This window comes from Eucyclogobius newberryi, unplaced genomic scaffold (genome assembly GCF_026437365.1).
Source record: "Eucyclogobius newberryi isolate DKJ021-1_F unplaced genomic scaffold, fEucNew1.0.hap1 SCAF_2, whole genome shotgun sequence".
Lineage (NCBI taxonomy): Eukaryota > Metazoa > Chordata > Actinopteri > Gobiiformes > Gobiidae > Eucyclogobius > Eucyclogobius newberryi.
In genome coordinates this window covers 43,140,034-43,282,373 of record NW_027315834.1, presented here as the reverse complement: position 1 = coordinate 43,282,373, position 142,340 = coordinate 43,140,034, and the positions used below count along the sequence as shown (strand labels likewise).

Sequence of the window (142,340 nt, the reverse complement as noted above, 5' to 3'; positions counted from 1 at the left end):
TTTTCAGGTGAGCCTGCAGTTTGTACATCAAGCTTCAGATCACTGTGGAAACAGCTTCTCCCACACATCAGAAGCTGCAGGCCACGCACAGATCATCAGATTATCAAGCGAGCATACATGAAGACCAGGGTTGACACTTTGGAAGACATTGCTGAGGTTAGTTTATATTATTTGACTACTGTAATGTGTAAACATTAGCTTGGCAAAACTTCAGTGCTGCTCTCTGCTTAAGATATGTTTCTTCTGTTCTCATTTTTTTACATTGTCGCCCTTGTCATCAGGTAGTGGAAAACAGCTCTCCTGAGTCTCACCTCAATATCCCACAGCTTGTTGGAACGGCGGATGGCAAAGTGTTTGTCAAGAACTTGGACTGGCAGAAGCATGTGAGTCCCTTCTTCAGACGGCTTCCAAAGATCAAGAGTTATCACCACTTCAGGTATTTATATTGAAACTCTCACATTGTGTTAAAAAAAATAGTTAATGAGTGTTTTATGTGAAATAGTTAGCCATTTCTTAAATGTCCTGTTATTTGTTTACAGCTTTGATGCCAAGAGCCGAGAGTCACAGCACAGAAGAGTGCACGAAGAAGAGGATGAGGATGTGATCTCTGATGTAATTGGACTCTGCTGGTGTACATATCATATCTATTATCTCATATCTCATATATTCAAAGCCATGGACCCGTTGCAGTTCGTATACCTGGCCCTGGCATCTGTTTATAAGAGTTCTTCTATTAAGAGTGTTTTTTAAACTTCCTATAAGTTACTGTCCTTTCCCCCTGTATCTACTGCGTTGTAACATTAAAGGCTATCTTATCTTATCTTTTGTTGTTTGTGTTGAATCATTCAGTGCACCATTGTTGGTGCACTGAATCACCTGTGAATTATGTTTATCGACAAATGCAATGAACCCTATTCTCATTCTGATTCTTTGATTCTATTCAGGGCCTTTTGTAATCCAAGTATTTCCATTTTAATATAGTAACTTCTAATTCTGATTCAAGTCCAGTTACCATCAATAACAACACTCCTCTTGAGTCTTCAGTGACAGCTGTAGGGGGAAGGTGGTGTCAGTGTGACAGGGGGGAGGGCTTATCTCAATGAGATGCAAATGAGCCCCCCTGTGACTCTGGGCTCACTCCGGTGAGAAACTTTAGAGGCCGTTTTCTCAGTGAATGGGTTTGAGAGTTGTATACATTCAAATGACCACAACTTACTCAAATATTATCAGATCTACATGAGTGAGACATCATTGGAAAGCTTTTAATTCACACTTTCAGAATCTGTGAATAACTCAAAATGTCTCCGGGTAGACATGTAACTGGATTGGCCACGGTCAGTCACATATGTTCTGAACTACTATTGTAATACTCTGTAATACTGTATGACAACTCGGCAACTGTATCATCTTTGTACTAATGACGCATTGCCTTAATAAAGTAAATTAACGCCACAGGGTGAAGTTAAAGAGGTCCAAAGTTATGATGGCCGCTCTATTTACCTTCTTATTTCTTAAAGGCTTTTCTCATTCCTGCGCTCCTTTCAAAGTTGGTGCCCCCTATAGTTACTGCTGAAAAAATGCGTAATTGCCATTATATAACCTAATAACACAACGATAGTTGATGTGAACTAAAATAAAAACAAATGCTTTCCCATTAAGGGAAAATCATTAATGTAGAACAAGTTGTATTCAGTTGTAGTCATCTGGACTCTGTTTTTTATGAAAAAAACAATGTTTCAACACTCATCCGAGAGTCATTCTCAATTTCATGGAAAACTCCTGGACGAATGAGGGATTACACATTAACAAAAATCATCAATCTTTCAAAAGAGACAAGGGAATAAATATATGCACCTGCCACAATGAATCACATTCCTGAAGAGCAGAGAGAAGAGAAGATAAGCAGCAGGTAGACTGTGTACTTTCACTTGAAATTACATTCAAATACACATATATTTAAATGTGTAAATTATGCACTGGGGAAATAAATTTACAAAACACAATCATTATTTTTTTTACTGATCTATTGGTAAAGCTCCTCTTTCCTTCATTATCCATGTTTAATTTCAGTTTAAGAGATATTCAGAATAGAATTACAAAATTATCATTTAACTTACATTCACCAAAAGCGATACACAAACTCACAACATCACTAAAAAACATTTCCCGGAATGTGAGATTAAGTTCACATTATGAGCTGTGATGTAACCCTAGCTCAAACCTAACCCTGTTAGAAATGCTTCAACGTGTCCCAAAAATAGCTTGCAGTGTGTGATGGCTGTGTATGTGAGTGTGTGTGCATATGGATCCGTGTGAGAGGAAAAAAGAGGCAAAATAATTCATCCAAGTCTAATTGAGAACAATGAGGAGGAAAGAGCAAGTCTATTATTATGGAATTCATAAGGAACATATAGGCTACTGGGAACAGCATACACAGGCCATAAAATACTGTATCTATTATTGGATTTGTCCAGTGACTCCATTGTTACAGTGATGTGTACAATGAGGGTCGGATGCCGGAATCAAAGTGGGAATGAATGAAAGGAAGCAAGGAAGCAAGGAAGCAAGCAAGCGAAAAGAAAAGAAAAAAATAAGAATTAAATCATCTCCCTTTTTGAAGAAGAAAGAAAGAAAAAAAAAATGCAAAGCCCATGAGACATTTGGTGTTGTTCTAGTTCAGTAGTATTATCATTATGTTGGTGTATGGACTTAGCGGTTACATTTTGATGATGTAGGGGGTGGACAACAGGATATGAGATGGACATTTTCCCACCGGAGCATAGGCATAGGTACAAAGCAAAGGTGCTGGGTGAAGGAGGCTGCGTGAGCTGCGTAGCCCAGAATGAACCATTGCCCTATCTACCGTATTTTCCGGACTATAAGTCCCATAGTTAGGCCGGGGTGCGACTTATACTCCGGAGCGACTTATATGTGATATTATTATTAACATGTTATTATATGATTTTGGTATTTATTTTCACACTGGCAACTGCATTTCATATGTTGATTATTTTCACAGTAACAACATGAAGAGGGTGCTCTAGGCTCTAAGCGACGCAGAAGAGGACTTCTGCCTCCGGAATTGGCAGAGTTGTTTAGAAGTGACATAGAGGAAGAAGAATTCAATGAATTTAGTTATTTGGGGTAATACTGATACTTTGGTAAACTTATTAGCGTGTTCTTTATGCTATAGTTATTTGAATTACTGTTAATTGTTATGACAGTTTGTTTGTCATGTAGCTGAAGGTGTTACGTTAGCATACGAACACCTATACACCATGTTGTTTGTTCTCTAATCTGTCATTAGTTTAAATTGCATTTCAAGATGAAATGTCTGTTCTTGGTCTTGGCTGGTGCGACTTACACTCCAGCTTAGCGACTTATAGTCCATAAAATACAGTATTATATTTTTAGTATCGGGCAGCCTTGGTGTGGCTATTGTATAAAAATGTACAGAAGAAAATCCCATCCTTAGACTAGTTTCCCTTTTCATTGGCTCTTCTTTGAAAATATCAAAAGACACAGACTTCTTCTCTCCTCTCTCCTCTCCTGTGTATTTGACTGAACTGTGTACTTCAAGGTTGGGGCTCCATCTCCCTCTCTCTTCTTGTACCCAGACATCTTTCCTCTCAACATATTTCCAACATTATCGGTCAATTTTCCGAGGTGTTTTTTATGACACCTCCTAGAAACTTCCTATTTCCATTTTGCACTTGTCATCTGTCGCAGTCTAATTTTATAATTCATAACCCCAGGCTGCTTGGAGTTTCAGTTTTACTCAGACTGGTTGTTCTTTGCCTTGCCAGATCCTTCTGTCTTCTGTCCAATAGTTTTTTGATGGGGCAATTACTTAGAGAATCTTTGCTTCATTCTTTGTCACTGCATGTGTAGCTGGGTTAACTTTAGAAACTAGCATTCAGGCAGAGTGGTTAGCAGCTAGTACATTAATCCTAAAGTGTAGGATGTCTGACTGTCTGAGTATATCTCCATGTCAACTGTCCCATCAAAATCCCATACGTGTTATGCTCTTGCAAAAAAGGAAAGAAAGGCTAAAGGTTTAAGTAGTCAGTTGGCCAGAGGTATGTATTTTTTGGGAAAGCAAAGTATTAAACTTAACCATGGCCCTTCATTGCTTCAAAAAAATCACAGTATAGCTACCAAGTTAACAAAAGGATGCAGTTTCTTTAAAGGGCAAAAAACAGTAAATAATTTTGTGATGAATGATGATGCTAATTTGAAGAAATTATCTTATTGCTAATTTGTCCTTCTGTTAAAATGCAGTGTGCTCTCTTAGTGAGATGCAGCGCATCAAACACTGCACATTCACTGACACTTTCTATCTGCCCACAACTTCTCCCCTCATCCAGGGGGGAGAAGTCCAGCTCATATGTCTGCCAGAGAGAGGAGCAGAGCACAACAATAGATGAGAGAGGCCTGATTATTTAAATCCATCACCAATAAAGTGTTTGTCAAACCTTAAGACACAAAAAGAAAATATGAAATGCACAACTTCTACAATTGCTTCTGAAATTAATTTATGGAGATATATATTGTGGCTTTTTTCCTGCACATTCTGAGTGTAGTGTAATGTTTCCCATCAAACACTGACTGATGAACTGCATCTGTCATTTGCTAAATGGCCTGGCCTGCTTGAATTCCCATTTGGATGCTATGTGGCTAAGTGTGTGTGCAGCTGAACAAATTTATTTTTCCAGCAGCTTAGTGGCTAATGCTGGCCAGACAAGAATGTACCGGAAGCTTTTCAAGGAAGGAACTAGCTCACTTGTACAAACCACTGCTTACTGATAAACTGTAAGGGAAAGGATTTGTTTACATGGTAAAGTATAAAGTATATATGTTGATTAAACTGATCTGTCCCCTGGTAAGCAGTGACCCAACTATTGATTTGGCATTGGTTTTATACGGGATGTCTATCTTTACACTATAACTACTTTATACGGGATGTCTATCTTTACACTATAACTACACAAATTAAAAACAATATTTTGTCATAACATTTTATAATTTAAAACAATTAGATCCGCCTTGAGTACCTAAATGTTAAGATGAAGATGTGTTTTTCAAACATATTAAATTTTTCATTGTATTTGTATAGTATTCATTGTAGTTGTGTCATCCCTGCACAATCAAACCAAAGTCACCTACATTTCTGTCATTGTTGCCTTATCTATGTGATTACCACTATTTATGGCGGGCGCCATCCATCACAGCAGCTTTATGTTATGTACTTTGCAATTCAACTTATCTCATAACTGTATTTGAGGTGATTCTTCTAAACTCATAAGTGACACTACAATATTACCACTTTCAGTTGTTTGTTTTTTTGTCTTAAAATCTGCCAATGTAGCTCATTTGAGTAAATGTAGTTGACGTTGGTGACAATGACAGCAAGGCAGTCAAGGGATCAGTAAAATTAAAATTGGCCATCAAAAAACAATGTTGTTGTGTTGCTTTTAAAGGCGGTTGGCAGCCAACTGAAAAGGTGCATTTACTGTAGTTGTACGTCTTCAAAGTATGTGTTTTATGCTATACCGTTAAAAAAAGGAGAGAAAGAGAGAGAGAAAGCGAGAGCCCGGTCATATCCTTGTTGTTGTGTTACTTTTAATGCTGGTTGGCTGCCAACTGAAAAGGTGCATTTACCGCCACATACTGTAGTAGTACATCTTCAAAGTATGTGTTTTACGCTTTACTGTAAGAAAAAAAACAATAACAAGGAGAGAGAAAGAAAGAGAGAAAGTAAGAGAGAGAAAGAAAGAGGAAGAGAGAGAGAAAAAAAAAGTGGGCATCTCCACTTCAGAAGGTTGTGCAGTCTGCACATAACAAGAGTAGAAAACTTTTATCATGCAATATTCACGGAGGGACTGGAGGATTAGAGAGTGGTTAAAGAACATTCACTTTTATGATCAAAGTGCTGCATTCAAAGTGACTACAGAGATGCGGGACAGTGCCAGCTGCTGACAGGCCCAAGATTCAGACCCCTTGGAAACCATTAACAAACAAAATAAATTCAAGTCATTCTTTTGATTTGTTCATGTTTTCTCGTTTACAACGCACTCTTTGACCTACTGAGTAAACTGCACGTCTCAGGTGAATAGAGGATTTACTGGAGTTGGTGCACAGGACGACAATTGCCATTTCAGACACAAGGGAAATGAGCGGTTGAATTTTCGAAAGCCTCCTTTGTACTACCTTTACGCTCACCGCAGGTGCATAAATAGGGCTGTAAAGACACACTTGATTTACAAAAGCACTTTTGTATTGATTAAGCAGCAATAACAAGAGAGCAAAATTCTGCATTATTTATATATTGCTATTAGCCTTTAAACATGCTCTTGAATACATTTAGTTTGGCATCTCATATTTTGGAACTAATTATTTATTTATTTTTTATAGTCATGTCACGCTGGCCAGTTTACTTCCTGGTCTCAGAATGCAGTTATACTGATCATGATTATATGGGGGAAATTCACAAAACCAGTCCGGCAATTACAGCAGAGAACAGCCATGTCACAGATTGACAGTTATCAAGGAGATTCAGAACAGAGTGCTTTTGAAGCTCGGAGGGGAAAGGATTTTCTAACCAGGATTCATCAAACTAGCATAAATGAACCTAAATACTAAAAACCCTCTTTTTAAAGGATGTTTTGGCCAGTAGGCTTTATTAGACAGGATAGTATAGCGTGAATCTAGGATTGAGAGTTGGAAGAACATTGCAGCAAATTTTTGAGAGCCGGACTCAAACACACAACACAATAGAATACACTATTGCTGTCCATTCGATTACAGAGCAGCACTCAGATATGTTCTTGATGAGGGAACAATGTTAGAACATGGATAAAAAAGTCTATTTTGCTTTTACTTTCCTTTAAAGCAGTAGGAAATATCCATGTCATAAATAATAGAAAGTCTATAATTGACCCATTCATGCATAAATCATATCCTATCCTAACATTGCAGACATCTCCATGTTTCTTTCTTTTCCCCCCCAAAAGGTTTGCCTGTCAAAATTACATAGAGCTACATAATGAAAATGCCTGACACAACACAAAATGTAGTACCAACTAATTTTCCTCTTGTCTACATTTTAAAAGGTTAATTTACTTCAGATTAAACACACTTGGAAATGAATACAAACCTCTTGCCTCTGAGGTACTCTGGTGAAACACAATCAAAAGTGAACTCATTTATTTCCATGTAAAATATTATGATTAAGCATTTTTTGCCTGAGGAGCAACATTTAGCTTGTGAAATTAAAAGTAAGAGGGTCTTGGTGTGGTTCTGTCACCCGACAATGACGCTATGCTGAGTAAAACACACAAGCAACTAAGAATAAGAGAATGCATTTTTGAAACATGACATTTCTGTTTGTGGGGCTAATTCAGTGGAATATTGCTACAAATGATGATGCTGAAGAACACTTTATACCACTGATATTTTAACCCTAAAGCATAAAAAAATCCCAGTAAACTATTTTCTAAATGAACATACACATAAAACATAAGCATGAATAAATACAATAGAAAAAAAGACAATGTACCTGTTTGTTCATATGTCAAATAAATAAATAAATGAATAAATAAATGAATAAATAAATGAATAAATAAATGAATACATAAATTAATAAATAAATACATAAATAAATAATAAATAAATAAATTGTTGATATTTAAAGATGTATGAATTAATACAAAGGTTGGTGTTAGTACACATGATAAATATTAAGCCCTAAAGAGATTTATTGTCAACATAACAATCATTGTGGCGTTGCATTGATCCTCGAAGCCAAAATAGTAAAACCTATGTCAAATCCCATTGCTACAACCTGGGTTAATGTTTTCCACAATCTCAATTTTACAATTAGATAATTTACAATTTTACAAACAAGTACAATTTCCTGCCAAAGCTACAGTATAGGGACAGTTACTAAAGACCGTCACTTCACGTTAAAATCTTCCCAAAATTACAATTTTAATGAGTTGACAAGAAAATACAAAACTCGGTGGAATTAATTTCCCTTGGTAATGCTCAGAATGACCTCGCAATGCTTCCGTAATCTCTCTAGCTGCTCCCTTGAAGCCAACCAATCAGAGTGTGAAAAGCCTGTGAGCACTTTCAGATCACTTACAATGCAAACTCAGCAGCACTTTGCACCTTAATGGTAATGCGCTAAGAGTCTGGGTGAAAGAAATTAATGTACAGCAATGAACAATCAGCACTTTCTGGCCTCACCATTTGATTTCTTAATTTCACAAGGTACATTATGAAGTCCAAACATTTTCCAAATATCTAAACTGCATCAACTGCGCAAATAATAGTTTTTCAAAGTATTACAAAGTGGAAGAAGCTCTGATCGCACGTGTGATGTGGCAGCAGGAGGTGCAATACATGTGTGTGTGCAGTTCACGGAGCATCTGTTATGGGGGTATGCACAAATATATGCATTGCCATGTGTTCATGTGTGCGCAGCAAAAAAATGTCCCTTCAATAAGAATAAAAAGTACAAAATGTATACAGTATAAGATATAGCTAAACTTACCTGTTCAAAATGTGGAACAAGGGGCTCCCTCCTGTAAAGCTGAAGCTGCTTGTCAATGTTGTCCTTCAAGCACTGACACACGCGGCGCTTCTGGTCGGCTGAAAAGGCTTCCAGACTGAGCAGGCAGTCACACTTCTGCAGACAGCGAGAGGGAGAAAGGAAGGACAGGGAGGGAGGGGGAGAAGAAAATCAGATCAGTCAATGGAATATAGTATGACAAAAATGGAAATGATTAAATATCTAAGCAGAAAATTATCTGAAGAAGAAAACTGTCAAAAATATTTGACTTTAAAATTTTGAAATATGTAAAAATACAAAACAAAACAAAATCACGGAAATTTGAGCATGAATGGCATTTATAAGAGAGAGTTTTAAGAAACACTTTGAATAAACCATTTGTCTAAATTTTATAATATAATATGTTCATTTTATACTAGGTTGTCATCTTGTCGGACTAACATCACCAGCAAGGTGCAGGCATTAGTGAAATAAGAGTGTCCAGAGCCGATTTTGAAGGCCGGCAGAATTTGATCCGCTGACAAATGGAATATGTGACCAGTCGCAAAGATGCTTCGCCTCAAAAAGAACAAATCAATATACTGTAGTCTTGCGGGAATAGTGGTCAAGAATTATAGATGCCAGGACCTGAACAAAGCCCTCTGTATAAACTTAAATCTTTGATGCACATGTTCAAAATCAATATTTATAAATTAATAAACTTGTTTTTATTGTGTTATTCCCATAATGCAGTCATGATTGAGTAGAAATCTTGTTAGGAATTTATCTCAATGTTTACTTCAATTTATTATTTGAGCGAGATAAAAGCTCATAGAACAATGATTTAATAATGTGGCGCATTTAGGAACAACACAGTAGCCAATTCAAGCTATCTGTTCACCAAAAACTAAAATTAGGGGGGGGCCATGAATCGGCTGGGTAGCCGAGACGGAGCCCCCGCACGTAGTCTCATCACCCAAGCCTTTCACTTCAGTAAATGAAGATATTTGCACATCTTTGTTGTGGCGTGTTCCTTGTTAATGAAAAGAAAATGTAAAAGTCTATTAAGTTGAATAGATTGACCACTGGTTTGTGCTGCAGTTTAATTGGATCCTGTGATTATCCATGTCACAATGTTAATGCAGTCTTTTACAACAGGATGTTTTCTTAGACCAATTATGATAATTTGGCTGTAAGGTAGCTAACGTTATTTATTCAAAATACAAAACTTTAACTACAGGATCAGAAAAGAACAAATCTTTTACTGCACTGAGAAGTATCAGTAATCAACAACCTAACACAATGTTGTATGCCAATGAATATCAATCTGACTATCTGGTTTTATCAGAAGATACATCACATACTGTAGGTCTCAATCGTGGACATAAATCCATATAGTTATTTCTAACCCAGTGAATAAGGTCCATAAAGCAGTAGCAGTACAAAGCCTCTGCACTGACCACAATTAGACACATGGAATATACAGCTTTGTTAGAATCACACTGTATTTATGAGGTCAATGTAAAGTCATGACACACATGATTTGACTACTGAAGCATCCTTTAAACCCAAAGGAACGAACACATATGGTATTTACATGTTTGTTGCATATTATGTAAAATAGACCATCTGTATTGTGTATAAAGACCTTTAAACCTTGAAAAATATTATTATTATTATTTATTTATTTTTAAATACGACTTGGCATGTTTGGCGGGCCGGATTATAAAGACAAACGCGGGCCATAGTTTGCCCAGGTCTGCCATAAATAATGTCATGCTTTACAGCACATTAATTAAGGACTTAATTGTGATATATATTAATATTGTTCTATATGTAGTGTTACCCATACACAGTGGCTTTATATAAAAGGTGATTTTGACTTTCATGGATATTGTTCATATATGATTCATACAAAAAAAACAGGACAGGCTTTGTTTTTTGCTGGAGAACATTGCCTCAAATGGACAGGTTATTCTTGACAATTCCCTGCTGGCTTTCCTGCATTAGAGCAAACACATCTGTGATGCAGTAGCTGCAAGTCCCAGAGGCCTGCAAACACCTGCATCCACAGACACGCACAGACACTGGACAGTGACCTAGCTCCAGTCTGACAGCACATTCAAAATACTGTCTTTGATACTCACTTTTATTAGTTATAGTTTGCAAAAAAACTATTAGAATCGGTCTCCATACTTCATCTGAGTGCTGCAATCTGTTTTTTTTTTAAAATAGATTAAAATTGCTAAAATTATGCTTCATTTGTTTCAAAATCATAACTGTCCAATCAACAAAGTCCAAGCGTCTTGCCTAATGAGAAGGATTTGAACCACCACAAATCTGACCAACCATGACCACTTTGCTATTGTTACCACAATAGAGAAGTAAAATTCTCCCCCAACCTGATCTGTTGTAAAATTAGGTCCCACAATCAGGGCATCGAAAAATACCTTCACATTGGTATGACAAACTTAATATGTCAAAGTACCGTATTTTCCAGACTATAAGTCGCACTTTTTTCATAGTTTTGGCCGGGGTGCGACTTATACTTATATTTATATTTATACTTATACAGTGTTCTCGCTGAGGGGTTTTAGCATGGCGGGCCGCCCCAAAAGATACCGCCAGGTATTAAGATCACGGCGATTTTAAGATCAACTCCTCGCTGGGCCCGCAGAGTGCTGCGCCGCCCACGGTGCCCGCACGAGTTGTCCCACCGCCATCCTTCAACCTCAGCCCAGCGGGAACACTGTTATATACTTATACTTATACTCCGGAGCGATTTATATGTGATATTATTTGTTATTTTCACACTTGCAACTTTATTTCATTCTCCAGTGCAACTTATATATGTTTTTGTCTTCTCTTTTATGTATTTTTTGGCTAGTGCGACTTTTAGTCCGAAAAATACGATACGTTTTCCTAGTTCAGATCCATTTAAAACTCTCCACTAGCAAAGCAAATTACATTTCAGCTAAAAGCATGTCATCACATTACAGCTAGAGAATAAGTCAAATGTTGACAATTGGTCACACGCCACATGTTTTGGGCAGGAGATGGTGTAAGAGGCAGCTGGGTGCTCTAAGCAATATTGGCAGAGCAATCACAAGTCTTCACTTCAAAAGACAAAAACAATATTTACCTACAATAGCACATTAGTCTCACTTGAAACAAATCGTATCTGGCCTCTGGTGGATTTTTGAGGTTTAAGAATAATTCTGTGGAATCTCCCAAACTGTGTGGAAACTAGTCTATGGGGAATTTGCATGATTCACAGCATTTAACTGTATCCGGTCGGTTACAGAAAGGGGGAAGATGAAGTTCACAATTCAAGGAAAGGCCATACCGAATAAAAGGTCATATATATATATTACTTGTTTAGTCAACCTATTGGTTGATGGTGTCTTAATCAAGCATACATTTGAAATAGAAATTCTAGTAATATATAATATATTCAAATGTATAGAATTTCTATTTATTGTTTTTCAAAGGGATTTGATATGTATCCATCTATATATATATATATATATATATATATATATATATATATATATATACATACATACATACATATGTATATACATATATATATACATATATATATATATATATATATATATATATATATATATATACATACATACATATGTATATACATATATATATACATATATACATATATATACACACATATATACATATATATATATATATATATATATATATATATATATATATATATATATATATGTAGATAGATATTTTACTTTGAAGACGTATTTTTTTATAAGTGGAGCACTAAACTAAACTAAGTCCGTTAAAACGGGGAGAGAGGAGTTTGATTTTATTATAAAAGAGGAGGGGTTGGTGATCAAACTGAGAGATCTTTTGTAGATAATATACAGAAAAAATCAGTCTGGACCTCAGGCACGGTTACTAGGACTGCTCCACACCCCCAAGTCAATTAATCTCTGCACAGAACATGTCTTTAGTTGACCAAAAATGTCTTTAGTCGACTACAGTCCTATTAGTAGCCAACAGCAGAGGCCTGATGCAACTTTTTACATTAGTGCAAGTCTATAAATCCCCTGATCCAAAAGATAAACATGAAAGCTAATGATACCAAATTCAATGAATGGTCACTGGACTGCCTTGGAGAGGCTAAAAATACAGACAACATTTCCCCTTAATCAGATTGATTAAAGTGCTCCTTGGTTGAAGCCCTCCCCTGAGCCATCTGGCAGATGAGTTTTCACTGTGTCACTGTATTGCTGTCAACACGGTTTACCTAAGCTGCCTCTACATTAGTTAGCATAGTTTCTGTGAACGCTAATGTATCTGATACTGGCCTAAGACGTAAAATGCCTCTTTTACTCCTCCAAATGATAATGCTTTTAAATGTTGACCCATGATGAGCCACAATGTTTTAAATATTTTAGGCTATTAGGAGAAATTTTGAAAAAAAAATAGTCTAGAGTGTTAAATTATTTGTAGCACTAAAACCATTTTGCACTGGAACACTGAACACTTTATTTTACTTTTTTGGTGTATGATGTTTTTTGTTTTATTTGTCTATAATAGGAATGAATGACTGTGATCAGCAGCCTCAACCTCAACCTGAATAACTTGTAATAACTGCCTACTACATTGATAGTATGAATTTTGTAATAATCCAGAATTCCATAACACATCCAACAATTACTTCTCTAATAATATCACTAACATACAAATCAGGGGCAATAAGGTCCTTGTAAAAGTTTCCTAAAGGGCAGAACCTGCTGACAGACTGAAGCACAAGTGGACTAGTGACCTGACAGGTCCAGCTGGTGTGAGGGAGACAAAACAAGACACTGTCAGGTCAATGCTCTGAATTCATGCCCTTCAAAATTACCGGTACCGGCTATGAGCTGTCACATTTTTATCCAGCGAATGTCTATCAAATCACCTGGAACATACAAACATTGCAATAGCTATAAAACCATTTGGAACTAATTCTATTAAGATTGATTTCTTTCATGCTATTTTCTCTTTTTAGGAATACTTTATTGTGCATCTTTAAGGAGAGCAGAAGTGGGGCAGGTAAGATTAGCATGCTGTCCAGTTAGTCATGGCCATACACTGGGGCAGCTATTGTGAAGGCAACCTACGTCACATCTTAGTAAGTTACAGATCAAACCATGACCTTAACCATATTATCAAATCACCTTATAGAATCAGAAATGGTGATGTTGTGCGTTCTGCTCTTGTCATAAGCCCTGGACCTCAATAATTTTCTTCTCCTCAAGGCTTTTGTGCCCCATTTCCATTAGTACTACTCAGCTCGGCTCGGCAGGGCTCTACTCGGCTCGTCTGTACTTGTGGCCCATCTTAGCCCTGGTTGCATTTCCATTACCACTGATTATGATGCTCAGTAAAACCAGGCATGGAAACGGCGCAAATAATTTGTTACTCAAAAGGATGTCTGCTTGACTGACAAACACCAAAATATATGACAGATGCTCCACATTACAATATCGTAATCATAAAACATCAGCAATACTGTCACAACAGACTCCAATAAAGCAGAGCAAATCAGACGGAATTACTGACATCAAGGAATGATACAAACAAGGGGAATAACGAACAGAACAAAACTATATTCCAATTCTAATCCATGCCCTTATCATAGATTCCTCCTCAATTCAATGGCACCCAGTCCTCAAAACATCGCTATTAATCCAGTTTGAAGCGTTCTTTATAAAAAAAAAAAAAAAAAAAACAAGCATCAACATTTGTAGAGCTTCATGTGAGTTTGTTTGAATCCACGCTAGAAGAGTTTGTCGCCAACTTTCTGTGAATTCAAAGCTTTGATCTGTTCTGCTGCACCACACTAAAAAAATTATGATAACACGGTTTGGACGTGCATCTAAACTCAAAGTGCAATGCTCTGCTCGTTTTCTTTGTCATCTTGAAGCAAGTGGCTTTATTCTGGACAGGAGGAAACAGATGATGCTAGCTGCGCTAGCTTTAGCATAACTTTTGTTTATTATGGTTACCCCCCACGAGTCCGAAGGTTTGCTAGTCCGAAGGTTCGCTAGTCCGAAGGTTCGCTAGTCCGAAGGTTCGCTAGTCCGAAGGTTCACTAGTCTGAAGGCTCACTAGTCCGAAGGTTCGCTAGTTCGAAGGTCCGAAGGTTCGCTAGTCCGAAGGTTCGCTAGTCCGAAGGTTCGCTAGTCCGAAGGTTCGCTAGTCCGAAGGTTCGCTAGTCCGAAGGTTCGCTAGTCCGAAGGTTCGCTAGTCCGAAGGTTCACTAGTCCGAAGGATTGCTTGCACGGTGCGGGGAGCTACGCGCTGAAATGCCGCTTGGTCTCTAAATTACGATTGCGCAAGTGTTTGTTTAAAAATGTGTTAGCCATAGTCCTTTTGGGTTAAACAATTTAACCCATTGTAGATTTTTGAAGAATATTTTTCTTTTCAATAGCTCCCAAGTCAGCCAATCTAGATAGTCAATGCTAAGTTATAATAGTAGTTTGAGTCTCTAGGTATCACTCACACTTTTACTTTTCCCAAAAAAAATATGTTAAGATATTTTTAAAGATTTTTAAACAAACACTTTATGTTAGACGGTCCCTAACTGGCGCACGAACCGCGAGGAGAGCCCACTGCGAGGAGAGCCCGGGAGCAAAGGCTCCCGGAGATCACGCGGATGTTATAAGACTCTCTTCATGTCTGTGGTCAACATTTTATGTCTCATGTTTTATAAATTGTTAAGAATCTAAAATCTTGTGGATAGCTTGTTTACAGAGGATACAGCGGTGTTCTATCTCCTGCTGCAGAAACATTACAGAGCGTTCACATTGCGGCGTCAAAGCATCCAGTCTACATTCAAAGTCTACATGGACATGTGTCCTGGGCGTCCAGTGTATTTGCTTTGAGCAACGGACGCCAAAGGACGCCTTGGACGGGTGGCCAGAGGGACCAGGGCGTCCAGAGCATCCAACGCAGAAAAGTTAGACCAAGCTGATATTTTGCAACCAATCAGAGATTATGTTCCAGTGACGTACCTATGCATTTCACTATCCGGAAAAAGTACCAAAAAGAACCCGGCACCGGTAAAACATCATCCACACGCAGTTCTTGGAGCAAATGATGATATTCATTCAACTCTGCTCACCTCTGAAGTATCTGGTGGACCCAAACAAGCTGCTGAACCGATCGCCACCATGTTTGGACTTTGTAAAGCAAATACACCAAAGCCACTCTCTTAACCTGGTCTGCCATCGGACCAAGAGGACAGCAACACCGGGAAACACAGCAACTCCTCCACTGCGCATGTGCGCTGGATGCCTCGGACACGTGTCTGCTGGTGAGTTTATTTTTTGGCCTTCAAATATACAGGAGTCTAACTTGGGCATCTGGCGCAAATTTGGACGCTGCGGTCTGAGCGCGGCTGTAGACTTTTACCCGAACAGTGTCTGACGCTCTGTGGATGTCACGTTTAGACCCTGCTTGGCTCAATTTGGCCCAAGGGGGAAAGAGGGCACTAAAAAAGTTGAGTCGAGCCAAGTAGGTACTAATGGAACAGTGGCATTAATAGCGTGGCAAATGACTCAATCATTGGCCAACAGTGGTCAAATGTAAAGAAATTCAGTGGGGTAACCCGAACTGAAATATATTTTTCCATGGAAAAAAACGATTGCGTAAACTAGTGCCTACAGCCAAGTGAATAGAGGGTTTAAAGCCCTTGTAGTAGTAATACATTCTGTATTTAACAGTATGTTTTTTAAAAAGGAGACATGTGCGGCTTGATTACTCGATTACATCTCTATCTTGTCCCCACTAACAGTACTTAGGCTTTGGCAACTCTTATTAAGTGAAAGTAATCTTGAAAAACTGCAAGGGATTAGGAAAAACTTTTTAAAATGTAATTCTCCTGTAGTTTACTCACATAAAAATGAGAATAGCCAAGTATAATATGTGCCCAAATTGCACATATTTGGACATTTCAATTTCTTGGTTCATTTTGTACACATTTTACAGAGGGTATTTTGAATGTATTATTTCATTTTTGAATAGACTAACTAGTCTGCCTATTTTTTTAGATATATATATAAAATTTAATATTAGTAATAGATAAATAGTTAGAATTAGATATCAACAAATCCCTGTACATTCCGTCAAAATCTTATGGTACAAGATTATTAAGTGGGGTGTGTGTGAATGCAACTTTAAGGGGTGATCTTTATATCCCTACGGGAAAAAATGCATTTGAAGAAAACTGCCTTTGAAGTTACAATATCCCATATCAATTTCTTAATACAAGTGGACTCAATGAAATAATAAAAGCAGATTAGACAATTTTGTTGTTTCCACATGAACGCCTATGTGTTAAGAGAGTAAACTGACTAAAAATAAAATAGCTTTTGCCTGTAGTGTCTCACCTTAAGTACAGACTTGAAAGACTGTGGTAGCTACAGTACCAATTTTATATTCTGTTTTGCAACACAGTTCCAGTTTAACAGTCTCAAACCATAACGTCTTCATAAGGTCTGCAAAGGGTCAGCAAGAGGTGACCAGGTTCAGGTCTACTTCTCATGGTTGACAGTCTTATGACTAGCTGCAGAAATTATTTCTTCCTATTCCAAGTAAAGCTATGACATCAGCATCTTGTGACTTTCTGACCCAAATACCCCATAATTATAAATAACACCAAAACGAACAAAAGCTCTTCTATTTGAAGTTATGTAAACATAATTTAATTTTAACTTGACACTGTGTCTTTCCCACACTTCTTTTTTTACATTTGTTTTCCACTTGAAAGTGGGAGGGTTGGGCATAATGGCTGTGAAAATAGCGTGTCTGCTCAAATCCTTTGGCCTTCGCCTTTATAGCCACTAAGGAGGATGATGAGCACATGACACTGCCTGGAGAAACTTTTCTAAAGCCATTCTGTTTTCATCAAAATTCCGCATTTCATTGACTCTATTTAAAGCCTTGTTTCCGTGTTTTTCAGACCGTTTTGTTTTTGCACATAATCACATCAGTTGTGCTTTTATTAAGTGAGCTGAGTAGACTTTCTAACTCTTAAGAGAAGATTTAATAGAGCCACACACACAGGACCTGAAAACAGACACAGATGTAAAAAAACATATCTTCTACAAAGTAAGAATCTATGACACCTGTGGAACATTATTTAAAAATGTTGACGTTTGAAATTGCAATATTGTGCTTCCGGGATGATGGAGGTTTAATGTGGGCGTGTCTGTCTGGCTACAGTCGTACCTGTGGAAATAATCCGTCTTTATTGCGAGTTCACCAGGGGACACCCAAATATCTTTACGTGGAAGCAGACATATGAAGAAAATGGACACTTATTTTGGGAACATGTCTGAGAAAAATGCTTGTTTTGACAGATGAAGGGTGCCAAAATGTGTGTACGTCTCAATGGAGGACCACAAAATGTCTGGAGGGAGTTTTGCTGGAATAACCCCCGTGTCAAAATGCTCAATACTCACAACTGTGGCAGTCAGGAGGCAAACAACTATCACGTGGACTGTCCTGTTGCTCAAAAATATTGGACTGAATCTTACGATATACTGCAGAATGTTTTCGGCATTTCCATCCCTCTGAACTTTAGAACTGTGTGCTTGGGCACGCAGTATAAATTCAGATGCATTAAAAGTTTAAACATAAACAAACATTAAAACAAATAAATAATAATTATGTAATAGTTCACTATCACTTGGGTAAAAAAGCATAATATTTCTCCTTTATAATCTGTCATCTGTATCTCTTCTTTATCTGTATCTCATAAGTGACGGCAACATCAGGAAAAATAAATTAAAATAAACTAAATAACTAAATTCCAGGGGTCACAGAAGAGCTGGAGAAGACTTGGAAGGTGAAGGCATCATTGTTACCAGTGGTCATCGGAGCAGTTGGGACAGTAACCCTGAAACTGGAGTGGCTACAGCAGATCTCAGGAAAAAGATCTCCAGAAAAGAGAAGTTCTAAGAACAGCAAAGATAGCAAAGACTGTGCAGAACCCTCAAGCTCCCAGGCCACTGGTAGAGGAGCCATGCTTGGAAAAACAGACTATGCTACTTGTGGAGGGTGAGAAGGGAATTTATACATATATTTATAAATTGTGCTTTAGAAATCTACTAAGTGCACTCTTCCATCACTGTCAATGAATAATTCAGACTGATTCAGACCATTGGGTCAGCACCTGATAAATGTGGAGGATATATTAGTGATGAACGTATCTAAATCTAAATAAAATCATATTTTCAAAATGGATGTCTATAAGTGATTTTGTTCAGATGTATACTGCAACTACTTCCAGTTCACTGAAACCAGTGAGTGCTAGCATATTAAATCACAGTGTAAGCTAGTCAACTCCATAAGTTGCGGTCTAAGAGGAGGTAGGTGGGGACATCTCAGTTCAATAAGACCCAAGAGGGGCTGCTCCAGCCTCGGCCTGGTTATCTTATATGTTAAAGTAGGCATTCTACTGACACAGGCCCCTGGACATTTATTACTGACATGCTGTTAAGAGTCACTATATATCATGAAGTCAGAGAGGATTTGAAAGCACCATCTGAGATTGTTGGAGTTGAAATTAATAAACAAAACAAATACTCGGTAAATATGTGTTACCCATTGTAATCTTTCCACTACAAGGTAAATAATAATAATACATCTGTGTAAAATAAGAACAATATATTGTTTATCTAAAACATTTACGGTAGGTATTTTGGATGTTGTTGGATGCTTTAAATGCATGAAAAAAACACAATTTGTTGACAGGTAATGCAGTCAAAGTTTTGTGTCCTGCACATTGTTCAAAACGATGAATATTGTGACCTTTTCCTGCACAAGCCTCGGAATAAATGGAGTATTTGTATGCAGGGCACTGTCTGCCCCACACCAGGCCTGATCGCACAGAACACTTACTTCTCATTGGCCTACACACAACCACCACCACCACCACCACCACCACCACCACTGTGATTTCACCTAGTTTTGCACATGTTCCTAATCTTGTGCATCTCCTCTCTCTGTCATAATTTTAGATATGCTATACCAGATTTTACACAGGTCTATCATGAACTCAAAGCACAAACAATACACCAAATAAGAAAAGTACAATGTCAACCCCTAGAATGTGTTCAGATGATGTAAGAAGCATTAGTCATTGGAGGTTTAAGTGGGAATTTTAGATTTATTTTAGAATTAATTGTGACACTAATAGCCTCCATGAAAAATTCGAAGACGAAAAATGCAAAATGAATGACAAGGTAACTCTGAGCTTTTAGTTTGACATTAGCACTCATTAGTAAATCTCAAAGACAGAATTATTCAGTTTGTTTCTGGTACAATATGAAACTGCAAATCAGCCATGAATAACATCAAACAACAGGTTTACGCCATGAGCCCTGTATAAGAAACTGAACTCAATTATAGTAAAAATATGTTTGTAAATTACATAACAACAAAACCTAAACAAACTTGCATTACGCTGAATGATAGTATTGATTTGTACAGTTTCTATATGGAATGCCTGAAAACAGCAGCCAGCAAAGTGGATCACTTACATCTCCAGTGTCAGACAGAAGATGCTTCTTTAGCGAACTCGATTCTCTGACAAACTTTCCTTTCTTAGGCCCAGCGCGGTCAGCCACATTGCCCATATTGACCGGATGATAAATAGATGACCCTTTGGTCTCCACTTGTCAAAAATGATCGCAGCTCTGTCCTTACTATGCGTTTTCACTTCACCTGCTTAAAGGATTCTTGCTTCCTTTCCTCTTGCGTCACTGACACACTTGCACGCCTAAAACACAAAGACACTACCTTCACGTCCCCATCTACACACTTTGTAAATCTGGGTTAGATCGACTCTGTTCCAAGCCACTGCTAAAAAAGGATGACCTTCTGCAAAGGAGAAGGGCAGAAGGAAGAAAAGGAAAGCGGACGATGGTAAGATTGCAATATGACAAAAAATGTATACTCCAAGATTGATCAAGTGTGTGCTGCATTTAAAATAAAATCTTCTGTTCATCATGTTACATTATAGTGAATATTCTATTTTGTCATTTAGTCATACAATTCTCAACTCGGGCTGGGTGATATAATGATACAAATGTAATTGTTATTTGATTTCTGTGATGTTATCTTTGTGATATTGTCATATTGTGATTAATGCCTCTGTGTTTAATGTAGCACTATGCACAAACACAAAAAAATCTTTCCCACCCACTACATTGGTCAGCCTCAGTCATGCTCGGAGTGATTGACTGGAATAACCCAATCATAGTGACACGTGAACTCCAAGAAGAAGCAGACAACTGAAGTTACCTCTTAAAGACAGTGTAAAGCTGAATCGTGATAAAAATCACAATTTTAATCATAGCTCTAGAAAATTGAGATAGCAGTTTTTTTGCCAGTTGCTCATGCCTTTTCTCAAACCTGTGTATTCTCAAACCTCCATGTTGATGCCCGAGCTCATCTGAGCTCAGACGCTACGCAGGGTTGAACTTGGTTATTACATGGATCTGGTGGAAATATCGGTGCAGCCACAGTGGGGTTGGGTGGGGCTGTGGGTCTTCTGGTGCAAACTGTTGTTGTGTAGTTTGGCAAGACACTTCAGCCACATTGCCTAGAGTGAATCTGGTATGTCAGTTACTGATTGGTGGTGGTTGGAGGTGCAGATGGCATAGTTTGCCCCAGGGCAACTGTGGCTACTATAGAAGTGAGTATGGAGGGAATAAATAATGCACTTTAAAGCACATGTGTCATGAAAGGAGCTGTATAAAGCCAATGATTAATTAATTGAATATTCTCTTCACTATAAACCTGAAACACATTTTAACTTTAAGATAAGAGATAATATAAGATAAGATAAGATATGACTGATGGGGTAATTTTGGTGCAAGTAGATACAGAAGAAAAGAACAGATAACTAAGCCTAAATAAATAATGAGTTGAGAGAATATAGAATATATCAGCCTATTTGTGGTGGTAACAAGGTAATCAATTCTTTTTGTGGCCCTTGTCGTTGTTGGTATTGTTAGAGTTGATAAATAATATATTATATTGATTATTGTCAGAGACTGAACAATGACACACACCCAGAACATAAATGTGGCTATAATGGATAGTGGACACAAAATTAAGATGAAACATGTCATATCTGTTAAGATCATTGGATGTGATAGCTTTCATCATAATTATTGTCAACCACATGTAATCTTTTGCTGCTGCTTGATACTTCTATCGTGTCTACTATGTCTCTATGTTGAAAAGCAGGATGTTTTCAATCTCTCCTCTACCCTTTCACTGTTTTTATTTGTTTTTCATTCAGAGCATGTGACCTTTGTACACAAGCCTGAAATAGCAATTCAATTAGTGTCTATCACATTACCCTCACCTCACATTGAACACACACACAAACCGATGGGGGCCGGGGTCAGAGCGCACACTTCAATAACGTCTTCTTCTTAAAAGCAAAATGCAATGCAGTCGACACTCAAGACCCCATGTGGTCATTTTAAAATATGCCCCTTGTTGTTATCCACCCAAACACAACACCTGATCCCCACGTACAGAGAGAGGCTGAAGCCGTCCAAACCTGTGGTGAGGACTTCTAAGAAGTGGACCAATGATTCAGTGGAGGAGCTACGTACGTGTTAGGACATTGCAGACTGGGAGGTTTTCAGAGCTGCCACGGACACTGTGATGTCATACATTTGATTCTGTGAGGACAAACCCTGGACCATACCAAAACTGAGGCCGTTAAGGCAGCAGAAGGAGGCAGTGCACAGAGCCGGTGACAGAGAGTGCTACAAAGCTAGATCACAGTACAATACGTGTCTGAAGCAGCAGTTCTCTGACAACAACCCCGCCTCTGTGTGGAGTGGGCTCCAGCTTCTCACCAATTACAAGCAAAGAGCCCCCCTTGCTGCAGATGATCGGAAACTGGCTGAGCAACTCAACACCTTCTACTCCAAGTTCCCCCACTGTGGCCACCCCTGCAAACCCCAACCCAGGTTCCCCCACCTCCTCCACTGCTCTCTCAGTTCAGGAACAGGATGTAAACAGACTATTTCGGAAATCCAACCCTCGAAAAGCTGCAGGACCAGATGGTGTCATTCTGGTCACTTTAAAGAAATAATAGAGGATTTTTCACCGAGTTGAGAGCTACGAACATTTTCGTACTGTTGACTGAAGGAATTCGCTAAACACACACCGGCATATCAACCACGTATGCACAGCCAGGGAAACGTACTGCTATCCTGGGAACGAACCTGCAGGTGTGTAGTAGGATGCCGGGAATGATTGGCATTAGGGAGAACTACACTGCTGTCCACGCCACGAGGAAATTAAGACTCAGATTGCGTGCCAAAAATCCTCTATTATTCCTTTAAGACACTGCGCAGGCGAGCTAGCCCCCATCTTCACTGGCATTTTTAACACCTCCCTGGAGTTATGCTATGTTCCAGCCTGCTTCAAGACGTCCATCATTGTCCTTGTCGGCAAGAAGCCCCGGATCACTGAAAAAGGCCTGTGGCGCTGATCATTTGAGCGCCTGGTCCTCCCCCACCTCAAGTCCTTCACCTCCCCCCTGCTCACTATGACATGACTGCCCCATCACCACCGTAGATTCCTTCCGCTTCCTCTGCACCACCATCACCCAGGACTCATCAGCTCCCTCATCAAGAAGGCCCAGCAGAGGATGTACTTCCTGCGGCAGCTGAGGAAAGCCAAGCTGACAGCGCAGATGATGTTGCAGTTCTACACGGCTATCATTGAGTCCATCCTCACCTCCTCCATCACCGTGTGCAGTGTTGTGCCTGAACGTGTTCATAATTTTGGTAAACGTGAACTGAACGCACTGCATTACTGCTGACGAACAAACTGTGAACGCGTTCTTTCTGGTGTCTGTGAACGGCACGTTCATTCTTTTTAATTTCATTCAATAAGGTGTCAGATTTCTAGAGACTTTCAGGCGAAAAACACACCGTTATGTTGCCCAACCAGAGCCTATGTCTAGCAAGTGTGAGAGCTCCAGAGTTGTAGAGGCCGATAGCGCAGACAGAGATTTCACGTGTCGCACCGCACTGCGCATGCGCATCAAAACAAAAAGCAGCTTGGACACGACAGCAGCAGAGCAGCAAGGAGTCGCCCTACGACCAGTTACGTGGGTTTTATGATAAGGTCGGTGAGAATGGGAACAATCTGCATTTCTGTGCAAACTTTGCCTCTGGGGAAGGCTGTCCCTTCAACGTGAATGTAAATCCTGGGTAAGGATTCAAAATTGGATATGAAGATGAAATCTGACACATAGTTTCAGCATTAAACTAATAAAATAATTGCTGCCTGTGGTTGTATATGGGCTGTGGAAATAATTTAGAAACATTATAGCATAATATTGAAAAAAAGAACTGAACAAGTTCATTTTAAAAAATTGTGAACTATGAACTGAACTAGTTCATGTAGTTCTTTCCCAACACTGACCGTGTGGTACGCTGGAGCCACAGCCAGGGACAAACAGAGACTACAGCGCATTGTGCGCTCTGCTGAGAAGGTGATCAGCTGCAGACTTCCATCTCTGCAGGACCTGTATGTCTCCAGGGCTCTGGGACGAGCAGGTCCGATCACAGCCGACCCTTCTCACCCTGGATATGGACCATTTGAGCCACTCCCCTCAAGCAGGAGGCCACTCCCCTCAGGCAGGAGGCCACTCCCCTCAGGCAGGAGGCTACAGTCCATCCAGGTCAGAACCTCCCGTTTCTTTCCCTCTGCCGTTCGACTCATAAACACTTCTTAAACACTGTCACTTTAACTAATTGAATCAATCACTTACTGCACTGTTAACTTTCTGCACTACATCTGTAAATTCAACTGTAAATCAGTGTACATAGTAAGCTTATTTTTCTTTTTTCTTCTTATATACATTTTTTAAAAATCCTATAGCAGTTTTAAATTGTTTTTCATTTTGACTTATATAGGTTCCTTTATCATTGCTCATTGTTTTATGTTGCACCGAATCACCAGAACAATTCCCTATGTTTGTGAATTCTGTTCATTGACAATAAATAAATTGGCAATAAACCTTTTCTGACTCTGACCTATCCTTTAAGCTCCATAAGAGCAATAACTTGGTAAAGACCCCATCATTACTAAACAAAAACAGGTTACCCCTAGATGGCTTGCTGGCACATTGTACTATCTACTAACTAGACTCTCTAGTGACGAGGAAAAATAGGCCATAACCAATTAATAGGTGTAAGGTCCAATATGCAATATATTTGGAAGGAATGGGTACAGTATTGTAGCAGTTTTTGTTTTCTCCCTCAGGTACCAAATAGACAGCTGACAGGTTTATCCCTTTTAATGGATGACGGCAAATAGGTGTGTGCAAATGTATCAGAGATGCTGACAGAATAGTGACTAGGGGGGATGCTGAGTCAAATAAGGGCATCCAAAAAGTACACACTAAAGATGCTTTCTTTTGATTCATTGTTTCTCAGAAAAGCAAACTGTCTGAAGTCAAAGGTCTCTTAACAGAGTTTTTAATGTAAAGTTTTGATAGACTTAACCATTTGATTTCATGCTTTTAACTATGAGACCCCGTTTTAAATCCTTTCTTTTTTCATGTTTGTGGGTAAGGCAAGGCAAGTTTATTTGTAGAGCACATTTCATACACAAGGCAATTCAAAGTGCTTCACAGCAGGAAAAATGCATTCAAATCACAAAGAAATTACAGAAACAGAAATACAATAAAATTAACTAAATTAAAAATTATCAATCCAACTGATTTTCTAAACTAATAAAATCACAAACAAAAGAGAAGAGTGCAAAGAAAAAATCCTTTCAGTCATATGCGCAGCTAAACAAAACTGTTTTTAGCTTAGATTTGAACATTGTCAGAGTAGAAGCCTGTCTCACATCTTCAGGAAGACTGTTCCAGATTTTAGCTGCATAAAACTGAAACGCAGATTCCCCATGTTTTGTCCTGACTCTGGGCACCAGCAGGAGGCCGGTCCCTGAGGTCCTCAGAGTCCGAGATGGTTCATATGGCACTAACATATCCAAGATATACTTTGGTGCTAGGCCATGGAGAGACTTGTACACAAGCAGACCTGCTTTAAAGTCTATTCTCTGAGCCACAGGGAGCCAGTGCAGAGACCTGAGAACAGGACTAATGTGATCATACTTCCTGGTTCTAGTCAGGACCCGAGCAGCAGCGTTCTGGATGTACTGCAGCTGTTTTACAGCTCGTTTGGAGAGGCCAGTGAGCAGGCCGTTACAGTAGTCTAATCTACTGGAGACAAACGCATGGATAAGTCTCTCTAAATCTGGTTTTGACACTATATTTTTGATTTTGGCAATGTTTTTTAGATGGTAAAAAGCTGCTGATGTTATTGATTTGACGTGGCTATTAAAGTTCAAGTCTGAGTCCATTATTACCCCCAGATTTCTAATTTGGTTTGTAGGTTTTAGAGCGAGACTCTGGAGGTGACCGCTAACACTTTCTCTTTGTTTCTGTGGGCCAAAAACGATTATTTCAGTCTTGTCTGAGTTCAGCTGGAGAAAGTTGTTTTGCATCCACACACTGATCTGTTGGATGCAGTGACAGAGTGAATCTACTGGTCCATAGTCACCTGCCGATAGTGAAACATAGATTTGAGTGTCGTCTGCATAATTGTGATAGGACACATTTTCACTGCGTATCAACTGACCTAACGGCAGCATGTAGAGGTTGAACAGAAGAGGACCCAGGACTGACCCTTGGGGCACTCCACAGGTCAGGGTCATGTGGTCTGAGACACAGCTACCAATTTCAACAAAGTACTTCCTGTCTTCCAGATAGGACCTTAACCAGTTTAGGGCAGTGCCAGTGATGCCCACCCAGTCCTCTAGTCTCTGTAAGAGGATCCCATGATCAACAGTGTCAAAAGCAGCACTCAGATCTAACAGAATTAAGACTGAGGCTTTGCCCATGTCAGTGTTCAGGCGGATGTCATTTGTCACCTTGACAAAAGCAGTCTCAGTGCTGTGATGAGGTCTAAAACCTGACTGAAAAACATCAAATGAGTTGTTTATTAAGAGGAAATCTGTGAGCTGTTGGTAAACAACCTTTTCAAGGACTTTGCCCCAAAATGGCAGATTAGAGATGGGCCGGTAATGACTCAGTACTGCGGCATCAAGACTGCTCTTCTTTAGGAGAGGCTTTATGACCGCAGTTTTCAAAGACATTGGGAATGTTCCAGATTGAAGCGACATGTTAACTATGTGAGTGAGTGGTGCTAACAAACTGTTCAGCACAGACTTTAGAAATCTGGTGGGTAACACATCAAGGCAGCATGTAGATGAACTCAGACTGGTGATGATCTCATGGACAGTTTTATCAGTTACTGGTGCAAAGTGAGTTAGCTCTAAGTGTCTTGGTGGTTTTAGGGTAATTTTTTGCATTGTGGGATTTATAGCATTTTTAATGCCCTGAACTTTGTCATTAAAGAATAATGCAAACTCATTACACTTGGATGTGGAAATGAGTTCTAACGGCAGCTGAGCTGGAGGGTTTGTTAATCTGTTTACTGTGGCAAACAGGACACGCGAGTTGTTACTGCAGCTTCCAATTATTTCAGAAAAATATCTTTCCCTAGTTCTACATAAGATTAGGTTGTACATGTTCAGCTTTTCTTTGTAAATCTCTTTTTGAACCTGGAGCTTTGACTTGCGCCATTTCCGTTCGGCCCTGCGGCACTCCCTTTTCTGTGCCCTGACCGAATCATCATTTCTCCACGGCGCCTTCTGCTTATTTTTTACCATTTTAGCCTTTATAGGGGCGATGGTGTCCAGAACATTCAAAACACTAGATGTAACAGAGTTCAACAAATCATTTACATTAGAACATGAGACATTTTCAAAGTTTATCATTTCCATAAACAGTGCACCTGTGCCATCACTTATGTGTCTCCTCTGAACAACTGCAGGACCAACCGGAGGTTTGGGAGAAACAGACAGGTCAAAGAAGACAAAGAAATGATCAGACAGAGCAACATCGATCACATTAACATTTGAAATATTTACCCCCTTTGTAATTATGAGATCTAGAGTGTGTCCTTTGCTGTGGGTGGGGCCTCTCACATGCTGAGTAAGACTGAAGGTTTCAAGGACAGCATCAAGCTCTTTAGCGTTTCTGTCACAAATATTATCAACATGCACATTGAAATCACCTGTAATGACCAAACCATCAAAGTCTGTGCATATGACTGAAAGCATCTCAGTAAAATCATCAATAAAACCTTGGCAGTGCTGGGGAGGCTTGTATAAAACAATGAAGAGAATGGATGGAGACCGTTTTAGCTCCATTTTAAAGGATACATACTCAAATGATGAAAACAACCCAAAAGACAACCTGCGGGTAATTATTTCATCTCTAAAGACAGCACAGACTCCACCCCCTTTTTTGTTTTCTCGTGTTTCAGATTCAAACCTAAAGTTGGGTGGAGCAGATTCTATCAGAACTACATTTCCTGTGTTTTTGTCAAGCCATGTTTCAGTTAAAAACATAAAATCAAGATTATAAGAAGAAATAAAATTATTAATTAAGAGAGATTTGTTACATAAGGATCTGACATTTAGCACAGCAAGTTTCAGACTAGTTTCAGTGAGACTGGGCTTTATCTTTTCACAGGGAATATGAATCACATTTCTCAGATTGGGCCTGACTCGCATTTTGTTTTTCCATCTGTGTGATGATGTGACTACAGAAATAGCACTAGGGGGGGCTCTTTTTACATAGGGCCCCGGGTTGGTTTGATTTTTAATGTGACAATAAGTCCCGGCAACGCTGAGACCCAGTGCATCCTAGCTATGGGAGATACCAGGTGAAAGGCGAGGTTGGATGGGTGGTGGGGCTTTTGTAGCCAAGGAGAGTTTGGGACCAGGTGAGAGGCGAGGGGGGATGGGTGGTGGGGCTTTTGTTGGTGTAGTCGGCTTGTGCAGGGAAGAGTTGATAAGTATTGGCATAGCCCTTGCTATATTGGGCGTGAGTGGAGCCATCTTAATGCCTGATTTGATCAGACTTTCAAAATGGCTGGGAAGGCCCATGGGTGAGAGTGGAGATGAGAAGGAGAATGATGAATCTTTAGTGGGAGTAGATGTTGCAGGGGGAACCCAGGGCTGGTGTGAAGGCAGGGGCGGTGACAGGGATGTTGTTGGGCTTGTCACAGATGGGTCCAAGGCCTTTGAAGATTGTTCCTTTGCTGGAGGCGGTGGAGGTGAATGTGGAGCAGCTGGAGCTGAATCCTTTGCTGGTGGTGGTGGAGCAGCTGCTGATGAATCCTTTGGTGGAGGCTGAGGTTGTGGTGCTTTTGATGTTGAAACATTGGCTCGGTCTCTGGCTGATGGAGCAGGAATTCTTCTCTCATTCCTCTCTTCTCTAACTATCTGCTCAGGACCCTGTCCAGGCCCAGTCCAATGCCTCAGAGCGTGGAGCAGGTTCTCTGTCAGCACCCTCACTCCACCTCTGCATAGGTGGGGGCCATTTCTCTTAAACAGGTCCTCTCGTTTCCAGAATAGATAGAAGTTCTCAATGTAGTGTAGTCCTCTCGGTGAACACTCTTTGGACAGCCATGTGTTCAGCTGAAGAAGCCGGCTAAACTTGTTTATCCTCCTGTCGATGTTTGGAAGAGGTCCACTTATGAATGTTTTGATTTTCATTTTATCAAGCACGTCGAATAACTTCAAGAAGTCTTTTTTCAAAACTTCAGTCTGTTCCCGCCGCATGTCCACTGCACCCACGTGCACAATCAGCTGTTTAGCTCCTCCATGCTTAGCCATAATATTTGGAAGGAGTGACGTTATCTCAGAAACAGTTGCGCTTGGAAAAGAATGTGTGTTTATCTTTTCATGCGTCACGTGACTTATCGCGCCGTCCCCAACCAAAACAATCTGCGTGACCTTGGCAGATCCTCCTCGCTGTATTTTGGCCACGTCATCTTTCCTTTTTTCATTTAATTCCATCTCTGAAAGTGGTAAAAATCTGTTGGTGAGCTGTATTTTAGGTGACTTTACGTTATCTTTGTATCGTTTAGGCTTTGCTCCAAGTTTGTTCCAAGAAACAGCCTGGTCTTTCTGTTTTTTAGACAGTTTTGGAAACGACACAGAGTCACTGCAGTTTAGGTTGAAAGTAGCAGTTTTTCTTGTAAAAAGTGTGCTCTTCTTACCGTCGGTTGACACAGGAATGGTATCGTGAAGAATTTTTTCAGATTCCAAAACAAATATCCGTGTTTTCAGCTCATTAATTTCTTGTTGATATTTCCGACAGCGTTCACAGTTCTCCCTTCTTCTCCCGGACATGTCGCTGGCGTCAGATATGTCGTTAAAACTGGAAAAATGTTCTTAAAATCCTTGGTTTACTTGAAAAAGTCTAAAGCAAAAATGTTTGGAAGACAAAAACTGATTAAAAAGCAAAATAAATAAGGAAAGCAGCGATAGCAAGCGGAGCGAGCAAAAAAGCGTGTGCACTCTTCGGAAGCAGATACACTTTATAGTATTCTTATTTATGACAGGTTGAAGCAAATTTACAAAACAAACCTTATTATATGCTGTGTGCTGTGGTTCCAGTGTACTGCACCAAGTCTAGTTGTAGTTATATACAAACTACAATAGTAAAATAGTCAAAAATACATGCAGCATGTTTGCAATTTATTGCTTTTAAACAGTTCTGTTTACTTCCATATTATTATTATTATTATTAATAATAATAATAATAATAATAATAATAATATTAATATTACTATTATTATTATAGTGTATTTATATAGCGCTTTTTCACCTTCAAGGCCCTCAAAGCACTTTACTAGGCAATATGGGTGAAGTGTCTTGCTTAAGGAAAGAGCAACATTTCCTCTATGGCTAAGTAAGATAATAACAGAGATAAAACACTGGACAATTGGTAAAGGACTTCTCTTATTTGTCTATGGTTAATATGTTATGTTAATATTATGCATTTACGGCGATTTGAGAACTTAGGCGGAAGTGCGCATGCGCACTCCCCCGTGTGGACTGATACAACACACACGTGCGTTTGTTTATTAGCACGACGGATCGCATCGCATTTCTCGTCTCCCGTAGATTTCCGTCTCTTCTGAGTCAGCTCGAACTGTCTTTCTCTGTCTTCATTTTGCCCCGTACACTGAGGGAACTATATTATGATAAATCAATGCGCTTAGACACGCGGAAACGTGCTGCTCTCATGGGGACGAGCCGACCGGCTGCAGGTGAGCGGTAGGTGAGTTCTATGATAGATACGTGGCAGGACTAATCGGCAGTCCACGCCACGAGGAAATGAGACTCAGATTTGGGCCAAAAAAATCGTCCATTCAACCTTTAAGTTACACTGCTTACCAGCCTTTTTATTAGCACAAAAAAACTCCCTCTTTACAATGTGGCTTTGTAAAAAAGTTGCCATATAAAAACTGTTCCCTACTTCAACTAAATAATTTAAGTTCACTTGTATAGGCTTCTTGTGGGGAAAAGTCCATGACAAGACGTGTTAAATCATATGCATTTAACTAGGTAACACTGCATATGTTAGTATAATAATAACATGTGACAATGTGTGCCTATACCGGAATACCTGTCTGTTTAAGTACATATACATGTGACATGAACACATATTTGGGAGATATTGGGAATATATTGGGAGTATCAATTAAACAATTCAGTGGTAAATGCATTATCCGCTAAAGCACAAATTCCTTACAATTGTTAATGTTATTGGAAAATCCACCAGATAAAGTTTGATTTACTTGCTACAAAATTCACCATGGCACTGAACCCTTAAGGCTGCACTATGTAACTTTCCTGGTGGGTGGTCTGCAAAATAAAATGTATTTTGCATTAATGTTCATGTCGGTGTAATCCCTCATTCGTCCAGGCGTGTTCCATAGTAGAAAAAGCTTCAGTTGTAGTCATCTGGACTCAGTTTGAAAAAGTAGACGTTTCGACTCTCATCCAAGAGTCATTGGGTTACTGAACCCCTGGAAAGGTAAAGGACCAGGGCATTCAAATGCTAATCAGGTACTCAGGGTGGTTGAGCCAGGGTCTCACTAAGACAAAGAGGTTTTAACAGCCCATTAAGATTCTGAATAGGCTAGCTCGGTAGATACAAGGGGGGAGTTTCTGTTGAAACCAACAACTCTTTCTACTTCAGGAAGGCTCCTCCCAATGGGCGGGTCTTACCACAGAACAGTATTAATATCGGAGTTCTCGACCTAAATTCTGTTATTGACAATGACTCTTGGATGAGAGTCGAAACGTCTACTTTTTCAAACTGAGTCCAGATGACTACAACTGAAGCTTTTTCTACTATTAATGTTCATGTTATCACCAGCTCCTTAAAATCACCTACAGTGAAAATAGTATTTTAACTGCTTTGTTGTTAATTAGACTTTGCACAACACACAACACACCATTTTTTCTAAACTGACTTCAGATCAACCATATTTCTGACCATCCTTGCATTAGAAAACAAAGTCACTACCACCACCTACAGATGCTTTCAAAAACTGCAAGTGACAAGCTTGAACTCGCTAAACAGCATATAACCACTGTTATTTCAATACTGAAGATGGCAGATTATTTACCAGAGTAAACATCTAAGGTTTAACGATTCACTGTGCATTTACATTTCATTTGTTTTTACTTTCAGCAATGACTGTGAAGTTAAAATGTTACCCAACATAATTCCGATCAGAGTCAAAAGTGTACAACGATTACCTTGGGTTTTTGCGGGTGGAAAAAAATTATATCTACAGCATGGAGAGATTGTCCTCAGAGATATAGAGTACATCAACAAAGACATTGTTATTAGATCTGGCTGCTAATCCTAATGTCTCTCAGTAATTTCATTTCCAGCGCAGTCAATTGTCCCTCTGGGTCGGACATAAGACCTGCCTTTTTCCTTCCATTTGTATTTCCTCTCAAGAAACACAGGGTATATAAAGGAGTCTTACCTCTGTCATATGGATTAAGTAAAATCTCAGTTCCTCAGCATAATCTGTAAAACAAAGATATACATTTTCAATTAAATGTTCTGTCTTATTATTTACATATTATGTCCAATTCGTCATTTAAGTCACACATAAATCATCATATAATTATATCAATTTATCAACATAATTAGACATAAATATATGAGTAATAAAAAACTAACCTTTAGAAATACAATTTAATTGTTTAATTTACTGAGGGGAAAAGATTTGTGATTAACCACACAGAAAACAAAGAACCTAAGGAACACAATAAATATCCACGTAAGCTGTATTTATAGTGAACAGTGACAAATACAGAAATCATTTTCTGAAATAGAAATTTTGTTAACTGCTTTATGATGATCAGTAGATGTCACTGTTGCATCATTTCTGTTCTCAGTGCTGGTGTGTTTATTATTATGATTAACTTTTTTATCAGTGAGGTGGACATTTTCTCAAACATGTTGAACCTTCTAAACTAAACATACATGTTTGTATCATATTACTATTATGTTATATTAGATTATGTACTGGTATTCTATTTTTACTAAGACATTTTGACATTATTGACATCATAACAACTGCTGCAAATTTGATCTGGTTTGCCGTTTCTAAAGTTTATTTCACTAGTCCCAATTTCCCACAGTTTTTAGGACAGAATTATGGTGACAGGAAGACAGGAAAGTCCTCGTATTGGCCATGCACTTTGTCATTTTATGCACTCACACCATACACACACACCCACATGCTGAAACAAACACAATCCCCCGGCACCTCTTTCCTGACTGACGCTGCTGAAGCCTAATAACAATGACAGACAGCAGGACGCCTATGTGTGTGTGACAGAACCGAGAAGGACACACAGAATCAGCACAGTTCACTCCCTCTGATATCATGGGTGAGGGGTGGAGGTTCTAGTGGTCAAGAAGAGGCCAAATATGCCATTACAGTTTTAACCTAGGAGATTCACTGCTTTATAGCGTTATAGAAGCTTGAGTGGATAAATTTGAAGGACATTATGTCCCTAACTCTGACAAGCTATTCAAAAAAGGGAAGAGGTCAGTCACTTAAGAAGATGCAAGTGGGTTGTTGATAATCACTAGTTACATGTGAACAATTACTGACATCCAGCTGTACTCATTTAGGCCCCATCAAGATAGATTGCCATTTAATTACAAGTCTCTAATTTTGCCAAATGTGCGTGCACCACCCTTTACTCCAGAGCCATGCCATGCCTTACCAGCCCATCCAAACAAAGGTGTTTACAGTTTTTCAGCTTCCTCAGGCTGTGTGCTTTTCTCTGCCAAACCATTCTCTCAGTGCATCTAAAAGGAGATCAGTGTTTCCTCTGTGGTCAGAAAAAAAATCCTGAATATGCTAAAGTTATAATTATTATTGCTAAATTGTATTGGAATTATTTTTGATTAATGGTTGGTTTTAAGTTAAGATAGCTCTGTTTACAGCTACAACAAAGTGTTCTAATTTAAGACGGTACAATCATATCCCACATATACTACTGGGACACTTGATTGTTCAAATATATTAGATGTCATAGTTACGTTGCCATTCTTACATTAAAGAAAAATATTGTAAATCCCTAAGTTGCTTTGATTTAGAATGTACATTTTTCGTGGCCATGGGCATCTGCATGCTGCTAATCTACTGTACAAAATGTAGCCTTTCAGATACATTTTGAGCCATCTCTCATCCAACTCACCGTCTTGTAAGCGCAGGTGTCGAAGGTAAAGTGGACTCTGGAGGACATTGCACCTGCCGGGCTCAACTTCTCTAGTGACCAACATCAGGTCATTGTAGACAAACACCGTGACCTGAGGATGAGATGTTACAACAGGGTGAGATTGAGAGAAGACTTGAGACAGACAAAGTGCAGTGTGAGCTTACAATGCTAACTGGTCCCCTGGGAGAAAATGTACTTAGCAGCTATCTTTTACATCATTTCTTACGTTTCTTGAGATTTAAAGAAGATTCAAGTTACACTCTGTAGAACAAATTATTTATTTATTTATTCACCTATATTTAACCAGGAAAGTCCATCTGAGAAATAGCATCTCTTTTTCAGGGGAGTCCTGGCCCCAGTGGGGAGGAGCCTATTGTGGAAGAGGAAACGCTGTGCGAACATTCAAACTCCACAGAGAAAGGCCCCACGTCACCTAGGAATCAATCCCAGGACCTATTTTGTGTGAAACGAGAGCACTAACCATTGCGCTACCATGCCGCCAACCTTAATCTGCATCTGCAGGGGGCGTAGACAGTAGTAGGGGAACAAAGGGGTCCATTGTCCCGGGCCCCAGGGCCTTCTTTCTATTAATTTATATTAAAAGGGTGTCCATGACAAGCTTCTTGCACCAGGCCAACACATTTCTGCTGACAGGCCTTGGCATCTACAGTATCTACAGTACACTCAATCTCAGAGAGAGGGCCAGCTCTTTGATATACAATAAAAATGTTATGTTCATTCCAGGAGAAAATAAATGCAAAAAGAAAATAGACATAACGAACGCTCCAAGAGAAACCACTGACTATTAATATATTTGTTACCTAGACAGAGTAACATAGCACTTATTACGTGTCTTTCATCTAGCTTTGGGGCACTGTTTAAGGACAATGCATTAGACGCAGTGGCTTCCTCTGCATCCTGAGACAGCAGGCAGGATATTTCTGTAGCTAGTGTGGTTAGACTCTGTGCAAATGTTCATGTGCGACTTGAGTGGGTGGAAGAGGATGTGAGTAAAAGAACATGAATACATATAAAGCTATGCTTATTCTTTGACACTTTGTCCTTGTTAGGGGTTTCGCAATATAGAACTTTTAGCGTACAATTATTGTGAGAAAGAACATCACAATTTAATGATTATTCACAATTATTGAGACAGTGAGTAAACAGTAAAATCTTAAATTTTCTTTAATTCCCATGGTCTAACATGTTACTGTTCCTCAAGTTTGTGACCGGCTCTGTAAAAATTAACTTTCTGAAAGAAAAAATGAAGTTAAATATGACAATAATAGCCAGATATAAGTTATTTACATTTAAGTAAATTTTTGGACTATAGATTGAACTAAAAATACTTAATTTAGCTTAGTCAGAATCATATTTTTTTGGTTATCACAATTATATTGTGATCTGAAAAAAATCCCAATTATCAATTACCGGTAAAACCTGATAATCATGACATCCCTATATGACATCCCTATTTCATATCCTAATTTCAAATTGGCAATTGACAGTAATTTTTCAGATTTTCTAAGCCAAAATGTTAAATTTCTGCTTCATATACCAGTAACAGTAGTTCAAATGGAATTTTGTGACCATCAGATTATATTAGCTTGAGCCAGAGGTGTGTAAAGCTGGAATAACAGTAACACTAAAACAACAATGTGGGGAGAAACTCCCTTCTGACATACACAGTTAGACTGACAATCATTTGAATGAACAATGTTAAGTCAAATTCAATTTCCACTATAAAAGTAATGTTGCAGTTTGTGTTGTTTACAGCTATATACTTGGTAGGCAGGTATTAGGTCTTCATATTTAGTCAGAAATATTGGTAAAAATAGGCAATGGCAATGGGTCAAAAAATTGCTATATCAAACTTGGACAGGGTATATCATGTTTGAATCTTGGACTTACATTCCACACTTACAAAAAATCATATTACAACAGAAGGAAAATGTCTTAACACTATACAGCAACAAGCGTTACCTGTGTCACATTAGCCTGTGTGTAATAATCCTATTCAAAATTCACTAGGAAAGAAGCTTCATTTCAGGTTAAACTTATACAATGTTAGCAAATAGATGAACAAGACAGGAGGTTCCACCCAGAGAGAAGGGCTCACACAGCCCAGAGAAGGGTAACAATCTGTGTTCTCAGACTAGATCCGCAGATTGAGAATTACTTTTGGATGAAAGTCAAAACGTCTTGTTTAGTATTAAATATTAATTTACTGTATACTATATGTAACCTTTTTTGCAGGGATATTACGAAACATTTTCTGGCATCTAATTATTGTCTTAGGATGCTCCTCCGTACATAGGTTTACTGCTCAGAAGAATACAAAGCTCCTAAGCAAACACACACATTGTGACATGAGATGTGCACCCGGGCAAGGAACCTTCACTTTGAGTTAGAGCCGCAACATAAACTACATTCACTTATTCTGACGAAGCATTACGTTTTTTGCCACAAGCCTGCATGTCTTTTTCAATAAGGAGCAGCGACTTTTGACTGTAAATCATTTGGATAATTTTTTATACAGGAAGCTTGTTCTTAAAACAGAGATTGGAACGGAATTTAGTTTTGTTTTTTTCTTTGGCTATGGTAAAAAATAAATGTAATTGTTACCTTCAGAGAGTGATGCTTGCTTTCATGCAGAATCATTTCTTCAGATATGATCAAATTTCGGATGCACAAGTCAATTGGCTGCAGAATAAACAACATGTTTTAGTAACAGTTCCCACGGTGGCTTGTCAACTTATCATTGTTGACAACAAGAACATATAATATATTTACCAATGCCATTCTATAACAAATATCTGATAATAAAGGTTTTCTATAATAGGAGACTGGAAGTCAACGAAACAGACCCAAGGTAAATTGTAGGCAATGTGCAGTTTCAGAATGACGAGACACAAAGACACACACAAGGGACTTCCTCTTGTGCATAGATGTGAAAAAGTGTGATCTGATTGTTGCACTGACACAATGCAGAAGTGACCCACCTGAACAAAGATGGGAAATATAAGGATCTTGGGTTCCACCTTCACATATCCATAGTTGCCGTGTGGTGTGTGGGAACGGACAATTGTACAGTTCTGGTAGTTGGCAAAGTTGGCATTTGGCTGCTGGTAGTGAGCTGAGTTAGTAGAAGTGGATGCCGTCTTGGTCGTTTTAGAGTTGTTGGATCTCCGAAGGAAGCCAGGGCGACTTGAAACTCCTCCCCCAGCAGTCGGGCCACCGGAGAAGCCCCCTCCACTCTGTGATTGTGAGCCAGGACCGGGCGCCTTTCGCGTGGGGTATAATCTAGCAGCTAAAAAACATACAGGCTAGGTTAAGTATTCATTATATAACAAATGCTAGTTATTCAAATAATACAAAATACAATGTTAATATAGAAGAGTCACAAATGTTGTACGGTACTCAAATGTTTTTTTTTTCCATTTGACTTGTTCTTTTTGTTAAACCTATGTTATAATGGAGCATGTCTGGATGACTGAACATTTAGACCAGACAAAATACTGTATCTTACCTAATGTACCTTGGTTATCTTGGTAAACAGGTTGCATCCCCTGAAACAAATAGATTTAAACTCATTAGGAACATTGGATAGGATTGGTAGTTTATTTTTATTATTTTGTGCTATGAATTTTCAATTGATATGCAATGGTTCTGTATGTAAACACGGAATAGAAAATAAATATATTGACAGTGTGCAGTTTTAACTTGGAGCCCATTTGCACAGTGTCAGTCTTAAGACAGTGACGTTGTCTATCTGTCATAACAGATTAGAATCAACTGACCGAATAAAGCTACAATGCTGCCAGCGCTTCACAAGTCCAGCGTATGTGACACACAAGATTGTTGGACCTCAAAATCATCAACAGGATGTCAAGATTTTTTTCTTTTAAATATCAAGCAAGCAACATGTATTTGTATACTCACTGTTTATGTAACAGGTCACGGCAGACTTAAATGAATAAATTATCTTGTCATTGTTCTGTGCGTTATTTTAGGTCAAAGGTTATTGACTAAACCACCCTGGTAGATAATGAACCTTAAATGAATATGTAACAGAGGTAACCAAAAGAAAAGGTTTATCTATATAATAAAAGTCAAAGTTCAAACTATAATTGTTAAGATGACAAACTATTGTTGCCTTCTTTGTCATATGTGTAACATATTAGTGGATAGAAGAGGTTAGTATCGGATATTACATCATTGTTAGCTGAGGAATTCAGTCTTTCAATTTAATTTATTCACTTTATTATTTATTATGAATTCATTTTAAGCATGAAAAACATTTTACAAAAGTATTTGCGACAGAATCTATTAATTATATTTTGTAAGTTATTTTTTAACATTTACAAATTCTACAAATACTGGTACATTAAATATTTTGTAGTATGTTTGGATGGATTATGATGTTGAGTAATACCACATTATATGTTTTCTCCAAAATTGCTCTCCTCTACAAAGACACAGACACACAAAAAATAGTGAAAAATATGGAAGTATAAATCTGAAATTGTTGAGACCGACGGCAACCCAAATATCTCAGACAGATAATACCTGTCCTTCTATCTCTCTGCACCAGGGATGTAAGGTAAAGAGACATATCTAGGATGGGCCACACTCTGATGATGATAAGGGGGAGGACGAAGAAGATGATGGAAATGGAGTCCACCAGCACTCTGTGGTACCTGGCCTTCAGCAGTGATGGGGGACAGGATGATGTAGTTGTCTCCGTTTGATGCCTTCACCCTGGTCCCCTTAAGTGTGGCAGTAGGGTGGTGGAGCAGACGGGGCTTTCCATCCAGTTCTTCAGACGAGCCCCCCTGGGCCCCCCAGGCCATGGTCCCCATACCTAAAGCACTGCTGTTTCCCCCCTCAGAGCCATTGACCAGCAGCCTGCGAGCAGCAGTGGCTCTGTGGTGAGCCGGAAGAGGGGGCACAGCTGGTGGGGTTTTACTGGTGCTGGCATCACGGCGGCGAGTTGGCGGTGAAGGTGCATCATAGTTTGAAGTGGAAGATTTATAAGTGGGCCGATGGATCAGGCCCTCAAAGTTGGGCTTTGCTGAAGGGCCTGTGCGCCACACCACTAGTGTTATTTCATTAGCACTGTTTCTGTAAAGTCAAAATAAATGTATAATATGAAGTTTAAAACACGTTATTAAAATTACTTTCTGGAATATTGTTACAACATTCACTAAGCAAACCAAAATGATAAACTGTTTTAACATTAGCACTAATACCTGATAGCATGTGCTAAATCTACAGATTTCCACTGCTCCACTGGCTGACCATTAAGCTGCAGGAGAGTGTCCTGCTGCTGAAGACCTGCTTGATCTGCAGGCCCCCCTGTTGGTGAAAAAAGACAAATAATTAGTCATTTAGAACCTTTTAAACTCTGCAACTTTAAGCTTGAACATAGTACTAGTGTATTGTAAATAATATGATAATGCAAAAATGCCCAACTTACCTGGATCAACACCCTGCACCCTTACAGGCGAGTCTGAGTAGATGGTAAATCCGTATCCATTCTTTCCTCGATGGATGGTCACCTACAAAACAAGGATTCTTTTCAGTTAGCAGGGAATTTGGAGATATGTATTGTGAACCTTAAAACATGAAATATAACATTCTGACTGTAGGGCTGTAACAATAACCAGGATATTGTGATTAGTCTCACTACAGTAAAAAAAGTAAAACCATGACCAATTCAATTCTAGTGCCTATAAATCTTGTTAAATGTAGAATGTGCGAATGGTTTTCAAAAGCCAATACAATCTAATCCAAAACCTCTCATTTTTCATGTAATATGTTGACTTTGCTGGAGCAGATGACATTCTGGTCCCTACACTGTTTTGTAGAGCTGACCAACAGTGAACATGTGCAATGGAATCATAAGATTCAATGAACAAGATGCATCCAATCTGGAGATTATTCACGGGCCTCAAGTGGGACATGCCCTAAAATGTTAGCTACAATTTTGACTTGTTTAGTCCACAGAAATAGTAACCTGTGCCATGATGCAATCACAGTGTTTAGGAAAAACAAGGAATTCACAAGAAGACACGGTTTAATTCAAGGTAACAAGATGTGATGGTGATGACAAAATAATAGGATAGGAAAAATATAGAGGCCGTTCTTAACATTTTTTCAAGGACTAGAAAACAAATGTTAAAAATAAAAATAGCAGATGACTTTTCCAATTCAATTTATTTTTGTAATGCCCAAAATCACAACAACAGTTGCCTTTGAGGGCAAACAGTGACATCGCTCTAAAATATAAAAATGAAATGATGGATGAATTGGCACGTTTATCCTAGGCCCAAGGCGGTCTTTCCTTTGGCTTTATAATTGAATGTTGATGGTCACTGAAAATGCACATGCTATCGAAACATCTTGCTGGAATGCCTAGATTATTTAAAGAGCATAACACGAGGGCTCTGATGAATTAATAACATTCAAATCATGAGAAAGTGTTGTTGTGACTGAAGCGAATGTTGCTTGAATCTAAATATAAACTAATAGGGGACATCTTTAGTGTCTTTCACATTTTTCGCTATGTTTCCCTGTGATGAGCTTCAGCATGACTTCAGCTGCATGCAGTCGTGAGCACAATCTCATCTATACTATCTCTATCTACACACAGAGAGATGGCTGACAGGAGAAACAAGTAAGCGCCACGGCAAATATATGTCCATGATGAAATTTGTCCAACTCTTGTGAAATGTAATGGTCGTGCTCCAGTTTGTGGCTAGGGGAGTTATTTGGGTATACTTAGGGACACATTAGCAATTACAAAAAATAGGTAATAATCTATCGTGTTAGATAAAGAGGATGAGATCATATTTCTAGTCTGCCTTTCACTGTCTTCTGTCAACTTCTCTTTCCATCAGATTCTTCTCTTGCCAGGCAAAATAATAAATAAAAACAAGTATGTAAAAACAAGGTCTTAGGGCTCAGGATTTTTTTTTTTTTTTGCCTTAAGAACTAAACTTGCTTCAAGATGTTTTGCTTTCGAAATGTGTTGCAACAAACTTGAAAATGCAATGTATAATTAATACACGAACAGACATATATATATGATTAGATCAGGTTTATCCCTTGATAAATTATAGAAGAGTGCATGGATACAACTGTCCTGCTTAATTTTTAATACTCCCAAAGCTGAAACAACTTCCTCTACCCTCCTTGTGACCCCATTTTGGCAGCGCAGACACACCTGGGGCAGTCTACATCCGATGCAAAGGTGGCACAGCCCATGAATCGTGTGCACTACACCTCCTCTTCCTCCTCCTGCTCCGTTCAGATCAGCAGACAGGACGCAGACACTGTGCCGCTGGGTTTCCACAGGACCAGCCCCCCTGCAGCCCGAGTACCTCCACAGCCTCCTACGGGCAGCCGAGTGGGACACTTTCGGACTGTGTTCTGGTGTTCCTGAGGACTTCAGCGTGTTATGGATCATTGCAACTAAACCCAGGAAGCTAATCTAGCTTTACTGAAAACTACTTGAAAATGTCCAGAATATTGCAAAATCGTTCTCCTCTTCTCTCTTACTTCTCGTCAAAAGTATTCTTTTGCAAAATTGTCCATTCAGATGTTGTTCTCCAACATCAGAAGAAATGCCTTTTTGTGGTCTCATTAAGCTTCATCCATCCTTCGATATCTTCCAAGTTTACTTCCTAGCATCCGTTATTTGGCGATGTATTCTTCCAATGGCGAATTGCAGCAGCTCGCCACATCAGCTGTTTTGCAGTGGTGCTCCGGCGTTGTTTGGGCGAGACTAGTGCTGGTTCGGCCTGCTCAGGCCACAGTGTCGTTGCTGGCAGGGTGCTCATGGGAACTCTCTAACAGCAGAAGAATGGGAGGAAGTGCCTCCCACCGCCACGCACATACACACAAGCACTAAGGCTGACTTCGCCATCACACGGCCAGGACAACTTTGTGTGTCTATTCCCGATAAGACCAGTTTGCTTCCTGAGTCCACACTATTAGGTTGGAAGAGGTCCTCCTGTTCTTACTCAGTAGTGATTATGTGACTAATGCAGGTGGCATGAGTGAGACGTGTGTGAATGAGTGCGAAAAAAGTTTACATTTGCCAAAACTAAAACAGCTATAAACTTCAGATGCCATTGAAGATCACATTGTTTGAATGAAACTAGTCCACAACAAAACAATGGTATTGTTTTGGTAGACACAATTAGAAAGCATCACATACTTCAACAGCCAAGCTATACCTCAGTTCCCATAGTCCCAGGTCTCCATCCAGACATTTTACTTGTTTATTATGATATGTACTTCCATATTTCCTCTGCTTTTCCTTTCAGCGGCCTCCCCCTCCATTTCCACCGCTCTCACACAACACGGAAACACAGGTCTGTGAACTCTGACAATCTCCACTCCTCTTTCTCTTAACAAAGCATGACTTACATTTGTATTTTCATTTAGGCTATCGATGGGGAAGTGGTGGTAATTTTACTATACAGCTGCAAGCACCGAAGAAGCAAAGCAGAAAAAGTTCATTTAGAAGTACCACTGTGGCCAATCTAACCCCTGACAACCCCATGAATTCCCAGCCCGCCTCTCTTATTTACTGCTGGGTTTTTGGCTCATTAGTTCATGCTATGAAATAAGGGAAAAGGGGAAGGTGACACCACACTAGACTAAACAATAGTAGTAAAGCCCCAGAAGCGGTCGTTGTCTTAAGATGCCTTTATGCTGGCAGTAATGGCAGCTTTTTCTTGTTTGTCTTTTCAAAGGGGCGAGGGTTACCCGTCAAACTTACAAAAAAACACTTTCTGTCTCATTCATGCAGAGCTGTTCCCCTCTAAATAAGCACAGGAACGGATTAGGACAACCAATGAAAGGGGGAGTATAAAGCCTGTCTTGGGGAGAGGAGTGAAAGACAAGTTCCAAAAGCTTGTCTCAGAGCCAGACGAAGCCAATCTGGTGTTTAGTAGCATGAGGTCTGTGCTCTTTACCAATCTTTCTCTTGCAACAAAGCAGATAAAGCTTTCACAAAGCCCAATGAAGAAGAAAGAATGTGTTTAAGCCAAGTTCAAGGCTACAGGTCAGTGCTACATCAGAAAGATAAAAACACAATATCCATTACATTTATCACTAATTGCATCACTGTTAGTAATATTATGATTTGTTTGTTTGGTGGGGACAGCATATGATAATAAATACATCATATACATGCTGTTAACACACCGGATTGAAGCCATGAAATTTTCATCCCTTGTTCCGCATGCACTCTCAAAAAACAAACTCTAATTCATACTTGGATATTGGAAACGAGGTGGGTTAAGTGTCTTGCCCAAGGACACAATGACTGTGTGCACTACCACCCCACTGTGGCACCTGATATTCCAGCAGTCTCCCATCCAAGTATTAACCCATCCCTTCTTAGCTTCCATTTACAAGTTGGTATGGCAGATGTCTATTGTAGTGTTCTTAAATCTTGAGATATTTAAACACGGCCAATAACAAACAAAACAAAAAACAAGTATAACATTCTAGAAAAATAAAAAAGCATGCAGTATGCCTTTACTGTATGCCACAACTTTAGATAGTAGTGTTTCACTCTGAATAGGACAGTCATTGTGAGTAATGCTGGCTTCACTGTTTGGCTTGAGGGCGTGATTAAAAGATGACCCACTAACACACCTGAGCCGCAGACGACTGGAGGAAGGAAAAGTGCATCTCACCAAAGGCCAACGATCATACACTTTGCACTGAGCAGGAAATGGGGCAACCAAAGCAGCAACAGGCCTGAATATTCACACAGGGATATTTGTGCCTATACATCCATAACCATTATTCATTCTTTCTGGAGCACAAGCCAAACAATCTAACTTCTCTCTCCTCTGTTTGGCTCACCTCAAACTTACTTCCCATCTTTATAATCAGATACAAGTGTCAGACCCATTTTCACAGAGGCCAGTTTGGATGATAGGTGACAGGCAAAGAGATGCAGGGCACTTTCTCCTGAGTGAAACCAACTGCTACTTACATTCATCGACTAAAGTTTGTGTTGGTGCAGAGCAACAACAAAGTCTGCCGTTCATATCATATAGGTACTGGCTGGGTCCTTTTTTTAGTATGGAACATAAGTCAAAACAAACCATCAAATAAATATGAATACCTCCAATTTGAATGGTACTGTTAATTATTACAGATAATTATTTATTTATTTTTAAGTTAATAAACACAAAAAAGCAAAACATCTCCAACAAAAGGCTCAGCACATATTATTTTGCCTTGTAGCTAGAAATGGTACCTTAAAGCAGCTGCAGCAAACTCTAAATTGTGCAATTACACATATTTAAACCCAGAAAGTGTCTTGGGTTAATTTACAAGACTCACCAGTAAAACAACCCAGCTAAAGCTAAATAAGCTAAATCTGTGCAAGTCAGTTCAATATGTCCATTCAGACTCACAATTTGCTTCTACAGACATTAGACACAAATGGTTCAAATTAAGATTAGGGCAGTGGTTATTACTGATTTTTTTTTTTAATGTTTAAAGACCCATTTCAGATTTTCTAACTATCTCGTATAATGCAGGACCCAAAACTCCATGAAAACCAATCCAATCGTGCACAAGGACATGATTAAAAGTAGTATTCGGTGGGCACGAGGTTTCTGCATGAAGAGGCCCATGGTCACAGGATAGAAAGACAGAGGAAAACAAACAGACTCACAGCTGTAAAAGGAAGAGGCAGTGGTCTGTAAAGAAAACCAACAGAGGACAGAAGAGAAAGTCTAAAAAAGGTTTCAATTCTCCTCCAATTTATGAATTTGTCCCTCTCCCTCGCTGAAGGCTCCCCTGAGACAGCGCCACACAAACTCACAATCCCCATTCCTCCGATTCAGACACAGATAAAGAGGAAGAAAGGAACAAAAGCAAGAGGTGGCGGAAGTATGGAGGAAAACAGCCTTTAACAAATTGTATGGTGTAGAAGTGGTGGATAACCCAAAGTCAGGTTGTTTACTCGTTACTATGTCAGTCAGGTTAAGTAAATGAGACTTGAGTCAGTGTCAGCAAGTCAAGTAAATGTCTGCTCTCTCGTTGAAAAGGCAAGGGCAAAGGCTTGATGCTGAAACATTCTTGAAATCAAAAATAGGTAACTAAAACATTTTCTTTTGATTACATCTTTTAATGCCCGGTGGTTCTGCGAGGTTGCCACAAATGAATAATACAATTATGTCCCTCAATCAATCCCTCATTGGTCCAGGAGTGGTCCATAATGGTATAACATCTTGATTTTTTAAACATTAATTGTGTAATGGCATTTTTTAAAATTTTAGTGTTTCAGAACAATAATAAGATTTAGCAGATTCAGAATGGAATACATAAAAAAATACTCATTTAAATGTAGTTTTAAATATAAAAGCAATAGTAGCCAACCCTGTTCACTGACCTATCATTTAAATGGCCAATGTTGATCTATGTTTATTTTTCATGGATAACTTCACAATTAACTGTGGGGCAAAAACTGGAACTACATCAGGCTAATTTATCACGCTAACCCAATTGACATGCAATAATAAAGGATTATCTTATCTTATCTTATCTTAAACACTTAAAACATAATCAAAATTATCACTATATTTCATTTACACTTAATTTATATAAATTACTACTTAAAATACTTCCCACTCTACTTTAAATACATAAGTACTTTCAATACTCTCTTAATAAAGATACGCAATAAGACATTACGGGTGAATGAAAAAAAACATTTTAGAAACATTTTGTGGTGATCCTTGGGTCAGAGTGTGAGAAAAATGCATCTTGAGAAAACAACCTTTTAAGCTACAATTTATATTTTTCCATGTGAAATGGTAAAATAAAACGAGTAAAGAATTAACAAACCGAAAGAATCAACATTTAAAAATGTTGATAAATTGTATCGCTATGAAAGCAATATACTTTTTTGCTCTAAATCTTAAAAGGCTTAAGATTTCATTGTTGGTTTATATAACTTCACAAGGTGCAAAATAAAAAATAAAAACAAAGAAACATGCAGCACCAGATGAATGAGAGGAAATTACATATTTGACCATTCACTGCTCAAAGCTCAAAATCATGATTCACTTAGTTGTTATTGTTGCTGAGAATGTGTGACATGAAACTCTTTCTGAAGCGATGTTTATGCATGATGAGATTGTTCAATGTCACAGGTCAACCATACTTATTTTATATAATCATATTCTCCCTTACACATGCACCAAATAAAAATTTAAATAAAAAGGTTACGTAAAAAGGTATTAAAACTTTAACCAACAATATTTTACATAAAATGGATCAATACTAAAATAAAATAATGATATGATATGACTTCCAGCTGCTGCTTAAATAGAAATACAAAATAATGATATGACTTACTGTTAAGCATTGCATATTCTCTGGGTCGATAGTCTCGTAGGTAGCACCATGGTTTGACAGCACGGCCTCTGAAACGTAGACAAAAGAGTCACGGGCTGAGACAGTGCCTTTGGAGCACATTTTCTTCTGTGCCAACAAAAATGAACAAAAAAGTCTTCAAACAAGTTTTGGAGTCCATAAAATTTCCAAAAACAAAAAAAAAAGCAATTACAAAAGACAGTTGTTTGGAGCAGTGATCGGCAGGCTGTGTTTCAAACTTGTAGATAAAAGGAAAAACATGCCAGCCCAGTCAAGGAAAATCCCATAAGATGTGAGAATTCACCAAACTGGCCGACAGAAGAGTGCAGTGGGAACAAGTGAGGAGGAGGGAGAAGGAACTCCTCTCTCACTCTATTATCCGTCCGTCACAGGGCTCCTCACAGGTTACTATGGTTACTGGGACTCACGCCTCGGAGTCCTTTTAACTATAGCTCATAAAGGCAGCATTCAGCTTTGGGCCACAGATTTCATTCCCCTTTGTCCTCTTCCCTCTGTTTGCATCTGTCTACCTTAGTCTGGGCTTTTCATTTCAGAGTTTGAGCAATCCCATTTTCACTTGCATGTGTTTTACTGTGCCATCCGTTTTTATACTCATCTTCACAATCCTGCTCTCATCACCACAGGAGAGAAGCTTTGCCATCATTTTCAATCAAGTGTGAGGAATGTCATTTTCCAAACCTACCCACCAGGCAAGACTGTCTAGAACAAGTGCAGCTGGATCAGTAACCTTCTGTAGACCTTCAAGAAGACGGGTATGATCTGAATATGACCAGATTTGTCCTGCAGTAACTTCTTGTCTTGGATTATTATATTAAAGCTAAATGTAACTCAAAGCAATATAAGAGTAGACACATTTCAAACAAAGTTGATGTTGTTAGGTTAATCAATCATTATATAGGCACATTTTACAATTTAAATTGTAGATAACTTAAGTGTCGGTTAATCTCAACTGTGAAACATTTCAAAGAAAACTCTAAAAATGCATTAAGAAGTCAAGGGACACAGGACATAAGATGTGGTCTGCGCTTATTAATTCAGGCCTTTTATTTGAAGTTACACAGTGTATTCCCAGAGCCGCAGCTACCAGGGTAAACTTAAGGCCTTTTCAAACCTGTCAATTTGTGAATCTGAGAGCTCCAGGGGGTCCATATAATGGAGAAACTAACCTGGCTGGCACCAAGCCCAGGAGAGGAGCCTTTTGTGCGGGTAGGACATCAACGCAGGAGAAAGATGAAAAACATGAGTGACACACAAACGAGTGAAAGGAAGGAAAAGTCAGCACAAACAGTGGGAAAAGTATACACAAGTGGGCTTCAGAAGAAAAGTGATCAAGAATGTTGCAAAATTAAATAAATTAAAAAAGGTTTTTTTTCTGTCTGGAACAGCTTTCCAGCAGTTGAATTAGCCAGACTTGTTAAAGACTTCCAGAACATAAAAAACCCTTGAGTTTGCCCAAGTCCCTCATAGCAGCACTTGCGCCTTTCTTCTAATGTCACCCACAAACAAATAAACACTTGATGGAGATGCAGCTAAAGCCAGGAAGGAGGGAGCAACTTCAACTGAGTTTGAAACACTTTGGCAATATCAATTACATTTTGGATTTATAATGTATACATCAAATAAAAACTAAAAACATTCCTCTATTACTCCTGTTGCAGCTGCCCCCGTGGGGTTTAGGGAACTAAATGGGAACTTACTTGACATGGACATAGGTACTCATGCAAAATAGTTTCTCTCATTGAGTTTTTATCTAGGTAGAAATACAAAAATTAATTAAAATGAGCAGAGCATATTGGTTAGCACTCGGAAAGAAAGATTCCCAAACAGTGGAGACAACGGTGGGAATGGAGTTCATTTGCCTTGACAGCTTAGACAGCCAGGAAGGATTTTGTGCTCTCTGTTGTCAAAGTGTTGCATGCCTGTCCATAATGATTTGTAAGGGGGATTTGAGTAATATATGAAGAAGAAAAATAATGCATCTAGAAATGAGAGCAACAGTTAGCAAGTGTTTTTAAAGAAAAACACTGCCAAAGGTAGATGAATGAATGCAAGGCAAATAGGAGTCATAAATAAAGTTACAATGACGCACACAGACAAAGTTAGTATTAAGTATTCTATTTAAAAACTGCTTTTGCTGTCAATATATGAATTATTCAAAGTTGCCACAGGGAAACTAGACGCTTTATTTTTCAATGATAAATACGTTTTTTTTGTTATCTCTTGCTTACGTAATTCGTGTGTGATGCACTTTGTGCATCAGCTATGAAAATTGCAACACAAATAAAGTTTCAAAGATCGATTAATTAATTTACCCTTTTAATATATAGGAACTACATATATAGAATTGAATTACTCTTGGATGTATGTTCTGTAAAGAAAGATAAGTTGTATCTACATCAAAATATCATTCCTATTTTGTTTCTCGTATTCTCGTGCAATTCTGACCTGACATATCAGATAATGTCGAAGAATTGAAGCAGCACATCCCCTGAACAACCTTGAGTATAAGATGTTAGGTCAAGAAATTATCTTTAAATCAAAAGGACATGAGCCTGGAGTCAGAGTTACCCTTCAGAATGAGCAAGCATATTTATCTAACCAGTAAACTATGTCACAGGATTGTAAATGTCTTGCTTTGTGCAAGCACCAATAGTGCTTTGGGAGTAATAAACCCAACCCCCTTTGCCTATAAGTTAATCACTACATTTTAATCTGGTGTTTTGAAGCGGCAGTCTGCCATCTGGAAAAGGCTGACAGTTTTTTGGCTATTTTCCACATGTGCTTACTGTACAGAGCAATCTGCATTTATGTAAACACTAGTAAACAACAATGATATTATGCAAATTAGACACACAGGATCGCTCCTCTTTTTTCTGTGGCTCACGAACAGAGTACCTGACCCACATTGAGAGGGATGCATTAGGCATGGTGATGGCGCACACGCGTACATGTCACCACGGGTCAGGAGTTTGTCCATGTAAGCACAGATGAGCTCTTTCTGAATCCTGAATCTGTTTAATTAATGAAAAGACTGCAGCTATCATCTATAAAAACATCATGATAACAACAGCCTGTACAATCACTATGGTTTTATGTAATAACAAAAAGCCTCAAGGACATCATACAAAATTTGTAGCATAAAAAATAACAGTAATTGCTCTGTCACTCCATCTTAGAGATTGTGTTCGGCTGTCAGTCAATGCCTAATTTCAATTTCAACCTCTCAAGTCACGTTACGCCAAGTTAAGACGGCAGCCTTTTTGTCCGACAGTGTAATTAGCTGTCAATGCTTGGTTGATAGGGTTTGTTATAAACGTGAGGCATCTCTGTCAAAGTAACAATGGGGCTAGAGGCTATAAAAACTGTCATTTAACAATCAAAATTAATAACAACATACCGGTAATCATAAAAAATACATTTTATTCAAAAGTAATTTGTGTAGGAATTTTCTGTGTTCTCAGATGAACATCAAATGTTACTGTTAATATATATAATGCAACTTATTTACAATTAAAAAACCTTTGATGTACACATAATGAAAAAAGTTGTTTATGTTTATAGATATTACAGATATTACAACAAAAAACAATATGTGATAGCCCAGCTAATGGATCTGTTGGCATCAGGGTTCAATTGCAATATCTAAACCAGAAGAACACATTTCCTAAAAGATGTGTTCTCGCTCCACAGGCATTTTTTAACTACATCTTCCGTTTTTTTAACACATCTTGGTGTGTCCAAACATGCCAGCTGCTTTGTGTTTGGACTGTCAATCATTGGCAAAAGGCATTAAATGCATTACAACGGGGGATGTTCTGGTAAATGAATGTCAAATATATCATAGAATATGAAAGACGTCTGAGGCACAAGATGTTAAAAATGCAGGAAAGAAAATAAATACATAAACTTGCCAAAAATACTGGGACTGCAGCCAGACAAAGTGTCCCACAACAGACACTGGGTTATGCATGTGATTTTGGCCATTGCCTCGTTAGTACATGCCACTGTACAGCAGTGTTTCATGGCCTACATTCAGCCAGCTGGCATCACAGAAGTGCATGCACGAGTATTCAGCCCCCCCCCTCCCACATCCACACACTAACACACATGTATCAGATGGGACAGTAGTGGGCCACTGTTACCACTGGAAACGTACATAAACTCAAAAGCCATTAATACTTATTGTGTACTGAGTTCTTAATTGCTAAATATTATATAATAATAAGCCTGTGAACAAAGATATAAAATATAAAAAGTCAAGCTTCTATTTTTGAGATATGGAAAGCTTTTGAGTTTGGGGTGTCTCATTCAGTCGGATGCTCCACTCACGTTTCATCTACAAGAGCATAAAACTCATTTTAAAGTTGCATGAGGCAGATTAGTTTGGCTCAGCTGAGCACTTTTAACTGCTTGTGGGTTGGCTAATGTCTTATATGCTACACTGATATGGAATATCAGCAATTTAGTGGAAAAATTAAAAATAAAGTGCGACAAGCAAAGCAAAACTACTAAGATACGTGAACACGATTTCATTAAACTCCCCCTACACAGAGCACAATTACATCTAACATTTAATGATAATGATGAGTAAAATGTCACAACTGTTAAATTGTCTACTCTAGTCAAAATGTGTAAAAGGTATATTATACAAGTTATAACATAAAAAGTACTCACCTAAGCTAGGCTGCCCTTATGAGAGGCACAGAGAGTCATTACTCCAGCACACACTCGTCCAACAACAGCATCCACCAGCACAGAAAGCACACATGAGCAGAGGAGAAACATAGCAGACTCTCAGAGGTTCATAGAAGAGAAGTAGGTTTACAAACAATTGTGTCAGTGTGTGAGGTGTGTGTGTGGGGGGGCAGCAGGCAGTACAGCCTGTGCTCCCTCTCTCACTCCCTCGTGTCTGTGTGACGCGCTGGTCTTTCATCCTGACCCCTCCCTCTTTCTAACTCTCTCCATGTTTCCTCATTTGCTCTCTTCAATCCCTCCATCTTTCTTTAATCCTTCCTTTGCTCCAAATACAATCATCTCCCAATCTAACCACTGATAAGTACTTACAGGCACATGCCTGGCACAGCCTGATTCACCATTGGCACATAAACAATTGTTTTATTCACATGGTGATGCATTATGGTCTTGCATAATAAATAGTTACAATTATTATGTTATGTCAGACTAATATAAACTATGATTAAACTTATAATAGATAACAAATTATGCTTTTAAAACCAAAACATTTTTATAGTTTTATTTTTAATCGGCTCGAGCCATTCCATGGAATGGAATGCGACGAGTCTTTGTTATTGCCTGGTTTCTTATTATTAGCTCGAGCCATTTCATGGAATGGAATGCGATGGAATTGAATGCGACGAGTCTTGGTTCTTGCCAGGTTTCTTATTATTATTATTATTCATGGTCATTTTGCCACCTGAACATTGATGAAAGTCACACATGGAGACATAGACGCGATCGGCTCGGCCCGAACTCGAATAAAATGGAGCTTGCGAGAACACCCGTCGCAACAGTGCCGACTAGTTCAGAAAAGAAAAAACATGAAACGCTTAAGCACATGAAACTTTGACCATTGATAGAGTTACCTTTGACGAGTAATACACACCTGGCAATACACACCTTTTTTCAAAATCCCAGTGACTCCTTTAAGTTTGCTATGCAAGCTAATATAAACAGGAGCCGGAACAAATTTCCAAGGAGCTATAGTTGACAAAGCCACCGAAGGGCTCAAACTTAGATCACCAACCCAAGCAAGCCGCGCTTTCGCATTTCCTACCCAGCCAAAAACCATACAGTCAGCCTCATTCTGTCCCCCATCATCCCTGAGAAATTCCCTTACCGGGTGCAAGCTTGTATGACCTTGCACATTCACCCAGTAAGCCAACAGAAGTTCTTGCCTCTGGAGCCGTAACGGCAATTCTCCCAACTCAACCTGCAGCGCCGAGACAGGGGAGGTCCTAAAAACCCTACAACAGATGCGCAAGTCCTGAGCTTCCTCCACATCAAGTGTCTTCAAGTTAAGTCTCAGCCACAGACATGTAGGCTATACAGCCATAAACAATAGCTGCCCTCATGATAGCCCGATAAATACTTTGACCTTCTGCTGGCCCCTCAGTCCTGGCCGGATAGACAACGAAAGTTATTCACCTTTTTGCATTTACCACTGACCATATTACTGTGCTGTCGCCAACTAAGCCCCTTGTCAAAGGTGACCCCCAAGAACCTGACTTCCCTGACCTGTTTGAGTACCTGCCCATGCAGTCTAAGTGAGACGTCCCTATGCCCACTGAAGAAACAAATCACTTGTGAGACTTCTGTACAGACAGTTTAAACCCCCAATTCAGAGTCCACTGCTCCACTTGCTGTATTGCTCCTTGCAGTTTCGCCTAATAAAAATCTGAGATTTCTGCCTCTCACCCATAGTGCGCCATCATCGGCATAAAGGCTCCTTCCAACAGACCCATCCACGTCGTCAAAGATGTCCTTAATCATAACATTGAACAAAATAGGGTTGCACACACTCCTCTGCGGGATCCCATTCTCTACCTCATAGACCCCAGAGTAAGCTGCGCCCACTCTGGTTTGAATACGCCGGCCAGACAGAAAGCTCCTAACCCAGTTAAACAGTTTTCCCTTCACACCACACTTACGCAACTTAATGAGGAGCCCATCCTTCCATATCGTACGCCTTCTCCACATCAAAGAGAACCGCAATAACCTTTTCTTTCTGAGCCCTGGCCAGCTGGATATCAGATTCCAAACATAATGCGGAATCCATGATATTTCTGCATCAGCATTAGAATCATTATTCTTTATTCTTTAGACTTTATTCTTGTGGCTTTATTCTTTAAACTTTATTCTTTAAGCTTTATTCTTTAGGCTTTATTCTTTTGGCTTTATTCTTGTGACTTTATTCTTTAGACTTTATTCTTTAGGCTTTATTCTTTTGGCTTTATTCTTGTGGCTTTATTCTTTAGACTTTATTCTTTAGACTTTATTCTTTAGGCTTTATTCTTTAGACTTTATTATTTCTGCCACAACTCGGGTATTTTTGACCCCCTAAACATTCTGTCCTCACCCAGTCTCGTAGACGCACGGCTACCAAGCAGCGACATCAGTGGAAGTATCAAAGCCTAAAGAATGAAGCCTTAAAGAATAAAGCTGTACGGTGGAAGCACCGGACGTCAAAGAAGGAGAGGAAGATGAAGAAGGGTCTCCCTGGAATAAAGCCGGTCGGACTCTGAAACAACAACAACTATTCTACGACAAGTCACAAAGACATATCATGACCTCATGGGCTTTGTAACACCAAAGCAATGGAAGGAGTACTTTTACGGACTACGACAGAGTTGTTGTTGTTGTTGTTGTTTTATGGCAGTTGACATCCGAGTGTTGCATTACAGCCAGACTTTATTCCTTAGACTTTGTCGTAGTCCTAAAAGTTCTTCTTCCAGTTCCTTGACTTCCAGTGCTTTGTCCTCAGACTCTGTCGTAGTCCGTAAAAGTACTCCTTCCATTGCTTTGGTGTTACAAAGCCCATGAGGTCATGATATGTCTTTGTGACTAGAATAGTTGTTGTTGTTTCAGAGACCAACCGGATTTATTCCAGGGAGACTCTTCTTCATCTTCCTCTCCTTCTTTGACGTTCGGTGCTTCCACCGTACAGCTTTATTCTTCAGGCTTCATTCTATAGGCTTTAATATGTCCACTGATGTCGCTGCTTGGTAGCCGTGCGTCTACGAGACTGGGCGAGGACAGGAGACCACCCCCACCCCCATCTCGTCATTCCGATCACTCTGACTCCCCACAAGCAGACCCCCATCACTCCGACTCCCATTTAGCATCTCATGACCTCTTGGGCTTTGTCAAAGCACTGGAAGTCAAAGCACTGGAAGAAGAACTTTTAGGACTACGACAAAGTCTAAGGAATAAAGTCTGGCGGTAATGCAACAATTGGATGCCAACCGCCATAAAACAACAACAACAACAACAACAACATTAATGAAATGTCCCGGGTCACAGAGGCTCTCTGTCTTTCTCCCTGCTCAGGTCTGCGTTCAGCACGATCTTGCAATTTGTCAGAACAAACTACTATTTGAATCGCAAACTACGCAATCATCAACGGTGAATTATTGAGCATCGTTTGGTATACCGCAAAACGCAGCAGAAAACATGAACAGGCGGGAAGGCGGTCGTGCGGGAGGCGGCTACCACGGCTTTAATTTGGAAGTTGTTTTTCTCTTCAAAGTATTACTGTTTTCAGGGACCATATATTTGTGACTGTCTAAATGTGTGAATGCTGCTGTCTTGGCCAGGACTGCCTTGCAAAAGAGATTAGTCATCTCAACTGGACTTTCCTGTTTAAATAAAGGTTAATATAACTATAGTAATAAATGTATATGAGACACTCACCTATTTTGATGTGTGGTGTGGGAACTTTGAGATGCTTCTTGCATCCTAGGTCTTCTTCAAGTAAGTAGTACCACCCTTCACACTCCTACAACATACAAAACAATGTCTAACTCTGGTACATAAAAGTAAATCCCACATAAACTATAAGTACTGAACACTCGCAATACTGACCTAACCTAATACTGATGTGCAATTCTGTCATATGTGCAATTGCTGTTGGAATTCATGTGCAATTACTGTGAAATTCATGTGCAATCTATGTGCTGTCGTGACACATATTCATGTGCAATTACTGTCGGGATCACATGCAATGGTATTTATGTGTTTATTTATTTATTTGTCTATGGGAGTTTTTGTTTATTTATAGGAGATCTTCTACTGAAAGTGTTTTTCAGACTTCCTATAAGTGATCTGTTCTTCTGTATCTACCTTTGTATCTACCTGCGTTGCACCAATGAAATTTCCCCATGTGGGACAATAAAGGAATATCTTAATCTTAATCTTAAGATCTTGGGGATTTGTTCCTTAATGAGACTGCAATTTGAAATGACTGTGGGATATCAGGGCAAGATCTACACTAACAAACACTGGACAGACCCTCAGGGCATGCATGGCATACACACACAGCATAGTGTAGCTGCAGCTAAATTCTGCACTTCTAAGCCAGATGACTTCTTCTAGCTTCACTGGGATGATTATTTCCTGTATGTGCACTGTATTCAGTACTCCTGTGTGACAGCAGCGACAACCTGTCCTATAATCCTGTTGATGTGGACAAATTCCTGCAAAACCGGCATAACGGTTTGTGCCTTTGCACTTATGTCTGTCCATCACTTTACAGCAAAGCAGCAGGGAGAGAAAGACCTCCCCCTCTTTTGTACTAAATGATGTGATGCTATGGACAGTGACAATAATCTCTGTTTAAAAGCATCTTATGTCAGTGGACAGATTTCTGCAGGCTGTGGGACAAGCGCGAGGATGGGCGGGGGCTTGAATAGACGAAGGGGGAGGGGAGAGAATTTGTCCTGAAAGTCAGAGAGCTTTACACCATCATTCAATATTACCCCTGCACATCTGAACCGAGGGACCATAACACTCTTGGTCTTAGTTCAGCTGGACGATGTGATATAGGAAACGCAGTAAGCAGGAAAACCAAATGCATTGTTGTAAAAAGCAAGAGGAACAGAATATACTCAACATAGCAATTAACTGAAATATCAAACTTGTTTTTATCTATTTATTGTTTTGTACATGATTATGAATAGCAGCTTTCCAAATTTCACTTTCAGAATAATGGAATTAAGGGGGGTGTGAAGGTTTTGAGCATGAAAAGTTAAAATATACAATGGATAAAAGGATATACTCAACCGTGAGGTAGAAGAAATTAAAAAGATTATATTAAAAAAACAAAACATTTCAATTCAAATGTAATAATAGCTTAAAACAAAATAGTGACCTCAAACATTTCAGTGGAGTAAATGACTCAGTGTCCAGGAGGCAGAACTGATGTGCAGCTATAACACTGGAAACCCCAAAGTGTTACTCTAAACTATAAAGGTCACTGACTCATTCACATCCCTGCTCTAATGCATGAATTCATACGAAAAGGAGTGCTAAAAATGTACCTTTTCTGGGTTCATTAGAGAACGCACACCAAAGCTCATGCATCCCAACAGCATGCTGACCCTGAAAGAAAAACATCGCACAACTTAAAGACTGTGTTATCCTGATATTAGCTATTTTTACCTGTCAAGTTGGCTTTGCAAATCAATATCTGTTTGGATGAATAAAGCTATCCATCTATCTTATATCAGGAATCACAATGGATAGATGGTCTTTCCATAGATATAAATTGTACTTTACTAAATACCAGAATCAGTGGGAATGTGTAACAAGCATAACAGCATTAAAGTTGGAATTGCAGGCATGACTGGTTGCAGTTGGGGTGTTTAATTATTTATACATGGGAAAAACTGCTCTCGACTACTTCATGCTGGACAGGAAATATGTAGCAGCTGATGTAAATCTTGTGCAAAAAAACAGGAGCCAGTGACAAGTTTCCTCGAAGCTGGAAAGGTTTTTTAGTAGGATGTATAGATTCTCTGCGACCCAGCTAAAGCTACAATCAGTAACATTAGTTTAGCTTACTTACTGTAAAATGAGAATAATTGACTTGAGACTGAAGGCCACCCTTTCTGAACGTAGTATTATTGTGTATAAATCTTGGTTTATTAATGAACCAATTCAGTTGTAGTATTTTTAGAATTGGATTTGTTTTATAAAATAAATACAGAATTGCATTGTTGTTACGGCAGTTAATTAAATCCAACAAAAATCAAAATGTATTCTACAACATAAAAAAGATTTCACATTAACGCTACAACCTCCAAAGAAAAAAGTCTAACTAGTCTTTAAATAAGTTCATGTGCCCTGCGATGTTTTAAATTACTTTTTAAAGGATGTAGAACTAAATTTAAAAAAAAAATCCACTCACAAATAGGCTACTTGTACACCAGCACAAGCTTTATCAAACATGGGGATTATGTATTTGGTGGTATTTTTCTATTTGATGCCAGTGAACATTTGGTTAAAGTGTGTCTTAACAGTTTACTAATGTTATATAAATCACATATCACATATGTGCCCCAGAAACTATCCTGAAATATTTATAGAATTCAAGTCATGAAAATCTTGATTGCAGTTTACTGTATCTCATTAAAATGTCGACGTAAAACTGAACATTTTATGATTTCCTAGCATATATAGTTTTCTTAGTTTGACGTACTGCAGCTTAAACTTCAACCAGCCAGATTTAAATACTGCAATTCACAAATCCTGCAAGGCACACATTTGGTAGGCTCTTTTTAAAAACGTTAATACTTTCAAACACACATTTCCAAAATAAAACAAAAAACTATTTCTAATCTAATTGATTAGCTGTGAAATCTGCACCAAAAATATATTATTGCAAACCTTGTCTTGGTATCGGAGTTCCACATTGTGAAGAGCAATCTCTTGGGAAGAGCACCATCACTGACAACACTGTGTAAGTAGTAAACACAATAAAACATAATAATAACAAAACATATCAATCATGTTGTATATGATCAAATCCTTACAAGTGAAAGGTTTGTAGGAAAATTGGGTTCCCACAGTGAGGAACCATTTGAGTTTTCTGTCTATCTTTTGGTCCAGTCGGTGGGACAATCCCAACCTGTGTGCAGGACAGACGTTATTTGAACTAACAGAATCACTTTTGAAAAAAGGTTTTAGATCGTTATGTTATCTTACCTTCACATAAGAGTCACATTGTCCCTGATATTGTTCGCATATCCCTTTTGCCTCTAGAACTGACAGCAAAAAACACAAATCATAAAACATACATTACACTACATTTTATGCAACTAGAACTACAAATGTAGGCCTTATACTCTGGATCTGGAAATTGCAACTTACCACTGACTAAAAGTATGTTGTGATCATGATTTATGGACAGTTTAAGCTGACCTGAAAAACACATATGGCAATTATATGATGTCATGTTCAGAAATGGTTCAACTGTACGGTATATAGTCTCTCTCTACTCCCAAACTCTACTGCTTAGACTGTCGTGGAACTCTGGAAGTTGACATGGCTACAGCTAACACTGGCTTTGTGCTCTTTTGATGAATTCAGCTCATGAGTAAAGTGTGCCAAAATGTATAGGCCGGCTTTGTAATAATGCTGCTGGCACCTTCGCCCTGGGTAGAAGTGATATTTGTCGTTCCCACATTAAACTTGTTTGAGCTTTGTGCTGCTGGCTCGGGTAAAGAGACTGCTCTCGAAACTCTGTTGAAACATGGCAAGCTTAACACAAAGGTATTTGAAAAGGCAGCTGGCAAATAACATTCATACTCCCGGGGGTTTTGCTAAAATGAAACAAAAAAACACACACACTCACACCAGGTAAGGCAAAATGAGTCATAACAAGAAGAAGAAGAAGAAAAAATGGAACCCTTCTGCACGTTTTATTAATTTATAGGGTCAGGCTCATTACAAGACCAAGCACTTACAGTTCATTTGAGCCCACATGTGATCCGGTTAATTGTTCAAGCTTTTAATTGACTTATATTCTATCTGAGCTTCTCATGGACACAAACGTTACATGCAAATGAAAGACTAGCATTCTTACCATGAGTACTGAGAAGAAGGGATGGTGTCGCTGATGAATTCGATGGGTGATTTCGAAGGTAAGCTCGGAGGCAGGTCATTTTGGAGAAGGCAGAGCAAATGAGGCTTCCGCAGCTATGGAGAAGAGAAGAAGGGTAACTTGATGCTACTATCAGGTTGACTCTGCATTTAAGTGTGTGTAGTTGGACTCCTATAGAAAGATGCCGTGGTTTGGAGATAAGCTGTTGTAATTAAATGCATGACATAGTGCAAGTACAACCAAAAACACACAAAACAAATGACATTTAATGATAACACATTCTAATTCATTGTTTGCTTTGTTTGGACATGCACACCAGATTATTTAACACACCTCTGGGTGAAATGGGACACACAATAACCAGAACTAAAGCGGATTTTGAATGCAGCAAAATTATAGCGTGCAAACCAAAAGATGAACCCTCTCACTGAAGCGAACTAGGTACTAATCCTGATTAAATGGTCACTCACCAGGATCCCCCGAATAAAGCAGAGTTTAGGAGAGGGAGTAGACCACTGGAAATGAGTAATGTGCTTAAAAGAAGATAAAAATAACTATAAAACCCTGCAAATATACTCTGATTATTTGTTTTCCTTTTCAGCAAATGAAAAACAAGTGCTTCCCAAAACTGTTCAAACAAGCTAAAAGGAGGTGCACTGACGCTATATAATTTGGGTGGACACGTGGAAATAGATCACACGTTTTGGTCAATGCCAAACGACAATACTGTGGAAAATGCCAAGTGGCTGTACATAACACAACCTACATAGTGAATATTTAATGAGGGCAAGAGCAAAATCATTCACCTATCTGTGAACTCCAAAATGTCTCTGGTAAACAGTTGACCAACAGTCCAGTTATCGTTGATGCAATGGTACAGCCTACTGGCCATTGTGTGCAACGCCCGGTTCAGTTGTTTCACTTACTTTGAGTATCTTTGCAAATGCTGCGTTTCGTTTAACCAGTGGATTTACGTTTATTTAAACACATCCGATGATGATTGCACCGCAGCGAGGTCCACACAGGGTCAATCGTGTACAGTTTGGATTAAAAAAAGTCAATAAAAGTACTCCGATGTCTCAGTTCTCGTTCATTAAAGATACTGCGCATGCGCTACACCGTGTAACCACGGCAACTTATGTACGCATGTTACGTACGTTGAAAACTGCGCGGAACAGAACAAGTTGCTAGCTAGCCACTCAAAACATTGGAATTTAGCTGATTAGCTCGCTCGGCAGTGCATCATTAACATACTGAAATGCAATGGAATTGATGAATACCGTTTAATACATAACATAATATTGTTCGCTTGCTTGGTTTGGAAATAAAGCAAGTTCACCGCACAGGTTAGTACTCTAGTCAAACATGCGCTAGCTGCTGTTTCCTGATCGAGTAACGCTAACTTTATATCAAGTTTAGCAGTTAAAGATGCCGTTTTTAGCAGTTAAACATGTGTATTTTCACGCCACCTGCTTGTCCCCATAGAGATGTTGTTGTTTTGCCTGAATGTTCAATTTTCTAACCCATCTTGCAGTTATTCAAGTTAGTTAATGCTGCTAATGCAAAAAAGAAACTATCTTGAAAAGCAGTTTGATCTCAACAGAACTTGGCCTCTGCTCGGCTCCGTGGCGATAGATCCGTTTAATGCCCTGCTGTGGAACATTCTATTCAAAACAATAACACCTCCATGGAAATATGCAGAGGACGAAAATTACATTGTGATTCTATAGCTAATCAAATGTTTATTGATACATTAACCTCATTGATTTACAGTAAACGCATCCGCCAACTCCAATACATGGAGCTTCTTCCAGTTCTTGAGCCCCACGACACACCGACAGAAGGAATATGGTGAGAGTTCAGGTTTTATTATGCAAAATAATAATAATTATAAAAATAACAAAGAATAGTCATAATGATACAATATGACAAACATAAATAAAATGACCAAAAAGTCCAACAGTCAAGTCCCATTTAGTCCAAAGTTTATCAAATTTGTCCATTTCCAAATTGTAATTTTTTCCATTTTTGTTTATTACAATGTCGGTCCAGTCCTTGATCGTTGTGAGGTTTGTGTCATTCATTTCCTTGTAATGGCCTTTTTCCCTGCAGCCAAAAGTATGTTCCAAAGGTATCCATTCATTGTGTCCGTGGCAGGAGTTTTGAGGCCCAAGTACATATTTCTAAAATTGAGAGCGATGGCAACGTCAAAAACAGTCTACAGTGCATTGTTAAGTTCAGTCCAGTATTCTTGAGAAACAGGGCAGTCCCAGAACACGTGATTGGGGTTTGCCTCCTGGCTGCCACAGTTTCCTGCATTTCCCTGCATTTCCCTGTGAATAATGAGCACTTTGGGGGAAAATGTGACAGATTTTTCCAACAAAATTTCCTCCAGACATGTGATGTGATCTAAGATGTACACACATTTTACTACTCCTCGTTCAACAAAATGACGACCTCTTTCCCATTTGTTTTTAATTTATTTAGTAGAGTAGATTATTCCCTTTGTAAATTCTGATTTGTAAGCCTTGATGAAAATTTCATAACTCGATTTCCAAATACCCCTGTTTCTCCAAGCCAAAGGATTCAACACGTCAAAGTTGTTCATGTCATCATCTTTTACAATCTGGTGAAAAACGTTTATATCCTTTGCAAATCTTGACATTGTTTTATTCCACTCTTCAAACTGTATAGTTGAGAGTTCAGTTTTTAATAATCTTACAGCTGTGTTGTTGTCTAAATGCTGTGAACCCCTCTTCTTTAACAGGTATTCTTTAATACCCAGAGGCAGTGCACCGGGCGTTAGCGTTGGCCACACGTGTACTTACTGTTCATCTGGAAACGGGGAGAAAGGAAAGATATTCATCGTCGGTGGTGCCAACCCTAGTGGCAGTTTCTCCTATACATGTACAATAAATTTAGGTAGGTTGGGAGATTAAGGCATTTTTTGTTGATCTTACTTTATTACACCACTATTACTATGATTGCTATTTCTACCCCTTACAGATAATTATGAGTGGGACAACCAAGAATGGAACGGTTTGGATGCCAGGTATGAGCACTGCAGCTTTGTGCCAGAGAGTCATCCACACAGCCTGTGGTTGTTTGGTGGTGCAAAGCAGAGTGGGAATCTCCAGTGCATCCAAAATATACAATTAAAGGGTGCGTCTAAACGCCGAATTGTCATAACCATCAAAATTATGGATCAAATTAAACAATTTGTTGTTATTTTTTTTTATCACAGAGAGTGAACCTTCCTGGAAGACTGTTTCCGTCAATGGAGAACCCCCAAGTGCGAGGACATACCACACAAACTCGGCCTGCCTTGGGAACAGACTTTTTGTCTTTTCTGGTGGAGAATCAGGAACTATGCCAGTCTCAGACTCTCAACTTTACATCTTTGATACAGGTTTGTGTTTGAAAGGTATGGGATAGTGCTGCCCCGGTGGCCGAGTGGTTAAGGCACAGCACACGAATGCCGGGCAATTTACTGCATGTCCTCCCTTCTCTCTCATCCCCCATTTTCACACAGAAAAAATAAAGGATAACTGGATACCATAATTGAACATTGTACGCTATACTTTGCCAATTAACCAAAAGTATAGATTAAGTATATATAGTAATATTTTTGGCATTTTATCTTATTGACATAATTGTATTTATAATTATATAATTGACAGTTGTATGTAGTTGATAGTAATAAAGGAAAATTGCGGAAGAACAGTTTGTTTTATTTTTTTATGTAAGATATATATATAATTTTTTTTTTTTTTTTTTACCAGTGTCCCTTACATGGTCACAACCAGAAACCCGGGGTACAGCTCCACCTGCCAGGCATGGCCACATCATTTTAGCGGTGGGGTCCAGGATTTTCATTCACGGTGGTATGGCTGGGGAAAAAGTCTTCAATGACATGTTTGCACTTGATACAGGTACACTTAAAATATATAAACTGTATAATGCTTGTAGTGTAGTTTGTATTACAAATCTGTGCACACTTATGTTTAAAGAGTCAATGACATGGGAGAAAATGGATACAAAAGGAGACATTCCTCCAGCAGTAGCTGCACACTCTGCTGTGGTATTAGACAGGCACATTTATGTCTTCGGTGGATTGACTACAGATGGTGCCTGTAACTTCATGCACAGATTTAACACGGGTAAGTTTGACCTATAAGATTTATATGTACAAGATAAACAAATATTCTCTTAAATAAACAAATATTCTCTTTAACATTTCAGACAATAACCTTTGGACCAAAATAAAATTTGAAGGAGATTTGCCTCCAAACCGTCTGGACCACTCAATGTGTTTGTTTCCATGGAAAGTGTCTGAAGATGGGCAACAAGATATTAAGACGATATACTTGGCATTTGCTTTTGGAGGAATGGACACACAAGGTGTTATTCATAATGACTGTATTGCGACTGTGGTAACATAACTTGTAAATAAATTCAGGCAACTAAAGGGAAAAGTGAACAGATGTGATTTCATCTGAGAAATTGATTAGCCATATATTAAAATGTTAAATCATGGGGATTTTGGCAAATGTTAACCAATCTGCTACATGCAAGTAATAAGTGGTTAAGAAGCATAAACATTTTACTTTGTTTATTGGTGATACATTGCACAATTGATTTACTGGGATTACAGCTTTCACCACAAATTAAACTCGTGAAGTACTTACTAGCTTATTAGAAATACTTGCATTTAGGTCTGATGTCAAATTATTTGTGAAACAGTTTTCCACTGTGGGCTTTAATTTAAAATTTAGTCTATATACACATGTTTTTTTCAATGAGACATCACAAGAGGAAATCATTTTTTAACAAATTTATTTCAGCATCCATGTCCAGATTTAATAAATAAGTTTTAACATTGCCTGTGAAAAACAAAACCATTAACACACAGACACATGAACCCATTACCATCTCCCACTACAGCCCCCCCCCCCCCCCCCCCCGCTCTCCCATCAGAACTGCCTGAGAACAGCAGCAAGCCTCAAAACGTAGGCTAACAAATATCTCCGCCTTCCAGCGAAGAGAACACCTTTCACGTGTCTAAACTTTGAAGTCTTTTCAGTATGGCGTATGGTGGTGGATTTCTGCTCCCTTCCCAAATCAGTACTCACTTTTAAAAGTCAGTTGAACAACAAGCTCCAGTACGAGGGAACGGATGACAGGGGGTTAAAACCTGCCTACAATTCATCCTTCTCATCCTGCTCGCCGCCTTCAGGTGGTGGACCGCCCGCACTGCCATAGAGTTTGCTGATGATGGGCTGAACAATCTCTTCCAATTCTTTCTTCTTGGCCTGAAAGTCCTCCAGCTCAGCATCTTGATGAGACTCCATCCATTCAATTTTCTCCTCTACCGCCTTCTCAATAGTTTCCTTGTCTTCATCGGACAGTTTGCCACCAAGCTTTTCCTTATCACCAATCTGGTTCTTCAGAGAATAGGCATAGCTCTCAAGCTCATTTCGGGAATCAATTCTCTCCTTTAGTTTCTTATCTTCATCAGCAAAGCGTTCTGCATCGTTCACCATACGCTCAATGTCCTCAGGAGTCAAACGGTTCTGGTCATTTGTGATTGTGATTTTGTTCTTGTTGCCTGTGCCCTTGTCCTCAGCAGTCACACGCAAAATGCCATTGACGTCAATTTCAAAGGTAACCTCGATTTGGGGTACACCGCGAGGGGCAGGAGGAATGCCCGTCAGGTCAAAGGTTCCCAGCAGATGATTGTCTTTGGTCAAGGGACGCTCACCTAAAATTGAGAAACTATTAGAAAACTCAACTCTAAAAAAAGGATTTCGATGTTGCAGAGAGGTGTACTGAATTGTTTTTACCTTCATAAACTTTGATGGTGACAGTTGGCTGGTTGTCAGATGCTGTGGAGAAGATCTGGGATTTCTTGGTAGGCACCACTGTATTCCTGGGAATCAGCTTGGTCATGACTCCTCCGACGGTCTCAATACCAAGGGTCAGAGGGCACACATCAAGAAGGACAACATCACCTGGAAAAGTTGACATGCATAAGTTATTTTTTTCCACGCGCTCGTCACAATTTAAGATTTTAAAAAAGCACTGATCACATACCGGTATCCTCCTCTCCAGAAAGCACTCCTGCCTGCACAGCAGCTCCATAAGCCACAGCCTCATCAGGGTTGATGCCTCTTGAGGGTTCTTTACCATTGAAGAATTCCTTCACTAGTTGTTGAATTTTGGGGATACGAGTTGAACCACCAACGAGCACAATCTCATCAATGTCAGATTTCTTCAGGTCAGAATCCTCCAGCACCTTCTGGACAGGCTTCATGGTAGATCGGAACAGGTCCTACAAGTCATAAAAAGGAATGATTTAAAATGCTGGCAATCAAAAAGAAGTCGACTGAAGTGGTTGACAAAAATGTTCAACTTACCATGTTAAGCTCTTCAAATTTGGCCCGAGTTAGAGTTTCAGAGAAGTCCTCGCCTTCAAAGAAAGACTCGATCTCTATGCGCGCCTGATGTTGAGCAGAAAGAGCCCTCTTTGCCTTTTCAACTTCACGGCGCAGTTTTTGAACAGCTCGGTTGTCTTTGCGTACATCTTTGCCAGTCTTCTTCTTGTAAAGCTTAATAAAGTGCTCCATAACACGCTGATCAAAATCTTCACCTCCCAGATGGGTGTCCCCATTGGTGGCCACCACTTCAAACACACCGTTGTCAATGGTCAGAAGCGAGACGTCAAATGTGCCGCCACCCAAATCAAACACAAGAATATTCTTCTCGCCGTCCCTCTTGTCCAAGCCATAAGCAATAGCAGCCGCAGTTCTAAGATATTGAAATATATTAGTCACTTCATAAAGTAAACTACATAAAGCAAAAACATGTTCCTATAGCAGTTACTTACGGCTCATTAATGATTCTCATCACATTAAGACCAGCAATGGTACCAGCATCCTTGGTTGCCTGGCGCTGAGCATCATTAAAGTAGGCAGGAACTGTGACGACTGCATGTGTGACCTGAAAACAAACAAAAAAACATTGCATATCAACAATGTTTAAGGGATAGTAATTTTAAAAGACAACACTTGACCATTACCTTCTTTCCCAAGTAAGCTTCAGCAGTCTCCTTCATCTTAGTCAGAACCATGGCAGAAATCTCTTCAGGTGCAAAAGTCTTGATGGTGCCACCTCCAATGTCAATCTGGATATGAGGTTTGCTTTTTTTGTCAAACACCTGAAGAGGATTAACATTTAGTATCACATTTACACACATTATTTAACAGCGTTAGTGGTGCACTTTAAAGCTCAAACCATACCTTGAATGGCAGGTACTTGATGTCTTGTTGGATAGTGGAATCACCCCAAATGCGTCCAATGAGCCTCTTGGCATCAAAGACTGTGTTCTCAGGGTTAGATGTAAGCTGATTCTTGGCGGCATCACCAATCAGACGCTCACCGTCACTGGTGAAGGCCACATATGATGGAGTAATGCGGTTTCCCTGGTCGTTGGCAATGATCTCCACACGGCCATTCTTGAATACACCAACACTAAAAACAAATGGTTTACATTTTTAAATCTAGTGTTGCAAGAATCTTGACAAAAACATGTTTTCATTTAAAGAGTAATAACTTACCATGAGTAAGTAGTTCCCAAGTCAATTCCAATGACAGTCCCCACATTCTCCCTCCTGTCGTCGTCATCGGCAAAGGCCATACAGGCCATACCGACCACCAAAAGCACCAGCTTCATCTCTTCTAGTTTTCCTTTGGAAAAATGCCTGCGGAGGGTGCAAAAACAAAAATATCAGCACATATACAGTTGGAAAGAGAACTCCAGACTGTGTGGACAGGTGCTGGTTCAGGTGTGAAGCCGTCACTGGTCTGGATAGGACAGACTGCGTTCGGATTCTTATTCTATGGTGTTTTATGGCGGCTGGTCGGTTGCGGATGTTGTACCGCTGCTTATATATTATGATCTTCAAAGCTGTATCACTGCTTTGAAGATCAAATAAATTCTAAAGATTTAAGTCTAAAGCAGTGATGTCATAAATCACTGCTTTAAAGACCAAATAAAGTTTGAATAAAGTCTGAAGAATAAGCGGTCTAAATGAAGTCTAAAGATCCATGGTAATGTAACACTTGGATACCAGCCGCCATAAAACACCAAAGAAGAGACATACACACCATCATGCAAAGGCTGGAGCGCCCCCTAATGGACGCTCCACTAACTCCACTAAGTGCATGGAATCAAAGGAATTATGAGGCCTTTTGTACATATACAGTGGAAAGACATCATTTTAGCAAAAATGTAGTTCAATTTCAATTTAGCCATGCCCCGTTTAGGAAAAAAACGAGTCATGTAATACACTGGGTGGAGGGCCATGGCCTCTTCCACTTTCTGCCGGTGGAAGCAACCACGTTGTTCTCAGTCGACTTCATTTAAAGCCAAAATGAATAAACTGATTAAATGGATGCTTCCTAAATATCTCTTCTTTATTATGAACATATTTAGATGGAACTGATTAATCTAGGATGCGGTGCATATGTCAGCTTGCATTTTCAGTCGCACTAGCAAATAGAAGGCTGCGAAACGAAATAACAGCAGAGCAGATAACAGAGTATATAACAGTAGTAAATAACAGATAATAAACATCTGCTTACCTCGAATCACACTTTATATAAAGACCTCTACGTAGCCTGGACGCACGCCGCACAATGTCCCAAAGATGAATGTTTCTGCCTTGTTCTTCAGTAAAATGATGGTGTGGGCGCTCGGCTCAGTCCATATATAAGCCTTCACTTCTGTCCCATCGTGGAGGAATCCGATTCGCTGCACCGCGGTTCGTTGGAAGATGCTGATTGGTTACCACCAGCACGCGGCCGTCTCTGATTTGTAAAACTCTGTGTGAAGTGACGTCAGTACACTCGCTCCATTGCGCCACGCTGATTGGCTGTGTGTCTACCACGTGCCCAATGCAATCGTGATCGCAGTTGGTGCAACTGCACGCCACTCTGTTATACAAGGAAGCGTGCTTTCAATCATTAGATTCATGCAAAAATCTCATACATTTCTTTATCTTAGCGTTGTTTCACTGTAAAAAATGATAAGCACGTTCAAGCCACACGATCTCTGTTCCATTGTTCACAAATTTAGTCTGCCAAACATTCAAATTCATTTCCAAAGATCCTTGAGTTGGCCCAATATGAGTGTCACAGAATGAAAAGCAACAGTTGCCATGTTATTTGATAGCTTAAACATAAAGGGTTGTCCATCCAAGTAACTTGATTAAGATTATTTTCCAGCCTGATTCTTTTACTCTAATTGGAAAGTTCTAGCAATATCTAGTAGCCTATGGTTGGTTGGTAGAGCTTGGGGGTAGTTGGCCTATAAAAAAATACAGCGATAATCAAACTACCCAAAAATCGAAAGACAAGAATAGCCATCCAACACCCGTTATTGCAAGGCCCCAATGCACAAGTTGTTATAGCTTGACCCAATCGTGTGGTCTATTTGTTTAAAGGCATGATGATTGATGATTGATGATTGATGATTGATGATGATGATGATGATGATGATGATGATGATGGATAAGCCATTTTTACGGCTCATCGCATAGGCCCTGGTTGGGTTTGGTACTATCTAACCTTCTTCCATTTGACTGTAGCTTATAAACAGATTTCCACCCTGGTACTTCTCTTCTGGTTGGAGCTTCCCTTTGCAACGTGTGAAGCATCCCGGCACAACCACAAGGGGGCAGTATTTAGCTTATGAAGTGTGTGTGTGTGTGTCTGTGTGTGTGTGTGTGTGTGTGTGTCTGTGTGTGTCTGTGTGTGTGTGTGTGTGTATGTATGAGAACAACAACAAATATTTAACCCAAACATGGGAATGGACAGCAAAATGTGTCTAGAAATGTATAATAGTCCAGCCTATGCTACCTAAAGCCTTTTATATAGCAGCTGAAACCCATGAATAGGCCAGGTGGGAAATAGTGTCTTTTATAGTGGTCAATCAGGGGTCAAGTGGAGCAGGGGTCCAAACCTTTTCACCCAGGGCTGCATATTCAAACTGCATTCTCTACACAGTCAGATTGTTAACACGATGAGTTATTCAGATGGATGCATTTACTTTGTCAGAGCACTGTAGGCCTACCTTAAACTATAATTTAATACTGGATATTGCTACGAATGAGGATCCTAAATAAATCAATAGATAATATTTGAAATATTAAATTATGTTTTTCAATTTTCATATTATTCATGTTTAGTTGGGATAGAAAAGAATAACGGTATTATCAGGTATTATTACAATCAAAACAATTGTGTAATATACTTGGAATTTAGCCCTTGTTTAGGATATGGTTGCTAGGTAACCTAAGATATGTCTTCTTCTTCTTTGGTGTTTTATGGTGGTTGGTATCCAAGTGTTACATTACCACCAGAATTCATTCTTTAGACTTTATTCCAGAGCTGACTCTTCTTCTCTAGATATTTGTTGTTGTTGTTGTTGTTGTTGTTGTTTTATGGCGGTTGGTATCCAAGTGTTACATTACCGCCAGACTTTATCCCTTAGACTTTATTCCAGGGAGACTCTTCTTGATCTTCCTCTCCGTCTTTGATGTTCGGTGCTTCCACTGTACAGCTTCATTCTTTAGGCTTTGATATTTCCACTGATGTCGCTGTTTGGTTGGTATTCAAGTTACTGAAACGGCGGTAATGCAACAATTGGATGCCAACCGCCATAAAACAACAACAACAACAACAACAACTATTCTAGTCACAAAGACATATCATGACCTCATGGGCTTTGTAACACTACAAAAAGTCTGAGGAATAAAGTCTGGCGGTAATGCAACAATTGGATGCCAACCGCCATAAAACAACAACAACAACAACAACAACAAAGCAATGGAAGGAGTACTCTTACGGACTACGACAGAGTCTGAGGACTACGAAAAGTCTGAGGAATAAAGTCTGGCGGTAATGCAACAATTGGATGCCAACCGCCATAAAACAACAACAACAACAAAAACAACAACAAGTTAAGCGTTACATTACCGCCAGACCAATAACAACAACAACAGCTTTGTCAAAGCACTGGAAGTCAAAGCACTGGAAGAAGAACTTTTTGGACTACGACAAAGTCTAAGGAATAAAGTCTGGCGGTAATGCAACACTCGGATGCCAACTGCCATAAAACAACAACAACAACAACAACAACAACAACAACAGACTTTATTCTTTAGACTTTATTCTTTTCTTTAGACTTTATTCTTCAGATTCCGACCAGCTTTATTCCAGAGCTGACTCTTCTTCATCTTCCTCTCCTTCTTTTAGAATCTTCCTCTCCTTCTTTTAGAATATGTCATACCTGCTGCTAGAATATGTCATACCTGCTGCTCAAACAACAGTCGAAACGTCTGAGGAATAAAGTCTGGCGGTAATGCAACACTCGGATGCCAACCGCCATAAAACATCAACAACAACAACAACAACAGCAACAACAGTCTAAGGAATACAGTCTGGCGGTAATGCAACACTCGGATGCCAACCGCCATAAAACAACAACAACAACAACAACAACAACAACAACAATAGTTAATCCAGGGGAAAATAGGCCTGCATCACAAAGCAGTGTGATGTTCTTGAGGCTAAAGTGGTAGTGGTAGAATAAAGCAGTGGCGGTAATGTAACCAACCACCATTAAACATCGTAGAAGAAGAAGAATTACTTAAATTTGCTACTGAAATTAGCCTCTGTCTATAATAACTTGGGCCAGCTGAGTAGGAGGCCTGGCTGAAGTGGGGCATCAGAAGGTTGCGTCTAGATATTCCGCTTGTAGGTGGACGGGCGCCCCCTCTCGGCAGAATTTTCAGACTGATGACGTGGTTCGGCGGTGGTTGTTCACAGCAGCAGGATGGCCGATCAGAGTAGGCAGATTAAACTCGCTGCAGCTAAGAAAAAGGTAAAACTATCTTCCATTTACTTCACTGTATTGTTGAAACGATAATTGTGTATTCTAGACATGTCTTTCGATGTGTAAAATCTGCTTCCCGGATCTAGAGTGTTGACATTACACGTTCCCGGAGCTCTGAGCCGCGCTTGTCCGGACTCAGGTGCTACTTTTACGGGTCTATACCGCAGGAGAGGACGATGCTCTGTTTGGGCCTCTGTAGATGGCATTAACTTTACCAAATGATGGTCGTTATAGTTAAGTAACAGGACAATACTGCCGATTTGAGTGCACTTGTTTTTTAGTGACACATGTTTCTCCATTACACATGTACTAATACATGAATGTGTCTTTTTAAGCTTTTTTTAAATACATTTTTCGCAAATGCTAACTAGCCTCTCAAGCTAACTAGCTTAACTAATTGTGTACATAAGTATAGTGTTTGTACATAAGTGCAGATTTGCTTTTTGAATTGCCTGCAAAGCTGTTGTTTGACAATAAATTAGCAACCATGTTTGTTGCTTTCTTCGTGTTTTGTGGGTAACGCTAGTAAGCCAAAGGACTGTTTTGACAGCTGACACCCGTGATCCTGAACCTGATGTGCCCGGCCGGCCCGTCAGCTGGAGCATACGCAGGAAATGACCCGTCAACATAGCTGCATGATGACAAAGATTATGATTTTCTGATATGATTTGTAAAGTGTACAGCTTGCGAGTTGCAGTCCGGTATCCAAGTTTGGTTTAAGCGTCTATTATGCTTCATTCTTTGCCCATCAGCTAAAGGAGTTTCAGCAGAAGGGCTCCCCTGCCAGCACTGGAGGAGAAAAGGGAGCAGTTGTTGTAGGGGCAAAGAAGAAAAGAAAAGTTAAAGTAAATCAACTTGATCTGTCCTCTGAAGGAAGAAGCTCACCTGATAATGTTAATGTAAGTACTCATTTATAACTAATGTTGAATTTGCAATGGAGTTGAGAACACAAAAACACATTTTTCAATTGTAATTGATATGACCAATAAGGTATAAATCAAACAGAAACTACAACCTTCCTGGTCTGTTTAAGACACAGGTAATTATTTAAGATGCTTTTCTAGCTACATGAAATACTACAATTCTAGCACATTGGCTGCTGTTACATGCATGTACAGCCACCTCATTAGCTTCACTGGATGGTAATTTTTGGCCCGATAACAATATATTGGCCCGATAACAATATATTGTCCATCGCCAGCATCTGTCTATGGATTAAGAGTGATTTAATCAATTGGGATGTGCACAAATGTTTACATCAGGACTGTAGTTATTTTCTGTTAGTCACAGTGACACATCGCCTTTTGTCATTAGACGATTTAAATTTAAAAGTTTTGTCTTGTCCCACCATTGTGAGGCCTTTGACCAATGTATTTGAGCTATGACCTTCAATTTTCTGTACATTTTAGATATTTGTTTTGTCTCCAGCGGTCAGTCAGTATCTAGAGAATATTTTTAAGTAAGACGATGCATTTGGAGTTGGATAGCCTGTTACTGCATGTAACACTATCTTCAGTAATCCTTTATCATGATGGCCAACTTTAAATTCTTGCCATTTTAAAGCGTGATCAGGTGGGTTGTTTTTTTGTTTTTTTTAATGGTTTTGTTGACGTAAACTAACAATACGTTGTTAACAAAGGAACAATATCTGATTCCCTGCAACCATTCCTTGGCCTGGACTACATTTCCCACCTACATTTCCCAGCCTTCTCTTCTAAACCTTTGCTTTGTCTATAATTACTTCAAAGCTCCCAGTAACTGCTTGTCCTATTCTGAATAGCCTTGTCCTCTTCATCTTTTTCTCTATTCTTTCTCTCTCTCTAGTTTGACAATATATTGAAATCTCTTAGTCAAAGCAATGGACTAGTACTCCCTCCATTTGAACAAAGCCAGGTGAGCTGTGTGTGTCTTTGTTTCTTTCCTGTCTTTCTTGTCTATCGTAGCATTTCTGCATTCCTCTTCTGCCAAGAACTCATCTTATATTAGCTATGTGATAACATGGTTTATTTCATATTTTATGCTCAGACAAGTGATATAAATTGGATCTATGCATTCACTGCATTTATTCTTAAAGACAGAAATGCATCCTCATCTTGTTAGTTTTTTGTTTTTTGTGTAGACCAACCTTTACTAATTTTGCTGCATCTTTCTGATATAATTTCTGGCCTTCTCTTTTTAAATCTTAAATTGTAGTAAGGTTTTGAGCTTACATTGTGTGTGCATTTATGTGTCTAGACCTTTTCTGATGCGGAGCCGTTGCCCTCAGTTCTTCCTATGCACGAGGAGCCAAGTCTCGAGTCGTCCCAGAGCTCACCAGTGTCTAAGCCCATTAACACTAACAATATTAACACTGAGTTTGTCAGTCACAACAGTGAACTGCAGGTGTGTGTCTTGTTTTCTTCATTTTATGAAGTTGAGACAGCTCATGTGAGCAAAATCCAAAGACAAATCATAAATAAAAATGTGCTGTTTCTCTATGCAGTATTTTAAATAGAATGCAAAATGTGTAAAGCTCAGGACTTTACCTTGTGTTATATCCTGTAAATGGTATCAGCAGGGCACAACTTTGTGAGTCTAAACCGAACAGCAAACCTTAATAAAGTTTGTTCTCTTCTTTGTGATATGTTCAGTTATGTGTCATCTTTATTCCCTCAAATTCTGTGATTCTTTAGCTCAACTCATCTTTTTACTCTGTGTGTCTGCAGACATATACCGATGCAAATGGTAATGGGGGTCTATCAGAAGAATTGCGGTGAGTACCTGCCCTTCTTTTTATTAGTAGTTTTTTTTTTTTATCTAATGAGTTATGAGTGAATACTTGTGTATTCTGTATTTTCTACAGACCCTTGTCTTCTACTGAGAGTTTACGGCAGCTTTCACAGCAGCTCAATGGCCTGGTGTCTGGGGTATGAGGGAACATTTTAACTCTATACAACTAAAGCTAGCATGAAGAAAGGCAGATTTTCTCCGTACTTAATAAACCTATTGTGATTTAAACAGTGTGTTCCCCTCACTCCACCAGCCGCAATCCCTGGAGTTTTAAATGATGAAAAATTAGCCCTGTTGCCATAGCCATGAAAAATTCCAAAACAAAATATTGTGTTACAATAGAGATTATATTATTTGAAGGGTGAAAAGTGTTTGAAATTGCACCTATAAACCTCAACCAGCAGTTTACAACTTCCATCAGACGAAATGCATTTTAGCCCATGTTCTTTCGCAGGGAGACCATTAGACTTGCTGCGCTCGTGTGTGTTCATATTGTTGTCTTAATCTGGGATCAAGGAAACGTCATATTCAATTCAATTTACACTTTTTTCTCTTTGTTTTCAGTCGTCCACTACATATGTCAATGGAGATGTTACACCTTCTGTTGGTGAAAGAGAACTGGAGGTACTTTGTAATCAGTTATTTTTGTTCCTGAATTATTTCACATTTGATTCACATTTCATGATTTATCCGTTTGTGTTAAATAGCCTTTTAATTTCTCAATGATGTGAATATGATTTGCACATGTGGGCAGGAACTTAGGTGCATGACACTAAACAAAAACATAGCTTGACTATCTCATACCAAAAAAAGGTGGTAATTCTAGAATTTATAAAAAATTAATGAGCTCCCAGTTTATTATTGTATTCTATCTTTTTCTATCCTTGATGCATGTGTGCATGTGACAGAATCGAATTCAGGAGCTGGCAGCTGCTTTGGAGTCCAGCAACACCACAAACTCTCAGCTCAATACCAAGCTCGAGCAGCTGGTAAGAAGCTGCACTCGCCATCCACAATGAACCCTCAGTGCATGTACTCCCTCACTATACATCTAATCTGACCCAGACACTTATTCATTCATGCATGCTTCTATTTGTTTCCCCACGAAATCCTGCTATTTCAGTTGTTTCTCATCGTTCTACTTGATTATCTTACGCTGAGATAATTCTTGCATTAAGTGAAAATGTGAATTTTAATGACACCTTTTTGTATAACCTTTAACTTCAATGTTTGAAGTGTTTCTTTTTTGTTGCTTTTTAGACACAGCAATCCCAGGACTTTTCTGATCAGTTACAAAAGGTTATTTTCATTTGATATTTTTTTTCTTTCCTCTTTGATCTTTGTGTATTTTACATTTACATTGTACTTAATTTCCCCTTTTCAGGAGCGAAAAGAATTTGAACAGAAGTTTGCAAAAGAGCATTCAGGCATGCGGGAGCAATTACAGGTAAACCTTCTTTTCTTTTTAAATATGTTTTGTACTTTTTCACACTGACGTTTCTGCTTCACATAGGTCCATATCCAGACTATTGGTATATTAGTATCAGAAAAGTCTGAACTGCAGACTGCACTGCAGTATACTCAACAAGCTGCACGCCACAAATCTGGTAAATCAAATGTATTTTTAAATAAAATATTTTATAATATGGAAGTCCTGTTATTCTCAGTAGTTGATTGTAATTGTTGTGCGTAGCGGAGGCAGAAGAATTTAACAGTCGATTACAGTCAACAAAGCAGAGAGTGTCCGAGTTGGAGAGGACCCTCTCCACTGTTTCAACGCAACAGAAAATCTTAGAAAAGGTTTGTTTTTTATTTTTTTTGTGACAGAGTCCGTGAGTTTGTATATCATATGTTTTTTTTTTATTTTTCAGCATAACAAAGAGCTTGAAAAGGAGAGGAACAACCTGAGATTGGAAGTGTTGAGAATCAAGTAAGTCGATGGCTATCTGCAAGAAATGGCCGACATTAGACTGTATTGTATTTACTATTCTGGTGCAGGATTTATGCTATAACTCAATATCTATGTTTTTTTGGTAAAGCAATGCAAGTGAGGAATCAAAGCAGCAAAGCTCAGAGATGTCTGAACAAATTAAGATAATAACCCAGGAAAATGCATCTATGAAACTGGAGCTCCAGGACCTTCACAAGAGGCTGGAGCTCGCTGACCTGATGTTACAACAGGTACGTGTGGTATATAGTTGAATTGAAAGCATCAGTCTTTAAATTAGTTAAAATACATTTGCTTTATTTTCTCAGTGCTCATCTCAGTCAGATCCAGCCAGCGCTAATCAACAGGTCCAGGTAATATTAGAAGAAAAACAGCAACTAGAATCACAAAACCACCAGGTATGTTCTATATTATGAGATGTAGAGTAAAAACTGTTTGTGGTAAAGTTGGAAATCAGAATAATGCCTTTTTTTCATGATTTTTGTAGCTCATGGAGTCTGTTTCGCAACTAAAGACAGAAAGAGACCGCTATGTGGAGCAAATCCAAGAGGAGGGCTACATGTGGAAGGACAAAACGGAACAGCTTCTAACCCAAGTAAACTAGTTTAAAAACTAGTATGTTATTGTCCAATGTTTTAAATCATGGAATCTAATTGTGCATATTTGTGCAGGTTGCCTTAGTGGCTGAGGAGAGAGACATGAATATTAGCAGAGTTGATGAACTAGAGGCAAGCATTAGCAAGCTGAAAGAGTCTATAAGTGAGTGCACTGGCTTACTTTTGTTTGTATCCTGTCCAAATATGACATGAAATACAAATAACAACATGAAATTAAACAAATTCTGTTTGTTGCAGCATCACTTTCCCAAGAAAAAGAGACTCGGAATGAAATAAACTCAGAGTCGTCTGGCCCATCAGAGAGGGAAGTAGCTCTTGAGGAGGCGCTCAACAATATACAGCAACAGAATGAAGCCTTGAATGCACAATGCCAGGCACAGGTAATGCCACGTCCCGTCTGGAGAGACACGACTCACCTGTGACTGTCTCTTTACACTGTAAACACTAACATCTTTACAATACCACCTCATCCTAATCCTGTTGTAACATTTGTTCTAGTTACGAGATAATGAGCAGCTGAGTCGCCTGTGTGCGGAGAAGGAGGCCCGTCTGGGAGAGCTGGAGCGGCAGGTGGAGAGTCAGACCCAGGAGGCCGAGGACCGCCGGCGCATGCTAGAGGACGTTCAGTCTGACAAGGCCACTATTAGTCGCGCACTCACCCAAAACCGTACTCTCAAAGACCAGCTGGCGGAGATGCAAAATGGTTTTGTCAAACTTGTGAGTAATTTGATCCCAGTTTTCGAATGTTTTGATTTGCACGCAATAAGATGGGTCAAGCCGGTTAAAATGAATGGTCTTATATCACAACCATTGCCTCGGAGGGCTTTGCAGCTAAACCAAAAACAGCCCAACAATTAAACAAGCAATGTCCTTATAATGACCTCTTCTGTTGTTTGGAAGTTCAGCAAAATCTAACAATGATCATTTTATTTTATTAGACTAATGAGAACTTGGAATTGACTACGGCCATCCAGTCAGAGCAACATGTGAAGAAGGAGTTGGCTCGAAGAATGGGTGAAATACAGGAAGAGCTGCACAACGTAAAAGAGCAGGTATTAATGTTAACACTTTTCTTACTTCATTAAAGATTATACATTCATAACGAGGGATGTACCTAGAGCCATGATACTGCAATATCCAAAGAAGCACAATCTCATCTACCAATCAGATTGGAGGCCCCTTCAACTAAATGTATTGTTTTGTTCAAACACTACATAAACTTTACATTGTTAATATGAAAGTAATGTTACACAAAAGGCTTGTGGAATTTAGAGACTAAATGGAATTCTTCAACACTTTTGAGATTTGGAAATTGTAATCGTTCATATTCATAATATATTCAAGTGAAATTGTGTTATTTGTGAAATAACTAGTGTGCTTCTATTTCTCAGCTTGTGTTTGGATCACTCTTCCCTTCCACATCATTATTATTATTATATCTTATGATAATCTAATTGAGTTGTTTTTTGTTGCTTTCAGTTAGAAGAAAAGGGTAAAGACGTGCAGGGTGTGCTTGAGCAGAGGGAGCAGTTGGTTGCTCACCTGCAGCAGTACTCAGCTGGATACCAGGCCCTGGCCTCAGAGCGAGAGCAGCTTCACAGTCAGTATCTGCAGCAGTGCCAGCTCATGGGCCGACTCCAGCATGATGAGAGCCAAGGCCGTGTCCAGCTGGAACTCAGCCACGTTCAACTCAAAGAAGCACAGGTCTGTATTTCCACTGGACTTTCTTCTCATGAAAACAGTTTCAGCAATGTCCGTCTCACTACAGGACCACTTGGAGCAGTTGGTGAGAGACAATGAACAGTTGAAAGCTGAAGTGACAGAACTGCTCAACAGTTCAGCGCTGGCCACTCCGCCCAGAGTTCAAGGTATGGTTTATTTTTGCAACACAACTGTATGTAATTTTTTTTACTTGTCACTTACAAGGATGTATAATTTTGGTAAAGAAGATATACATTAAATGTGCTTCTATTATTCCTATTAAAATTGTAACTAGAAGAAGGCGTTTTAAAAATTACTTCCGAATTAATTTGAGTCGTTTTGGCGAGATTACATTTCCTAATGGACCTTGATTGTTTGACTGGTTTCCAACTGTTTAAATTCAGTGTGTTTCTTATAGAAGACATATTACGCTTTTGCATGCTCCTGAATCCTATGTGTATCAAAGACAAAAAAAAAGTACAAGCACTGGACATTGAGGGTCTGTGAAACCGGGATATTGGCGTCTTCGTTATAGTAGAACAAACATGACACGAACAGGCATTAATCGATCTAAATACAACTTTGAGTTTGTAAATGAGAAGGGAAAACAGTTATTATAGCATTGTTAAAAGTTGTTTTACATTTGTGTCCTCTAACCTGTTTGTCTATGGCAGGGGGTCTCCAATTACGTTTCCTAGGGGGCCAGATTTGTTAAGTAATCTGGTTTGTGTAAGCAATTAGATGAAACCTAGTAGATTGTTGTCAAATCCAGACTAATCTTTTGACTTCTGTCACCAACGCTATATCTTTGTTTGCAGTGTATCATTGACCAGCTTTGATTTGAGAGTAACATTTGCTTTTTGGTGTGTTGTTTTAGGTGATGGGATTGAGAGTCAGGAACCTGAAGAAAGTCAACACATGTCTTCCTCGATAGTTATTCCTGAAGATTTTGAAAGCCAGAAAGACATGGTACAAATACCTGCTGTTACCTCTTGTGTCGGTATTGCGCTTCGTTTTGTTAAAAGCCTGTTATTTGCTGCTTGTGCTGGCCTGTAGGAGGACTTTATCCGTGGGGCCATAGCTCAGGTGGAGGCAGAGCGAGATGAGGCCAGGAGACGGCTGGAGGACGAGCACAGACTGCACATGGCAGCGCGGCACCAGGCGTCTCTGGCCCTCAGCCGTGAACATCACACTCACAAATCTGACTCTCAGGAGGAACACAGCCACTGTCAACACAGCCACGACGACGCAGGTATCCACCCAAAACCAGTGCGGACGATTATCAACGTGGCCTCGGATACGAGCTGACACTCTCTTTATGTTATTTGTGATCTAGAGGGCGGCGTGCCAGTGGAGGTCCATCAGGCTCTGCAGGCTGCCATGGACAAACTTCAGCAGCGTTTCACTTCCCTGATGCAGGAAAAGGCCGACCTGAAGGAGAGAGTGGAAGAGCTGGAGCACAGATGCATCCAGCTGTCGGGCGAGACGGACACCATTGGTGAGTGAAAAGGCAAGATTAGGTACAGGGTGTTCTGACTTGATGTAAACAAAACGTCTGTCTGTCTGTTTAGGAGAGTATATAGCCTTGTATCAGAACCAACGCGCCATCATGAAGCAGAAACACCAAGAAAAGGAGCAGTACATTAGTATGCTGGCCCAGGACAAGGAGGAGATGAAGGTCGGGACATATTCATGTAGAAATCACTTAAGACTTGCTATTTTTCAGCTCAACTTGTTTGATGTTTTTATTTTCTATTGTGTTTATTGACCAGGCGAAGTTAGCTGAGCTGCAGGATCTGGTTATGAGACTTGTGGCTGAAAGAAACGAGTGGTACAGCCGCTACAACAGTGCCGTTTCGGGCAAAGTGAACCCTGATCTGCTCCCTCTGGGCCAACGCCACGTTCACTCTGAAGACCATTTTCACACGCAGACAGAGTTAGATGCCGTCAGTGGAGAAGGTAAAGACAATACTAATGTTTTTCATTGTGTAACTGAACAAAAAGCTGACGCCCATTTGTAATCGCAGAAGCCATGGAGGTCGTTCCTTTATCAGAACCCTCCACAGCTGTTGAAGGCCCTCCGTCACAAACTCTTGCACCTGGGCCGTCGCAGACCGAATCCAAACCTTTAGTGCCAAACGAAGATGGGACGGCGCAGCAGATCATGCAGCTGCTCCACGAGATCCAGAACCCCCAGGGAGGACCTCGCGCACCCCCTTTCCTGGGCGAAAATCCCTGCATCCCATTCTTTTACAGGCCCGACGAACAAGACGAGGTGAAGATCCTTGTGGTGTGAGCTGCGGTTTGAGAATGTGCGTCTGATCTGACCTTGGACGCGGCTTGAATCGGGAGAGAGATTACAGTACTGTCCGCGCCGTTAAACACCGCTGCACAAAACTGTTCAGAGAATTAGAATCGGCTTTGAAACACCAGTGGAAGTCTTTCTTTCAGTTTAAGACATTCTTTTTCTACATTAGTCTATGAAATTTCTCCCTACATACTCCGTGAGCATTTTGAACGCAAGTGCAATAAAGGGCCTTAATGGAGCCCTTCACATTCGCAGCACATGGACATTTATCTGCTAACGATCATTGTGTTTGAATGTATTAAACCATTATATTAACTGTATGTAGTGTAATTAGCAGATGTTAACTAATGTGACGGCATGAGCGGATGAAAGTGGGCAGAGCTGGAAGTATTTATTTAGATATTCGGGTTTAAATTCAGGCTGTGGTTTGTCACATCGCTGTGATTCACGGTGTGGAAACGATGAAGTCGTGTACTATTTACGCGGAAGAGCTTTATTTTGCCGGCACGATAGACTTACCATGAAGACTCGTAGACCTCCGCTACATTACTACGAAGTCTTGTCGCGGCTGCTTTTGAGCAATATGAATATGAAAGATTCAGAAAGTGGACAGAGGAAGGACATTAAACGTTCACTACAATGTCTGTGCATTGTGCGTCACGTCCAGGATCACTCGTCTCGATTAATCGCCACCTAACGTCATATTTCTCGTAGGAAAATGCGTTAAAGGGTCTCTACACTAAGGTTTGCTCTTTTCTGTTACATTTTGCTCATCAGTTGACAAATGCAATAGTAACCGCGTCGCTGCAATGTGTGTGCATTCCATGAAAACCAAAACGTTCATCTCTTTTGGCCAGAGCGGCGTCTGTAGAGATCTATCCATGAAACACGATTGCACTAAAACTGTACAAAGCTTCTCATTTTTAATCTTGCATCTCACTCTTTGGACAGGGATTCTTGGTTTCTTTCCCAACTCTGTGGCTCCGTAGTTTGACGGAGTAGGAAAGAATCTTATGAAGCCAGAGAAATAAAAACTCTGTGCTGAGGGTTTGGCTTGGTCCAGATTTATTTAAACTGAAAGATGATGGTGGTTATACTCCATTTAGTGTCGGACCAACAAGCGTAAAGAGAACGTGAAAACTGGTTGTGACGAGCTCATATTGGGCTTGTTTTAAAGGATGGAAACACTGATGTGCTGCAATGGCAATACCCCGTTGACCATTGAATATCTGAATATCTCACTGTCGGATCGTCGTATAAACATACAATAGAGGCTTTGATATTTAAATTAGAGTACTCCTGTGAATTAATTAACTTGCACGCTTTCTATTCAAAACAGTGTAAAATGCGCCTGTAAAAATAATGAAATGAGGCTAAAAAGCTGGAAAGTTGATATTGTCTTTGCACTTTGGCTCGAACAGGTGGTCACAATTTATAAGATTTCTTAAACGATTTCTTTATTCTGTCACTTTTTACATAATTTTTCTTTTTTGAAAGGGGGTTTAATGATTTACATATTTACTGTAGATAGACGAAACCGATGAGAGCATTTATTGTCCTACTGTAAAACGCTGGTGTATATTGTGTAACATATTGTATTATAATGCCTGGTGTGTGGGGACTGTGTCTGTTAATGGGAGAAAGCGCTTACAACTATGATCTATTAATGTAATAATTGACAACAAAAAAAGAGAAATTATTTATTTGTTTTTCTTTGACAAATCAGTTTTATGTTGAAATGACAGCTGGGTGAAAATGAAGGAATAAAGATTGAGATTGAGTATGTTTGTTTTGTTCTCTGATTCTCCCCGGAATAAAACAGGTTGAGCAAGTGTAATGTTTATTTTACTTTTCGATACAGAACGTAAAACAGAGTGGCCTGATAGGCCTCCTTCTTCAGTCTGAAGGAGGTCATCGACAGGTATCGGCAGGCCAAGCGAGCCGCGGCTCGTGCTGTCGCAGAGGCAAAAACCCGGGCCTGGGAGGAGTTCGGGGAGGCCATGGAGGAGGACTATCGGTCGGCCCCAAAGAAATTCTGGCAAACCGTCCTGCGCCTCAGGAGGGGGAAGCAGTGCCTCACCAACACCGTTTACGGTGCGGATGGAGGCCTGCTGACCTCGACTGGGGATGTCGTCGGACGGTGGAAGGAATACTTTGAGGATCTCCTTAATCCCTCAGTCACGTCTTCCGAAGTGGAAGTAGAGACCGGGGACTCGGAAGCTGGCTCATCCATCACCCAAGCTGAAGTCACTGAGGTTGTTCGCAAACTCCTCGGTGGCAGGGTTCCGGGGGTGGATGAGATCCGCCCTGAGTACCTAAAGTATCTGGATGTTGTAGGACTGTCTTGGTTGACACGTCTCTGCAACATCGTGGGGCGGTCGGGGACCGTGCCTCTGGACTGGCAGACCGGGGTGGTGGTCCCTTTGTTCAAGAAGGGGGACCGGAGGGTGTGTTCCAACTATAGAGGGACACTCCTCAGTCTCCCGGGTAAGGTCTATTCCAAGGTACTGGAGAGGAGAATCCGACCGATAGTCGAACCTCGGATTCAGGAGGAGCAGAGTGGTTTTCGTCCCGGTCGTGGAACACTGGACCAGCTCTATACCCTCCATCGGGTGCTCGAGGGTTCATGGGAGTTTGCCCAACCAGTCCACATGTGCTTTGTGGATCTGGAGAAGGCCTTCGACCGTGTCCCTCGGAGTGTCTTTTGGGGGGTGCTCCGGGAGTACGGGGTCCGGGGCCCTTTGCTCAGGGCTGTCCGGTCCCTGTACGACCGGAGCAGGAGCTGTGTTCGCATTGCCGGCAGTAAGTCAGACCTGTTCCCAGTGCATGTTGGACTCCGCCAGGGCTGCCCTTTGTCACCGGTTCTGTTCATTGTTTTTATGGACAGAATTTCTAGGCGCAGTCAGGGGTCGGAGGGTGTCCGGTTTGGGGACCACAGGATCTCTGCTGTTTGCAGACGATGTTGTCCTGATGGCTCCATCAAACCCGGACCTGCAACATGCACTGGGACGGTTTGCAGCCGAGTGTGAAGCAGCTGGGAGGAGAATCAGCACCTCCAAATCCGAGGCCATGGTTCTCGACCGGAAAAAGGTGTCTTGCCCTCTTCAGGTGGGTGGGGAGTCCTTGCCTCAAGTGGAGGAGTTCAAGTATCTCGGGGTCTTGTTCACGAGTGAGGGAAGGATGGAGCGTGAGATCGACAGGCGGATCGGTGCAGCGGCTGCAGTGATGCAGTCGCTGCATTGGACTGTTGTGGTAAAGAGGGAGCTGAGCCGAAAGGCAAAGCTCTCTATTTACCGGTCGGTCTACGTTCTGACCTCACCTATGGTCATGAGCTTTGGGTAGTGCCCGAAAGAACAAGATCGCGGATACAAGCGGTCGAAATGAGTTTCCTCCGCCGTGTGGCTGGGCGCTCCCTTAGAGATAAGGTGAGGAGCTCGGCCACACCGGGGGAGCTCGGAGTAGAGCCGCTGCTCCTCCACGTCGAGAGGAGCCAGCTGAGGTGGCTCGGGCATCTGTTCCGGATGCCTCCTGGGCGTCTCCCTCGGGAGGTGTTTCAGGCATGTCCCACCGGGAAGAGGCCCCGGGGAAGACCCAGGACAACGTACTGCGGGCTGATCTCGTATGAAGTTACAAAAAATATATATACCGGTACATAACGGAGTAATTAAACAAAACTAGATGTTAAAGTCTGAAAACAGGACGAAGTTGAACGAATCAGAGTTGGTGTTGATTTTGCATGATGATAATTAAGAAACTGCTATTATTTTGTGTTAAATTTCAATCTATTGTTTTGAAAAAGTGTCTTAGCAGCGTGAGTGGCATCAAAATTGGCATCGAGTATCAAACCTTTTCCTTGATATTGAAATAGAGTCTCAAGTGTTTGTATCGGGACGAGACTTAAACATGCATCTGATGATAAAGTGACTAAAGCGATTAAATGTGAGTACAAATCCCGTGAAGTTGTCCCCAGTTCCAAACCTGTGACCAAACGTGTTTATTTAGATGGATTATGTGCGCTGTCCAAGGTCCTGACGTTGCAGATCCGGGCACATGCAACCATTTATGTATTACATCCAAGAAAGACATTTACAAAAGCCATGTTTCCATACGCTAAACGTTTATTGTGTCGAGAGGGCACAACAGTTTGACATGTTAAACGCATCATAAATTATCAGGGAACACATTTACACCATCCATTCTTCTGCGGCAAAACAATGTGTTACAAGCTACAGTATTAAAACAACTTCACTGCAATAAATAATATAGTACTTACACAGCTTCAAAAATAATTGAAATACATCCTGGGCATCCTGTTTGAAACCCTGCACACTAAGAGACCTTGACAAACATGTGTGGATGAATAAGAAGGATGTGTAACAGTTGTGGAGTACAACACAACTAGCGTTTTTAATGGGAGGACGTTAAAACGAAGGGGGGAGAAAAACACACACAAACGGAGGGTTCGAATACAAAACACACTGGTACAATTCACAGTATCTCACACAGATACGGAGGGAATTTGTGTACCGTGACTTCACGCTGTCACTCACCCCCGTGACCACTGAGACAGGAGGAGACAAAGAAAAACAGAGAAAAGCAACACATTGTCAAAACACTCAAACGATAAAGAAAGAGGATCTGCGACAGCCACGCGTCCTCTGTAAAACTGTTGAAAGAATGCTTCTAAATGTTCCGTCATTCTCAGAAACAGTATAATGGTAGCGACCGGGCGGGTATGACAGGAAATCAAAACAGGACGTTGTGTTGTTGCATAGCTTCTGAGAGAGCGTTTGAAGTTTTGAAGAGATTAGTTTTGAGAGTCTCGAGCCGTTTGTCCACAAAAGCATTTGTGTTGTACTGTGGAGTTCACAAAGCAGCGGTTGGGCATGTCTTTGATGGAGGTGGTGGAAAGATTATGCATGTGGTTAAAAGAAAAGAAAAGGGAGGAAAAGTGTCTTCTAGGAGTTGAATGGTGGCAGGGGGCTCTCGGGCCGAGTGGGACTGCCTCTGGTCGAGCGGCTGTGCAGTGTGAAATGCAAAAAAGAAAAGGTTTGTTGATCTCAATGTATTGGAGATGCTTCGGTGTGGATTAGAACGCACGCATGTACCAGTCCAGCTTGTGCCAGTTTGGTTCATTTGTCTCCCAATATTTTCCTCAGAGGAACTCGTCAAAGTGTGTTTTTACATCGAGCAGGTGTGTGTATCGAGACTATTTACAGCAACACATAAGGCAACGCTTGTAGCTTAAACCTATCGTCATTCTTTACTGTAGTGCAAGTTGCCTTTAGATTTTAATAAAATAGATTCTTGATTGAACTGAATAACACAGTCTAACTAATATATATCACAAGCAACATAAGCCACATTTTGGACAGTTTTGTTTTCGGACCATAACCGTAAGTCAATCCACTTTTCCATGTATACGTTGGATATTTCATTACTTAGTGGGTGCAGTATTTTGAGCATGCGGATATAGTTCAAATATTCGCTGAGCATAAAGTGAAGGAGAGAGTGGGAGAAGACGGGAGGCAGCTCGGGCGGAGGAGGAGCAGGTACAGTAGGTGGCACTGTTGTCCTGGGTCTGCGGCAGGCGGATGGGACCGTGGGTGGGACAGAGGAAGGGTAAGAAGAGCTGGTCTAGTGGGTCGGAGAAGGAGGGGGCCTTCGACTGCCACAAACAAACAGACACAGGAAAGTTTGAGTTTGAACTAATATGTATCAGGTAAATATGGGAATGCTCGCCTTGTCAACAAGATGTGCACAAATGTCAATGTATGTACTCAATGCAAGTTATGTAAACTTGCATGTTTTTAGTCTTTTTTTTTTTTTTTCAAAACCATGCATTCAGACAACATTTACGACTTATACATCAACCATAGTCAATACAAAAATTTGAATGTGTTAGGGACAAATATCTAATAGTGATAGTTAAGTATTTTGCTGTATTTAGGTTTCTATAGAACTTACTACAATACTATATATAAACAATGAGGAGTTATTTTATGTGATTAGAACGGCCACAAACTGAAATAGTCTAATTCCCCGTCAGTGAATGTCTGAGATAATAGTTTTTTACATGAAGCTAGTGCCCGCTCAGCAGTTGAGCATAGGTTTACCCGTTGCCACGGTGATGTCCACAGTGTAGTGATACAGAATGTGATTAACTGTTGCCGGGACTACCTGTGCGTTATGCAAAGTTATCCTATAGATTTCTCTCTGCCCGTGGTATATGCTATTTTAAAGCAAATACGTTCAATGTAATTTGATTCTGAAACTTGGTTTTAGTTTGCATCACAGACACAGAGACTGTTATTTTTTCAAGCACCATAATTTCCCCCACAAACAAAATATCCTGTTTTATTCTTTATAAAACTGCCCACACGGTAGTTTGGATCTGTTCTGAAACACAACATTATTTTACTAGACGTGTATCAGTCTTTTTGTCAATTCTCAAAATATAAATGCTTTTTATAAAACTGTCTAATCGTCAATCTCGTGAGAAAAATCAGATTGATATATTTCCCCTTGAATCGTTCAGCTCTGCACGAGACCAAACTCACTTGACCGCCACAATAAGGATGCTTTTACGATGATGTGCTTTTCAAACATCCACTGGAGGATGTGTGCTGTGCTCATGCCGTGCACTGAGAGAGAAACAGAACATGCGATGGAAGAACGCCCTTCGGAGAGAAAGGGAAGTGTTTTTTTTATTTTTTGGGATCACGGTCACGGGGACAGAACCAGACGTACCAGAAGCGTCAGTCCTCACTGGTCAGATACAGTGATTCTGTAAAGAGGTAAGTGATGTGTAGGACAGAGGTGAGGTGACGGGGGGGGGGGCGGGACAAAGAAGAGAAACGTTACGGAGCGGGACCATGAGCGGGACAGGGCCGATGTCACGTGTGCTCAGCTCTTAACCCACAATGCAACAGGGGGAGGGTGAGAGGTGAGAGCAGTGACGCCAGGTTCCAAAAGAGGCAAGCTTTCATACGGAGCTCAACAATGCCGTCCACTCCCAAGCTCGCCGAAGAGTTGATTCATTTTTGCCATTGGGTTTTAGAGACATTGCAATTGCAGTTTTAAAGCAGGAAAGCAGCTACTATGCGGTAACTAATGTCCATAACGCAGATGCTTCAAGCCCAAAAACACATGTAAAATGTGTACCGTATTTTTCGGACTATAAGTCGCACCGGAGTATAAGTTGCACCAGACAAAAAATGCATAATAGAGAAGAAAAAACATATATAAGTTGCACTGGAGTATGAAATGTGGTTGTAAGTGTGAAAATAACAAATAATATCACATATAAGTCGCTCCGGAGTATTAGTATATAAGTATAAATATAAGTATAAGTCGCACCCCAGCCAAAACTATGAAAAAATTTGCAACTTATAGTCTGGAAAATACGGTAATAACTCGTCTTGTGCTCATTACTTACCACATAGCGGATTATAAACATTCGATATAAATGTATGGAAAATGTACTTCCGGAAACAAGCGGTGGGCGTCACTGTTGAGCTCCATTGAGTCCGTTTCTATTTTGAAAGATTAGCTGGTTCGCAAACACAAGCAAGGATGAGGCAAACGACTTTTCTAACGCCTGAACTTTTGTGAAATAAGAAGGGTTTTTTTCGGAAAAGATGACAAAAAGTATAAACCCAACACTTACCTACCTGCCCACCAGAGGTCACACAATCCTGCATTTCTCTGTCTCTCTCTATGACCTTGTTATTGTCAGGGGGATCTACACATTACTCCAGTGGTGGAAAGTAACAGTACAAAAGTAAAAGTACTGTGCTCAAGTAAAGAATTAGAAGTTTGAACTTTACTTCAGTACATTTACCACTGGGTATATTTTACTTCACTACATTTGAGAGCAGCATCTGTACTTCCTACTCCACTACATTTTTGAACTGGACTAAAAAGTGAAAAGTACTTTTTAGTTTGTTTGAGGAGTTATTTTTAATACCTAACATCCTGGGTTTTGGGTTAACCAAGATACACACATGAAATTGGCTAGAAAAATCAGGAAATTGATTGAATTGTTACTGTTGACCAAAAATCTGCACAATTCTTTGTCAAACGCAACACATTTAATGCTTTGACAGTTCGCTGGGTGAAAATCCTTTACTTTTTACTCTTAAAGTACACATTTAGACAGTTATTTCACAACTTTTAATTCAGTAGATTATTGCATTTGCTACTTTTACGAGAGTACTTTTTGCTCGTGCCTCTGGACTTTTGCTTAAGTGATCAAATTGAGTACTTCTTCCACCACCGCGCTACTTTATCGGGTCACTTCTCTATTTCCTACGTTTCAATTACCTCTTTCACCCCATCATCCAGGAGTCTTCACATCCCCCTTTGCAACAGAGAGCATCCACACGTGTGAACTAGTGGCTAAACAAATAATGACTTGCAAAATGTCACTATTCCACGTTGCCTCCCGACTACGACCGAGAAAACGAGAGTGGATCTCACTGACCTGGGCACACTGGGGGGCGCGCGATTGGGCCTGGAGGGCACAGCTGGAGGAGGCCCACTGCCGGGGTCTGGAGAGGCTCCGGGGCGTGAGGGCACGGGGGGGCCGCCCGCAGGAGGAGGGCCAGGGGGAGGACCACGAGAGCCGGGCCGAGATGGGGGTCCAGGCGGGGCGCGGCGGTTGGGCGTTGGACTGGTGGCGGGAGACCTGAGAAGAGTTCATTCACGGATTGGCTTGGTTTCGAGCTCATGACAGGAATTGTGACTTTGCCGTTTGGTTTGCAATGGTTACAGATTTGTTGTGCGAAGGAACCAATAACACAGAAACTGCACAAACAATTTCAATTATACCTATGCTTGAGTGTCCTTTGTGCGTCCAAGATCAAAGGAAATAGAACTTGACTAACCTCACCATGACGGCTTGAACTTGTCATGGAATGAGATTAGGATAAGGACAAAAATGAATATCTCGATAACAACATTCGATATCGACGATATTATGTCAGTCCAACAGAAATGTGTTAAAACATGTCTTTAAATGTGTTAGTTGAGGTTTAATTATCAGACAAATTGGAAATGTCTGTAAAAATGTGCAGAAATATAACCGTTTAACCTTATTTGAAAGTTTTCAGTTTACTTTTTAGTTTGCGCTTTTGTAGCATGTATAGATAATATACTGGATTTTTAAGTTTTGCATATCTTCAAAACAACATTCTCAATATTATCGAAATGTCCATATATTGCCCACCTCTAGATGGCATTAGAGATATTAACAAAGAATAATGATTATGAAAAAGAGTAAAATCAAATTATGTTAAAAAAAAAGTTCATAAAAAGCATTTGTTTATTAATTCTTGTCCTGAGATTGAGCTTGTGTAATTCATAATTCATAATTCATATTATTCAGCTTCTTAAAGGTGCACTATGTAACCTTTCTGGTGGAGTTTCTGCCATCCACTTGTCTCCCTGAAACGTCACACAGTTTGGCATTACATTTACTAATCTCCATGGTGACAAGCTTGTGAAGCCACCGGGTCAGATCTGTGGAGAAGCGACGCCGCGCACAATAATAATGTCTTTTTTTCCTTTGCACTTTTGAGCAGTAAAAATCCCCATAATTCAAGAAATGCTAAATATTTAATGCTCTTTTCTATGGTGAGTTACTTGTGTCGAGCTGTACCTTCCCCCGGAGCTGCCGCGCTGCACCTGAAGCCAGGAGTCGTCGACGGGCGGGGGCATGGAGGTGGTCACTGTGGAGGTGCTGATGTCTCCAATGATGCCCAGGCCCTCCTTCAGAGCAAAGTACATCTTCAGCATTTCGTCGCGGTGCTGGGCCTGCTCCTGAGACTCCTCCATCATCGTGTTCTGGTCCCCGCAGGAGTAGATGCTCGCCAGCAGCTCAGCATTGATAAACTCCTTAGTCTGCGTGTGTACAATACAGGTTTGGTAAATATTTAGACCGTTTTTGTTGTTCGAGGGCACCTGCAGACGATTTTAGTCACTCACGTTGTTGATCATGAGGTGCATGATGGTCTTGGGCATCAGGTCGCGCACCGTTTTGTTGACAATGGCCATGTAGGAGTCAACCAGATTACGAATGGTCTCCACCTGTCGCTCCAGCTGAGGGTCAATGCTGTGGCCGAAGTTATCTGAGCCATTCTCATCACCAGCATCACTCTGCGCAGACAAAAGGAGAGGGTTTACCTGCTTAGTTTGATTCCATTTTTGGCTACATTTGAAAGAAAAGGATTAAATATGGGCAACAGTGGTGGAATGTAACAAAGTACAAAAGTTAAAGTAATGTAATGAAGTAGAATGTTTAGCCATCTGTAAGTTACTCTTTTTTCTTTCTTTTTTCTTTTTTTTACAGTAGATACTTTTTACTATTTACTATTTATTATTACTTTTAGCATGTTTATGGTGATATTCTGTCTTACGGTTTTAAGTTCACTTCTTGAATTTGAGAAACTAAAAATGATTAAAAATCTGTGGAAAATACTAAACATGTACTTCAATACTATTATTTGAGTAGGTTTTTATATGTGATACTTTAATTTTTAATGATGTGCGATCGTTTCTCATAATCCGTGTTATTTTCATGTAGTTTGTTTGTATGTTGTAACGGTGTGAGCTTTTGCTGTCTCTTGTCCAGGACTCCCTTGGCAAATACGTTTTTAAACTCAGTGGGACTCTCCTGGTTAAATAAAGTTTAAATAAAAACTACAACAAGTATGCTCCTCTAGTTATACCTTGAACTAAATTGAGTACTTCTTCCACCACTGTTTATTAAGTAGCATAATTAGGCAGGTCATTATTAAATACCTTTCCTTCCTTCTCCTATAGGCCATGGAAAACGTACAGGAAAAAGAAGAGTCAAATGAGACAAGACAACATTTACATTCTTGTTTACAGACAGTAAAACCAGGATTAATGGTTTATTGTAAATAGGGACTTCAAGACTATAAGTTAACCGATAATCATGATTATTACGGTCACAATACAATAGTCAGAACTAAGAAATTATAGTCTGACTACTTTAGAAGCAGCATTAAAAAATAACTTTTATCTGACTGTTTTTGTCACATTTATTTCATTTTGTCATTCAGAACGTTTGATTTGATTAAGCTGGTCACCAACTTGAGGAACAGTATCGTGTTAAGACCTGTGAATAATAGTTAAATTGTGATGTTTTCCCCCCATAATAATCGTCACGTAAAAGTTTTATATCGTGACATCCTTAATTGTAATGTATTCTAATTGAATAAAGTGTTGTCACATTGAATGAAGTGATGAAAAACAAATGAGGAATATAACATTTAGAACATTTAGGGAGGACTCCTTTTACCGTGACGCGTTCAGGATAAACTCCAGCTCTGAGGAACGATGCCTTCCAAGCGTCGATATCCTCCTGACTCTCACAGGCCAGCTCCAGCTGACGGTAATCTTTGTACACGTTTCTGTGAAGGAGCCAAGAAATCATTCAACTACATTTTGCCAAGAGAAAAGTGTCAGTGCGAATGTTAACGGCTGCAACATTCTGAAAATAGATTTGTAACCTGTGCTCGGTGTTGAAGAGGGCAAAAATTTGCTTGCTGGACATGAAGCCTTTCTCTATATCCTTCAGCCTCAGGTTGTCCACAGGCAGCATGAACTTCTTCTCTTTCTCCTGCAGGGGGCGACACAAAGATGAAAAGAGCAGTTAGAGAGCCAAATCCACTCTGTTAAAAAATATTCAGTAGAACAATATTTTAGGGTAAACTATATCAAAAACACATGTATGTAACTTTGTGGAGGTGGAATGTCACCTGCATAATCTCATGAAAATAGACAGTTAAAACCAAACAGTAACACTCTCCGAGCAGACAGATGCCATATTATATGAATATTATTGCTAAAGCAACAACATTTCAATGGAAATAAGAGTAAGAGTGAATTTTGTGGCAATGCAAGCCCACTCACAGCAAGGTCATGATTCTTAATACATTTTAAAAGCAAAATGAAAAAGGTTTATTTTCTTGCTAAAAAGTTTCATAATCTGCCTTTAAATAATGTAAACTGTAATCTGATGCAATATTAAATGTAAACCAAAAAACAGAAAACATTATGACCAGTGACACAACATTACAGAGTCCGTAAATTAATACATTTAATAACGGCCCAAAAGAGAGAAAAAAGACCAACGGGAAAGCTGCACACTGTCCTTGGGTCTGTGGTTTTGATTACAGTTGAGTGAAGGTTAAAGAAAGAGAAAAAAACTCCTCGCAACAAAATGAGAAACACACACTCAAAACTGTACAGAGCAGCGTAAAAGGGGGGTCAGTGCGGAGCAAAAACCCCTGTAAAAGCAGGCGAGACGTCTATTTCCTGACACATCCAGTCATTCCATTGTGTTATGTTCTTTGCAGTATGGCAGCCACGTTTGTGAAAGTACCGATTACCAAAAATAGTCTTTTTTTTTTTCTTCCTTTTTTATTCACCATCCTGCCGTGAACATGCAACACACTTGTCTTTGCAAACAGCACCTTTTCGCCAAGTCTGTAACTACTAACCTTAAAAACGCATCTGGTATGTTAACCACTGACCCAGCCCTGCCCAGTCACAGAGAGACTCAGGGGAAAGAGGAGGAGTTGGGGGTAACCAAGCTCCTTCATCAAAGGGTTTATGGGCCGTGGAGCCAAATGGTCATATCCCATAAAAGCATGTTAAAGAAAAAATTAAAACATAAGAAGCACACGCCCAGGTGTCCCCTCTCTGCCTCGGCCCGCACTGCTGACATCATCGTTTATGCTTGGGGCAAAAAGGTTCCTCGCTGTGTGAATGAGAAGATCGTTTTTTCTTCCTCTTGCTTTATTGGCTCGCCTCTGATGAACCCTTCTTTGGACTGATTCCTTGTATTTCCCCTTCAGTCTGGCCGGTACATTCTGTCACAAGAGTTGAGAGGAACAAAAATGTACAAAAAAGTTACGAGTGAAACGTATATGTGACAAGCGCATGTGTAGATCTTCATTGTTCTAGTTTTGTCTGTAAATGCAACCAGCTCTCAAGTGCCTTTGCATTGAAACTAATTCAAATTCCATTTTGTTTGTTTGTGTGAAGACCACATCGTTTTTTTTGGTAGTTGTCTATAGTCAGCCATTGCTAGTCAAATGATTATTTCTACTGTCATTTCTACTGAGACTTTTCAAATATGGCACATTTTTACCCCAATAAAATGTTGAGATATGGCAAGTGAATGCTCTAGATTAGAGTATTATTGATTTAAAAACATCTTGATAATGCCACTGTCTTTGTTATAAAAGGTATTTTTGTGTGTGTTTTAGAGTCTGTACAGCCCATATTACGATGATCAAAATACGATCACAGTGTTGTAAGTTTTTTAATAAAGAAAAGCCACCTAGATGCAGGAAACTCTATTGCCCTCTGGTTTTGCCTATTAAAAAGCTTTTATTGTTGAGCGTCGACTCCCTGATGAAGGCTCGGTGCTACAATGGGTCGGACTCACTTTTACAGGGTTTAATATGACCATGTCCTGACAATAAATCCTTTTAATGGAGTTTCTTTAGTACTTACAGAAAATAGAGCGAGGAACGCATGTCTAGTAATTTCATTTGGACAACTTCAGTGTTTTAGCTTCCGAATGAGCCCAAACCTTAGTGCCTGCGTGTCATTCTCAGGATTATTATTCTGCCCCAGCGTTTGAAAGTCTTGAAAGACTGTGGTGACTCCATGTTTCCACTCTTCCGCGCCGCCATCATGCAACATTTAACTGATCGCCAGCAAGACCTGTTTTATTGAGTTATTATTATTAAGTGTTCTGGAGTCATCCCACTCCATCCACTCAGCCATTGAACGTGATGAATCTGGTGTGTTTTGAGCCATTGAACTTGATGAATCTGCTGTGTTGTTCGTGGCGTGTGGCAGTGTTGCACTTGAAGGTAAAGGTAACGTTAACGTTTAAATGTTACGGTCATAATATTCACTGTATTGGCTCTGAAACGGAGTGGACATAGTAATGTAGCATCGTGTTGTTGAGTATTTCTGGGAGTATATTATTTATTATGTATTTATTATGTACATTATGTCGTCTTTCAGTCAAATTGATAACTGTTTGACACTCTACACTGTAGTGACTGTAGAGTCTACAGTCACCAAATCCTTCTTTAAAACACATTCAATATTCGATCTGCTGCCACATTTTGTGTCTCTAGCTGTTCTCTCAGCGCAGCGGTTTGCAAGTGCATGCGAGAAAATGACTTTCCATGTTTTTGTTTTGATTGTGAGTAATAGCGGTATCATTAAGAGAAGCCGAAAGGAAGTTCGCCACGGAATTCACAAAAGCACTTAACTTCTCAGTGCGTCCCTCTGAAATGACATGCGCACAATTTGCACTCGCCAAAATATGATCGTTCTCACACAGACTGACAAACGGAAACACCACCACATGTACGGGTGGCAACAGAACGAAACAAAACCCAGGGGCCTTTAGAAAACACGAAAGAAAAAAAAACCTAATTAACGCTGCAAAACAAATCAGGCTTGTTTGGTGTACGGAAAAACCTTGAAAAGACAACCGTTTAAGGCGTTCTTGTTGTTTTAAGAGGTTTTGGTGTTTGCGGGGTGGAGCGCATGTTGATGAGAGTCTGATAGAACGGCGCTGGGGACTCGGACCATGTGCATCAAAGAGCAGCAGAGAAACCGCGCGGCATCTGGGAGAAATAATGTTGCCTCTAACCCTTCATTACCACAAGGCCCTGGGTGGCAGCCAATGGCAATTTTCACAATCCTGCTCCTCACCTCCCTCCCACTCCCTCCCCCTCCGTTCCTTACCCCTTGCCCCAATTGAGTTTGCCCATTAGGATCGCACTTTGAAATTTAAGTTACAGCCAAAACATTTAAAGGAGATATATGTTGCGTTTTGCACTACCGTATTTCCTGCACTATACGACGCACTGGATTATAAGGCACATTAAGCGAAACAAAACGTCTACCACACAAAATCTCTTCGAGGTCAGTAAGCACAGCCAGAATGAATCCATATATACGGCGCACTGGATTATAAAGCGCACTGAAGTTTTTTGAGAAAATTAAAGGCTTTTAAGTGCGCCTTATAGTGCGGAAAATACGGTACATTGTAAGTATAGATCATCGTATTACATTTTGTCCAATTGTTAACCGTGGTATTGATCTACGAACCAAATCCATTAATGTCCTGTTCAAAAATGTAGACGGAATAAGCCCCGCCTTCATTGTGACACGCAGCAGATTGTCATTTACATGTTCTCATTGTTGGAAAGTGGCTCCGTAATGTTTTAGAACTCTACACGTGTCACTCAGAGTCTTAATTATTCAGCGCAAAAAAAGTTATTGCAAAGAAAGTACATTTTGTTGGAATTAATGGAAATATTCGGACCCGTATTTGACGTCTCACAACACTGAGGCCGCTATAGACTGGTGTCCAAGTGCACGTATGTTGTTTTGTGTACTATAAGCGCTTGGACTAGATGGTTGGAAAACTGCTGGATATCGTAATTATAATGTCAAAAAGTGAAGAAGAAAAAAATACAACAACCACAGAGTCTGCAAGTAACATTCCCGTAAATTCCAGTAATTTGGAGAACATGTGTAAAAACTCACAACTTCTCATATCCTGTGCAATAATACTCTCAGTAAATGGGGTTTGTGTTGTCATTAAAAGTGTATGTATCATCATTAGTGCTACCTGATAAGAGTAAAAGACTGAATGAAAGTCTAATCTCACATACCAGTTTCACGAGGAGAGCGTTAATTCTCACATTTTCTGACGTTAATTGAACCTCTGAATTCAGCAGCTCATATGTAATGGTCCATCTAGATATCTTTATGGTGGCTCAACCTTTTCTCTTAAAAAAGCGACATCCTGCATTTTACGGCTCCTCGTGTGGGAAACAGAACAAACAAAAATAAACTTGTAGAAAAGACAAATGAGACGGTGCGGTAAATTCAGGCTAGCACTGCGGTGATACCTTCCTGTTTAGCGGCTAATTGCTAAAAAGTTAATTAGCAGACTTTAGCTGCTTGGCTCAGTGTTACAACCTGGAGCTGCCTCGACATGTGATCAATCACCGGTGACCACCAAAGAGACGGAGAAATGGGGGAGGGTTGGAGCCTAACCACATAAACACATGTGAAAATCTGTACATGTCTAATGACTTCTGTCTGAAGAAGGGGAAACACTCCGTTTAACCTGAGATTGGCTGCTTGGCCGACAAATCAACTAAAACCCAAACACAAATCCATTCCAGACCATATAAACTTTAACGTTTAAAGAGGTCAACATTTAAATGAATTGACTTTAGATAAAACAATGTGTGGTCATTGGGTATTAGAACATTAGATTCTAAACCAATTTAACAGACACTACAATCATTTGGTGCACTATTTCAAATCCAAAATGAGAAAATAAACAAAAAGAGGAGCCCATCGGTTTATACTGACATGTTATATTTATCTAGATAGTGTTTCAAATATGAGTCATAACCATAGAGGGTGAATAGGGGGGTGCACATAAATGTATTCATTGGCGCTTTCTGAAATTTCCCCGTTGACACATTGACCTCTTGTATTTCGCTCGAATAAAATATCGGGGGGTTCGCGTTTGGCTCGCTTGTGCCTTTTCTCTTCACAGACGCTCGCAATCTCTGCACGTTCATGTAAAACACAAGAATGTGAACTCACAGAAAGGTTGAGTTTAGTGCGGTATCAAAATACAAAGACAGGAAAAGCCCAGTCAAGATTCCGCGGTGGTTTTATGATGATATTCTACAGCGGTGACCCGTTAGCCATTATCGTGCCTTCGTTCATTGTGCGCGTACATACTTTTTCACTCTTTCTGACTTCTCTGACTAAGAGTTTGAAGCCGCCAGCCTGGTCATCCAAACAGTGGAAACAATGTTGGGGCAACCGCAGCTTTCCCCCCGCCCAGCCATTAAAATTCACTTCTTCCAATGCCTAACCCCAAACTTAACAGCAACACCAAGTCTCTCATATTGCAACCAATGTAAGTCGTAAGTTGCGCCATTCGATTTGGTGTTTTATCATTGAAGATCGTTTAATTCTTCACTGGCTCTCGCAATCTTTTAATCTCTGTTTTCTTTCGCCGCCTTGTGCGCTCACTTTCCCCTCGCTGTGTGCCAGTTCTGCCGAGTCGTCCCCCTCGAGATCAGGTCTGCTTTGATTCAGGGCTCAGAAACTGTAGCTAAAGCAAACACAGAGGCCACCGCCGCCATACACCTGGAAACACTAGCACTGATCAGCGACGAGAGTATAGTATGCAGTGGTGTCTCAGGTAATGTTGAACTCGTGCCCTCTAAAATAACTTTGTTCTTTGGGTTGTTTATGGAGACCCCAAGTGCACTATCTAACGTTGGCTGCAAGATGTAACAGAAGTGCCTTATTGTGTATAAAACTGGCCGACTCTGGAGTTTCGACCGCTACAAATTATTCCAAAATGCGCTGGATCCTTGGGTTAGTTTAGCAGTTCATATTTCAGTCTGCTCTCAAATGTTGATGCTCCTGGGAATGTACAAAATGTGCACTTTCTACAGAATCCAAGCATTAAAACGTAACATAAATCTCAAATCTAATCGCAATTGGATGTTCGGCCAAAATTGCTCAGCCCTAATTGGGAGTCAGTTGTGTTCAGAAAATCTGGGGTCGTGTAGATTGGGATTTCAAGTGCAATCCACGGCAAAATTTCATGTATGTTTGGATTTGTATTGAAATGTTGGCAATGCAGCTCCAGTGCTTCAAAATGCAACTGATAGAGCGTGAAAAGCCACAGTCGCTACGTTCGAAAATAAAAGGTTATACCGGTAGATGAGTTGCACATTCTAGTGTTAAGGTATCCATCAGTTTCTACTGGATACGTCAGGCTTTGTCTGTAGAGATACTTTTAAGTCAAAACGCTATTGGCTTTACAGTGGCTCATGTAACCTTTGCATACACTAAATCCAAATCTGCACACTTTACTTTGCTATTCTTTTTCATGCCAGATCAAAAGCATAACTGAAGAATTTAAAGTCTGTCTACTGTCGGGAGTCTAAAAGATTGTGAAACTAGAACCTGATGTGAACGTGTGTGAAATGAAGAGAGTGAAAGCTGCTCCCTGCTTCTATAGGCCCTGTTTCTGATTTACCAGTATATGTCACCCTCCAAACCCCCGTCCCCCCCTCCCCCCTTTGTGTGTGTGCGCGTGTGTGTGTGTGCGTGTGTGTGTGTGTGTGTGTGTGTGTGTTGGGAAGTCTGCGCGCTGCATAAAGGGCTCTTTATTCCAGTCGGACAGGGAGAGGAAATCAGCGTTGGAAGTAAAAACAGAGGGACCAGAGGAGAGCGATGGAGACCACAGGGCTGCACATCTGGAGTTGTTACCAGGCTTCCTCCCGCTTGCCAAAAAGACGCAGACATTCCTTGCCCTCGCTGTAAAGACCACGGAGCCAGAGCTCAGGTCCAGTCCCACTCCCACACAGGCACGGCTATAACGGGGGAACCACAGCGACAGAGCACTTACGTAGCATACTGCGAGCTCAAACACTCGTACCCCCGAATGCATCCACAAACACAAGCGGCTGCAGTTAGGAAGCTCAGCGTAGGAAAATGTAGAATTCTGAATTGATTTATTTCGTCTCTTAACGGCTGTAGTTGCACGTGCACTCAAGACCAGGTTATTGTCAGATTTTTTTAATTAAAAGGCTATCAAAATGCTTCCTTTCTGAACATCGTCACTCAGATTTGAATGATCTTAAACCTGCAGAATTTGGCAATTAATCAGATTTTGGTGTGCATGTGAACATAGCCGTTATTCAGTTACTTGCAAAAATACACTTTAACATTGTTGTGTAACACCGGATTATATATTATACATCAAATATACAGTCGTCTTTTTAATGCTGCATGTTTTTTATTATTGCCTAGTTTGTGTCTTTTAATGTATGGTCTCCTATGCAGTTTTCTGAGGACGATAATGTTCATTCTATCATATTCTATATTCAGAAACATTGTATATATTACCTTATCATGAATATGACGTTACATTTTATAATATAGCCTGCTGAGTATAACAAAATATAGTAAAAGCAGTTGCCTAAACCAGATGAGGAGGTTTCCATAGAGACATAATGGTTGTTTTTTAATATATGCTTAAAATAACAATTATAACAAAATGCAAAAAAAAACTATTATATTTGACTTAATCGTTCTGTTTAGATACCTATAATTGTGACATATTAAACCTTCTTTCCTCCCTTGCCAACAGTTTAACCCTTTGCAACAAACAAATAAAAGCATCTCACTTCCTGTTCACCTTTGACCTTGTACTTTCTCTCCCAAAAGCCAAAGAGGGGAAAAGGCAGTACAAAAGTGTCCCGACTGAGGGAGGGGAAGCGAGGAGAGGAAAAATGGGGGAGCACTGAAGCTCCTCCCCCCGTGCTCTGCCTATCTCCACTTCACTTCTTTGAACCCTTTTCTTCTGCTGTCTGCTCGGGGAGAAACTTAGTGGACAGTCTTTTGCTTTGCCACGTCGAGCCGCGGCGACTTTGAGGCGACGCTGAAATCTCAAGAAATTATACAAATGTAATGAGCGGTAGCAGACCAAAAATAGGATAAAAAGACTAAGGATGCTCAGCCATGGAAGAGTAATCAACAATGGAGACCAAGAAGAAGAAGAAGAGGAGCCAAAGTGTCCAGGTATTCATTATAGTAAAGGTTTTTCATTCTACATAAACTTGAAATGTTCTGTTCTAGCCAGCTGACAACTCAAAATGTATGTACCAAGAGATATTTGCCCTCAACTTAAATATATATATCGTCTTTTTCTACACCGTTTTGTCATTCTTGGACGTGCGTTGACTTTATACTCTGCTAATTTGTGTCCTTACTCTAAATTTATCACAAGTTTACAGTATGACGGAGCAATTTGCGTTCTTTTACATATAGTTTATTTCATGTATTGCCATTGATCGATTTTGCATTAACGTATAAACCCCCAGGGGATATTAACGCTGTGTCTGTTTTTTTGCTTCTGTAAGTCAGGTCTGCAATGCCGCTCTTCTCAGCAGGAAGCTTTTGTTAGTGTCACGTCTGCCACTCAACGGGACTCGCCTCCGCCTAACCTCTCGACCAACACTCTTTAACCTGTACAGTTCAAACCAAACAGCAGCATGTGAAGAAGACGAGCTTAGAGGGAAAGACTTGCAAAGCGTGTTGATGAAAGCTGCCCTGGCAACGTCCTTGTGCCCGGCCCGCCTGCCCAGTGTTCAGACTACCTGTTCAGGAAGTAGTGGTTGTACAGTAGTCTGCACATTGGTTAGGCTGGCGCAGGGGAAAGACTGCGACGGCGCTGGATGGGGCGAGCACACCAAGGAGCGCCACCCTTTCGCCCATCTGGATAAACATGGGCACAAGGCTAAATAAAGCACCCAAAGGCCCCACCGCAGAAGACTTGGACGGACTTCTCAAGCGACAAGGCTATAAAGGTTTCATGCACTATGTTTGCTGCATCTTTTGCCAAAGATTTCCAATGATTTGAATAAAGTTTTTTGTATCTGAATGTAACGTTGTGGGTCTAATCTCTTGAGCAATTTTGTCACTTTGAACTTCAGTCTGACTCACTTAAAAGGAGCTGAATGAAAACAAAAAAAACATCATCCCATCACCAAAATACATCTCCGCCTTCGCTAAAACCGCTTGTGGCTCTTTTACCTCAAACGACTGTAATATGCAGGGAAGCAGGAAGCGACTTAGCAAAAATATATATATATTTAAGAAACCGACTCGCCCGTCATCGTCTGAGCCCCATTTTTATGAGTCTTTGTTTAGCTTCTTCTAAAAAAAGTAACTACAAATTGTGGTTGCGGCTGACGTCATGAGAAAAACTCACGAAAGACCCCCTGCTTTGTCCTGTCGCAAGTATGTTTTCCATAATGAAATCCCACAACGCTGTGCTTTTATCCTCAAACTACAGCCTTGAACATTCGCACGGTGTTGACATCTCACAAAGATGTCTGCAGGAATGAGAAACCACAAACCGACCTGTTTCCATTTAAAGCTTGGCCTGTGTGTATTGTTGTGTTGTTTTTTTGTTTTTTTGACATACGTGCGAGACCAGAGACAAGCGGCGCTCGCACACAGCAGAGTCTGACTAACCCCCAGGACGTTTACAGCTGGGATCACCGGGCCAGTCTGGCTTTCTCGACTCTTTACAAGCCGAGAAGGGAAACCCCCCCAAACGCATTCAAACATTATCATCAAATCATTAGATCACAACGCCTACAGTAAAGTTAGTGTTTCATTTGAAAGCGACAGCATTAACCCTAATTTCTGATCAGCCTCGGAGACGTTCAACCGCTGTGTTTCGTGTTAACAAATCTGGAAACTGTTTGAGTTTAATTGTTGACGATTTGTTTACTTATTATGACATATTATCACATGACGTCTGAATTAATATAAGTACGTAGTGAACTAATAAAACTAAATGTGAGTGTTCGATGTACAGCTCAGTCGTCTCAGGGCCAGAATATTGCAATTTGTGATGATTTATAATTGACTTTTTTTTCTTTATCAGCGCTTTGTTTATTAAATCTCACACTATTTACATTGTTTTTTGGCTGCTAATTGAATTGCGCTGCGACTACCACAAACGCGATTCACAGACCTTCATGAATCATGTTGTAGTAACCACCTCTTCCCAAATACTCAGCCCCCCCTCTTCACTTTAGGCTACAGCTCTGCCTGATTCAAAGACTTTGACATGTCCTGTGGTAATAAAGACCAGAGACAGACACACACACACACACACACACACACGGCTTCACTCACTCACTCACACTCGCATGCGTTTAAACCAAAACATCCTGGCACCGCTCTTTGCCTAAAAGTTATTATTAGTGTCTGGGGGTGGTGAGTATTTCTCCTAGTACCAGACTACGGCAAGGGTTTTCCCCAGGTGGCAGCCAATAAAAAAGTTGCCGTACTGTTTTGTGAGTTTAAAAAAAGCGTCTGAAACTGACTGTATGTAAATGTGCAGGATGTGCAGAAATCTGTGCATGTAATTTTCCAACATGTGAGTAGTAAATCTAAACATTTTACTGCTTCCAACTTTTGATCAACGGTGTGTACATTGGCAACAGTCCACCCAGGTGCACGTTTAAGTATGCTCACTTGAGTAGTGTAGCCCCCTGTGTCAATGTGTGTGAGAAGGCTACATTAAACATTCTGTTTGGAAAGAAAACATCATGGAAAGTTTCAACTTTTCTGCTGTTTCTGGTCTTTCAACAACTCGCTATGCCTTTGGCGCAAGCTTTGGTACTACCTTTGTGTGACTTTCTCCCATAAAACAATAGTAGAAATAGGAATGTATCAAATCTAAATGAGTTTATGTTATGTGTCTAGACAATTGGAGGCTGGATACGATTTATATACAAAAATTATAACATGCGAAACAAATTACAAGAATAATTGCACACTAAAGTTCAGCAAACTCTTCAATTTTTTTCCATTTGTTCTTCAACTTTCTCTACATTCTCATGTTCTTTGTAACTCCTGCAAACCTCCTCTCACTCGCAGCTCTGTGCCCTTTCTTTCAAACCAACCAGGTTTATTAGAAGCAGCTTGTGTGTGAGAGAGTGTGTGTGTAATTGGTAACAGGGCAGGGCAGGGGGCTCTGGTATGCACATGTGGGTGCCAGCTTCAGGGTCTGACATTCTGGGGGGTCTTTGGAGAGCCCACTCTTCCCAATGATACAGGCACATACAAACACACAGCCGGGGGTGAGAAAGCGGCTGTGGCTGAAACACGGAGACACTGAGACTGTGGCTGTGTCCAGGAGCTCTGCAAAGCATCATGGGACACCACCATGACCAGTCGGAACATGATTGTAAAATCCCATACTGGACACAGGCCACAATTATAGTCCCTCCATTTAATGATCTATAACCAGTGGTGGATGAAGTACAGAGACATGTGCAAAACAATTACTCAAGGCAAACTAGCACATTTTTAAAACGTTAGTAAACTTATCTGTTTGAAATTTAAAATGTAAAAGTATTTGTGCAGATTTTTGCAACAGTGGCACTTCCAACCTATTTCTAGTAAATGTATGTGTATATTTTTGTTTGCTCAAAACTGAACGTCACAATGATCATGTTAAAATAACTCCTCAAATCACAGGTACTTTCTACTTCTCAGTCCAGTTGAAAATGTAATGGAGTAGAAAGCAAATGTAGTGAAGTAAAAGCGTGCACCGTGAAAATTGACTTAAGTAAGTACAGAGCTATAAAAATGTACTTTTAATTTTGTACTTTCTACCACTGCCTATTACTCTGACAAAATGTACAGTTTGTGAATGTGTGTATTAAGATTGAGACTGTTCTACTGTTCATGAATATAACAATTGTCGACATTGGCATCTCGCTTTCTTTCAGAACTATGTACAATATCTGGGCCTCAAAACTCGAGAAAAAAAAAAGGATGACAAAAACTGAACCAACAATCAAGACTTGAACGGACATTATAATTGACAAAAATGGAAGAAATTACATTCGGACTTAATGAATAACAGACATAGTGTAAAGAAAACAGAAAGAGCAAAAAAACAAAACTATTGATACAACCCATTTGAACTGTGTCAAAATCACAGCTGTGACATCTAAAAACAATACATTTATTGCGTTACATCAGTCTTTGATCTGCCTGACCCCGTAAAGTGAATGACTAAAAGACTAAAAGCTATTTGCAAGTCGGCGTTTGTTTGTCTGGCGGCTCTCCAGCAGATGATTCACGCTGTCCAGCCCAAACGGCGAGCGCAGAGGAACACATTTGCACTTCTGCTTACCTCGTCATCCTTGTACCACGACAGGGACTCGGCGGTGAGGATAAACCAGTACTCTTTGGCTCCTCCCTTCATGATGCCGATGTTGTTGATGGTGAGCCAGCCCTTCCTGATCACCTGCAAGACGGAAACATTAACAATCTTGCCACTACTTTTTCCACACATCCATTTAGTTTCCACGTTATCCTCCAAAGACTACAAAGGCACCAACAAAACACATGTTCAACTTTCACTCTAGTCTAGATTACTCGCAGCCTAAACTACTGATCATTATGAGTCCAGTTGTTTACCTTGAAGCGATCGCTAACTCCTCTCTCAGGCTGAATGAGGATCAAAAGTGTGTTAAACAAAAAATAAGGCTAAATCTGGGCCAATCTTGTTTAAGATAAGATAAGATATTCCTTTATTGTCTTATTTTCAGTCAACAGGGAACAACGAGGGTGAGAAAGAAGCAACTTCAGGGAATCAAGGAGGCATGAAGTAGAGTCAAATCTAACCTTTAAAAATGTGTTAATAAATGCTTTATTAATTCATATTTGTTTTTCAACACACATAAATTACAGCCAAATTAGTGTGTACCATTCAATATACAGATGTTTGTTAAGACTGTATCATATTGTGTGTTTGAGCAACTATGTAGTCATTTCCCTGGTGGAGCATTGAAATACAGACAATGTAAATCCAAGAGAAATGTGTTAAAACATGTCTTTAAACATATCATTAGGTGAGGTTTAATTATCAGACAAATGTGAAATGCCTGTAAAATTACAATTAAATCACAAATGTTCAGAAATATTACCTGAAACACTTTAGTTTAATGTTTACATGATACTTTTTTCATGTTTGTTTTTAATCAGCTCTTTTGTAGATACGGTACACTCGATATTCAAATGTTGTATACCTTCCAAACAGTGGTTAAAATATTACTCAAGCGTATGACGTGTAAATAATAATCTACTTCAGTAAAAGTTTTGAAGTATCAGTTGAAAAGTAAAAGTATTCCTGACAGATTTTTTAGCACAATCAAATCGTCAAAAGTAGTGATCTGGATTAAAATGTTTGCTGTTTTTTGATCAACTGAAACAACTGCATTGAATTCATTCAATTTTTAAAAAAAAAATTGTATATTTTTCTTTGCTCAAAGTTGGGACATTAAACTCAAACTATGAGTGTGCTTGAAGTTTTTACTTTTTAGTCCTGTTAAAAAGTGTAGTGGAGTAGAAAGTACAGATACTGCTCTCAAAGTAAAGTATCCCCTGTAATATGTACTAAAGTAAAGTTCAGATTTCTAAAAATGTCAAAACAACTTTTCCAATATTATTTAAAGTTTACTATATTGCCCACCTCGTCAATGAATATGCAAAGTAAAGTGTGGCAATCTTAGAATATACAGCATTATATTAGATAATTAGATTATTCCTACTTCTTCACTCGAGTATTTACCTTAAAGCTACACTCTGGGTTAAACAAATAGCCAAATATCATTGTTAGTTGTGAAAAATCCCAGTAGCGCTCGCCTTCAGGATCAGTGCCTGGCAACAGAGACTGGATGATCTTAAAAAAGGACCAGCTATATACATTTTTAAACAGGAAATATAGCTCAATCCTGTGTTTACAACAAGAGCCTGACCTCTGACCTCAGGCTGGGTGGCTGTTATGACAACCGATTACTACTACTACTAGTACTACTACTTTGTCTCTTGATGGAGTTTTACTTATTTTTACTTATCTCCAATATGCTCTGTATTTTAGTATTATTATTATTATTATTATTAGTTACTTGTTCCATTACCTCTGAGACTCTAGTGTAAAAATATTAGACACTCTATCGACAAAGACTTACCATGATCTCATCCTGAAGAAACAGAAGCCCCAACGTACCAAAAAGGAAAGAGAAAGAAATTACTCATAAGGGAAAGAAAAATGTAGAAAGCAAAGACGCACAAAACACGCAATTAAAGCTACAGTTTTGAACGTTTTTTGTCTCCGCACGCAAAAATGCACAGATTATGTTCCGCTCTATTGTTTTCTGCTGCTTTCCTGTGGCTTGTGGATAATACAAGTTTCGTTCAACCCTGCGAACGATATGGATTGTTGCCCCGAGCGACAAAGCACTGTGAAGTTGTATCACAGTTAACACTGGAAAACACAAACATCTGACAGAAGCGACGCCTGGAAAGACTTCAGATGACAGGACTGGCTGGGTTTTTACACTCCATAGTCCATGCTCACTCTTCAATTGTCTGTTTACTCTGTACCTGATTACCGGCGGCCTTCTTCTTGTTCATTTGATTGATCCTCTGCTGAGCGCTGCAAGAAAAAGAAAAAAAAAGCAATCGCAAACTGTATCTTCAAATGTGCGCCGACACATCTGGCAGCAATAGAGCGAACCACGAAATCCTAAACTACTGGAAATGTTTGGGATTTGAAAACGGCAACTTACTTGGCAAAACCGATAAAGTCTTCATGATTGGTGTTCATGTAGGACAGCTCGATGTCGATCAACAACAGCACCTGAAGATGTTGGCTAAATCATTATCAGGCCCTAATTTCAAATGGATGTGTATATTTTATAACGATAAACAGTCCTAGTGAATATGCTGCGTATGTGAGATAACCTTTATTTGTCCCACAATGGGGAAATTCCAATGTTGCAATACAGATTTACAGAAACAGATTGGGCACAGAAGTATAATAATAAAAAAAATATATAGCCGCAAGCGGCAATGATCGGCCCTCGCCACGCCGCCGCCACACCGCCGCCACGCCGCAAGAGGAGGGGGCGCTAACGCGCCCCAATTGTCCTTTTATTACGCCTACTGCTGAATCTGTGACGCTGTCACATCTTCTCCCCTTTGTTTTACCATCAAAAAGCTATTTTATTTTGAATTCTTGGCAAAATGTGCGGCTTTGCCGCACAGACACCGTGACTCTTTGAATGAAAATGTGGATAACTTTTGATGGTCCACCCCTGAAGATGAGTCTCACCAAATTTCAGGTTAATAGGGCTGACGCCCTGGGAGGAGTTTGTGAAAGTCTAAAGTGTAAACATGTTCTGGCGATTTCCCCATTGGAATAACATGAAAGGTTTCGGTCATCGTTACGGCAACGCCATAACAATTATGACATGGGTCTCATTGACTTTTTTGATGGGGATGCTAAAATTGAGTTGTGTGTCAAATTTCATATAATTTCGCAAAACTAAACATTTAACCTCCATATAAAATCTGTAGGGGGCGCTGTGGCGCCAAATGAATTTATTTCACTTCAAGTAGGTTTAGGGCAAAGAGTTTAACAACTGATTCTAATTTGACGCAATTCGGACTTTATCTGCGCAAACGGCAGAAATTTTAAATATGGGAGATTTCTGAAATTCTAGCTACAGTTTGCGGCTTCGCCGCACAGAGACCGTGAGAGGTATCAATGTAATTTGGATAACTTTTGATGTCCCACTCCTCAGTAGCATTTTCACCAAATTTCAGCTTTTTAGGGCCAACGCCCTGGGAGGAGTTCGTAAAAGTACGACGTTTGGAAAAACTCCGAAGTCATGTTTAGCCATTTTTGAAGCAATATGGCCGACATTTGGTTGGGCGGACGGCGTTGCCGTAATAATATTTTTTACTTCTCTTGTCACCATCTACCTCTGCGCCAAATTTCATGATTCTACGATCAGATTTTTTTGGGTCATTTCCCATCTCTCAATGCATTTTTGGTACATTTGGGGGCGCTGACGCGCCAATTTTTTTTTATTTTAGAAAAGGGAAATAGCCAGAATGTAGAAAGGCACGATTTTTAGAGGTGTGAACATTTTTGTGACTTTTCGTCAATGTTCACTGGGTGAAAAATAGGGGGGTTGGTCCCGAGAAGAAGAAGAAAGAATAATATTCCGATGCGAAAACAATGTTTCCCATTTTTCAAATATCATAAACTATACATTTTCGGAAAGCGCTCGCGCTTTCCTACCTCATGGTGTGGGTCCCTGGTCACTGACGAGTACTTTCGTTAATTTTGAGTGGGCTCCGCCCACTTTGTGTTTTTGGCCCTCTATACAGTAATAATGTTCAATTTTTGCATTACATGCTTATATGCACGGAACATGCAAGAGATGGGGAACGTATTCGTGAGCTACTTAGCGCAAATGAGTGCTTTATATATCTCAATGTAAAGTGCTCGTTTAGTGCGCACTTTTGCACGGGCTTCGCCCGTTTACAACGGTAATGTTCCATTTTCCTACTACTAATTAGTATGCACGGGGCGTGCATGAGTGAAGGAGTGCGTTAGTGAGTGTTTGGAAGTGGGCGAGCGCATCGCGCTCGATTTCGTGCGCACTACGTGCGCACTTTCGCAGCCGTGCTTCGCACGGCCTTACGAGATTAATAGGCCTCTCGCCAGCTTGTGGCGCTCGGGCCTAAAAAAAATAAAAATAAAACTCTTATAAAATAAACTATTATACTCGTAATAAAAATAACACTCGTATTTACAGCTTTTAAATTCAAATATGTTTTAATATAAAGAAATTAACACATTTGTTGTTTTTGGTCTTAATGATATCAGTAAAAATGTAGTCTTATTTTGTTTACATAGTGAATACAGTTCTGTTTTTGGTTTGTGCACGTCTGTGTAACATGATTTGGTACTTGAATGCATGTGGTATATTTGGGGTCCTGTTGCTCTGGTTACCTGTTCCTTAGTGCGGCTCTCTCTATCCCTAATGTGCTGAGTGACAATTCTCTCCATCTCCTCTCGAAGCATGGGATACTGAGCCAGCTGTGAGCACAGAAAGCAGTGGGTAGGTAGAACCAAACATCGGTCACACCAACGCCGTCACAGATCCACGCCACGGCATCGGCAAAATCTCTCACTGAACCACAACACACAGATCCACTAATACAAACCAAACATGGATAAACACAGTCAATCCCACACTCTGCTCTGGTATTAGTAGACCCCGAAAACAATGGGTGGGTTTTCATTAGAGGGATTTGTGAGTGAACTGTCCAATGTGGAACTAATGAAGAAGAATAGAGCAGAGTCTGTGATATTGCAGCACAAAATCAGAACAATGTTTCTGGCAGAAAAGATTCCCTTTCCCAGCACACTGTGGGCCTTTTTCCATGAGCTCATTGCAAATCCACAAATGCAGACATTGGTGGGCTTCCAATGCGACCCAAACACATTTGGAAAAGTGTAAAGGAAAGAGGAAAGAAAAAAAAGGTCCAAATGACAGAAGAAGAAAAATATACTCTACACTGTTTTCTTGCAAGTTACAATGCAGCTTTGGTGCGGTTTTCAGAGCCAGCTCATGTCAATAGACTTCTTTCTGGTTCCGTGATTTACAGCTTCCTGGCGCGACTCCATGACATCCATAAAGAATAGCAGCTTTATAACAGGAGCACTCAAAGTTAGACGGAATGCCACTCAGATTCCAGGCAATAAAGCCGCTCAAAACATGATCATCGCTGTGTGACCTGAACCAACGTGAACCTCTTTATACGGAAAGTAGGGAAATGCTTACGTGCACAATTATTACACACTATTTAATTTGGCAAGTACGTTCGACTGAGTGCATTTTGTTGAGGCCTTGGATGCAGAATGGCATTATTGCTCCAAAGGAAAGAACTTTGATGGGTAAATTACATTTTAGACGTATGCACTGAACATACTGACGATCTGAAAATACAACAAACACTGCATTGCAACTAAGCGTCATACACTTGTTTTAAATTGTGAATTAGGAGTCCAGATTTGACTTGGGCAGCAGGCACGTGATGAAACACTGACATAAAGTGACATGCAGAGCTGTGTGAGGGCAGGAGACAACTGACCCCTTTGTCGATTTGCCCAAATGCTGTTTAGTGTAAGAATGATGATTGTGCCTTTAGCTTAAAAACAGTGAGCATTTGAGAAATCCAAAGGAGGTCGTGGAATCTTAAGGTAACTTGCTGAGCTAAGAAGCAAGAGGTTAGAAGATGACAAGATGAAGAAGAGAAACAAGAGAGAAAAATAAAGAGACGTTTGTCAATTAGTGGTCGATGAATAGAACTACACAATCATTCACATCACTGAAGTAAATTAAAGTCAGAGAAACAGATTTATAGTTTCAAAACAAATTAAATCAGAAGTGGTAACTATCTAACATGCATTATATTGCCATTACAGTCAATTTACAGCTGATTTATTGACGGATTAAAAAATCTAAACTATGCCAAATAATAATATGTTATATTGTTATATTGTTATATGCGCAAAAGGGATAGACCGATATACATCTTTCATCAATATGCACAGGATCAGACATATGCACTACATATACAACAGCACATGGTTATCTTTACTGTACATTTTAGAGCAAGTATCTTAAATCAGCATTACTTCTTCATCTTATATTTAACTCATTAATCAAAAATCTATTTCAAATGGAGTATTTTACATTTTTAACAATATAAAATCAGGATTTTTCCTTCTGTAATTTAAAAGATGTATAATCTTATCGGTCTAACCCTGCCTTACATGTGAGTGGAGCCTAAGTGAGATATTTTACCTTTAGGCTACTCTTTCGAATGGTGGAGGTCAGTTCGCTCACTACCATATCTATACACTTCAGGCAGGGCCCCTTCAGCTTAAGGATCAGCTTTTTCACTATAGCCTCAAAAGCCAGATCAGGGGTGAAGAGCCCCGTTCTGTAGAGATAGGCAAGGGCACGGGAGAGAGGGGACAAAGCCACAAGGATTGTGGGAATAAATACAAACTCAAAATGACTCAGAAGTGTGGATGGCTACACCAAACCAGTCAAAGAAGTACAGTTTTAGGTGAAATAAAGGATCAAGTAGTGACAAGTGGATGAATATGGAGTGTACCAGAGTGAGGGTTAACATCACAGAAGGAAGAAAGCACGGTGAGACATTTAGTTTCTCCTGAAGTCATTCTTCAAACAGGATTGTGTTTGAGTCTTTCTCTCAAAGCTGTTTTCACCTGCATAATGACCAGCCAACAACTCCACACAAAAGCCACACAGGAGTAGCAGCTGTGCCCCTAAACAGTCGTCCACTGCACCAGATATCTCTATATCTCGATGTCTCATTATCCACTCCCTCGTATCTGCCCATACTTTGAAAACTGGTAGAGCTTTGCAATGGAGTCCCATAACAAATGTGGCCTCTTTCTGCTGCAGGTGCACAGCTGCAAACCTCCACATAAGAAACATCTGCAAGCTGAGGTCATCTAATGTAGCTGCCAGTTTGCTCAATGATTGGCACATTAATTTATAATCGTGTCTGTGTGTACATTGAATGCTTATAAATCAACTTCACATTTGACCTTTTGACAGTAAATATTGAGTAAGCCACTTTTAAGGTGAAAGTGAAGTATTTTCAAATGAAATGATTTGCCTCGACTCAAAAGAGAGCTGTTCTTTTAAGCTATAGTCAGGAATTATAGTCAAGGGACAATAGCTTACTTCTATTTTCTCTGTAGGCAACCACATTCTGATGACTGCTGGTTTTCACACTGTTTTTCCTGCTCAGCTCCACTACAAACAGCCTGTCCAGCCAAACCCATCCAAAGCAGAAGAGGTGGGTAGACAGATGGCCACAGCACCAGGGAATACACAGCAAGGGGCACTAGGTTCAAAGAGCTATCCACCGTCAGCTTTGTTCTCTTTACCTTCTTGGTACACTGTCTAACCGTATTGACTAGCTCAGATATGACCATGTCCACACATTTGGTGCAAGGCTCTTTAATCTTCCCAATCTGCCTTTTTACAATGGTCTCAAAGGCCATGTCCGGAGTGAAGAGGCCCGTTCTGCACGCCAGCCAGAAAAAACAGCCAATGGGCCACAGTGGAAGAAAAGGGAGCGGATGAAGAGAAAAAGTGTTAGTTTGTAAATAAGCACAATGTCTAACAGTGTCACGTATCATAATGTTGTGGGGTTAAAAAGATGAATTTGTTATATTGTGCCTTTTCTTTGTGTTCATATAGCGACATTGAATCAACTTTGGTAGCCCATTTACTTAGTATTTTTAGGTCATGGTGGATGACATAGGTTAGGTTTAACAGTGGTTAATTTATTTAAAGCAATGAAGGAAGACTGTAACATATCAGACAAAAGCCGCAGACAAACAGGGCTCCACAACAAAATAATACTATGTCCCTCTGTTACTGTTTCGTATTTAACTGTATCTATACTATATATTGCAGAAAGGAAAGGGCATAGCAAAAGGACATTATACGGTTAAAATGAAAGGAAGACGTGCCTGATGCCGTGAATGTTCTTGATGGCATAGCTGATTTCTTTACGGAGCTCTTTCTCATTAAACTCCATCTGAAAGAAAAAAAAATGGCATATGGAGAAATGGCAAAACAATTTTAATATGGTGAGCCAAACTTGCTTAATATTATGCTTTTGTGACTTTACTAAAGTGTAGATGTCGTGCTTTGTTATACCCTGTGTTTAGTCTGACTAATATCTTTGAAAGTCGTCGGTAACATTTCCCCAATAAATGTCCATACTTTTCTCAAGGCTACATTACCAGTATAAACATATAAAACATCAAGATGAACGGACTTCTCAGATAATGTCTCTGGCAGACGCTGAGGTTTCCTGTATTTGAAGCAAAGCTAATGTTTTGTAAGCATTTTTAACATGGCCTCAGACAACAGCAGGGAGCTTTACGGCCTCAGAGGGAGAGGCAAAAAGGAACAGACCAAAAGGAAACAGAAAATACAGTTGATATCACAAAAGTGGAAATCTACTTAAAATGGTGTATAATATGTATGAAATTCGATGAAAATCTTACACAATTGAGTACACATAAATTGCATCGCAACATTGATTTTCTTCTGTGTGTGTGTAGTTCTGTGGACTATATTGTTGACAAAGTCTGACTGGGAATAAACAGAGGAAAGTAACGCACCTTGACCAGTTCAAAGGGAAAGCGCTCATGAAAGATCCGGTTGATCCTTGCACCGCCAGAGAGCTCGGCTGTGTCGATTTGGTCTCCAGAACCTTCTATGCACTTGTCAAAGTCCACAGAGAACTGCTGCACCATTCTACAGGTAATGAAGTGCACATTAGTAAAACATGCATGAATGGTGTTTTTCTAAAATGATCAATGCACGCACTGAAGCAGAGCCTTGGTTTTACGTGATGGATCGTCAGGCCTGAAGTTCTTGTATTCTTCCACCTCTTTCTCAATAGAGAGCAGTTGACTCTGTAGCTTGGCTCGTAAATTCGGCAGTGTGTCCCGAATGTGGTTGGTCAGTTGCTGAACAAGAAAAACATTACACCAAAGAATGTTATTCATCTTGAAGTAAAACAAATCATTGTAACAAAAAGACGGGCATAAGCACATTTTGCATACCTGATTGAGGACTTTCTGGAGGTAGGCCGTGCCCATGCGGTCAGCCAAGTGCCGATACGAAGGGTGAGACAGAAAGAACTTCCTCTCTGCAGCCATAGCAGCGTTGATGTCCTTTCTACCGTCAATGTCTTTCTGGCTTCTGTTCACTACACCAACGTAACCTGAAAATAGCAGGATGGTCAGACTGAACAGCAGCCCTGGCTTTCAATTAAAGTTCAGTTTGGTTCTGTTTATTGACCATGTTATCTTATGCATTTTCTTTCATTCTCGTCCAGGCAGAGTCCACAGCAAAAGCTAATTGAATTCTGTCAGACATTTTTGTACACAAAAGGAGCAGGAAGAAGTAACATACTTGTGTATTCCAATCTCCAAAGTGCTACTTTAAAAAAAAAACTTTGGTCTAGCCATAAATGTTTCCCCCCAGAAATGGGGGAAAAAAGAATAGTATGAACAGCTTGATGAAAAATACATTAATAATTACAAGCTACACCAGGGGTCTCCAGCCTGTTGCCTGGGTGCTACCCAAAAGGATTAATGGATTATTATTGAAATTTCAAATTTGATGAATCACTTATCTATTACCACTGTGAACGTATAATTTAGATGCCTAACTTTGTACTGATAAAAGGATGATAATATGTTTTAGGGGCATCTAACCGTACACTGTCACGATCAGATCAACTCAATGTCTTGTGACCGCTAAAAGAAGCTTGCCCAAGGAAAAAGATTGGAGACCCCTGAAGTACACAGACAAAGTAAAAACAAAGGTAAATCATGTCTTTTGTATCCGTTTCACCTCCCATTAAAGTTTCTCATGCATCACCCCGCTAAAGCTGTTTCATGCTCTGTAACCAACAGTAACTGTGTGCCAGAAGCCTTGTAAATGTGAACGTCCACACAGTGAACTGAGATGAGAAGGGGGGAATAAAAACAGACAGAGCAGTGGAAAGTATACCCATGCCTTTTGGGTTATACTAAGTGCAAATGGAAACAAGAGAAAGCACTGAATCAGCACATTGCAACGACAACTACCCACAGAAAGCAAGCAGTCTTTTCCAAGACATTCTCATCACACCCCTTTTACCATCCTGCACTCAAGCCCCTTTCACCTTTTTAACTCTGTTCTTCTTTTCCCCATGCACCAAATCCCATCATCCAAATACTTTGGAAGTGGTATGACCACAAGAGGGAAACAGTGTGTCATTGCATGTCAAGCACTAGGACTTACCCCTTCTGAGAGGAAGCAGCTTATTCTCAAGAATGTCCTTGGCATCTGTGCCTTCATCCATCAAGTCCAGCTTGGTAATCACGCCGATGGTCCTCATGCCTGAATACACAATAAAACAATGTATAAGATGACAAATGGCAAACCAGCTTGAGCTGTTTATTTAAGAAATAAGAGAAGAAAAGCATTTTGTTGGAGCCATTAAGTTGCATTATACTCATTATACTTATACTTATTGGTCTATTCAGGTGATGCAGGGGCCAAAGAAGCTGGTCTTTACTGTTGCTTTTAACCTCTCAATAAGGACAAAGGGCTAACGTGCACACTGTATAGATATCTAACGATGACTTGCAGAAAACATGCCGCAGGAAGTACATTTAAAGCACCAACATTACTTAATTACTTAAAACATAAGAATAAGGAAAACATACAAGACTTTCTTACCATAAAGAAGTGTGTTCATGTATCCAATTTTACTTACCCTGAGGGTCGACCTCTTTGGCAATCTTCAAAGCATCCGAGTTGGCTAAATCTGAATTTGCTGGGGACACAGCGAGCATCAGGCAATTCTCTTTGGTGACAAACTGACTTAACATCTCGCGAATCTGAAACTCGATGTCTGCAGGTTGGTCTCCCACTGGTACCTTTGTCATGCCAGGTAGATCCACCAATGTAAGGTTAAGCACTAGAAGAATGACAATGTTGACAAGTAAGATATAATAATAGCAAAAATGTATGGCAGCTTTCTTTCAGTCTCACCATGAGGAGAGTAAACCCGCAGGTTGATGGGCACAGGAGAAATCCCTTTGTTAGCTCCAGTCACACGATCGGTTTCCGCTTCAATCTCCTGACGCACCTCATCAAAATCTGTAAACTTCTTTCCCTTGCAGTGAAGGAACTCAGCGTACTCTGAAAGAGGGACATATTTATCAGTAAAACGATGGCAATCCTTTTCAAAGACTGTGTGGATCTGAAAATGAACCTTTTCCCTTTTGGCATGATTATTTTATAGTCTAAATATAGACCAAATATAAAAGCTTTTTGAACGTGAGTCAATATCAAATATGCACAAACAAAATATTGACAAGCTAGAGAACAAATGTAAGTAAAAGTTATTTCACCTGTGGGGCAGTTCATGAGCTGCAGCACAAGAGGGCGACGGGTCACAATACCAGAGCCACGAGGAAGAAAGTCTCTGAAACACAAGTTAGATTATCATGGGCAAGTAGAAATTTACACTGAACATGAAAACTATCTAGTTTTATTTTATTGATGAAACCTATTCTTTGAACAACACCAGCACATTGCAGTTTACGTTAAGGTGCATGGCAACATATGGCAACAACAGCCCCAAACATTTTACCACAATTATGTAACATCACAATGAGTCCACTGAGAGCAATATTGTAAGCATAAATGATAAAGGTAATGACATTTTAATTAAAATCTATTGATGAAAACAAATCAGAGTCAGAAAGGGTTTATTGCCATTGTCAATTAACAGAATTCACAAACATAGGAAAATAAATAACATGTAATAATTACATGCCTAAATGTAATACAAATAAGGGATGAATCAGGGGCTTTGTTTAATTTCAAACTGAATATTTAAAAGCCTCTCAAAACGAGTCTTAAAATCAACAACTCAACATCTTCATCTTAATCTTTAATTGTATTTTGACTAGAATAACAGTTCTCTAGATTACTTTATTTTATGGATTTAATTATTTTGTGCTTATGAACAGACTTTTTACACTAAACTTACACCAAATTTACTCCAAATGTATGTATCAATCTTATCTATCTAGGGAGAGGAAGAGGCAGGACAAAGTCATCAAGAAGTCCAGCTCCGTCCTAGGGTCCTGGCTAGATTCACATCTATGCTGGACCATGAGTCTCACCCCCTGCAGGACACTCTGTCCGCTCTGGAGAGCAGCTTCAGTGAGAGACTGATCCACCCTCGCTGTGTGAAGGAAAGGTTTCGCAGGTCTTTCCTTCCTGCTGCTGTCAGACTTTATAACAAACATTGTTAGTCCTGAACACTCGCAATACTGACCTAACCTAATACTGATGTGCAATTCCGTCATATGTGCAATTACTGTTGGAATTCATGTGCAATTACTGTGAAATTCATGTGCAATCTATGTGCTGTCGTGACACATATTCATGTGCAATTACTGTCGTGATCACATGCAATGGTATTTATGTATTTATTCATTTATTTATTTATTTGTCTATGGGAGTTTTTATTTATAGGAGATTTTCTACTGAAAGTGTTTTTCAGACTTCCTATAAGTGATCTGTTCTTCTGTATCTACCACTGTATCTTCCTGCGTTGCGCCAATGAAATTTTCCCATGTGGGACAATAAAGCATTATCTTATCCTATACATCAACTGTCTATATTGCTTACAGTTTTTAAACCATCAGATGCTTCTTTACAAACTCTAACAAAATGTGCCGCTCTATTTCCTTATTATTGTCCTGTAGTAAGGAAGGATTAGTGAAGCTGAAAAATACACAGAATTACTTCTTATGGCAACGTTTAGAAAAAAGATCTGCTACAGACCTAACGTTAATGTTTCAAGCCTTATTTGAGATGTGGGGGCTCAGTCAAACCCATCATAAACATTTTGAATGATTCAAATCAATATCCTGTAGTCTGTGGCCCTCTGTTCTGTAAATGTTTAAAAACCTGGTCTATCTTAGAATATGAGTTTTCCAATTACAACAAAACCTGAATAACAGGTCAAAGGTCAAAGGACAGGGGGTACCAGCCACTCATACACACACAGTGCAGTTAAGCCCAATTTGACTGCAACTGGTTTACTTTCCATCGCTTCATCCAATTTTAACATGATAATTTGAAACAAAAGCCTCTGACAGGATGAACTGCAGTGGGACATTGACTGGTTCATTTTAGGCCCACAGACTACGAGGCGGCTGCTGCTGCTGCTGCTGCTGCTGCTGCTGCTTATATTTATATGACTAATGCTGCCTTTTTGAGTTTATACATTAAACAGTATCTAATTTAAATCAGTATGTGTAGCTAAATTATGTCTAAGCTGATTAAGTAAATTCAAGATGAAGTTAAGCATTGTCTTTAACTCCTATGGATTGATTCTGCTTCATAACACAGTGTGTTTTCTCAGCGGCGACAGTGGTGAATGTAGCCAATGAGGTGAACGGTTGCTTTGAAGCAGACGTCCAGATTAGGACTGAGCCAATAGGAGAACGTGATATGTAGGTGCCCAAACACAGATTAGAGTTAATCTGTGGCAGTGTGAGGACAAACACCCAGCCATTTTCATTTAAAAACATGAATTCTTCCTGTCTGAAGCTCAATCGTAACAATCAAACATAATGTACCAATAAGTAGACTAAAGCCGATTTTAGAATAAGATTATCAGTAATTAATGGTATTTTTTTAAATGGAGTATGAATCAGAAAAGAAACCATTACAAACCACTTAGCCTTAAATTCAAATTTAATTCAGATTTTATCATTTTATTTTTAAAATGTAATTCAAGCAAAAATCTGTCTTGTATTTCAACAAGAGTGAGGATCCTGATGCTTCAGGCACAATGTTATGTAATACCAGTGTGATACTAGCTCTGTATCATAAACGTAATCCTTGTGGGGGAAGGGTTCATTTTCAGTCTTGGTGGTACTTTTAGAAATCTACACAAACACAGAGCCAAAGTGCACTCATGGCACACCACCATCTGCAGGTGGAATTATGAGCAAAAATGAATATGATCTGCACCAAATTATATATCTTGTTTATTCAGTGTGAATCAGCACTATGCAAAAAAACACAACTTTGTGTGTTGTATACATCACATACTTCACAACATCACTTTTAATTTGACGTATGATTAATTAACCAATACTAAAAAGGTGGCTTTACACTTGTAAACCAAAGAGCTCTCCGTGGTGCTGAAAATATTCTTGTCTCTTGTTACTCTGATAATAGAGCCGTGCACGTGTGAATTTTTGCCACGTTTATGTTACAAATCTTCTTACATTGAATCTGTTTGGTCTTACTTTGAAAATGAAAAAGCTTCTACTTATTGAGGTGCTATTTTAGCACTTCGATCATACTCTCTAAGAGCTGACAGGGGAGAATTCTCTGGGGATTTGTAAATCTGCTTTGTGATAATTAAACTCTAGGGATAAAGTAATACAATTAAAAGCACAGAGTAGAGCCATGTATTTAGTAGTTGATACAAAATAAAACAACCATCCTGAACAATATTTGTATTTAGTATAAATATATTGAGTAATAATGGTAGAAGACAAATATTGTATGTGTGTTTCCATTGTGTAAAACATCGTAAATAAAGAAAGGCTGCAGAATGCATGTTCACAATGACAAACACATCGGAATACTCTGTAAACAGCTCTAAGGACGAGGGCCAAAGCTAGGTGACCACTTACACAAGGCCAGGAATAATACAGGAAGTATTTTAATGATAATTGTGTCCTTATCCCATTCAATGCTGACAGTTGTTACTGATCCTATGCTCGTAGTAGATGTACAGCTGCTCCTGCTTTCTGTGCATTGAACCTTTCTAGCATGTGTTGTCTCACATGTTTAAACATTGGGAGTATCTAACTTGTTATCTGTTGACACAGGGATTAGTTCTCTTGGCCATGTGGCAAACTAGTTTTTTGTATGTAATGTAAGAATGTAAGAAACACATTTTGCTGCATCAGTACTAGAGTGATGAATCCTTGCACTGCGAGGCTATTGGTGCATCATTATGTCCAGTGCACTGAACATGCTTGTCTTTATTTTTGCACACATCTTGTGCAGTGGAGGGGGAGGTTATTGAGCAGAATGAGCACTGGCATAAAGCCACACTCTGACCTTGTCAATGCAGGCAATACTGCTGAATCACAGAGTTTGGCATGGATATTTTGAAACGGTCCTAAATAAAAGCTCTTTTTTATGTTATGGCCTTGTTTGTAGTTGCAGGTTCCTAAGCTTCACCTCAGTCTAAGTCCTGGTGGACAGATGGATGCGGCTCAGAGCTCAGGTGCCTCTATCTCCCTTCATAACAAGGTCACACTGCAGTAGTGATCACTATTGCTCCCATTGATATATATGTTTATTTATTCTATCAAACTAATGCAGTAGAGCAGTAATGGTTTACAGTTTGGTTTATACAGTATACAAAATAAAGTTTATAGACAAGCCATTTTATGCCATCAAAACTACAGTAGTCAGTAGTGGTAGTGTTTGATTATGCAGATGTAAAGAGTCAACTTGTCTACAAACCTATAGTTTGTATTGTTTTTCCAATTAATTACCAGGAACTCTTGGGATTGAGTAGGCCAAAACTAGTTCGTACAATTTGAGTGCATTTCTCTGAAGGAAAAAGGTGACCCAGCATAAATATTGCAAACAGATCAGCTGCTGTTTAACAGTGATTATGCTGTGAGGGCCTCATAGTCAAAGGTTTAGGCTTCTGGGTTTAATAGTTCGTGGTTTAAGGCTGCTAAATGAAAGCTCCGCAGCTGCTTCCTGTTGTGATGAAGGAAACCTAAAGCTACTTACTTCCCCACGAAGTTCTCCAGAACCGAGCTCTTCCCGGCGCTTTGACCACCGACCACCGCGATCTGCGGCAGATCCAGAACCGCATTTTGGCCGATGGACGAAAAGGCATCCTGCAGGCGGTTCACTAAAGGAATCAGGTCCTCCATGCCCCGGTTCCCCATTTTCGATCAGAGCTATCGGCTTGTGATTTCCTTGAAAAATCAGTGTGGGTCGAACATTTATGATCCGCCCGCACAAAACCTAAGGACCACAGCGCTAATGACCGTGGCGGATGATCAGTTTGTGGGTGTCCTCTTCATTTATAGTCCTCCACGGTGTTCCCTCTCCTCTAGCACCAGGGACCTGGAGAGGAGGATGAGGAAGATGAGCTGGAGCTCCTCGCCTAGGAAATGGATCCATGCAGTTGCACCAACATACCGCGCGGTGGCAAACTTATTCTGTCAACAAAGCGCGTGTAAAATGTGCACATTTCATAATTTAATGAATTAATATGTATGCTTTTTCCAATAATTTTCCAGTTTTTACTGAATAGGGATAGATTGTTGAGCAAAACAAAACAGCATGTGTGCATGTCCACTGGGGATAGGTTTTTAGCATGAACGCTAGAGGGCGCCATGTGATGCGAGTCCTCAAACGTCGTATTGTATTTTCTGCTGAGTTGCAGCACGGCACCGGTGAAGAATACGAGCTAGTTTTCATCAAACTGGGATCCAACGATGTCATTTTACATTTAGTCAGAGCTGGCAGTGTGATTGGTAGGTGTTATGAGCCTCGAGACTCCAGGACAAAATAACAATTTCACAAGTGAATCGAGCTAGGCCTGCACGGTGTGATGTTAAGCTAGCAGTGGCTAAGAAGCTAACATTTGTTTGTAGCAAGTGTAGCTTAGTCGACGGTCATTTCTAGCTTTATTTCCCATGATTGACTGTAAAAAATAAAAATACGCAATCGCTCATGTTTAAAATAAAGTTGTGTTACACGTAGCAGTAAAATATGACCGCCACCGAGACAGAATATGTTAAAACGGCCTGTTGTCAGCAGGTGCACATGACTGACCCGGAGTAGTTTCATGTTGTCTGACAATAATGTTTTTCTTCCTAGACAACTTTAACGGTCTGAAACGATTGTGTACTGAGCGGCAGCGGTTCTGAAAGGCGAGCGTGATGTTTAACCCGCACATGCATCACCAACAACAGCAGCAGCAGTTTCACCAGCATCTGAGGCAACTTCAGCAGCTTTTCCAACAGCAGCCTCCGCCTCCGCCACCCCAGCCCTCTGCGGGCCGCCATGTGCCCCATCCACACCAGGCGCACCAGGCTCACCAGGCGCACCAGGCTCACCAGGCGCACCAGGCTCACCAGGCGCACCAGGCTCACCAGGCGCACCAGGCTCACCAGGCTCACCAGGCGCACCAGGCTCACCAGGCGCACCAGGCTCACCAGGCGCACCAGGCTCACCAGGCGCACCAGGCACACCAGGCACACCAGGCACCGAGGTAAGAGAAGCACTGCATCCACACCAGACACGAGAGCAGCGCCGCATCCACCCCAGACACGAGAGCAGCACCAGACACGAGAGCAGCACCAGACACGAGAGCAGCACCAGACACGAGAGCAGCACCAGACACGAGAGCAGCACCAGACACGAGAGCAGCGCCGCATCCACCCCAGACACGAGAGCAGCACCAGACACGAGAGCAGCACCAGACACGAGAGCAGCAGCAGACACGAGAGCAGCAGCAGACCCGAGAGCAGCAGCAGACCCGAGAGCAGCAGCAGACCCGAGAGCAGCAGCAGACCCGAGAGCAGCAGCAGACCCGAGAGCAGCAGCAGACACGAGAGCAGCAGCAGACACGAGAGCAGCAGCAGACACGAGAGCAGCAGCGCCGCATCCACACCAGACACGAGAGCAGCAGCAGACACGAGAGCAGCAGCAGACACGAGAGCAGCAGCAGACACGAGAGCAGCAGCAGACCCGAGAGCAGCAGCAGACCCGAGAGCAGCAGCAGACCCGAGAGCAGCAGCAGACCCGAGAGCAGCAGCAGACCCGAGAGCAGCAGCAGACCCGAGAGCAGCAGCAGACCCGAGAGCAGCAGCAGACCCGAGAGCAGCAGCAGACCCGAGAGCAGCAGCAGACCCGAGAGCAGCAGCAGACCCGAGAGCAGCAGCAGACACGAGAGCAGCAGCAGACACGAGAGCAGCAGCAGACACGAGAGCAGCAGCAGACACGAGAGCAGCAGCAGACACGAGAGCAGCAGCAGACACGAGAGCAGCAGCGCCGCATCCACACCAGACACGAGAGCAGCAGCAGACACGAGAGCAGCAGCAGACACGAGAGCAGCAGCAGACACGAGAGCAGCAGCAGACACGAGAGCAGCAGCAGACACGAGAGCAGCAGCAGACACGAGAGCAGCAGCAGACACGAGAGCAGCAGCGCCGCATCCACACCAGACACGAGAGCAGCAGCAGACACGAGAGCAGCAGCAGACACGAGAGCAGCAGCAGACACGAGAGCAGCAGCAGACACGAGAGCAGCAGCAGACACGAGAGCAGCAGCAGACACGAGAGCAGCAGCAGACACGAGAGCAGCAGCGCCGCATCCACACCAGACACGAGAGCAGCAGCAGACACGAGAGCAGCAGCAGACACGAGAGCAGCAGCAGACACGAGAGCAGCAGCAGACACGAGAGCAGCAGCAGACACGAGAGCAGCAGCAGACACGAGAGCAGCAGCAGACACGAGAGCAGCAGCAGACACGAGAGCAGCAGCAGACACGAGAGCAGCAGCAGACACGAGAGCAGCAGCAGACACGAGAGCAGCAGCAGACCCGAGAGCAGCAGCAGACACGAGAGCAGCAGCAGACACGAGAGCAGCAGCAGACACGAGAGCAGCAGCAGACACGAGAGCAGCAGCAGACCCGAGAGCAGCAGCAGACCCGAGAGCAGCAGCAGACACGAGAGCAGCAGCAGACCCGAGAGCAGCAGCAGACCCGAGAGCAGCAGCAGACCCGAGAGCAGCAGCAGACACGAGAGCAGCAGCAGACCCGAGAGCAGCAGCAGACCCGAGAGCAGCAGCAGACACGAGAGCAGAACTGCATCCACACCAGACATCGCGATAAGGGCGCACTTGCCTTTGAGATGGTGGTTTTACAACTTAATTACGTGACAAACATTGTGTTTGTTTGGACATTGCCTCTAGGTTTGTGCATAACAGAAACCCTTTGTGAAGCATTCATCATTGTCATCCAGTTAATTAGAAAACTGTTCTTGTTACACCAAAAAACGCTGTTACATTTCCAAGTCTAAAATGCAAGGGAATCTCTTGTTTTTTAATGCTTCTGGCTGTGTTGAAAAAAAGTGTACAACAACTTAGTATTTATTTATTTCCAATTATTTTTTATTGCTTTTTTGGTTATTGTTGACCTCAAAATCTTGATATTGACTAATGCTCTCAGCCATATCAGTTTAGATTGCATCCAATAAAGTGCTATATCTATCAATGTCAGTTTGTTTTCAATCTCTCAGCCATTTGTACTGCCTGATTTTAAAATTTAAAAAAAAAGTCACCAGAGGGCTAAAAAAGCCATTTCATAGGACCGCCCTTAGTTTGTATCTTGGCACACATTCACTTCACGTCTTCCCATGGTTTTGCCAGTTGGTTTCAATACATTGTTGCAGCTGAAAGACAATCATGCAACAATTATTCACTTGGGGGCTTGTACCTATCTGCGTATTTGAATCAAAGTTGCAACTTTTTTTGGCTGGGCAATGTATTAAGAATGACACTTCTTCAAACTATGTTGTTTACTAAAACAAGTCGTGCACACACATTTTAAATCATTTCATATTCAATTCTGTTTTCTGTCCAGAGCTCTTCCTGTGCCTCCTCCAGCAGCCCCCTCTTCCAGGATGGTCAATTTATGCCAGACCACTCAGACTACGATCATTGCCCCCAATCCCATGCTTCAGGGGGCCCTCCTGATGCAGCAGATGCAGGGTGTGTTGTATTCAGCTTTAATATATCGGTACACATGTGTTTGTCACTACGGTAATCATTGTGTTGCCTTCATTCTTTAGGTAATATGCGAGGATATAGAATGGGTGGACAACAGTTCCGTCAGTTCTTCGCTGCTGGAGCACGTTCTTCTCTGCTTGGGCCAGTCCCCATGGGTGTGGGCATCAAGTCTCCCATGATGGGATTTCCACCTGCAAGACCAGTCTATCCTCCTCATGTTCGGTACTATAACAATAACAATAACAGCAGTGTTCCCGGATCCTCCTCTGCCACCTCAAGTACCACGGTAATTATAACGGGAACATGTTAACTGTAAAACTCAATAGATTAAAGTATTAAGCAAATATAGTCATTATTTTTAATGAACCTTGTATGTAGGATGCTGTTGCTCGTCCGTCGGAGCGCAAGAGGGACATTGAGCAGGTTAATCCAGAGCTTAATGAAGAGCAACCGGGACCTAGCACTGCTACTGAAGCCAGTAACGATGGTAAAGCAGTTTCACTCATGTTTAGTTTCTATTATATGTATGACTTATACAAGTTGAATTTCTAATATGTTGTGTTTGTTTCATAGGCAATATTGTAAAACCTGATGATGTTGATGGATGCTGTACAATATCTGAGGAGCAACTTGAAGAACCTGTAAAAAAGAAGCAGAAAACACGTGGGTATGTATACGTGATTATTATTTCTTTACTTTACACAAACTGACTGATGTTTACAGGCGTTTACAAGTTATAGCTCAAAACGGAAAGTGGAAAACATTTAAAACAAAATATAAGATTGTAAAACATCTTTTGTCTGTCTATGAAAAATACTCTAAAACCTGTGTTTTTAAGTTGCATTTTAAAATGAAACCTATCCTAAACTCCCTAAATTTTACTTCCTGTTTTTATGACATGATGTAATATTTTTGTTGTGATTTTCAAAACATGCTTTTTTTAGGTCTGAGTTGATCACAGAGCAGCCTGTTGTCTCTGTAGCTGAGGCTGATTGTGAAATTCTCTCTTCAGACAGTGAGACTCAACCTGAAGGTGAACGCTCTTAAACTGAATTCAGATCCTTAACATTTTTAATTCTTCAGAAGCCTTTATTGATTGTGATTTTCTAAAAGAGATTGGTTCCATTGTGTGCTCAGAAGTTCATGAATTGGAAAATGAAAGCACAGTAGTAGAGGTGAGCTTTATGTACACTTTATATAGTAGCAAATGGGGTCATGTGTTTGACCATATTTTGACAGTTTCTGAAGGTTCAAGGATCTTTAACTCCTGCTGAAGACCAGCATGTTGATATGCCAATGGTGGAGGCGCCACAGAAAGAAGGCTCTTTACCACCTGCAGAAAGTCAGGAAGAGGGAGAGGATGATGTGGATGATGGAACCAACCAATTTTACTGCTATCTTTGCAGCATCACATGCCATAACCAACACGTAAGAGGGTTGTAAATGTTATCTACTGTATGTGTATTCAAGACTGACATTATTTCTGTCTCTATTGTTTGTCCCTTTAGAACTTTAGAAGTCACATGAATAGCATTTCCCACCAGCAGAGGATGATGGAAATACAACACATGAGCAATGCTTGCCTCGTTTCACTCCTTCCACGATTAAAGGACACTCTTCAGGGAACCAGCCAGGATGGGTCTGTATTACAATATGATAGAACCGTTGGTTTGCTCCATGTTTTTCCCACTGTAGAGCAAAATGTTCTCTTTTATAGTGAGAAAAAAAATGAATTGAAACATTGGTGTGGAACCTGCCAAACACACTTCACCAGCAGCGTCGTAGCGCATCACCAAACAAAGGAGCACAAAGTAAATTCTCTTTCTGTCTGAAGCATTTATATCGTATTCATATTAATTTGACACAACTTTCATCTCTTGTCCAGCTTGCTAGAAAAATGGCGATATCCTCCTGCACAATCTGTAAGAAACACTTCAAATCTTCTCAGATTTTTATACAGCACTTGCAGTCCATTGAACACAGAAAAAAAGTGGAAATGGTATTTTTCTCCTTTATTTTACAATGGCTCTGTTTACACACTTAAGCCTGACGCTTCATGGGTTTGTTATCTTAGAGCCAGGAAAATGAATGCTGTGAAGACGTGACACAAATCCCGGATGGTTTTTTGGTGGAAGAAGGTGCTGAGCTTGAGGATGATGAAAATGTGCATTTAAGCAACGCAGAAGATCAAGAAGACTTGAATAAACAGGTGGGTTTGAAATATTATTTGCACTTTTTAGAGTATCGCTATTGGCTTTGAAGCTCAAGCATAGGCTGATTTGTTTTGTCTGTGCCAACCACCTGACTGAAGGACACAGGCACCTTATAAACCGAGGTTATATTCATTTCATAAAATATGATTTGGTGAAAAATATAAAATGTTTCAAAATGTTTGCCTCATTGTCAGAGCTTATCAACTTTGGAGTCTAAAAACCTGGCTATCAAAACTAACCAAAAACCCATTTTTTTAGGATGAAGGGACTAAAGAAGTGGCCCTGGAGGACATGGATGACAGCATGCAGTATGACCCTGACGTACTCTATGGTTAGTGGAGACCCACATGCCATTTTCCTATGTTTATTATTGAGGTAACTGCTGTGGTTTATATACAGTGAGTCATCCATTTATTTTTGTGTTCACACAGGTGGACGTTTCTTTGTTCCAGTTGCAGGGTTTATCTGCAAACTCTGCAATAAATTTTACCATTTTGAGTCATCAGACCTGAACTTGCACTGCAAATCCTTGGAGCACTTTGAAAATCTAAAGGTGGTTTTTTGCTTCTTTAAATTTGAATTATATTTGGCAGTATTTGTTTTACACCAAATATTTGTTTTGTTTTTAGAGGCACAAAACTGACAAAAGATATGAAGCAAGCAAAAAATATGTTGGTGACGAAGAATCCATCACAGACTGTTCAGATCCCAGCGCAGAACTGAGCTCCAAGCAGTTGTGTGTTTCTGTCTGTGAAGTGAGGATGGAGGATTGTGAGCCAGATGAAGCGCTGCAAGATGTCACTATTTCTACACCAGGCACTAGTGCTGCAGATGAAGCGCTGCAAGATGTCACTATTTCTACACCAGGCACTAGTGCTGCAGATGAAGCTCTTCAAGATGTCACTATTTCTACACCAGGTACTTGTGCTGCAGATGAAGCTCTTCAAGATGTCACTATTTCTACACCAGGTACTTGTGCTGCAGATGAAGCTCTTCAAGATGTCACTATTTCTACACCAGGTACTTGTGCTGCAGATGAAGAACACACTTGTGTGGAGGAGGCAGCCACATCACTGACTGATGGAGATCAGGACAGTGAGACCGTCCCAGCAGTGACCAAAGACTCGGCACCAAGCGTTTCTGATGAAGGAAATGTAGAGGACCAAAAAGTAGTGAATAAGAAAAAAACTTCAAAGGCAACTCCAAGGCGGAGGACAGCGAGAGCCACAAACAGACGCTGAATTAGTCTGGTATAAGTAACACATCTGTTACAGTAGTTAATGCTGTTTTTATGAACTGGATTTACAATGAGTAAAATTGGGAGAAACTTCAAGTAGAATTACTAAGAGAGGACATTATCTTACACCGATTTAAGGCACTGACTTTGGCCAGTTACAAAGCATATTTCAACACAATGTTCTGTTAACATTATTCCATATTCAAAATGTCCTTACATACTTGCCTTTTTGAAAAGGCATGTATAAATCAAGAAACACAGTGAAAAGTGCAGTAGTTTAGTTTGATCTGTAAATCACACTACAGTTGTACCTTATGAAGATATTGAACACACATTTTTAACTGCTGCTTTTTCTGGGAAAGCTGATTTATGACATTGAAAAACAAATAACAATGTTGCAGGCCTGCAACATGAATAAATCATAAGGTACATAATTAAGGGGAAAATGCTTCTTGAAAGTATTTTCATCAAACAGTATGGAAATTTTATTAAATTACTTTAAGAATTCCTACATTTTCTAGAAAAACAGTTGGTTTTATGGTTTAACGTTTGATTTAGGCTTGTTGTATATTTGACTGTCAAAAAATGTATCTCTTGCTGGTGGTGAAGCTAAATGGCACATGGTAAAATCATGCTGAAACACAACTTGTTTATAGAGTTTCAAGTGTTTTCAGCCAAAGTGGAAAAATATTGTAGCAATTGAGTGCAATTTCCTTGAAACTGTCATATTTTAGAGGGCTCCTGATTCCTAAAAAATGTTCTCTTAATTCCTATCTACCGGTACCTATCATATCTACTTTGTGGAAAGCCCCTTGCTGACCTGACCTTCACTCAGTCATGAGACTGTCACGAGTGGTAAAACAGAGGAACTTGTAAGTTTTACAAGGTGACATTTTTATTCTTGGACAATGTTGTACATTTTATGTATTTTTTTTTGCCACTACTGATAACTTTGAGATGAGTGGTAACTTCTACTTTGAGATGAGTGGTAACGTCTACCTTTATGAAATGTATTTTTTTTTCTTCTTTTTGGATTGTTATAGTTTGAGGATTGTTTTAATAAAATTACAATTTCCATAGTTAATTATTTTTACAAGTTATTTATTCAACATAATCATCATAACTTTTTTGTAATTACACACGCATTAACAAACACAATGGCATGCTTTACATTTTTTTGCATGCTTTCTGAACATGTATATAGTGGAATGTGCATTACAGCATAAGAAATAACTTACTTTGCCTCAACAGAACAGTATTTGTACAGTATGCACCGGCATAATATATAAACGTGGTCAAACGCAGTATTTGGAGGTGGGGGAGTCGGACGTAATTCCACTGTTAAAAGGACCATTGGGGAAAGTTAATCTAATCATTGTCAGTAGTCTGGGGTCCACTGGTCTCATCGCTGCCCTCGTGCCCGGGGGAAGGGCCGCTCGGGTCGGGCTGAGTGGATCCATTGAGCTGGGCCCTGAACTCCAGTCGCGCCTGTCTGTTGGACTCCAGCAGTTCGTGTAATTTGCCATTCAGTGCATCGTTTTTCTCCTCCAGGTCATCAAGATAAGAGTTGATTTGATCCAGCATGGAATTGACAGCATTGTACTCTGGAGAAAACAAACATCACACATTATCAATACAAAGTAGATCGTTTCATGCGTGACAAGGTCAAAGTTTACCTTCATCATCATAGTCATCTTCGTCGTCGATGATGCCTTCCTCTGCAGACATGTTGGGGTCTCCATTCGGACCACCCGACATTCTTGGACAGTATTTGTTTGATGTATATTTGAGAATATTTAGGGCTGAAAAGAAAGGCAAATCTAGCTTTAGATAAACTTGTTATCAAAACTACGATTTCCAAAGACGCATCTTCATTGTTATAGCCACATGTCCCGTCACTACCTTATTTCTTTTCTGAAATGTTAAAATGCGTTCTTTTGTTATTGAACCCGATTAGCGTTCTTCTTCCTCCTTTATGCTTTACGGAAGATTCCCCTCCTCCTTCATGCTTTACGGCAGAGTCCTCCCCTCCTTCATGCTTTACGGCAGCTGGCAGTAAGGTAAATATAGCTAGAAAACTCATGGATCTATTATGAGAAAACTGGGTATACCATTCCAGTGGCGATTGCAGCAGCCATCTTGTAACTGTTGGAGGGGCAACATTCAAGTTGTGTCCTTCACTTCCTTCACAAGTTACTCATCAGCACAGGCTTAACTACCTGCTGTCTGACTCAAAAGTCAGGATCTGTTTTCGCGAATTAGGAAAGTCAATATCTATTCACCTAAATCATACGTTACTGTTCCATAATTAATGCAGAATTACAGTGTATTTGCAGCATAGATACTACACTAAATTGGTCTTAGCCAAAAAGGCAAGTAGGGCGATATGTAAACTGAATTTTAACCAAAAAAAGCATGTATTTCCAAGCAAATGTACTATCATTATTCAATGGCTGGGTTTAAGTGTCTTGTCATTAACTTATCAGGCTAAACCTTTGTGAAATTGTTTGTATAATCAGTCTTAGTATTTACTATGTTTATTTTTATTTAGTTAACCAATGTATTCATGCATTATTATTTATTTATGTTTTAGGCCCGAGCACTACAAGCTGGGGAGAGGCCTATTGTCATGGATCTACTATTCTGCAGACCCTGAAATGAGACACAGCAATGGAGCAATGGAGACCGGGGAAAGATGGCGTTTGACTGGTGCAGTTGCCATATTTCAACAGTAGGTGGCGCGCTATTATTATTCTCCATCTACATGTCACGAACCCACGTGTGTTTGGATTTCCTGAATGAGATTTTGGTTAGCCACAAACATCCAAAGCTCTGTTTTGGCGCAGGTTTAACTAGTCATGGATGAATTATCGGCTGAACTCAAAACCTTTCTTCGAATCCATCCGTGCTTTGAACTTACGGAGGAGAAAAAGGTTCGTGAAACGACATTCAGGCCGTAAACCGCATGCGAGTCGTAAAACAGCGTTGCTAAATGTTGCTAATCTCTCAAGTCGTTTGCTAAAAAAAAACCACACGTGTCATAAATATCACAGTCTTGTTGACGTGTGTTTTTTGTCATTTCAGGTCAAATGCACACTGAACGGACACGAGTTTCCGTGCAGTGTGACAGAGCTACAAAGATTTACCCAGGCAAAGAAGTTCAAAACATTGTCTGCCGCTGCGGAGTTCAACTACAGCCAGTATGAGCCACACGTTGTACCGAGCTCCAAGCAGCCGTAAGCCTGTGCTTCTAATGCGTTATATCAAAGACTGACTTATACAAAATCATAGTGTAAAAGTCATACGTCTTAGCTGAGATTGATTACAGATCTATGCCATGTGTTCATTATGTAAACAGTGACCAAGTGAGAGGCAGCGTGTCCTCTACTTACTTATGACTTTAGTGCTTATGTTGTGTTAAATATGTATCATAGTTTATATATGTATCAGTCAAGTGGCAGTTTGTGAAAATTAGAAAAAGTTAAGTAGAGCGGAGTTCAATTGTCAATTGTGGCTCTACAAATGTGTCATATCCATCTCAAAGTCCTTTCAGCTGACAGTCACATCATCCGAGTTGAATAATGGCACCACTTTCTGAGGCTATTGTGGGAAAATAAAACAACAATTTTCTTTATTTATGTTGATGCATTTAATGTCAAGTTTTTTTTTTAATGTGGATATGCCTTGTAATTACAGAGATATCAACCATAATCCATGTAAACAAGTGGCCCTTGTTTTCAATATGGTTGCTGGGTAACAGCAAACTGGGGGGAAAATATGCAGAAAATGTAGTAAAATCTTAAATATAATCATGCTCTCTACGTTGTAGTCAAATGTGTAGTAGAACCTGCCGGATGCACTTTAAGGCTACAACTAATGATTATTTTAGTAGTCGACGAGTCAAACGATTATGCCTATTGTACATTGAGACTTTTCAAATACATACAATACACATACAACTAGTCTTATTGATTTAAAAATCCAAAACGTTTTGACATTTTTATTTAATAATTCCGCTGTCTTTTTTACGATGATTAAAATACCACTACAATTATTTTTCATTGTCAACTAGTCATGATTAATTGTTGCAACTTACTTCCATTTCACATAACTCGTCAGCTTTGGTCTTTAATGATCACTCAACATAAGTCATAAACACTGAATTTTACTGCTTAGCTCTGTGTTGTTTGTAACACTGATACAAACTGTAATGTTGTTTCTTGCTTGTTTTTCAGTAACCAGCTCTTCTGTAAGCTGACTTTGAGGCACCTAAACAGACAGCCAAATCATGTTATGAGACACGTCAGTGGCAAACGTTTCAAGAAGGCTCTTGCTATTTGTGAGTGGCTTGTTTAGAAGCTTTGTCATTGATAAATCAAATGAGGCCTCTTGATAACAACATCTAAAATGGAGTTCCTGTCTTAACCTGTGATGGCTTTGTTCTTATAGATGAGGAGTGCCAGAAACAAGGAATTCAATTTGTTCCTGCCAGACTGAAACAGAAAAGACCAAAAGTCTTTGAAGATAACGATAGACATGGAAACCCTTCAAAACGTGGAAATGGCCAGTGGGAACCTTCCTCCAGTGAAGGAGAGCACTCAGACTCTGAGGACAGCTTGAGTGACCTTTATCCATGTGAGTATTTTGGCACACAACAATGTTTGAGGAATCTGGCTGCAGACTTCCAGATGACCAGCAGGATGCCCCTCACGTGACTCCACCCACACTTTCCTAATAGTAAACAAACAGTGGTCAAATGTTGGTGATTTCCTGGAGGTTTTTTTTAATTTAACGTTACAAAAGTAAATAGTCCAAATTCTGTTACTTTGGCATTACAACAACACATCAACAAACTATACCTAATATACTATATTTACACAGTTGTACATGTTGACAGTTAAATATCGCTCTTATGTTTGTGAAAACATGTTTCAAACTACTAATTACTAAATGCAGGTAGACTAGCAGAGAACATGATGGAGCTTGTTTATTTCAGATAAGTAAATTATTTAGTAATAATCTTTTTAATAGAGCACAGACTAAGGCACCAACTGATACAAATGTTAATTACCGTAAAATTGTTTAGACTTTCTGCAAAGTAAACAAATGGACAATAGTCAGGGACATGTCAGTGGAGGTGCATCCTGGTGAAGGTCAGAGATTTGCAGCCAGACTCATGTTTTCTGTTCTTCAGCTAAATCTTGTTTCTCCACAGCTTCTATGTTTACATTAAAAACTTCTGCTGAACCAAACGATGGGGAATGTGCTGAGGAAGATGATTTTATGACGGATGAAGATGAGCAAATAGAATTGGAGAAGCCAGTGGTTTCAAAACGTAAAAAGGTTAGTATAACTTTCAAAATACAAAGATAATTATAACAAATGTATTCTGCTTTAATCTGAGTGAATTTATATTGTATTTTACAGGCTCAGAATTCAGGTTTTCAGAAGAAATTCAGGAATAACAACTGGAAAGCGCCTCATTCTAAGAAACAGAAAAAAATGCCACATGTAAAATAATGCACACATTAGTACAATAAATGTTATATTAAAAAGGAGAGAAAAGAAACATTCTTGAAACATTCATTTGTGCACCTGAATATGTAAGCACTTTCTGTAGTCTTACTACAATGTTCTGAAAGTTACACCCCACAACACCCTACTGAGTGGTGTGGTAGTATCTGGTACTGTTGGCAGAAAGTGCATGCGCTCAATTGGAAGTCACCAAAAGGAGTTTCCCCCACATGTGGCATGGTGCTCCTTTAGAAATAGGGTGAGGAGTTCTGAATAGAGCTGCTTCTCCTCCACATTGAGAAGTCCGGTAAGTTCTATGCCTACAGGAAAAAAATGTTGTAAACTACATCAGCTGCTGTCGTTGCTCCACTATTTCATATGCTGAATGTATGCAGCTCTAAAAGCGGTTTATTTCAGGAGCAAATTTCATGTCATTTAAATCTCACTGTGTTTTCTATGTAACTTGGGTAATTGAGGCTCCACCACTTGCTTGGCTTAATGGAGATCTTATGGCTTTAAACTTCATCTTCATGGACATAATAGAGGTCAGATCTGTGGTGAGGCGATTCTACTCAAAGTAAGAACGTATCTGTCAAGATCGTTTTGAGCAATTAAAAAATATGTATTTGCCTGAACGTAAGATGGCCTTAATGCTATACTGTGGAACATTGTAAAGTGTTCTGAGAAGGCAGGAGCCCCCAGCAGAATGTGTACCTTTTTTATTGTTGGAATGTTACTTCTAATGAAATTCTCAATTCGAATATCGGATTTACCTCCATGTATGTTTATTCAGTAGTGTAAAAAAGTAACTTTTCGACCAATTACATTTTTCCTTTGACGGCCTTTTGGGGTCATGAGTGGCAGGCCTAGATGTATTCATGGCTTTCCGCTTCCTGTTTATAGCTCATGTTTTAGAGTACTTTTTGAGGAATATATCGTTCCAAAGAGGCCTAAATTTCGTTTTGAATTGTCATTTGCTGGGGCCATTGTGCCACATTTTCACCACCCAGAAACCCATAGACGGGCAGTAGGCACATACATGATTCACAAATATAACTCCTGGTGAAAAATAACCATCTCCTGATACAAACTAACGCGATCAGCGAGGGCACGGGGATGCTTCGGCCCACGAGCGGATCGGCATACGTGGCAGGCAGTGGTTGCTGTCCCGCTGGGGGGGCTTTCGTCAAATCGCGGGGCATTGTGGGGCGGAGGCGGCCTTTCACGCTGCTCTGATCGGGAAATCTTCAAGTAAATAACGCTTTACGGGGAGTGAACCGTGTGCTGCTTTACGTGGGATTAAACGACACGCGAAAACTGTGTTGCACCCGAGCCGTGTCCATCGCAGGTTTCCATATTCCAGAACTATGGGACAAGAGGACCTAATGAACACCGCCGAAGACGTGGCAGACCAGGTAACTTCGTGTTAGCATACAGTTGTTAGCGCTAGCGGCTGTTAGCATGTAGCCGCTAACTTGAATCGACATCTGTCATGTTGACGTGTTGCAGTTGTCCAGGTTTCACTTCGTGTTTCAGAAAGCCGAATGTGCTGGATGTTTCCGACCTTTATCCAGGCAACTTGGGAGTTTAGTTATTTCGATGGTGCGTGACAATATGTAGCCAGAACTTGCCAAGTAACGTTAGGCATTTATATACAGGTTGTTTTCCCATGGCAAAACAAGCCAACGCGTTAACATTGTACAGTGGGAGCAGTTTAGATAAGTTAATTATTAATATGCATGTATATTCAGATGCTAGTCGCCGTAGCCATTCAGTTTATATTTAATTCTATCCAGACGGAGCCAGTCTGCAGTTGTGAAATCACACCTCTGCCTCTTAATTGTGGGTCATTATGACAAATAACGTTACTCTGCCGCTTTAGGGATTAGTAACTGGGAGAGGTATTGGTTTTTACCACACAGTATCCTTGAGAAATCGGTTTCCTAATTCCCTTGGTATTTACTCCTGCTGTATGTTACATGTTGTGCTCACTAAAGTTGATTAACACACCAATATCCGACACTCCTGGACTTTCTCTCTCTTCACATTTGCAGTTTGGATGACGAGGAAGCTTCCATATAAAATACTTCCTTATTCTAATTATCTCACGCTAGTTTGATCACGTTCTCGAGTGACATTTCCGGTGCAGTTTTACGCAATTGCATTCGTGTTATCAATCAAAAAGCGTTGTTTAAACATGCAAAATTCAAACATGTATTGGTTTTAAAAAGTTTCTCAGCAGTCAGTCTATTTCTAGGTTGTTGCTGTAACTTCACCCTGGAGTGGGATTGGCCTGAACTCCTCTCATTCATGCTCTGCAGCAGTTTAGTTGGAGTTGGGAGACCCTGATTGGCTGCTGGTCTGACTGCTGATGTGGACTGCCAAAGGGGCGGGGAAAGGGGCGGGGAAAGGCTGGACTCCCTGCAACAAACTATACTAAGGAACACACTGTGACACAAGTGATATTGGTTTAAAAGTGTGTTTCTAGCAACCTAATGCCAAGTGATCTACATTTTCTCTGAAATAAAACATGTTCAAATAATGGAGTTTCTACCAAAACATTGATATTGTGATTTTCTTGGAGACCGAGAACAATTTCGATTTTAACACAATATAATTTGAGCTGGGATATATCATGAAAAATGCCGATGGAAACTAGCTATAATCCTGTGCAGAACATCTGTATATTGTCCTTTCAAATAGAGGCTAAACTAACTAAAAGGGAAGGAAGACGGAGATCATTGCTAATTGCTACAGCATTAGCTTAGAGTGGCTCTGCAGAGGCTAATAATAATAAAGTAATTATAAAAGCTTTAAGGTGGAGGAGAACTAGTAGCGGTAGTAGCTTGAAACAAATATCAGAATTTTTAAAAAGTGACCATCACTCACCAATTCAATTAAACATTCATGACATTGTAATTCAAATCATTTTAGTATTAAGTTGATGTCTTAATAAACGCATAATAAAACTTTTATATTATAGGAATAACATTTTTCTCCAGCTCAAATTATTTGATTTTCTATTGGATACAATAATAGTCGGTAATGGCCATTGCATTGCAAGATCACAAACATACTACTGTTTGTCGGGCTGTTGTCCTACAGTCATTGATTAGATTTAGTTGATTAGTCGGTCGATTGTGTCTTTGTTTTTATTACGATTTATAAGGATTTATTGGCACAATTGCAGAAGTATGATGTGCGTTAGCGGGAATTTTGGGAGTGACTGGTCTGCTTAATCTACCCTTTTAATTTATTAAGATGTTTACTTGTTCTTATCTGTGTACAAAGATGTTTTTGCACAAGATCTTAACATATTTCAAAGCTTTTTCCATGGTCACACCCCCTTTAGTCGATTCATCGATGCACAGGTGGAAATGTCTAGTCGACCAATCATTTCTACAACACTACTGTTTATTAATGTTCTCCATTTCATGTTTGGTTCTTTCCATCCACAGTTCCTTCGGGTCACAAAGCAGTACCTTCCACATGTGGCTCGTCTTTGTCTAATCAGCACCTTTCTTGAAGATGGCATCCGCATGTGGTTCCAGTGGAACGAGCAGAGAGATTACATCGAGGCGACCTGGAGCTGTGGCTATTTCCTGGCAACGTGTTTTGTTCTGCTTAACCTTGTAGGACAGCTCGGTGAGTTGGGTTGTTTTCACACGTTAGTGCGCTCTGTAGAGTGGCCTCAGAGCACTCCAGATTTAGTTCTGTGTACTTCACTTTTGGTTAGATCCTGTTGACATGTGGCGCTCCTCAGATAAGTGCTCACCGTCGCACTTTATTTCCATGACAACAGGTTTCACATGGACAAAGCAGAGTGAACGTGCACATGCTCACTTCCCCCGGTTCTGTACGCGCTTTTCTTTTAGTAAATGCACAGTGAGAGTGATGTGCGATGTTGGAGCAGAGACAAAGCTATCTGAGCGTCTCAGAGGCTTTACCTGCTGCGCATTGATATAAAGTTCATTCAACTTGCCTCGTCAGATTCATGCAAATACAAGTGCATCTTTGATCAAATTCCAAGCGCTTTTACGCTCACAGTTGACTGTGTGGTGACGTTAAGGACGGCCCGGGGTCCACACGCTCCACAACCGAATGTGAAAGAAGTCGCTCTGAGACTGCTAAAAATAGGTGGTCTCAAAGCAACTTCGCCGTTTACTGCGGCTGCCACATTCATACTGGAACAGTCACACAGTTCCCCGGGCAGGTACTCTTTTACGTCGACCTAACCGTGTGAAAATGACCTTGGAGCAAATAGTTGTTTTGATTTTATTTCACTGTTGCAAAAAAAGTGCGTCTGTACCTATTGTTTCACTTTCGATAACAAACACTATTTACAAAGATGTTTAGTGAATGTGTAGGTTTTCCACAATATCTTACAGCTGTGCTCCCTTCCTTCTTTAGCAATACTCCAGCTCCTTTAACTGATGATATGGGAAACATTTTAAGCTTTTTGATCGTCGAACAATTTGAAGCAGGCTAAATATTGCATTAATTTCAACCTGAAAGAACCTGAAGACCACGCCCAGAAAACTCAAGAACAAAATAACATAAAAGGCAGTGCAGCAGTCAACTAAACCTTTGTATTCTTAAATGAATATTTAAGCTGTCAGATAAATGTGTTCCTTCACAAGAGAGTACTAGTAGTAATAATTGGTTGTTTTTAGTAAATACATTCAGGATGGCCCGATCAAGCTTTACCTGGGTCAAAATCTGTTTAAAAAAATAATTAATTCTTCATTAGATCACAATGATGAATTAATTAAAGGTTGAATAGACGATTTTTTTTGGCCCAAATCTGAGTCTTATTTCCTCGCGGCATGGATCTATCATAATATAGTTCCCTCAGTGTACGGGGCAAAATGAAGATGGAGAGACTGTTCGAGCTGTCTCAGAAGAAGACGGAAATCTACGGGAGACGAGAGATGTGATGCGATCCGTCACGCTAATAAACAAACGCACGTGACTGTTGTATCAGTCCGCACGGGGGAGTGGCATGCGCACTTCGCCTGCGTTCTCAAATCACCGGAAAATCGTCCATTGCGCCTTTAATTTAAAAAATCACCTGATTAATCAGATGACATAACAATTGTCATTTGCTGCCCTAGACTGAAATATATACTTTCAGACACTGTAAGACTGCTGTACATTGCTTCAGTGATTATGGTGACTGTCAGGAGGCCTCACCTCTACAGACATGTGATTGTTTAATTGTTTAAATTATGTGCAAATTATCTCAAACATCTTCTCATTTAACTATGATTTTAACTAGTTTATTTTCTGTGCGGCTTAACATTTATATAGCAATAAGATGGTCTTGTTATAAATAACCAATTGTTCCCTTTTCTTGCAGGTGGCTGTGTCCTTATCCTCAGTAGAAATTTTGTACAATATGCCTGTTTTGGACTATTTGGGATCATTGCGTTACAGGTGAATATAAAGTCTTATTTTTATGTAATTTTTAAGTTTTTTTTTTTTATTAATTTGTAATTTGGACTTCTCTTTTTAATAGACTGTAGCATACAGCATTTTATGGGACCTCAAGTTTTTAATGAGGTGGGTGTCTTTTTGATATTTAAAGTTTGGTGAACACTTTGGTCAATATCATTTAGACAAGTCATTATTAATCCAAAGAATTTCAATCATTTAAATGCTGATTAATGTTGTGATGATCTGTTCAGAAACCTTGCCCTGGGAGGCGGTCTGCTATTGCTGCTCGCTGAGTCTCGTTCAGAAGGAAAGAGTATGTTTGCTGGGGTCCCTTCAATGGGTGAGAGTTCACCAAAGCAGTACATGCAGCTGGGGGGCCGAGTTCTCCTGGTGCTCATGTTCATGACCCTGCTTCATTTTGACTCCAACTTCTTCTCTGTGAGTATGCATTGAATTCACTCAAAGCTCTTTATTAGGATTGCCAGTGCAGGAAGACAACTATGTACTGATCCAACAGTGGGAGGAATGCAAAATAAAAAAATTGAAACACTAAAACCACCTGCTGCTTCAGAGAGTTCATACTTCACTGTGATTGGTTAAATCCAGCTGTCACTCAGAGTTTACAGAGGCTGATCAATGGGAAGAGTGCTTGTTGAACATTAAACAGAAACTGACTGAAAATAGTACATCGTCACATGGTCGGATCACAGTTACTTTTTTTTTTTTTTTTAATTCCATTTGTGACTTTCAGCACTTATGACCTTATGGGACTTAGTGTTTGCTCAGAAATTGGTCGAGGCTTTTAAAGCTTTACTTTACTACAGCAAAAGTTTTTGTTCTGTAGTGAGGTGGTATTAAGCATATTTAACATGAAACTGGGTGATGTTGACCCTATGTTCCTGCATCTTGTATAAACATCGAAATAGTCTGTTATTTAGCGCTGTTGAACATATTTATTTTTATTTAATGATTTTGATGTAAATTGGACTCAATGTAAAATATGTTTTATTTTTCACAATATCACTTAAAGGAATAAGAGGATTTTTTTGCCGATTTGAGAACTCAAGCGACTGTTAGTCCCTTTTTTTTAAATGCGCACTCACCCCCACCCTCCTGTTCTTTCCAAGAGGCCGCCTACCGTCAAACCTCCGCAGATTTTCGCTGATTACCGTAAAAGCAATAAAAGATAATTATGAAAATGTATTGAAATTTCCTTTTGAAAAGATGCATGTTGCTAATCCCCACAACTAAACCAGTTTCCAGGACATTTTACAGTGACTTAAGAGATTAGGTGCAGTGTTTCCTGGAACAGACTAAACATCCTTCCTATCACTTCTTTGTTTTGTCTGGTTAGAGGTGTCATAACCACGTCTTTAACCTTCACCATTTCTTTTCAGATCCTGCAGAACATGGTGGGGACTGCCTTGATCATCCTGGTTGCCATCGGCTTCAAGACCAAACTTGCAGCCTTGACACTTGTTATTTGGCTTCTGGCAATTAACGTCTACTTCAATGCTTTCTGGAGCATCCCCGCCTACAAACCCATGCACGACTTCCTCAAGTATGACTTCTTTCAGACCACCTCAGTCATTGGCGGTTTGCTGTTAGTGGTGGCACTTGGACCTGGCGGAGTCTCCATGGATGAGAAAAAGAAAGAGTGGTAAATGTTAAGGTGGGGTGGACTTCACAGCACTACTAGGTTTCCCCCCACTGCCAAGGACAAAGGACCCCCAGTTCCCCCTTCAGGGTACACGTTTTTCTATGTCCTCAGACCACCTCAACATTAGATTTCTGATTCTTTTCCAAAGTTGTTTAAGTTAACATGCCATATTTTGACATCTTTGCTGTATGTAATTTTAATAATATAGAGAGCCCATTGATTGAATTGTTGCTAATTAAAGAAAGGATACTATACATATTAAAAGAAGAAATCTATGCTCATTGTGCCACAAAGATGTATTTGTGTTTTTTGTTTTGGTGAGAAGCCTGTTGTGGTGACAGATTTTACAATCCATGAATGAAATCGATTGGAAACATGCCGACTTCTGCCCTTCGTGCACACTCATCTGCCATGGAGATTGAAGACGTGATCATATCAGCCTCCCGACTCCTAACGAGCTCCAGACTGAACAGACATTAGCCTGTGCCTCTTCCTGTCACTTCTGGTGTTTGTGTGGGAGAGAAGGATCCGGAGAGTTTATTGTAATTCAGTGGCTGGTGAAGTGACGTCATTCTTAAACATTAGATGTTGCATAAATACATGTTAGTTTCTGGACTTTTAAATGGATATTTTGTACTCAATGGCTGTCTTTGGCAAATGCCAACTGTGTGCAATTTGGATTAACAAGCAATGAGGCTCTACCTGTAACAAAGCATTTGTCATCCAGAGAAGTAAAGAGTGAGCAGAGAAGCCACTCTGTCTTTGCGCAGTGCTTTTGGCTGTGTATAAAACTAAAGATTCATGTATTCATTTCAGAAATTTATATTGTTTTGACCAAGAGGTTTTTTTTTTTTTTAAAGTACGTGGCAATGAAATAAAAATAAACAGTAAATGTTTTGTCTCCGTTGAGTTCTAATTTGTGAAGTTAGTTCGACTCTAAACCTCCAAAAGCTGTAGCACTAGCAAAACAAGTTTACAGGGAAAAGTAACGCTTTTAACGGCTCCAGAATAAACCGTGTGGTCACGTGTGAGCGCGGTGATTGGGCCGCGTGTGGTTGGCATCAGTCTCATTCACAAACCCGTCATCATTTCCCCACACGTGGCCGCGCCGCTCGAGGACTGACCTACGGAGACTTATCTGCGAAGTAACTGGCCGATTATTGCTGAATAACTACGGTATGTTGCATTTTACATAGACCCATCTTATTGAATATCTCGCCGTTATAAGTCTCGTGAATCATGGCGGCGCTTGTTGGGCATATTTTCTGTTATATCTCATGCTAAGCGTTTGTCTCACTTAAAATCTATGCCATTCTACATTTGAATGAATGAGGTGAACGGACCGTTTGGTTTGCATAATGTGACACCGCAGCTGTTCCTTTGGCAAGACATATGTTATAAACGACATGATATAAGCTGCAAATCTACAGTCGATCCAAGGGGGTCCATCATGCTTGTCACACTGCGTCACAAAATGATATTAGGAAGAGATCATGAGACATCTGGGTTTTATTCAAAGTTCAAGTTAAAAGACGATTGTTTGTTATATAAAAAAAGAAAAAAAACTGATTTTTAACACAGCTAAACCAGGAGTGGCT

General features: G+C 40.1%; 9 protein-coding genes and 1 long non-coding RNA gene across 31 annotated transcripts in view; 6 read left to right on the top strand and 4 right to left on the bottom strand.

The window, feature by feature from the left end:
• rgs3a (regulator of G protein signaling 3a) overlaps positions 1-59,452 on the bottom strand; it is a 98,481-nt gene extending 39,029 nt beyond the window's left edge. The window contains exons 1-17 of one of the 3 annotated variants that reach the window (XM_072453129.1): positions 59,364-59,452; positions 58,649-58,699; positions 58,484-58,542; positions 58,312-58,406; positions 58,166-58,234; positions 56,818-56,878; positions 55,193-55,277; positions 46,724-46,791; positions 39,804-39,885; positions 39,577-39,682; positions 39,025-39,448; positions 37,854-37,893; positions 37,327-37,634; positions 36,950-37,027; positions 34,304-34,415; positions 32,569-32,612; positions 8,558-8,692 (exon numbers count right to left, since the gene is read on the bottom strand). In XM_072453129.1, the coding sequence (XP_072309230.1) occupies positions 8,558-8,692; positions 32,569-32,612; positions 34,304-34,415; positions 36,950-37,027; positions 37,327-37,634; positions 37,854-37,893; positions 39,025-39,448; positions 39,577-39,682; positions 39,804-39,885; positions 46,724-46,791; positions 55,193-55,277; positions 56,818-56,878; positions 58,166-58,234; positions 58,312-58,406; positions 58,484-58,542; positions 58,649-58,699; positions 59,364-59,442 (1,896 nt within the window). In that variant the 5' untranslated portion in view covers positions 59,443-59,452. Of the gene's footprint in view, positions 1-8,557; positions 8,693-20,130; positions 20,274-32,568; positions 32,613-34,303; positions 34,416-36,949; positions 37,028-37,326; positions 37,635-37,853; positions 37,894-39,024; positions 39,449-39,576; positions 39,683-39,803; positions 39,886-41,552; positions 41,831-46,723; positions 46,792-55,192; positions 55,278-56,817; positions 56,879-58,165; positions 58,235-58,311; positions 58,407-58,483; positions 58,543-58,648; positions 58,700-59,363 lie in introns of those variants that run through there. The other 2 variants (XM_072453130.1, XM_072453131.1) reach the window with 2 other exon arrangements.
• Positions 59,453-60,687: 1,235 nt separating this feature from the next.
• Positions 60,688-63,824, top strand: rabepk (Rab9 effector protein with kelch motifs). Its single transcript, XM_072454070.1, has 8 exons — positions 60,688-60,727; positions 61,155-61,232; positions 62,149-62,303; positions 62,388-62,543; positions 62,626-62,790; positions 63,164-63,313; positions 63,392-63,541; positions 63,624-63,824. Exons 2-8 carry the CDS (start codon positions 61,180-61,182, stop codon positions 63,821-63,823), a joined length of 1,029 nt encoding a protein of 342 aa, XP_072310171.1. The 5' UTR covers positions 60,688-60,727; positions 61,155-61,179; the 3' UTR covers position 63,824.
• Positions 63,825-64,571: 747 nt separating this feature from the next.
• hspa5 (heat shock protein 5) lies at positions 64,572-67,141 on the bottom strand. Its single transcript, XM_072453118.1, has 8 exons — positions 66,998-67,141; positions 66,680-66,911; positions 66,460-66,597; positions 66,268-66,380; positions 65,798-66,188; positions 65,475-65,712; positions 65,225-65,392; positions 64,572-65,142 (listed from the first exon to the last, which is right to left on the bottom strand). Exons 1-8 carry the CDS (start codon positions 67,111-67,113, stop codon positions 64,580-64,582), a joined length of 1,959 nt encoding a protein of 652 aa, XP_072309219.1. The 5' UTR covers positions 67,114-67,141; the 3' UTR covers positions 64,572-64,579.
• Positions 67,142-71,209: 4,068 nt separating this feature from the next.
• On the top strand, positions 71,210-82,463 carry golga2 (golgin A2). 5 transcript variants are annotated; one of them, XM_072453112.1, is made up of 28 exons: positions 71,210-71,325; positions 72,090-72,236; positions 73,162-73,230; positions 73,573-73,719; positions 74,043-74,089; positions 74,180-74,243; positions 74,671-74,730; positions 75,015-75,095; positions 75,367-75,405; positions 75,491-75,553; positions 75,620-75,713; positions 75,800-75,906; positions 75,978-76,036; positions 76,146-76,287; positions 76,363-76,452; positions 76,542-76,649; positions 76,726-76,813; positions 76,909-77,051; positions 77,170-77,388; positions 77,610-77,723; positions 78,151-78,375; positions 78,440-78,539; positions 79,250-79,341; positions 79,429-79,624; positions 79,709-79,870; positions 79,944-80,050; positions 80,145-80,331; positions 80,400-82,463. In XM_072453112.1, exons 1-28 carry the CDS (start codon positions 71,278-71,280, stop codon positions 80,666-80,668), a joined length of 3,267 nt encoding a protein of 1,088 aa, XP_072309213.1. In that variant the 5' UTR covers positions 71,210-71,277; the 3' UTR covers positions 80,669-82,463. The 5 variants fall into 5 exon arrangements, with proteins under 5 accessions (XP_072309213.1, XP_072309214.1, XP_072309216.1 ...); XM_072453113.1 differs by lacking the exon at positions 73,162-73,230; XM_072453115.1 differs by lacking the exon at positions 75,015-75,095.
• A 2,345-nt stretch (positions 82,464-84,808) lies between these two features.
• Positions 84,809-121,066, bottom strand: dnm1a (dynamin 1a). 16 transcript variants are annotated; one of them, XM_072453148.1, is made up of 24 exons: positions 120,670-121,065; positions 116,229-116,302; positions 115,867-116,016; positions 115,589-115,792; positions 115,111-115,209; positions 113,883-114,043; positions 113,644-113,786; positions 113,436-113,571; positions 112,776-112,843; positions 112,185-112,323; positions 109,203-109,289; positions 106,966-107,036; positions 106,781-106,832; positions 106,366-106,377; positions 104,813-104,842; positions 104,526-104,639; positions 92,218-92,327; positions 92,007-92,118; positions 91,484-91,498; positions 90,668-90,838; positions 90,342-90,583; positions 89,166-89,369; positions 89,006-89,042; positions 84,809-85,241 (listed from the first exon to the last, which is right to left on the bottom strand). In XM_072453148.1, the coding sequence occupies exons 1-23, from the start codon at positions 120,828-120,830 to the stop codon at positions 89,033-89,035; spliced, it is 2,565 nt and encodes an 854-aa protein (XP_072309249.1). In that variant the 5' UTR covers positions 120,831-121,065; the 3' UTR covers positions 84,809-85,241; positions 89,006-89,032. The 16 variants fall into 16 exon arrangements, with proteins under 16 accessions (XP_072309249.1, XP_072309245.1, XP_072309239.1 ...); XM_072453147.1 differs by lacking the exon at positions 84,809-85,241 and adding an exon at positions 85,546-85,699; XM_072453143.1 differs by lacking the exons at positions 84,809-85,241; positions 89,006-89,042 and adding exons at positions 85,825-86,348; positions 87,431-87,467.
• On the top strand, positions 100,162-101,248 carry LOC140366920 (uncharacterized). Its single transcript, XR_011928090.1, has 2 exons — positions 100,162-100,381; positions 100,723-101,248. It is a non-coding gene; the product is annotated as an uncharacterized lncRNA (long non-coding RNA).
• A 214-nt stretch (positions 121,067-121,280) lies between the features above and the next one.
• Positions 121,281-128,312, top strand: ciz1a (cdkn1a interacting zinc finger protein 1a). The gene is made up of 16 exons (XM_072453111.1): positions 121,281-121,424; positions 121,771-122,164; positions 124,537-124,664; positions 124,745-124,968; positions 125,061-125,169; positions 125,256-125,349; positions 125,627-125,715; positions 125,796-125,857; positions 125,922-126,110; positions 126,191-126,321; positions 126,400-126,493; positions 126,568-126,681; positions 126,757-126,891; positions 127,154-127,226; positions 127,327-127,448; positions 127,525-128,312. The coding sequence occupies exons 2-16, from the start codon at positions 121,833-121,835 to the stop codon at positions 128,134-128,136; spliced, it is 2,508 nt and encodes an 835-aa protein (XP_072309212.1). The 5' UTR covers positions 121,281-121,424; positions 121,771-121,832; the 3' UTR covers positions 128,137-128,312.
• Positions 128,313-129,439: 1,127 nt separating this feature from the next.
• bbln (bublin coiled coil protein) lies at positions 129,440-130,134 on the bottom strand. Its single transcript, XM_072454069.1, has 2 exons — positions 129,809-130,134; positions 129,440-129,736 (listed from the first exon to the last, which is right to left on the bottom strand). Exons 1-2 carry the CDS (start codon positions 129,888-129,890, stop codon positions 129,501-129,503), a joined length of 318 nt encoding a protein of 105 aa, XP_072310170.1. The 5' UTR covers positions 129,891-130,134; the 3' UTR covers positions 129,440-129,500.
• Positions 130,135-130,886: 752 nt separating this feature from the next.
• Positions 130,887-133,716, top strand: surf2 (surfeit 2). Its single transcript, XM_072454068.1, has 6 exons — positions 130,887-131,065; positions 131,217-131,368; positions 132,368-132,471; positions 132,582-132,767; positions 133,348-133,475; positions 133,560-133,716. The coding sequence occupies exons 1-6, from the start codon at positions 130,991-130,993 to the stop codon at positions 133,650-133,652; spliced, it is 738 nt and encodes a 245-aa protein (XP_072310169.1). The 5' UTR covers positions 130,887-130,990; the 3' UTR covers positions 133,653-133,716.
• Positions 133,717-134,819: 1,103 nt separating this feature from the next.
• Positions 134,820-141,634, top strand: surf4 (surfeit 4). Its single transcript, XM_072453110.1, has 6 exons — positions 134,820-135,061; positions 137,105-137,291; positions 139,006-139,082; positions 139,165-139,208; positions 139,334-139,520; positions 140,480-141,634. The coding sequence occupies exons 1-6, from the start codon at positions 135,014-135,016 to the stop codon at positions 140,744-140,746; spliced, it is 810 nt and encodes a 269-aa protein (XP_072309211.1). The 5' UTR covers positions 134,820-135,013; the 3' UTR covers positions 140,747-141,634.
• Positions 141,635-142,340: the final 706 nt, after the last annotated feature.

What these genes read in the sequence shown, in the direction of transcription:
- rabepk (XM_072454070.1), top strand. Translation starts at nt 61,180, where the DNA reads ATGGAGCTTCTTCCAGTTCTTGAGCCCCACGACACACCGACAGAAGGA. An exon ending in ACACCGACAGAAGGAATATG is followed by an intron (nt 61,233 to 62,148) that starts GTGAGAGTTCAG and finishes CTTCTTTAACAG; the next exon opens with GTATTCTTTAATACCCAGAG. An exon ending in TACATGTACAATAAATTTAG is followed by an intron (nt 62,304 to 62,387) that starts GTAGGTTGGGAG and finishes TACCCCTTACAG; the next exon opens with ATAATTATGAGTGGGACAAC.
- hspa5 (XM_072453118.1), bottom strand. Translation starts at nt 67,113, where the DNA reads ATGAAGCTGGTGCTTTTGGTGGTCGGTATGGCCTGTATGGCCTTTGCC. An exon ending in TTGGGAACTACTTACTCATG is followed by an intron (nt 66,912 to 66,997) that starts GTAAGTTATTAC and finishes ATTTGTTTTTAG; the next exon opens with TGTTGGTGTATTCAAGAATG. An exon ending in CACCATCAAAGTTTATGAAG is followed by an intron (nt 65,143 to 65,224) that starts GTAAAAACAATT and finishes TCTCAATTTTAG; the next exon opens with GTGAGCGTCCCTTGACCAAA.
- golga2 (XM_072453112.1), top strand. Translation starts at nt 71,278, where the DNA reads ATGGCCGATCAGAGTAGGCAGATTAAACTCGCTGCAGCTAAGAAAAAG. An exon ending in AACAGAAAATCTTAGAAAAG is followed by an intron (nt 75,907 to 75,977) that starts GTTTGTTTTTTA and finishes TTTATTTTTCAG; the next exon opens with CATAACAAAGAGCTTGAAAA. An exon ending in AGGACAAGGAGGAGATGAAG is followed by an intron (nt 80,051 to 80,144) that starts GTCGGGACATAT and finishes TTTATTGACCAG; the next exon opens with GCGAAGTTAGCTGAGCTGCA.
- dnm1a (XM_072453138.1), bottom strand. Translation starts at nt 120,830, where the DNA reads ATGGGGAACCGGGGCATGGAGGACCTGATTCCTTTAGTGAACCGCCTG. An exon ending in CTGGAGAACTTCGTGGGGAA is followed by an intron (nt 116,303 to 120,669) that starts GTAAGTAGCTTT and finishes CTTGTGTTTCAG; the next exon opens with AGACTTTCTTCCTCGTGGCT. An exon ending in GACTTTATCGGTTTTGCCAA is followed by an intron (nt 106,833 to 106,965) that starts GTAAGTTGCCGT and finishes TTTTTCTTGCAG; the next exon opens with CGCTCAGCAGAGGATCAATC.
- ciz1a (XM_072453111.1), top strand. Translation starts at nt 121,833, where the DNA reads ATGTTTAACCCGCACATGCATCACCAACAACAGCAGCAGCAGTTTCAC. An exon ending in CAGTGAGACTCAACCTGAAG is followed by an intron (nt 125,716 to 125,795) that starts GTGAACGCTCTT and finishes ATTTTCTAAAAG; the next exon opens with AGATTGGTTCCATTGTGTGC. An exon ending in AAGAAGACTTGAATAAACAG is followed by an intron (nt 126,892 to 127,153) that starts GTGGGTTTGAAA and finishes CCATTTTTTTAG; the next exon opens with GATGAAGGGACTAAAGAAGT.
- bbln (XM_072454069.1), bottom strand. Translation starts at nt 129,890, where the DNA reads ATGTCGGGTGGTCCGAATGGAGACCCCAACATGTCTGCAGAGGAAGGC. An exon ending in AGATGACTATGATGATGAAG is followed by an intron (nt 129,737 to 129,808) that starts GTAAACTTTGAC and finishes TGTTTTCTCCAG; the next exon opens with AGTACAATGCTGTCAATTCC.
- surf2 (XM_072454068.1), top strand. Translation starts at nt 130,991, where the DNA reads ATGGATGAATTATCGGCTGAACTCAAAACCTTTCTTCGAATCCATCCG. An exon ending in AACTTACGGAGGAGAAAAAG is followed by an intron (nt 131,066 to 131,216) that starts GTTCGTGAAACG and finishes TTGTCATTTCAG; the next exon opens with GTCAAATGCACACTGAACGG. An exon ending in CAAGAAGGCTCTTGCTATTT is followed by an intron (nt 132,472 to 132,581) that starts GTGAGTGGCTTG and finishes TTGTTCTTATAG; the next exon opens with ATGAGGAGTGCCAGAAACAA.
- surf4 (XM_072453110.1), top strand. Translation starts at nt 135,014, where the DNA reads ATGGGACAAGAGGACCTAATGAACACCGCCGAAGACGTGGCAGACCAG. An exon ending in GACCTCAAGTTTTTAATGAG is followed by an intron (nt 139,209 to 139,333) that starts GTGGGTGTCTTT and finishes TGATCTGTTCAG; the next exon opens with AAACCTTGCCCTGGGAGGCG. An exon ending in TTGACTCCAACTTCTTCTCT is followed by an intron (nt 139,521 to 140,479) that starts GTGAGTATGCAT and finishes ATTTCTTTTCAG; the next exon opens with ATCCTGCAGAACATGGTGGG.